The following is a 144,179-nucleotide window of genomic DNA, read 5'->3' as shown; positions in this document are numbered from 1 at the left end:
GGCAGCCCCACAGTTTCCTCTCCATCCTCAGCTGTATTTTCTACTGGAAGATTCTCTAACAGAACTGATTTACCTCCGTTCATTCTACACTTCGCAAGACAAGGACTCAAGCCAACTGAAAGGAAAGTTTATTCATTGCTTTTTTTTCACTAACTGATGGCCAGTGAACACCTGTGCTGGGTGCTGGGCACCTACAAATTATCAGGACCAGGTCATAGCTCACAGACTAGTGCAGGGAGAGAGCCAAGAAGGCAGGGCAATAAACAACTGGGCAGTGATGCCCAATGGTCTATACACAGGGAGTTACAGGAGCCCACGGAAGGTACCCCGTCCCACCTGGGGGAAACAAGGTAAAACGTGATATGAGCCATGAAGGATGAGAAGGAATCAGCCAGGAGAAGTGGGGTGGGGACAGAGTGACAGCAGGTGCAAAGGGGAGGAGGTGAGCATGGGGGAAGCCCACCCTGAGGACCCAAAACCTCAGCATCCCTGGGGCATGGAGTGTGTGGTAGGGAGTAGGGAAAAGCCAGGATGGTCAGAGTGAGGACTCGATCCCGAGGGCAATGGGAGACCATGGAAGGCAGGTGCAGAGACACATTTACTGTCTCCTGCTCACCCCTCCTTTCCCAGCCCCTGGCAGCTGGCGGGGGCCATGTGTCCACTTCCGGCCAATGTGCTGTGAGCAGAGGAAGTGAGATGCGTCCCTTCCAAGCTGAAGCACCTAAGACCCCGTGCACGGACCTGCAGCCCTCCTACCTGCCGCAGAGACGCTGGAGCCACGTGCAGCTAAAAGATGGAAGCACTGGGACATGGAAGGGGCCATTCCACAGGGAGCTGCCCTGGAGAGGCACGAACCCCACAGCGGAATTTGTGTGAGTGAAAAGTAAACAGTTCAGTCACTGAGACTCTGAAGCTTGTTTACAGCAGCTGGTGTAGCGAGCCCAGCCTGATTACATCGGTAGGCGGAGAACGAGACACACGGTGACTCATGGTGGGGGAGACGCTTTGGTTGAGCACTGCGGTATCAAATTAAAGTTGGATCCAAAATATTGAGGTTTCAGTTCATGCCCATTGGATTTCTACCCCAGTCTCCGTTCCACAGGCTGAAATCTCTGTCTTGTACAGAGATTTGTCTGGTAAGTGGTGGAGTCAAAAGAGGACTGGGGGCTGGGCCGTCTCCAAGGCAGCCTTGACTCAGCACCCCGTGGAGAAGCAGACAGGGGGCGGGGGACCATCCGGGGCTTGAGTTCTCACTATGCCACCACTGGTTGACCACCCACCCCCTGTCAGCCCCTTTCTCCTCTGCCTCCTGGCGCTCCGGTTTTTCCGAGGCTCGTCTGCAGCCCGGGGTGGGGTCTACCCCTATCCCGGCCAGTGAGTTGTATGAGCAGGTGGGTCTCTCCAAGGCTACTAGAAAGTGGATCTTCTCAGATCAAAAGACATCGGCTGACAGAGAGCGAACCTCTCGCCTGACCCTGCTTCCTCCCTAGAAGGAGGTAAAGACGTGTCTGGAGCGTTGGCAGCCATATTATGACTCTGAGATGACACATCTGAGGACAAAAGGTCAACTCAGAAAGGTGTCTAGGGAAAGGTCTGGGTCTCTGGTGACACTCTTATGGTAGGAGGCATCCTTTTATTTCTGCTCTCCAGACCTCTTGTTAAAAGAGCAAATATTCTCATCCTTTCAGCTCCTGTTATCAGGGGTTTTGCTACCCACAGCCTAACACACCCTAGCAAATATGCTTTTCTCTTTCACAAATGCAAACTATCAAGAGTGTAAATGGTTAACTCAGCCCAGGAAGATGGGTCCCACTGATGACTCAAGAAAAAAAGCCAGCTGTCTCTGTAGACTAACTGTCATATCCACCTCAGGTGTGTCCAGAATCCAAGAGACACAGGAGCTGGGGCTGGCATTTTTGCATCTCCTTAGTTTGGGACCTTGGCCTCTGTTCCTGCAGGTCGTGGGCATTCAAGGTCACAGCACCAGGCCTGTATCAGAGGCCGATCTGATGCTAACTGCTCTCGTGTTTCACATCTCCTTCCCAGCAGCCCCACAGCCATCTGTGAGGGGAGCTTTACAGGCAGACTTAATCATTTTCGATGCTTTACACATCCGTGGGAGACGGCCGAGCCCGTGCCCAGGCTGCCGTGGCCTCCTACAGACAGATCCCTGTTCCCCCAACCAGTCAGGTTTCCATCACTCTCCTGTCTGCCTCAGCAAACAGAACCCTGAGCCCAGCAGATGACATACCAGTGTTTACTTCGTTTTTAAAATTATTTTGTCTCATCGCACAGATACTAGTCTTAAATTCATAGAAAGTAAGAGTAGAAGTAGAAGGCATTTGAGAGGTCAGTGGGCCCAGGGAATTCATTATACAGATGGGAAGACTGAGGCCTGCAGAGGAGGTGGAGTTGGCCCATGCTCATGCTATGACTTAGAGACAAAGCCAGAACTAAAACCTAGGTCCCCGTGGATACTGAAAAATCTTTTAAACATAAACTGGACAAAAATACCTATATGTACATGCAAGTATTACAATAAAGTAGAAGGATGTTCCTTCTCGGTTTTGAAATGAGATCACAAAGAACTTGTGGTCAAGTGTACACAAGGCAGAAACCCTACTTAAAGTGCGTTGACTGTTTAAAATGCTTACGGCCTCAGTAATCGAGAAGTCCAGAGACATGCCCGACTTCACCCAGTAAGTTAAGAAATCTCTCCTCTGGACTCTCCACCTCCTAGCTCTGCCGTCCTCCACGCTGGCTGATGGACGGGGTCTCCCCATGAGGCGGCCAGACAGCCCTCAGCATCCCCAGGCTCACATCCAATCACCTTTACAACCCCAGAGGGACGAAAGTGCCCCCTGTCAAGACCCAGGGCCGACCCTCCTCTGAACAGCTAACCGCAGCCAGGGGACGCAGTGCTCAACCCACCCCCCTGACCACCTGAGAGGAGTGGGCGGGGTCCGCCCAGAGTACCTAAGCTTTATAAGAAGTGGGGAAGGGGGCTTCTCAAAACACCAGATGCCCATGTCAGGAAGGAATGTGCACTGCAGGCTCTTTGTTGCCCCTACAGACCCTAAAAAATGACTCCCACATATGAATGAATGAATGGTGTTTCATAAACACGGACTTCCTGAACCAGTCATGCTGAGTACTTATACCATAAAGCCACAAGGACTTTCCAGTCTCTCTTCATACTTCCCCCAAGTCGCACCCCAAGTTCTCTGCAAGATGTTGGAGAAACCAGTGCGTAGGAAAGGCAAGAAGGCACCTATTTCGACTGTTCCAGTGAATCAAGAAAGGCCCCCACCCAGTCAAAACCTTCTCGCCCGAGCACTCCCCACCATGACAGGATTCCTCACCTTAGCAGCACAAAGGACTATCGCAGACCGAAGAGCACAGGCTTCTGAATCTGATAGACCAGGGTTCAAACCCCAGCCCAGCCCCTTATTAGCTGAGGTCCTCCTACACATCCCTTCCCCTCTCGGAGCTCAGTGTTCTCATCGGTGGGGTGGGCATAACCACCAAGCCCGCCCCCGGGCGCAGTGGGAGGGTCAGGGGACAGGATGGGCAGTCTGTAGCTCAGCGCTTGTGACACTTCCTGGATGACACTATTGGCTACTCTGGGTCCCAGAGGGCCACTCTTAACCCCTTTGACATCCAACATACTTATCACATAAGCACTTGCTTTGCAGGGAACCGAGCCCTCTGGGGACTGGGATACAGCTACACTTTAACAACAAGGGAGTGGAGAAGGTGTCCAGAGCATGAGAAAAACAAACCCACGGGGCTACCACAGTCAACAGAAAACTTCTGCAAACATTTACTCGCTTAATCCCCCCAGTAATCCTGACAGATATCCTGTTATTGCTCCCCTTATACAGATGAGGAAAATGGAGGCTCAGAAAGACTGTCACCTGCCCAATTTACACAGCGAGTGAGTGACTCCAAGACCAGGGCTCTTTCCAGCGTCTTTCATATATGGGACCAGAATCCAAGCACCTGGTCCCACTCAGGGAGCCACACTTCACACCTGGAGAGGAACCTTCCGAAAGGCCCCAGAAGAGAGGTTCATGGAACAAGACAGAGATATTTATGTAGTCAGATGCTGAGCTGTCTCCTTACAGCCCTCTCCTTCCCCCATTAAGAGGGTCTGCCGCTTCCAGCTGTGACCTGGGACAAGTGACAAAGCCACTCTGAGCCTCCCCTCCCTCTGTGTAGTGACGTAGCATCAGTGCCTTCCTCATAGGCTGCTGTGAACCGCGGCAGGGATGGAGGTGACCCACCATCCTTCCCTCATCATTTCCGAGGGGAGCTCATCTCTGAGGCAGTGCAACTGTGATTCAAACCTCCCCTCCATCAGTGAGGTGGCATGTGGTCCAAGTCCACCCAATCAGAGTGCCCCATCCACCCTCCCACAGTGACTGGGGCACGGATGGGCACATGACCTGAAGACGACCCATCCAGTCCCTGCAGGACCTTTATGAAAAGACCTCTGTTTCTGCAGGAGTGGCTAAGCTTGGCCTGCTGGAGGCCACCACCTCCCATCTGCAGCTGGGAGTGGGGTCAGATCCAATGGAACCAAGTGGACGGGGAGTGACGGAGGGGAAGTTTTCCCAAAAGGAAATCGAGATGCTGTTTCCGGAAGAAGAGGGAATGTGGGCTAGGCTGTCCAAAACAACAGATGGTCAACACAGACATTATCACCAGGAGGTTCCGGGAACTGAGCGGCCCTGCTGCCAAGTATCAGACCATCGGGTTCCTGGAGATCTCACATTACCCAGAACACTTACCAATCAATTCCCAGTCCAGAAGGAGGGTCCAGGTCAGAAAGTGATTCCAGGACCCCCGAATGAGGCACGGAGGAGTTGAATTCGCTCCTCAGCTTAAAGGCGGGACTCAGATTATTTCAGTTTTATCTGCAACTCACCGCTCTCTTGCTGACATTATTCTGTCAGGATGCTTCTCTAGTGCCAGGCTCTGCTTTCGCCCAGCGGCCTCCCTGGGGCTTCGTTGTAAACAGAAGATTGGATGTAGATGAGCCAGGAGCAGCAGAACTGCAGCGGTGAGATAATGGATGCAGCTGTGCAGTGAAAGCGGGATGAAGTTTGAGTCTCTTTCTCTGCTGGTGCACCCCCATCACCTGCTCCCCTCCAGCAACACTTGTTGAAAATGATCTAATACTATCTAGGTGTCATCCATCAGCCCTACCACATGCCAAACCAACTCAGCACCTGGTCCTGCCCATTCTCCCACCTAAATCTTCTTCAAACTCCACTCTTTCTTGCCCATCCTTTGCCCTGTATCACCTCTCACTGTAGCATCTCTCTCACGGATCTCCATACCTCCACCCTTGCCATCCAGAAGCCACTGTTATCTCTTCAAGAAGCAAATATGGCCCTAGTATCAACTCCCCTCACTCATTAACATCCTTCTATAGGTCCCTATTGCCCTCAGAATAAAGTCCAGGCTCCTTGGCATGGCTTGGAGAAACCTGCATGCCCTGGCCACTATCTAACACTCCTTTCTACCTTTCTGTCACTGTCTCACAATGAACTTTAGGTTCCTCAGATGCACTAAGTTCTCTCACCTCCCTGGGGCCTTTGCATATGCTGTTCCCTGTGTCTGCAACACTATTCTCCCTTTCTTCACCTACTTAAATCCTAGCCATCCTTCAGTTCTCAGCAGAGAACCCATTAACTGTAGAAATGTTAGTTTCCCCTCCTGCAGGCTCCCATAGCACCCCGCTCTTTGCCAATCTCGAGTAAATTTTAATTCTTTATTTGCCATAAAAACATATATACACACACAGAATAAGCACTTTATGGGAAGGGACCTTGGCTAACTTGTTCACTGTTTCCTCAGCACAGTGCTTGGTACATAAAACACATCCAGTGAATGATCTGTTAAATGAAATGAATTTCCCAAATACATATCATCCCTAGTTGACACTTTTTAGTTTTTTATTGAGGCATAATGCACATATAGAGAAGTGTGCACGTCATCAGTGTACAGATTGGGGCGATTACAAAACAAAGCTGCTGCAAACTTTAGTGCACACGTTCCTCTGTGAATATGTGCTTTAATTTCACTTGGGCAAATGCCTAAAATTGAGATGGTTGGGATAAGTGCATATTCAGCTTTGCAAAGAGACTGCCAAACTGTTTCCAAAAGTAGCTTTACCATCTCACGTTCTCACTACCAAAGTCTGAGAGTTGCAGTTGCTCTACCTCTTTGCCAACACTCGGTATTGTCCATTTCTTTCACTTTAGCCATTAGCATAAGTGCTTAGTGGTATTTCATTGTGATTTTATTTGCATTTCCCTAATGCATAATGAGTTGGAACATCTTTTCATGTGCTTATTTCCATTGGTATATCTTCTTTGATAAGGTATATTTTCAAATCTTTTGAGTTTCAGAGCTCTTCATATATTGGGTACACAAGCCCTTTATCAGATAAGTAATTTACTAATAGTTTCTCCCATTCTACAATTTGTCTTTTCCTTCTCTTAATAGTATCTTTCAAAGAACAGAGTTCCTAATTTTGGTGAATTCCAATTTATCAGTGTGTTCTGCAGTGTGAAAACTTTCTCTGGGCAATAAGCCAAGACAATCATAGAACTCATATTGATTCCTTTCTCTCAGAGATAAATGTTTTCACTGTTATATATGATCATATGATAGATGTGGGGGTTTTTCCCTAATTTTTTAGTAATTTAAAGAAAGGTAGATCCAGCCCTTGTTACTTCATCTTGGTTTGAGTAAAAACCTCCACAAGTTTTGATACTTAATCTTCTCATTATCATTCAGTTGAAAATATTTTCTAATCTCCATTGTAATCTCTTCTTTGACATATCAGTTATTTAAAAGTAGGTTGCTTACTTTCCAAATAGATGGGAATTTTCTAGTTATCTTTGGATTAATTTCTAGCTTAATTCTACTATAGTCAGAAAGTATATTCTGTGTCATTTCAATCCTTTGAAATTTGTTGAGATTTGCCTTATGGCCTAACATGTGGTCTATTTTGTTAAATGTTCCATGAGCTCTTGACAATAATGTACACTCTGTAGTCCTTGGGTGCAATGTTCTATATATGGCAATTAGGCCAACTTATTAATAATGTTGATTGCCTATTCTAAATCCTTAGCTGTTTTTATCTGTTTTTTTCTATCAGTTACTGATAGAAGCGTATTAAAATCACTTAATGTGAATGGGATTTATCTATTTCTCCTTTTAGTTTTGTTGATTTGGGGGCTGTTATCAGATACAGATTTAGAATTGCCGTATCTTCTTTATGGAGTGTGCGTTTTGTCCTTATGGAATGTCCTTCTCTACCTCTAGTAATATTTTTACCTTAACGTATATTGTCAGATAACACAAATATCTGAATTTTCTGTGGTTCTATTTCTGTTGCCTGGATCTTCTCTTGGTTTTTGTTCTAATCTTGGTTTGTTTGTTTTTGTATTTCTGCTTAATTTTTTTATTGTATGCTAGACATTGTAGGTAGCAAATGTAGAGGATTTTAACCTCTGCATCATATTTTCTTAGACTGGATTCTCCAGAAACTAGAAGCTGAGACCTTGACCTGTATACAGATAGTTCATTTGGGGTGGTAATCCAAGAGCACAGGAGTGGGGTTCTGAGTAGAATATGAATGGGGAAAGAGAAAAAGCCAATTCCTGGGTACATCCTTGAGTTGGTCATTACCTTGGGCTACTGGTGATTGATCCTGCCAAGACCTCCTTAAAAATGTAAATATATCTCAAACTTTTCTTCCTGAAGAATGGAAGGGAGAAGCACTTATTCCCCAACTCACATCTCCCGTTGATCAACAGTTGCTCCGTGAGTGGACAACTCCCTTTTACTTCCAGGATCTATGTGCATGAATGAAAGGCAGGTTCCCACAGGCAGAGGCACCAGAGAACCCCTGGCCTGGGAAGTTAGAGATGCGCAGAGGCTGAGGTAGTGTTGTTGAGTGACATCTGTACAAAGCTAGCTCTGGCAGCTGTGGCTGGAATGAAATACAGGGCAATAGGATGTGAGGAAGAGCACATAAATATTCCACTCTCTTTCCAAAGATTCACCTTTGCTTCTGGCGGACAACTTGGTTAGGAAGAGGTCAACTTAATCAGGGATTCAGATGACTCATTGCTGGGCTTCAGTGTTTCTGAGACAGGATCTGTTTCTAGTTCATCTTTACTCCTAGGGAGCAGCTCTCCAGGGCTCCAGCTCAAATCCTAGGCTGTTTACCAGGGCCCTTCTTCCTTGGCAGGCTCTGAATGCCAGCGTTTGTTGCCCTAGCTCTATAAATCTGCCAAGGACACTGCTCAGCCCATCAGCCTCAGCCTCTGCTTCCAAATCGGCAAATGCCTCAAAGGGAAAACTGTTTGAAATATCAGACTCAAACCTGGGAGCTTCTCTTCTTTTCTGGGATCTTGGCCCCTCAAATCCTGGCTGCCTTAGCAGCTTTCTAAAGCCTTCAAAGGGGTTTTTTTTTGGTTTGGGTTTTCCATTCATCCTCAGCAGGAAGACTGGTCCAAGACAAGCTAGACAGCCATCGCCAGAAGCAGGACACCCTCAGTTGCCCATGAAAATGTTACGGAGGTGAACGTGGCACCTCGATGTGTTAAGAACAGAATCATCTCAAAAGTCAAGTTTGAGCTCTATATCCATTAAAGAATGGTTTCCTTCTTTGTCATCTCTGCTTTGCAGGATCCCCCCAGGGCTGGCACAATGCCTGGCATTTAGCACATACTCAATATGTGTTAACTGAATAAACAACCTGCAAACAGAGTTGCTTTCTGTGTCTGTAGAGGATGCCTGTGAGGTTGGGAAGAGCATCCCCCATCTCAAAGTCTGTCTCTTTGGGGCTGCTGAGAAGCTGAGGTGGGGTTTCACAGACTTTATCAGTCATAAGACCCTCTTGCGAAGACTATGAAATCAGCTCATTTCTGGATCCCTCTCTGCAGATTCTCAGCCCTACAGCCAGCGTCCATCGAGAAAATCTACCCACTGTGACAATGGCCCCAGCACTACTATTTGCCCAGGGCCTGAAATTCCCGATTCAAGGAGGACTCAGGCTAGGGACTCCCTTGTAGAGGATCTCCTGGCTAGAAAGAGCTGGGGCTGAAGGTACAGTATCTGCTGGGATGGTGTCCTCCAAAATATATGACCCCCAGTGACTTTGGATGGTGGGGGAACCACTTTAAAGAGCATTGAATCGGAGAGTGGGTGGCTCCTTTTCTAGCCTCCTTTAGGATAAAGGCTCGGGATGGTGCCAGGATGTCTTTAACAGTCCTCTAACAGCTGTCATTTTCCCCTTCAACAAAAAAGGGGCAGGTCTCATGTTAAGAGCCTTCTTAGGCAACAGTATCTATGTGGTATATAACATTATTTCCACTGTAGTTCTGTTTCCTGGTAAATCCTATTTTTAGAACATGATCTTGACTTTCTATTTACATACGTTTCCTTTTAAGTAAACTCATGTGACATTACGTAAACAAAAAATATTAAGTTAGTAGTAGCCTGAATCATATGTAAATATGGCAAAACTGATGAAGGTTGTGTGCAAGGAAGTGAAATTTGAGGAACAGTGCACTTACAGAGTTCTCCTTCATTGGTAAAGGACAGGTAATAATGAGAATAAAAGATGTGACATAGGGTATCCAGAGCACAAGAGACCCAAAGCAAAGGGCCGAGCCCTCCAGGGCTTATCACCTAACCAGGGAGGAGCCAGGTGAGTGGGACCAGACGGTCAAGCTGCTTGAAGTGCCTCCCCTGGGATGTGTTCCACCGGGTTACGATGACCCATTTACCAGTGATCCTATTTCCAATATAAACACTCTGAGGAACCGAGCATCCTCACTAGCACCCCTGCCCCCCGAGACTGAACAGGGACACGTGTGGGCATCAGAATGAGGAGGTGGGGGAGGAGAGAACTTTCCTGTGGGTGCCTGGGACTTGAGAGACATGGAAAGAGTTTTGGAGAAGGATTGAGGTCCCTTTTTCATAAGCATTCACAAAACATTGTCAGTGGGCCCTTGAACCTTCACAAAGGTGGACGCAATACTCACCAACAATGGGGCAAATCCTCCCACTTCCAGAAGCTTCTGAGTTCCTGAAATGAAGGCCATTGATTGGATCGGTACAAATTCGCTGCAAACAAATGTAACGTCCATTCCATTCCTGGGTATGTATCTGGAAAAAAATGAAAACACTAATTCAAAAAGATACATGCACCCCGATGTTCACAGCAGCACTATTTACCGTAGCCAAGACATGGAAGCAACCTAAGTGCCCACCAACAGACAACTGGATAAAGAAGACGTAGTATACATATACAATAGAATATTACTCAGCCATAAAAAATAGAATGAAATTCTGCCATTTGCAGCAATGTGGGTGGACCTAGAGAATAGTACACTGAGTGAAATAAGTCAGACAAATACTGTATGTCACTTACATGTGGAGACTAAAAAATAATTCAAAGGAATGTATATGCAAAACAGAAACAGACTCCAGACATAAAAAACAAACTTGTGGTTACCCAAGGGAAGGGGGAAGGACAAATTAGGGGTTTGGGATTAACAAACTACTATATAAAAAATAGATAAGCAACAAGGACTTACTATATAGCACAGGGAATTATACACATCATATTGTAATAACCAACAATGGAGAACAATCTGCAAATACTGAGTTACTATGCTGTACACCTGAAACTAATATAATATTATAAATCAACTATACTTCAATTAAAAAAAAAAATAAGGTCTGCAGACACTGTAGCCGTGAGGGGGCAGAGAAAGCCGATGGTCCTGCCCATCCCATTGACCTAAGATGAACAACATTTATTTCCCCCAAACCACCATGACAGTGACAGAATCACCCACACCCACATTTACTTCCGCATCATGCAGCTTTCACAAATGAGTGATTGGGAAAGATATTTATCATGGAAAACTTTTTGTGGATGTAGCCACCAAACTGATGGAACATTTTTCTACTTTAATTTCCGTCTTGTGCTTCCTGCAGAAACAAATGAGTTAAGGAGCCTCTCCTGGAAGGCAGAAAATATGCATGTTTCAGAACCAGGAAACATCCTTCTGTAAGGGATGTAAGGAAAAGAGAGGAGGAAAACGTGAAATGGCATCCCAAGGGCCCCGTGTGGTTGACAAACGTGTTTTGTTTGGAACAAGGAGTGTGGTTGGATTTTTTTTTAATGTTTAAAATAGGTAAAAATTCAGAGATTTAAAATAAAAGTCCAGCTGTCTGGCTTCTCTGGAAAAATCAGCTCTGACTGTACTGGTAGGAAAGATGGCAACTACCAGGCAGAGTGAGATAACCGAGGTACATGATCTCCACTCTGCCTCCACCACTCCCAGCCCCCTTCACTCATTAGTGTTCCCTCTGGAGTGATCAACTGCCCTCGGTTTGCCCCAGATGGTTCTGGTCTGAAAATGGAAAGTCCCATGTCCTAGGAACCCAGCTAGTTCTGAACAAGCCTAGACGGTCGTCCACCTTGCATATCTGCCTGGTCCCAAGAAACATAGCAGATAATACTCACAGAATTCGTGTTACATGCTAATAAGCATAGTTCTAAGCATCTTAACCAGATTAACTCACTTAATCCTCAACCCTATGAGGCAGGTACTAAAACCATCACCATTTTACAGACGAGAAACTGAGGCACATTCAGCTGAGGTCATACCCAGCCCGGAGGACTCTATGAGCTGGGACTTTGGTCTCATTCCTGGTATTGGGTCTCTAATCCAGGTGAGCCAAGGCCCCTCATTTTAGGCTGATGTGAGAGGAGGGCACATGACCTGCTTCTTACCCACTGATTCCCGTGGCTCTTTGTGGCAGATGTATTCCTTGCCTACCCAACAGCTAGTCCCTGCCCTTCTCGCTCATATCACAGAACCTCAATTTTGTGAAAGTTGAACATGTTTGGGGAAAGTAATGCCCGCCCTTCCCTAGCCTGAGAGGATGAAACTAGATGGTCCCCAGTATGGTAATTTCACTCCCTTTTCTTGGTTTGATTGGCTTATGGCAAGGTATGCAGCCCAGTTCTAAAGAATGAGGCTCAAAGAGAGATATGGTGAGGGTTTTTTTCCTTGGAAGGTTTTTTTCCCTGATGTAGTTGTTACATGAAGAAGGCCTCCTCCTACTTACTGCTTTAATGAGATTGTGTGAAAATGAAGTACTTGGAGCTGTGGCAGCTATTTTGTGACCAAGGGACAAGCCTAAGGATGGAAAGTCAACAGATTCAGGATGGTGGCACAGAACAGTCCAGCCACCAAACCACTCATGGAGTGACCCACCTCCAGATTATTTTACGTATTGACACTGTTTCTTGCAACCGTTACTTGCAACTGAACATACCCTAACTAATACACCATGGAACCCTCAAGAATACCTCTGCTTTTCCCATGAAGTCTAGAGCAGCTTGCTCCCTATTTTCCTTCTTTCTATGCCCCACCATGACCTTGTGGGGACTTCCAAGGTTTAGGGGGACATCCTAAGCATGAGGTACCCCAGACCAGTCTCACTATGCCAGCCACATTAAAGAAGAGAGAGAGAGACAGAGAGAGAGACTGGTTGATAAGCCAAAAGGTCACCATGTAGAAGAGAACCAATTCAAGAGAAGGGACATGTTTCCCCCCAATTCACTCAATAAGTAACACGCTGAGTTTCTACCAAAGGCCAAGAATTGTCCCATTTGTGGTCCCTTTCTGTCCCTTCAAAGCACCTCCCTCAATCACAGTGTCCTCAGCTCCTGGCTTTGACATTCACTGGTTCTGTGACTTTAATAAGATGCTTCACCTTTCTGTGCCTTGGTTTCCTCATCTTTAAAATGGGGATAATCATAATAATTCCAACCTCCTAAGGTCACTGGGATGATTTAATAAAATAATGATTGTAATGTTTTCAACAAAGCACCTGGCAATGTTCTATAAAATGTCTGCGATTATCTCTGTTATGGGGTGGGAAATGGAGTGAGAAGAACTTGGTGTTTCCATTTTGTAAGTAAGGAAACTAAAACTTTGAGATTTTCTCAAGTAAATAACTAAATTTTAATTTAAACCCAGATCTGTCCAAATCCATAACCTGATCTAGAGAGTAGAATATTATTTTGAAGTATATAATAAAGACAAGGAAAAACTGAGAATTTTTATCCATATTTGGGATCCTAACGATAAAGATAAGCAAACCTGCCTTCTGTATGGAAGGCTAAATGTTTTTTTACCGAGACCTTTGATTAAAGACAGTTATCTTTGGTGGTAGAATAGCTGATCTCAGCATATCAAGAAAGTCATCCCCAAATGACAAACAGAATTAAATATCTACTCAGCTACTGCCAGATGGTCTCTGAAGCCATAGAACCACAGGACTTGATTACAACGACGAGAATAGGGTCCTGGGCCCGGGCTGGAGGAGAACAAAATCCACTTTCAAATGCTTCTCCAATGACTTCAATTAACTGTGGGCTAAACCAGACAGTTAGTTGTATAAGCATAGATCTCTCTGTGGCTTTAATTAAATTTCCTCAAGTATAAATTCTGCTTGGAGACTTTTCAGAAGGAAAACACAGTACTCAGGAAATGCAATTGGATCTGATCTGTGTGTGCTGTGTAATTAGAGTTCAGGTGGGCCCTACCTTCCTGGAAGCATGTTTAAAAGCTCTTTTGTTTGACAGTAATTATTTATAATTATTATTAGCAACATTCTCATAATACCCACATTCCTACGCACCTGCCTGCTTCCCATCCATCGTATAAGGGTCAGCAAACTACAGCCTCCGGAGCCCAATGCAGGTGATGCTTGTTTTCGTAAACAGAACTTTGGAACACAGCCCCGCTTGTTGGTTTACACATTACCTGTGACTGCTTTCATGTGACAACAGCAGAGTTGAGACCTTTTGTGGCCAACAAAGCCGAAAATGCTTGGCCTTATACAGATACCATTTGCTGAGCCTCACGGAGACCGTAGGAGCAAGACCCACTGAAGGAGATTGTTGGACATGCTCGGGAGTTTGGACGTCACCCAGAAGGCGACAGGGAGCCACTGAGGCTTGGAGGAGGTGGCAGAATGGCCACTGCAGCAGATGCGATGGGTGCCCCACCCCCTTCCCTGGCCACTCACACTACCTGGATAAGGCTGCTTAGTGAAAACACCTGCGAGTCTACTCGAGCGCTGTTTCTGGCGTGGCCAGCGAGCAGGACCAACCCCAAGGGCCCAGGGGCAACGCCCCTGCCCCACTAGGCTGAAGCCCTCAGCCAGCGGCTGACAGAGATGGTGGATAGATGCCCCGGCCCCCTGTCCCACACGACTCCCAACTGGACTGAGCCCCGGGCGCCCCCGTGGTAACCGCCCTGACAACATACCCTCTCGTGTCCTCTTTCCCTTCCCCACGGCCTTGCGCTCAAACCCTTGTCACAAGGTCTGCTTTCGGGGGAAACCAAACAAGACAGCTGGATCCCCATTTAAGAAAGATCACTCGTGGGCTTCCCTGGTGGCGCAGTGGTTGAGAGTCCGCCTGCCGATGCAGGGGACGCGGGTTCGTGCCCCGGTCCGGGAGGATCCCACATGCCGCGGAGCGGCTGGGCCCGTGAGCCACGGCCGCTGAGCCTGCGCGTCCGGAGCCTGTGCTCTGCAACGGGAGAGGCCACAGCAGTGAGAGGCCCGCGTACCGCAAAAAAAAAAAAAAGATCACTCGGGCAGCACCTTGGGAAGTGGACGGGATGGAGCCCGGGAATCTGGTCACTGTAGAGACGACAGGCACCACCTCGGGCCCAGCGCCCAGGCTGCCCGGGCCTCCTCCTGGCTCATCTCAGCACCTCCCCAACGTGAAAACAAGCACCAAGGCCAGGCCAGACCAGTCTCTCTTGTGAGTAGTTCAGGAATCTGTCCGTTCCTGCCCACCTGTCACCATTCTCTCTCACCCAAACGATGACACCACCTCCTCCCAGGTGTCCTCGCCTCTGCCCTTGTTTACCACACAGCAGCCAGACGGGTCCTGCTCCTTTCCGGCTCAGACCCTCCCACGGCTCCCACTTTGCTCAGGATAAAGTACCACAACCTTCCCCTGACCTCAGGGACTACGTGACCTGTACCCCCATCACTGCTCCACTCTAGCCCCCCTCACTCATCCTTGCTGTTCGCCAAACACACCGGGCGGGCTGGCCCCTCGGGGTCTGTGCACCGTCTCCTCTCCCTGGATCCCTCTTCCTCCAGAGCCGCATCACGGGCCCCGCAACTCCTTCAGTTCTGCTCGAAGACCACTTTCTCACATAGACCATTCCCGAGCACCCTATCTTAACGGCATGGCCCCCTCCTAACACTCCCAACCCTCCTTCTCTGCTCAGCTTGTCCCCATCGCACTGGCCAGCATCCAACATCACTACAGCTCTGACCTGCTCGCTTTGCTGAGGGTTTATCCTCCCCGGCACTAGAATATGAGCTTCAGGAGGGCAAGAAATTGAGTCTGTTTTGTTCACCACTGTATCCACAGAGCCCAGCAGGGTCACTGTGTAGGAGGATCCTCAATAAATATTTATGCGAAAGAAAGAAAGGGGTGGGGTGGGGTGGAGGGAGGACTCTTCCTTCTATTCCTTAAGCAGCTGCATCCACTTCCCCCCACTCTTCCAGGCCCAGACCCGCCCACCATCTCCTAGACAGGCAGGAAGCAGAAAGGAGTCAGAGAGCAAGCAGCCCCTGCCCTGGGTCTCGGCTCTTAACAGCGTTTCAAGGTGTGACAAAGTGGAGCGAGCACGGGCTAGACTTGTGTTCAGATTCCAGCTTCTCCACTGACCTGCTGAGTGACCCCAGGCAAGTTGCTAAACGTCTCTGGGGCTGAAGAGGTGGGCAGGCCAACTTTTCAGGGCCCTGGGGGCCCTGTGAGGAGAACCAAGTAACACAGAGGCCAAGTTTAATGTGTCCTTGTTTGAAAGACAACAAGGAGAAAGTTCATCAAAAAAGATTGGGTCTACTCACCCAAAGGACATCTTAAAAAAAAAAACAACAACAACGGTGTCCCCTTACCTCTGAAGCCTTCTTCCAGAGCCGCCAGACCTGAGACCAGAAGTCTGTGGTTTCAGCTTAGCTTCCGGGTTTAAATAAGCTTAGTTCCACCTGCATCAATTTACTAGCAAATGAGGGTCGTTTTTATCATGCAAATGAGGGTCGAGCAAATTATCGTTTTCTTTGGGCAAGTCCACCAAAATGTCCAACAGGAAGTTGTACAAATTCAGGGGAGAGAGACCCATTTTGTTCGAATGACAGCAAACCACATTTGAACCAGAGCAAATTTAATTCCCTGCTCCAGCTCAATATTTGCAGTGAAGATTTTGAGAAACCAAATTGGATTTTCGGGGCTGGGGATGCTTTTTAACGCATGCCACTGCAGCTGGGCAGATTCAACTTGTTCCATCGAAGGTGCAATTCCCTGGCCACGCTGAAGAGCTCACAGTTTATATGAACCTAAGCAAGGAAATAGACCTTCAGCCCTAAACAGAGGGGGAGGATTTTAGCCAAGGTCTTGAAGCGCTTTCTTCCCAGGGACTCATGGCGTTGGGAGAAATAATGGCCCAGCTCTCAGGAATACAGACTTTTTGAGCTGGAAGAGATTTGGGGCATCACCTGGAGCATCTAGGATTCTCTAAAACGCGAGCCAGGAGCGTTTTTAAGAGAGCCCAGCAATCAGTTACACTGAATCCACCTGTTAAGAAAGGCATTCCTTTCAATCAATCCTTTTCATTGTATCTAAGAGAGTCTTAGTTCTTTAAGGATTCCTCTTGAACCCGTAGGGCTCCGTGGTAATAGTTTCCCACTAGAATTTAAAAACAAAACATTGTATCCCATTCTTTGTAGACCAAGAAGTCAGCAAACATTCTCTGTAAAGGGCCAGAGAGTAATCACTTAGACTTTGATGTCTCCCTCGCAACTAAACTCTGCTGTTCTAGAGCAAAGGCAGCCATAGATGGTAAATAAACGAATGAGCAGGGTAGGTCCCAATAAATCTTCCTTATACACACGGAAATTTGAAATAGTCTGCTTCTTTTGATTTTTTTTCCTCCAACCATTTCAAAATTTAAAAATGAAAAATATTCTTAGCTTGAGGACAGTAAAAACTCAGGCAGCAGGCCAGATTGGCTATAGCTTGCCAACCTCTGCTATAGAATCTGCTAGTGGTCAGAGCAGACGTACTTACTTTGGGGTCACCTGTGTGGTCCTGGAGTCAGACCCCTGCCTTGGAACACCAGCAACTCAGTGTCTGTGACTCTAGAGAGTTGCTTTGTTTCTCCAAGTCTCAGTTTTCCCCTCTTTAAAATGGGAATAATAATAGTACCTACATCATTAGGTTGATGTAAGAACTGAGTTAATCCACGTAAGGTGCTTGTAATGTTATATGGCATGCAGTGTCAGACATGAGCTCTGCTGTATATATTTTTATAGTTTCCTTCTATGTAGGGTGAGGGATACCTATTTTCCAGATATGGTAATGATACAGCTTCCCTCTTCCATAAATCGATTTAAAGTCAAGTTAAAGGAAAATATCATTGGAATGAATATAGTCTTATGCAAACATGGCAAAAATCATCAGTGGGGCACTTGAATGACTGAAGTTTGGCAAACACTCAGCTGGTCCCTTCATTATACAAAGTTAAGAAAGAGATCGTAATATCAGAGTCTTCAAATTAAAAGAGAATGGGAGGGCTTCCCTGGTGGCGCAGTGGTTGAGAGTCCGCCTGCCGATGCAGGGGACGCGGGTTCGTGCCCCGGTCCGGGAGGATCCCACATGCCGCGGAGCGGCTGGGCCCGTGAGCCATGGCCACTGAGCCTGCGCGTCCGAAGCCTGTGCTCCGCAGCGGGAGAGGCCTCAGCAGTGAGAGGCCCGCGTACCACAAAAAAAAAAGAGAGAGAGAGAATGGGGGTGCATTTCACTCTCTGTGAATTTTAATGATTACAGTCACATCTGTCTTACTACCCCTGCCACACTGTGAGTTCTTTGAGGGTAGGGACACATTATCCCTGAACCTCTAATCCTCACCGGTGGGCCCCAGCCCATAGACAGTGACCACCAATATTTGTGCTTTTTTTAAATCTAGGTAAGTTAGATTATTCCATATGAACCTTTAAGTTCCTTCCAGCCTCCCAAAAGGACAGGAGTCCAACTGGATGGCTGGATCTCATTACTTATTGATTCATCCATTTAGCAAACATATGGAAGCCCCAACCAAGAACAAGCCCTGTACAGAGAACCCCAAAATAAGTAATACATGACCACTGCTCTTGAGTGGTCCCAGTCTACAATGGTTGGTAGTGAACTTTTTGGATCATATATGCCTAAGTTAAAGAATCGCTGAACAGCCACATTTAATATATATTAATAATTAGTACATGTTAATTATTATATTAAATATGATTATAAAATATATACTATATTGTAAGGCATTAAATAATCATACACTTATGAAATATCATTGTTATAACTGGTAAATTATTAAGTATGTTTATTATTGTTTGTTGTATAATTAAACAGTTAATAATACGTTTAATTATCTATAAATTGCATATGTATGTCACTTTTCAATTACATTTTTCACATTATAACGCATGTAAAAAACTCTGACATCAAGGTTCTAAGGTTTTCTCCCCACACCTTCCATGAGCCCCGTTTTGGAGGGAGCCTGGGTCCAGTGGAGGACAAGGTCACACGTGCCAACGGTTATGATACAGGGATGAGCCCCCAGGGAAGGTGTGACTGTGTTTGCTGGTGGGGGAAGGTGGCCCAGGGGGGTTGGGGATGTTCTTGAGAGAGAGGTGAGGCTGCAGCTGAGCCCAAAGTGGAAGGACGAGGAGGCAGAAAGTCCAAAAGAACGAAGGAATGGTCCTTCAGAAGCAGGATGCCTGTGGGGTCTAGCTCTCTGACTCCTGGGGGGAGCAGAGAGCCAGGAAGTGTGAGATGCCCGCTCGTGGATATTCATCCTGGCACATCTTTTCTAGCACAGCCTGAACAACTCCCTCCCATCCGAAAGTCAGTCGGAGGGTTTTTCCTTGTTTCCCACCCCGTGGGCAAGGAAGCCTGCACATCACCGCAAAGCCTCCCATTATGTCTTTCTGGCAAGGAACCTGGCTTCATGACTGAGCACTCCCCTTTGGTGCCATGGAGATAAAGCCTGACCGTAGGAATGAGGATTTGAGATTTGGGGGGCCGCTATAGCAGCAGGTCTGTGGAATGTTGAAGTCTTAAAGGGGCCCTGCTGCCTACAGAAGCTGGGTACACAGAAAGCACTGGATAAGCTTCTGTGCAAGGAGGGAACACAGGCATGGATGAATGAACGAATATTTGCTCAGGTCCTAGTTCCACTGTTTTCAGAACAAAAATAATCATAGGAGCAGGAGCTAGATTTTACTATTTCTAGATCTTACAATAACTGCACAGCAGAGATTATGTTACCGACGTGAACACTGAGGCTCAGAGAAGAGATACCTCCCCAGCATCTCACACCGCCGGTAAGGGGTAGAGCTGGATGCAGCCGCAGGCAGCCTGACTCCTGGCCATCTTCTCATCCACTCTGCTGGTGGCTTCCATCTGGGAACCAGAACGGGCTCCAATGGCCTGGTCAACCCAATCATCTGGTCCTCAAATGTCATCTGCCACACCTCTGCCACCTGTTCACCCAGAACCTGCTCGAATACCTCCAGGGGTGGGGTTCCCACTTTCACCTTTGGAGAGCTGGTTTTTAGAAAACAAGTCTGCTCTTTTAGATACAGGACGAATTATGTGTGTGTGTATTTTGAGAGAAGATACAAGGAAGGAAGGGAGGAAGGGAGGAAGGGGAGAGATTATGATATTTTTCCATAGTGACAGTGTCTTTATATCTAATTAGGATTTATTGAGTAATTACTATGTGCCAGGCACTTTACAGATATCACCCCACTTCATACAGCACCACTATGAAGTAGGGATTGTCAGATGCCCTGCTTCAGATGAGAACACCAAGGTTCAGAGAGCTGACATCCCCTGCCCGAGCCCCACAGATAAAACATGTCTGAGCGGGAGTCACCCCAGGCCCAAGATGACCCTGGCTCTTGGCCACCATGCGTCCCTCCACCCTCACAGGCCTTACAGCCTGTGAGGCCTTTGCCTCTAAAGACTTTCCATTTGCATTATTCAAGTAATTGCTTTCCCTTAAAAAAAATTTTTTAAGCACAGGATTCACCCATAATCCCACCACACACAGATAATGATTATTAATATTTTTCATATATACACTATATATATACATTCATATATATATACACATATGTGCATCGATACATTAGCATCTATACATTTTTCATATATATAAGCTGTATGTAGACAGATGGTTCCGGTTTTTTGCAAAACTGAGATGATACTATGCATGTTATTTTGTAACCTGTATTTTCTACCCAACGGTATATCTGGAACATCTTTCCATAGCAACACATAAAGCTCTACGTCAATTTTATGACTGCCTGGAATTCTGTCACACGGATATACCAAAACGTTTCTAACTACTCACCTCTTGTTGGACATGAATGTCCTCCAAATATTAACCCCTCCAACACATCTTTGCACATACATCTTCGTGCAAATTTCTATTTCTTAGGTTACTGCCTATGAGGAAAGTGGCTGGGGGTCACAGGTGATGCCCCCGAAAGCCCCCTGGCACTCCTACTAGCAGTGTGGGAGAAGGCTGGCTTCCACGCCCCCAGCTCACATGGGATGTTATCTTTTTTTAATCTTGGCCAAGCTTTCTGGCCAGGGAAAAATAATAAAACTACATCTTGTTTTAATGTGCTTATCTTTTACTACTAGTGAGATTGAATTTCTTCCAACATCAGGCAGTTCCAATCTGTCTTAGGCATCCTTGCATTACTACGGTAACCCTAAGGGTACAAAATACCCCAAGTGGGGTTCTGACCAGCATAGATTTCAGAGGCATCTACCCAGTGGGTCTCTGCACGTGGGGTCAACTGGTCCCACCAGGGTGCTGCCCAGCTGCCGGGGCCTGAACGGATCCCAGGCCCCAGAGGTGGAACAGGACTGTCTGGTCGATAGCTCGGGCAGCCCAGCCACCCTGGGGTGGCATTTGACACCCGCCTGGTTTCAGTCAACTCTGCCTGGGCTAAACCGGATGCCTGGCACCTCACCCCTTCCCTCCGATGGCCCAGAGCAGCCAAGAAGCTCCCTCCCTCCCTGGGTTAGCTGCCAGGTGCTAACGTCTACCTGGAAGCCTGGGGGCAGGGGCTGGGGATGGGGTGGGGCGAGTAATGCCTGTGTGCAAACACACGTAGGATTTTGCTTCCCTTCCGGCTGGTTATTTCAAAGCCAGGAGTTAGATAAGATTCACCTTATCTATCAATTTGCTCACATGCTTAACCTGTTGCCATCTGACAAACTCACAAAATTCTTCTCATTCAAGTGCTCAGTGTTGACGGTGTGACAGACCAACCCCCTCCAGTGCCACACGAGGGAGCATGAGGCGTGGCGATATCAGCTCTTTCCACCTGCACAGCATCCCCTGTCCTCCTCCTTCTCAGGAAAGGGCACCTCTATCCTCCCTGCCCAGATCCCTCCACGCCCTACTTCCTGTGCCCCACCTCCAGCCTAGGGAATAGGCTGAGCTCCAACCTGGGTGCACTTCCCACTCTGTCAGGTGCCAGATAAGTTACTTAGCTTCTCAGAGCCTCAGTTTTCTCATCACTAAAATGGGGCAATAGTAATACCTCCCTCCCAGTGTTGTTATGAAGATTAAATGAGATCAGGTTGGTTAACATAATTTTATAAACTACGATAGGTAGAGCCAATTTCTTTTTTTTTTTAAACAAGGACTGATTGAACAGCTGGTTGCATTCTACTATACTCGCTCCTTGAATATAAGCTAGGAGTGGGAAAGCTCACAGAGAATTTAAATTATAGTCATTTGGTTTCACTGCCTGCCCCCCAGGCCTCAGATTTGGGCCCTGACACAGGGTTCATGATCACTAATATTTGTTGACTTGAATCAAGATGAGGTAGGTTTGAACTGTTGAGCTTCCATGGCTTGCAATGGCTCACTGCTCCAGGACTTGGTGGCTGCATGTTTTCTTTTATTCATCCATTCAGCAAGCATCGGTGAGCCCCATATGTCAAGTCCTGTGCTGAGGAAATCCCCAAAAGAGCAAGAAAGGTCCTTACTGTCAAGATGCTCATTACACCAAAGAGGAAACACACTCGTAACCTGGTACTACTGCTGTATGAACAGACAACGGCCAGACCATAGATAACTCTAGAACCCCGATCCACAAGTTTTGCAGCAATCAGCCCAGAATGGTCAGGACTTGGTCAATGACTGCCAGCTTCCTGAGTCAGCCCTTGGGTTCCTGTTTCACAGTCTCCACATGACACGTTTCAATAGAGGTGCCACCCAGCTGTAAATGGAGGGGCAAAACTCGGAGACAAAACCAGAAGGAGCAGTCTTACCACTACCAGCTATACAGCCTGCCCTGGGAGAAAGAGAGAGAAGAAGGAAAACGAAGGGGGAGAGGGAGAAACCTAAGCTGTAAATAAAAAACAAAACATTCCACACACAGGTTTTGAACAAGCCGTGCCTGCCCTAACAGTGAAATTAACTCCCTCCAGCCAAACTTTGGAGAATGTGATTCACCTGGAAGCTTGTTAAGCACTTGACCCCTGAGCCCCACCCCCAGTGTCTTAGTCTGCTCGGGCTGCCCTAACAAAAGACCACAGACTGGGGGACTTAAAAACTAGACCCTTATTGCTCACAGTTCTGGGGGCTGGAAGCCTAGGTCAGGAGCTGGCATGGTTAGGTTCTGGTGAGAGCTCTCTTCCTGCCTTGCAGACGGCCTCCTTCTCACTGTGTCCTCACATGGCAGACAGAGACCAAACAAATTCTTTCTGGTGTCTCTTTTTTTTTTATGTTAGCAAAGGTTTTTAATATATAACACTCAATACTGGCAAAGGAACAGAGAAAAATGTATTTTTAGATACCACCCTTTAGAAAATAGTCTGGCTTCTCTTCTTATAATGGCGCTAATCGCATCATGAAGGCCCCACCCTCAGGACCTCATCTAATGCCTAATCAACTCCCAAAGTCCCTGTCTCCAAACACCATCACCTTAGGGCTTCAGCATATGAATATTGGGGGAACACAGTTAAGTTCATTCTTCCCCTGGCCCCCCAAAATTCATGTCCTTCTCACATGCAGAATGCATTCATTCCATCCCAACAGATCCAAGAGTCTTAACCCATTCCTGTATCAACTCTAAACTCTAAAGTCCAAAGTCTCATCTAAATATCATCTAAATCAGATATGGTGTGACTCAGGGTACAATTCATCCTGAGTCACAATTCTTCTCCAGCTGTGAACCTGTGAAACTAGACAGGTTATGTGCTTCCAAGATACAGTGGTGGGACAGGCATAAGACAGACATTCTCATTCCAAAAATGAGAGGGAAGAAAGAAGGGGTAACAGGTCCCCAAAAAGTCTAAAACTTAGCAAGGCAAATTCCATGAGATCTTAGGGCTCACGAATAATCCTGAACCTGTGGTTCTGGGAATCTGCAGTTTTCATCTAAGTTCTCAAGGTCCTTGCATGTCAGAGTGTGGTTATGACCAGCTGCTTGGCTATAGTCTGACCCCACTTACAACCTGTTGAGTAAGAACCTGTATTTAGGGCTTCCTTTGTGGTGCAGTGGTTAAGAATCTGCCTGCCAAGACAGGGGACACTGGTTCAAGCCCTGGTCCAGGAAGATCCCACATGCTGCGGAGCAACTAAGCCCGTGCGCCACAACTACTGAGTCTGTGCTCTAGAGCCCGTGAGCCACAACTACTGAGCCCATGTGCCATGACTACTGAAGCCCACGCACCTAGGGCCTGTGCTCCACAACAATAGAAGCCATCTTAATGCCTGCGCACCACAGTAAAGAGTAGCCCCCGTTCGCCGCAATTAAAAAGAAAGCCCGCACGCAGCAACGAAGACCCAACACAGCCAAATATAAATAAATAAATTTATTTTTTAAAAGTCTGTATTTAAACAAGACCTACAGTGTTTCATATGCACATTAATGTTTGAGAAGCTCTGCTCACAGTCATTCACATCGAAAAAATCAAATACCTCTCGGAGCATAATAACAGCTAACAATGAACTAGGCAGGGTTCAAAGTGCTTACTGCATAGTAATGCATTTATGGGTCACAATAATCCTGTGAGGTAGGGACTATTCTTATCCCCACTTTACAGATGAGAAAAGTGAGGCACAGAATGGTGAAGTAACTTGCCAAAGTCTCAAAGCCCACACATGCTGAGGCTGTGATTCAAGCCCAAGTGGGCTGGTACCTGCTGCCCTTCCCCTCAGATGGTGATTCACCTGGGAATAGACAAGCCCTGAATCATCCCAGCCGCCCTCCTGGACCCAGATACCTCAAGCAAGGCATTCAACACCTCTGCAAAATGTAAGAGCTGCACTGCTCCAATATGTCCTATAGCTAAATAACACATGCAGATCACATCAATTTTCTGGGGAAAAAATGGCTGTGCAGATTTGGGTATAATTATTACATTTCTAAACTCAACTGATTTAGAAAAAAAAAATCAGTGCAAGCAAGAAACCGTGCTGGGGACTCACATGAGCCCCATGATTAAATCAATTCTCTCTCTCAAATCTGCTCTGAGAATTACACGCCAGAAGGTTCTGAGGCAAGAATGGAGGGCAAAACAGGTAAAGAGCCATTCGTACTGGCCTCCAGCCATAAGGACTTCTTTGGATACTTTTATGTGGTCTGCCCTCTGGACTGAAACTATTTTATAAAACCAAGCTATGTTCTTTGAACTTAAAATGCCAAAACATAAAAAAAAAACACATAAAACAGGGCTGAATTGCTTCAGTTTGCCCCACTGCTGCCTGAGAGCAGCTCTTCTCTTTGTATGTTTGCTGGTATTTAGAGATTCCTTTCTCCCACCATCGCTGCAGCTGAGTTACTGGGCAGTCTTGTTCCCAAGTGAGATCAGCCCTAGGATTTAGTCCCATTTCCCCAAAGACAAATAGCCATGGGGTTATCAAAAGTTGTCAATGCCCTTCGACCAAGGAGAGGCCAAAAGTAGATTAATACAAGCATCATATGAAGAGGTGGTCCCCCCCAAGATTTCCCTGGGCACAGTCCGGAGAATGGATGTAGCCATTAGCTGGTTACTCATAAATCGGAAGACACTATCAATGCAGGTAATCAATGCAGGCAAAGGCAGACTCAGCACTGGGAAATTAAGGTTTTCTTTTGTCCTAGCAAACGATCAGGAGTGATGTCCCAACAGAGATGGTTTATTAAGGATCTGAAGACTTCAGGGCCTTAGGAGATTGTTTTTTCCCCAGTTCCATTAAACAGGAAAGGTAAGGGCAATAAATGAAAATGTCACTCACACAACTAGGAACAGAGCAGACCGTGTCTGGAGGCCAAAGAAAGGATTCCCCTTTGATCGAAAAGGATTATGTGTTTGTACATTTCAGAAGCTAGCAGGCCCCACTTCCAAGAGGCAGAGACTGAGCACTGGGCCCACCCATCAAGGGTGAAACCCATTTCCATCTGCTGTTGACACAAGTACTCTGGCAAAAGCTGGGGCCAGCCAACCAGAAATGTAGCCGGGAGCCCCCCACCCTTTGGGACAAGGCTCTGAAAGTCTGACCAAGTGCTAACACAATTTTTAATAAAAGATAAAGAGCTCATTGCAATACCATTTATAGCAGCAACAAAACCTTGCATGATCAACAGGAGGAAACTGGCTAAATAAATGTGCATCTATCCAAACTGTGAAAATTAGATTTTCAAAGAATATCTAACAAACAGGGGAAACAATTATGATTCAATGTTAAGTAAGGGGAAAAAAAGCAGGACCCACAGCATAAAACTGATTTTTCTGCACCTATATAGGTACTTTTTTTTTTTTTTTTTTTTTTGCGGTATGCCGGCCTCTCACTGCTGCGGCCTCTCCCGTTGCGGAGCACAGGCTCCGGACGCGCAGGCTCAGCGGCCATGGCTCACGGGCCCAGCCGCTGCGCGGCATGTGGGATCTTCCCGGGCCGGGGCACGAACCCGTGTCCCCTGCATCGGCAGGCGGACTCTCAACCACTGAGCCACCAGGGAAGCCCTATAGGTACATTTTTAAGGAAAAAAAAATAAGCTAGAATAATCACCAGAAGTACTTACCTTTGAATGGTGGAAATGTGGGTAGGTTTTTTTCTTACATCTGTCTGCATTTTCTAATTTTCCATAATTAGCATGTATTACCCTTAGAATTAGCAAAAATAAAGGCTATGCTTTAAAAATATTGAATATATTTCTGATGTTGTTTCCTAATAACAGTTACTGTTTATTGAGAGCTTAATATGTGCTTTATATATGTTATTTTACTTTATTTTTGCGGTACACGGGCCTCTCACTGTTGTGGCCTCTCCCATCGCGGAGCACAGGCTGCGGATGCGCAGGCCCAGCTGCTCCGCGGCACATGGGATCCTCCCGGACAGGGGCACAAACCCGCATCCCCTGCATCGGCAGGTGGACTCTCAACCACTGCACCACCAGGGAAGCCCTTAGCAAAGCATTTTTAAAGGCCAGGTGAGGGAGGGGAGTTCCCAGGTATTTGATTAGCTCATGTACAGCTCTCTGATTGGCTGATGGTGAGGTAACAGGACAGTGTCACAGGGATTAACGTTATCAGTCCTTAGGCTCCAGGAGGTCTGGGCACTATGTGCTCGTGGTCATTAAGCAGTTAATTTCTTCCATTTGGTAGGGGTTTTAGCATCTGTAAAACAACCAAGGAAATGTGCATCAGATACTATTATCTGAGTACTTCAGAGAGGATCTAAAGCAGCAGATATGGGAGACCGGTCTGTCCTGGGGAGGCTCCACAGGGTCCTTCTCAGTTACAACTTAACTGGGCATCTTGTTTGTTTTTTGTAGGAAAATGACCTCCATTTGCAAACTGCTGTGGGAGAGGCTTGAAAGTAATGCGGTAATCCCGAGGTTTTAGGAAAAGGCAGGTTGGGCCCCAGAGCTCCTCCAACAAGGACCAGGAACAAAGTCAGTCCCCAGGCAGGCCCTGAGAAAATCACCATTTATCTTGGGTTCCCTTTTGTTACACCCCACTCTGAAAGAGATTGGGGCTTTGCTGACTGAGACAAGTTGGCTGCCTGCAGCAGACAACCCTATAAAAAGGAAGGACGCCTGGGATTCGTGGACCCCATCAAGCAATAGTGCTGAGCCCTTAGGAGCCACACCTTGGGGCATGCCCACACGGGGTGGTAAGTAGAGTCATTTGTCTGGTTTTGCTGTCAGTGGTCAGGGTGAGAAGTGACTCTCAGCCCCTATCCCCATGCCCCCTCCCTACTCCACCCCTATTCCCATGGGGCTCACTGTGACAACTCCATGGTCTTCAACCCCAAACTTAGACCAGTGGTTCTTACCCTGGTTGCCCATTAGGATCACGTGGGAAGTTTCAAAAAATACTGACACTCAGTTCACTCCCAGATATTCTGATTCATTGGGCCGAGATGGGCCCAAGTGTGGGCATTTTACACAGCACCCCAGGTGATTCCCATGGCTCGGTGAGGGTCAAACATCACTGAGCTGGACCAACCTTAATAAACCAGAGGCTGAAGACAGTGGGCTTCACAGGGGTGGATGTCTAATTGATCTGTCAAACTGAGACAACCAGGTAAACTTGCTGGATTGCTGAAAAGTTAACAAGATCAGCTCAGAGAGCACCCCGCACAGAAAGTGGTTGGCAAGTGTTACTTCTTTCCCTAGAATCAAACACAAGAGCTAACATTTATTACATACCTGTTATCCCATTTAGTCCTCAGAACAGCTGTATAAGGTAGATATCCCCATTGTCCCCATTTGTAAGATGCAGAGAAAGGTGACATCCTTCTCAAGATTACCAGCTGGCAATGGTGGAGCTCAGCTATTTTGACACCAGAGCCCCAGGCTTGCAATCCCTTCCTTATACCATCTTCCTGCTTAAAGGACCCTTACGGGGTGGGGTGGGGGCAGGGGCTAAAGCCACCTGCCTCCCACCTCCTGGCCCTTGCCGGGCTGTCCCCCTGCTTTGAATGCCAGTCTCTTCTCTGCCTACAAGTCAGAAGCCACCCAGGAAAAAACTTCAGTCCTTTCTAGGGTCTTACAGACCTCACAGGGAGTCCTCACCCATCCATTCATTTATTCTTCCTGTTCTTAAACAGATATCTAGTGAGCATCTCATGAGTGCCAGGTACTGAGCTAGACACTGGATAGAAACACGGGGGAGTCCTGGTGGAGCCTGAGGTCCTACGGGGGAGACCAAAAAAAACACCCACAAATATATAACTTCAGATTGCAGCAGCTGCTCCAAAGGGAGCCTTCGCCAGACCCTGAGAAGGCATCCGATGGTTTTAAGCCAAGTCCTGGTAATTTGTCTTTCCACCTGCCAGTGGAAGACGAATTGACTGGGGGCTGATGGTGGCGGCAAGGAGGCCAGGGAGAAGGCTAAGAAGGGAGGAGGCTGAAGGAGGAATCCAGATGAGACAGGAAGGGGCCTGGCCCAGGGGGGTGAGGATGGACATCTTCCAAAGAAATCTGCTGCCCACTGGATGAGTGGTCATTACAACTTGCTTTGCCCCTTGTGACGTTCTGCAGTATTTTATACTGTGGCTTGTTTCCTTATTGCATAAATCGCCTCCAGGGTAATATTCTAAATATTTAACAGGTGGGAGCCACCAGGGGACTGACCAGTCAGAACAGACAATGATGAGGTGTTAACCCTTTCACTGCTGGATAATGGGGAGGTCCCAGGGGAGCAGCCTGGGTGGAGGAAGAGGTTTGAAACGAAACAATTTTTTGTCAACATTTTAACAACCAGTATTAAAACCAAGTGGTTCGTACCAGCTAAGGCTTGCCTCCTCACCGGGTTTTCAGCTTCTAGAAACAAGACTAGACTTAATCAAGATGAATGAGCTAGAAATTAGTCATACAGGTATCCCTTCCCAGGGGAAATGCCCTGTGGAGGCCTGGCTTCCATGGGGCCAACGTGCAGATGGACATTTCAGTCTTGCATTTCTGAGATGAAACGCAGAGTCCATCAGAATCGACTCCTGGGTCTACAAGGGCTGTGAGTCCTCTGAGCCCAGGACTCAGGAGGAGCAGGTGGTATTTTTGGAGGAATTTGCTGTCAATTCCTCCTCCTTGCAGAGGCTGTCCGGCCTCCGGATGCCTGGCTCCCCTCAGACGGTCCCGGAGCCCAGCCGGGGAGGGCACAGCAGGGCACTTTATTGTGTTGAAGTTCTGAAATTTTGTGGTGAAAAAAAAAAGGTCATGGTAAAGAACAAAGAGGCAAAGAAATCTATTTGAGTGAGCACTGGGCTCGCTCTGGCCAGCCCGTCCCTTACAATCCAGGGACTCAGTGCTCCACCTGTGAAATGGGTAGACTTACTTTTGCCCCTTTGTTCTTCAGAAGATGGATGAGATCAGATAAATAGACACATTTACATGGGTTCCTCCCTCCTTCCCCCTTCCCCTCTCCTTCTTCCCTTTCTTGTAGAGGTATTTGTCAAGCACTTACTGATTTGGATACTGGGGGAGCACGGACACAAATCCGGGCCATTGGGAGTCTGTGTTTCCCTAGGGGATTATTTCACTTCGTCCTGATGACCAGCCTGGAGGTGGTGCTCTTACTGTCGTCCCGGAGGCTCAGAGAGGAGAATGACCAGCTGTGGCCATGCCGCTGGTGAGAGCCAGGTCTAGAATTAGAACCCCATCTCCCTGACTCCCCAATCCAAGTTCTTGGTCTGGCCAGAGACTATCACCATACACCTCCCCATGGGAAATCTGCTTCAAAAGGGAGATGCCCCATAATTTTAAATCGTGGTCAGTCTAAACTGCTTGGAAGGGAAGAAAGAGTGTAAGCATTGGACTGGGACCAACCTGAATTTGAGTCCCATCTCCCTACTAACCAGCTGTGTGATCTCAGGCAGAGTGTTTAACCTCTCTGAGACTTAATGCCTATAAAAAGAACAAGGATAGGGTAGGAGAGGGATGGACTGGGAGTTTGGGGTTAGTAGATGCAAACTATTACATATAGAATGGATAAACAACAAGGTCCTACTGTATAGCACAGGGAACTATACTCAATATCCTGGGATAAATCATAATGGAAAAGAATATAAAAAAGAATGTATATGTATATATAACTGAGTCACTTTGCTGTATAGCAGAAATTAACATAACATTGTAAATCAACTATACTTCAATTAAAAAAAGAAAGAAACAAAATGAACGAGGCTGGTCTGGCTTTGAAATAGGGAAATAAAGGCTTACAGCCTGGAGGTTTCAGAAAAACAGAGAAGGCTTTGGTCAGCCCTGAAGTCCAGGCTGGTTTGGCTGCCTAGTAGCTGTGGGGACTAGGGCCAAGTGTATACGCATTCTGTGCCTGTTTCCTTGTCTGTAACACACAGACAATCGCAGCCCTTGCCGCAAAGGGTAGGTGTGAGAATCAAATGTGATCGTCCACGTCAAGTACTGTCACCAAGCTGGTCTGGGTGTCACTTCTCAGGAGTAAGACGTGCTCTGGGAATCTGCAAAGGCCACCAAGCATTCGGCCAGCAGGGCCAACACATTGCCAGGGCCATCGGGATGCCAGGCGGGGACAGCACTGGTCCCTGACCTCACATGGTGGTAAATGTGCGGGCCCGGAGCCAGATGCCCAAGTTTGAACCCTGGCTGTGCAGCCTTCTTGGCCGAATTATTAGCCTTCCTGTGCCTAAGATATTAGTATCAGCCTCACAGGGCTGTGGTCAGAAGTAAATGGGTGAATACAGATAAATGCTCTGGAACGCTGCTGGGCGTATACAAACACTCCAGAGGTATTTCCTCATATTATTATTTGTTCTCACTTCATGTCTGGTGATCTCCAAAAGAAGTTGCTCTTTGCCGGGAAGTTGCTCTGTAGATGATGGTTCATCCTCACTCACCTGGAAATGCTGCCACCTTACCCGTTTCACCTCGTGCCTTGGAGCCACTGTGAGTTAGAAGTAATTCAAGTCGAACTGTAACTTTCCAGGTTCCACAGAGGGGACACCTTTCCTCCAAACAGAGTCCCTGGCTACACGTCGCTTGTTCTAAGAGGTTTCTTCCGAGGGCTACATTTCTTCCCGTAACTACTGCACTGTGGGCTTTCCAGGCCTGCCTGTTATGTATAAATACACTTAACTTTTATGGGGTGTGTAAGTGCTGTCGGCGTAGACCATCTCCTCCGTCCCCCAGGATCAGGGGAAGGTCTGGGACGTGGCAGGGAACGATATTTCTCTGAAGGCTTTAAATCCGCTCCATTGCATGTGTGGGGAGTAAGATAGGATGCAGGGGTCTACCTGACATTGGTTTAAACCAGCATCCCCCACCTCTCTTCATCTCTCCATCATCTGGACCACTGCAGGGGTCTTCTTGCTCCAATTCCTCCCAAGTTTACACTGTGTTGCCCGTGGCCACCCGGGTGAAATTTCACAGCATGACTCCAACTCATCACAGCCCCACAGCAAAGCCTCAGAGGCTCTTAGAATTGCTCTGAAAATAAACCTCCTGCCCTTGCCAGGCCTCCTGGCCCGACCCTGCCTTTAAATCTTAATGGACAAGCTGATCTCAGTATTAAATGGTTAGAAGTATTTTATTTGTTTCACAGATGAAGTAGCAGCTAACGCCATCAGCTCTGGAGTCATACCGCTCATTCATTCATCACTTCAGTCAGTCGACAAATACTTAGCCATGTGCCAGGCTTGTTTCAGGCCCTGGGGGACAGCGGTGAATGAGACACAGTTCCTGGCCAGGGCTGCTTTCCAGGGCGTGCAGACCGTGTAGCAGCGGAGGGGCCAGGGCCTACAAGGGCCCACCGTCCCCGCCTGTTGAGTGAAGTTTCTTGCCGAGCATTGAGCTGGGCCCAGCTCTAGGGCTTGGCCAGCCCAGGCAGGTCACTCTTGGCCCCATACCACGGATGGGATGCTGGGGGAAGTGGGGGCACCAGCTACATCTTCCCCTGCAAGAGTTGAGGGGCCCCCAGCTCACCAGCGCAGGGACTGGGGAATGAACAGCCCTACCCACCAGCTGTCAGGTTTCGGGGAAGCAGCTTGCCTGCGCTTTTTGAGAATCCCCCCACTAACTTCTGTGGACCCCTTCTGGGTCTAATTTGAGTCTCAGCCACATTGTTTCCCCCAGTTCCCTCATTCGAGAACCATGTTCACAATAGACGATTGTACTATTATTTATTTTATTTTTCATGAATTGGATTGTGATTTTTTTTCTTAAATGCTTTGGTTTTAAGAGGAAACGTTATATTGATACCATATAGTACTTGCCATAAATAGAAAGTAACCACTTTGTAATATCCACATTATTAAATTCTAGCTAGACGCTGATCCGGGCCTCCAGTCTGCTGTCTTCGTTTAAAAGGGAGATCTTGGGCTTCCCTGGTGGCGCAGTGCTTAAGAATCCACCTGCTAATGCAGGGGACACGGGTTCGAGCCCTGGTCCGGGAAGATCCCACATGTTGCGGAGCAACTAAGCCCGTGCACCACAACTACTGAAGCCCGCGCACCTAGAGCCCGTGCTCCGCAGCAAGAGAAGCCACCGCAATGAGACGCCTGCGCACTGCAAGGAAGAGTATCCCTGCTCACTGCAACTAGAGAAAGCCCACGTGCAGCAACGAAGACCCAGTGCAGCCCCCCCAAAAAAGGAGATCTTGGGAATTCCCTCTCGGTCCAGTGGTTAGAACTCTGTGCTTCCACTGCAGGGTGCATGGGTTCGATCCCTGGTCAGGGAACTAAGATCCCACATGCCCTGCAGCACGGCCTAAATAAATAAATAGAGATAAAAGGGAGATGGCATTGGAGGGGGAGGAATCCTTTCACGATGTATATGTAATATCAAATCGCCACAATATACACTTTAAATATCTTATAATTTTATATGTCAATCGTACCTCAATCAAGCTGAAAAAAATAAATAAAAGATAGATTCACAACTATTAGAAAAAGGCTAAAGAGACTAAGGACGCTAAGAGCAGAGACTTGCTCCTAAATAACCAGAAAGGCTGAAAAAGAGTAGAAAAGGGAACATTTCACTCTGTGGTGCAACCTTGTTTAGCATCATCTTAAAGTGACCTTCCTTATTAAAAAACAAAATCCAACCCTGTCCAACTTCAGGAAGGCAATAGTCTGCTATGTGGTTACTAGGGAACCCAGCAATACTCCAGGAGGACTAGAGACTCAGGCTGGGGCCATGGTGCTCAAAGCCTCCTGCAAAACTGACCCAGGGCAGATTCCAGGAGGCCCACACTGGCCCAGGCCGCCATCACAATCCTGGGCTAACACACGGGAACTCAGATGTGGGTAGGGGTCCCACCCCCATGAACTGACAACGGTGGCTTGCTACACCTAAGGTATTTGTACACACGATGTAGTTTGTGCTGGACCCCTGCTCTCCTTCTGGGGGTCTGAAAATCTGGTGCCAGGCAGAGGCTGCCTATGTGACCAGCTTCCAGTACAAACCCTGCACACTGAGTCTCTAAGGAGCTTCCCTGGTGGGCAACCCTCCATAGGCATCATCACAACTCGTAGCTGAGGAACGAATCGCATCCTGGGGGTCTTCGCCGGAAAAGACCCTTGGAAGCTTTTGCCTGGTTTCCTCTGTACTTTGCCCCACATGCCTTTTCCCTTAGCTGGTTTTGCTTTGCATCCTTTCACTAGAATGAATCATAGCCACAAGGATGACCATATGTTGAGTCCTCTGAGTCCTCCTAGGGAACCATCAGCCCAGGCAGTGGTCTCGGGGACCCTACACACCACCAGTGTCACAGCCTCTGAGAAACGCCAACTCAGGCTAACACGGCAGCCCTCAGACAGCAGGAAAGTCCAGACACGCTCGGGATTTGTAACTTCCCAATAATCTCCATGACTCTTCAAGGCAGGGGTGTGAGGTGCATAAGGCAGTCCAGCTGGTCCTGTTCACAGAGGGGGAAACTGAGACTCACAGAGGGGAACGACCTGCTGAGACCTCAGGGCCAGCAAACGTCGAGCCAAGCTGAGTCCAGGGCTCTTGTCCTGGGTGGCTCCCCACAAGGCTCTCTCCAACCTTAGACGCCTATGTTGGATTCGTTCTACCAGCTGAGCCCTCTGCACGAGAGAAGCATTCCAGGATGCCTGAGCCTTCTTGCAAATGGATATGTTACTTCAATTGTGTCTCCACCACATAGAGTGCGAACCTGGAAATTTTTCCAACACTGCCCCCAATAATTAAGCATGAGTCCCCCCCACCCCCGCCCTTTACATCAGCATCTCTCCAGGTGGGGATCTCAGAGTGCCTGCATCTGGATCAGAATCAGCTGGCAGGTTTAAAATGCAGATTCCCAGGCCTCAACTAGCCTCACTAAAGGAGCATTCCTATGAGAGGAGCGGAACCTGTCTTTAATAAGCTCCCCGAGGGGTGTGTTTGGTTAGCACAGAGCCTGCCACATCATAAGCCCTCCATAGATAAAAACAGGACCAGAGAAAGCACAGACCGCAAGGACTTCAATGCAAACCTCCATGTTTCAGCCGCACTGCTGGGTCCAAGCAGCATATTTTGAGCTAATTCTGAATATCGAGAAGCTGAAGTTGTCAGAAATATCTAACACAGCTGGAAACTGTTTTCTTTTGACTCTACTCAAAACAGGTCAAATTTTGCCCCTTTGTTGTTGAATTTAATGTCTGGAAACTGACACATCTTCCTCAATGGTTATAGTCGGCTGAATGGTGGCCCCCAAAAGATATGTCCATGTCCTCTCCTCTGGAACCTGTGAATACTACCTTATTTGGTAAAAGAGTGAATATTACCTTATATGGCAAAAGATGTGATTAATTTTAGGATTTCGAGAAGAGGAGCTTATCCTGGATTATCTGCTTGGGCTCTAAATCTAATGACAAAACCACTCTTATAAATCCACTTACAAGACTGGGGCCGAGCCAGGCTTGACAGATGGGAGGGGAGACGGTGATGTGAGGATGGAGACAGAGATTGGGGTGATACAGCTGCAGGTCAAGGAATGTTGGCAGCAACCCGGGCTGGAAAAGGCAAAGAACAGATCCTCCCCTGGAGCCTCCAGAGGGAGCATAGCCCTCCTGACACCTTGATTTCAGATTTCTTGGCTTCCAGAACTATGAAAGAACTCAATTCTGTTTTATGAAGCTACCTAGTTTGTAATAAATTCTTACAGCAGTCACAGAAAAGTAATACAGCCATGAAAATTATTCTGGATTTTAAAAAGGAAAGTTAAGTCATTGAATTTGCCCCACCCCAGGGCCTTTGCACATGCTGACTCTTCTGCTACCATGCTCTGTCCCAGCTCACCGATGCCCAGCTCCTTCTCACAATTCCTGTCCCTGCTCAAAAGCCTTCCCTGACCCCAGGCCCCAAGTAGAAGGAGCTGCCAGTCACTCTCTAGCTCCTTACCCCATTTTAGGGTTTCCTTTTTACTTACCACAATATAAAATGGTCTGTCAACTGGTTTACTTATCGACTGGAACCTAGTCTGCCTTGTTTATGGCTATAGTCCCCATGCCAGGTACCTAATGGTGGCTAAATAAATACGTGTTCGGTAAAAGAAATTAATGTTATTTTATACTAAAACAGAGAAATGCAAAGTCTATATGATAAAACTTAATCCTCCAAAGAATTCTTTAGCTAAAAAAATGTCTCCTCACTATATGCCAGCCCACCAGGCAACACTGTCCCTCCCTTCTGTCATAAGTTCACTTCTATGGGAAACCGAGGACTTGAAGGATTTGACTTCTGTCCCCGTCATGCTAGCTATAGCTCTGTGACCTTGGGCTTATCATCTCCCTCTCTGAGCCTCAGTGACCTCCTTAGTAAAGGGAGGAGTTTGATTTACTATTGGCATTGGGTCCTATTTATGGAGCCATTTCTAACTGCCCGACCCTGTGCTAAACCTTTTTTTTTTTCTGTAGTCGACTTACAATATAATATTAATTCCAGGTGTACACCATAGTAATTTGATATTTCTATAGATTACACTCCAAAGTTATTATAAAATATTGACTATTGGGCTTCCCTGGTGGCACAGTGGTTGAGAATCTGCCTGCTAATGCAGGGGACACGGGTTCAAGCCCTGGTCTGGGAGGATCCCATATGCCGCGGAGCAACTAGGCCCGTGAGCCACAACTACTGAGCCTGCGCGTCTGGAGCCTGTGCTCCGCAACAAGAGAGGCCGCGATAGTGAGGGGCCCGCACACCGCGATGAAGAGTGGCCCCCGCTTGCCACAACTAGAGAAAGCCCTCGCACAGAAACGAAGACCCAACACAGCAAAAATAAATAAATAAATAAATAAACTCCTACCCCCAACATCTTCAAAAAAAAAAATATATATATATATAGACTATTTTCCCTGCGCTGTACATTATATCCATGTAACTTATTTATTTTATACCTAGTAGTTTGTACCTCTTAATCCCCTTCACTATCTTGTCCTTACCCCTCCCCCTCTGGTGACCACTAGTTTGTTCTCTGTATCTATGAGTCTGTTTCTCTTTTGTTATATTTATTTTTTAGATTCCACATATATGTGAAAACATACAGTTTTTGTCTTTCTCTGACTGGCTTATTTCACTAGGCATAATACCCTCCAGGCCCATTCATGATCTGTGCTGAACTGTTCACTTGCATACTCCCATTTGGTCTTCCTGATAATCCTATGGGGGTCCTGTTATGGACCCCATTAATGGAAGAAGAAACTGAGGCACAGGAAGGCTTCATCACTCGCCCAGGGTTGCACAGGTAGTAAGGTAGAACCCAGACTCCTTCGTTATATACCAGGATGCTGCTCTGCTCAAGACACCCACAGCTCGCAAGCCTCTAACTCGCTTTGAACGGTTGGCTGAGAGACTCAAATGGCTAACAACGGCATGGGTACACAGTGGCACACCTGCCAGTCTTTAATCAGAGTAAATGCCTGGGGAAATTGTTTTCTTGTTTCCCCTGCTCTTTAAAATATGTCACAAAAGCCAGCGTGCTGAAAGTCCAAACTACTCTGCCCCTAAATCGAAGGGCAAGTGCAAGTCGTCTTGCCCACCACACTATGTAAACATACCTGGGGGAGAATGTTCTAGTCATCATGGTCCTTGCATTCTTTATTCTCTAACTCCTGCTTCTCTCTCCACAGCAGGCAGGTAGACTGAGCTACGGGTGGGGGAAATGTAAAGAGTACTTGAATTATTTACTATTAAAAAGCACTGAGCTGCCAACTTCCTCTCTGAATTATTTAGCACCGTCATGTACAGTTATGTATGTGCAATAATGGTATGTTAGGTTCACATTAACTCTGTAGAAAGTGGCTACATTCTAGGTAGTGTGACAAGCTCTCCTGCCCCTCTGGCATCTCTTCCATCCTGAAGTCAGGAACAGCTAATGGTGTTCGCTAGGGACCCAGAAGGTTCAGAATCAGGTCCGTCAGGAAACACAGAGGGGCTTTTGCTTCCCAGAAAAGGTGAGATGACTGGGTCCCCGTTGCAGGGAGAAAAGGCAGAGCAACACATGCAATGAGGTTTTAGTTGTTTATTCCTGAGAGCCCACTGGGGGCCTCACTACGTCTTTCCCTCAAAATATAAGACACCAACTCCTGCTTTTCCAGAAACTGCTATAATAGCTGGTAGATAAGATGCATGTGTAAGACAATTGGAGAAAAAGAGGGTTCATCCAAGCTCCACCACTTAAATCTGGTGATCTCTGTCTCTTTTATTTCTCAGAGTCTTAGATTCCACGTCGGTAGAATGGGAGCAGTGTACCTTCGTCACAGTGCTGTGGTGAAGACTGAATGCATTCATGCAGAATATCAGGTGTGTGTTCATCCATTTGCGCCTGACACATCATAGGCATCAAACCCCCCATGTCTGGGGGATACATGAAATGAATGAATGAAAGGAAAGGCAGCTGGTGTCTGAGCGGATGGAAGGATGGAGAAGAGCCCACGATGGACGTGCCTTGGAGAACATGGTTTTGGGGACACTGGAAACAACTTTCCTTCTTACAGGTCCTGCATCCATCTGCTGTACTAAGCCATCTGTAAGGCATGAGGGATGCAGAGATGCATTTAGTATTTATTGAGCACATACTAGGTATCAGGTAGTGTTCTAAACTGAGGGGAGATAGCCAATGAATAAAACCCAGACCGAAATACTTATACACTCTAGTATGAAGGAGATAGAATCACTGTGCTCAAGGAGCTTGGAAAGGGAGACAGATAAACGAGTCAGAGCACAGAGTGTCACAGGTGCTGAGAGAGGGCTCAGGGCAGGGAACAACAAAACAAAAATGAAGACATGCTTGGGGCTGTGTCCGGGCGGTGGGGGCATTCAAGAGAAGTATCACAATGGAGTTTGTGTCTGAGCTGAAGTTCAGGGCTGTACAAACAGCACCAGCTCTATCTAGAGATGCCGAAGGAGGAGATGCTAGGATGCGGCTAATGATAGTTTTCTCGACTGGGGTATGAAAGGAGAGTTTCAAAGATGGGTCTTTATGCTACCATAATACATGAATTTCTATGTTAACTTTAGGAGGTGATAAAAATTTTAATTAAACATCTGCCAGGTTGCAAAAGGGCAGCCATCATGAAAAAATAATCTAGGTCATTTCCTCTTGAACATGGCCAGTTTCCAAGATGGTCTTGGAAAATAAATGGTGAAAAGAAGCCTAATAAAATGCAAGACAGTGAATTTTATCCAGTGATAAATTTATCCAGAGATAATTTATCCAGAGATAATCTCTGATAATTTTATCCAGAGATCCAGTGAATCTCTCCAGGCTGGAGAGATTCAGCATTGAAAATTAGGAGACTTTTTTTTTTCTTTCCCCTCTCTCTGCATCCCCCTCTTGAAGGCATCTATGTTTTTGGCTGCCTGTGAAAAGAACTTGAAGTCAGCCCATCGATGGAATTCAGGTAAATTGCAGCTCTTCTTGTGGACTTGAGGGGGAGGGCTTGAGAGAAGCCTAAACACTAGGGGCAGCTGTGGGACCCTGAATTAGTCAGAACTCATTTGGTTGCAAATGATTGAAACTCAACTCACACTTGCAACCTTCAAGCATGGATGGATCCAGGTGTTCATGATAGAATCAGGAATTTGTCTCCGGCCATGTCTGGTCTCTGTCATCCTCTGTGTTGGCTGCATTCTCAGAAGGCATGCCCCATGTCCTTGCACAATGGCCTCTACGGTCCCAGGTGTATACACTATCGGCTGAACAAACACAGCAGAAAGATCATTCCTTCTCAAATAACTCCCTAAAAAGTCCTGGGATTGGCTCTGATCGGCCTGATGGGTCACATGCCAATCCGTAAATCAATCTGTGGCCAGGAAAACAAGCATTCTCACTGATCATGTGTCCACTCTTGGAACCAAGGGCCTGGAGTTAACCCTTTTTTAATTTTTTCATGGTCAACCTAAGTTATTTATTTAAGCCATCCCTTGCCATAAGCAAAGGGATAGAAGCTCAGTCTACTGGTCATAATTTGATGCAAGTAAAGAAGGTAAGCTTAAGGTCCCACATAGTTTTCTGGTCCATGTGCAGAGTGATGGTCCAAACCATTGGTGCCGTGGTCCAGGCTCTCCTTATCCATCTTCATTGCCAGTTGGAAGCAGACTCACATGAGAGCTATGGAATAGAGTATGGTGACTGTCTTCAGGGAAAGGGATTGGACCTGATGCAGAGATGGGGATGGACTATGAACTTGGTCTCTTATGCCCTCCATGCTGCAAACTCAGAAAGATGATCGGCAGGGTCACTCCCACCCTAGGAAGCACGATGAAGCATGCTAGGGCCTTCCACACGCGCGCTGAGCCCTCCTCGCCATGGGCGCCCCTTGACATAGGCCACCCTAGCTGTGGCCGGGACCGAGCTCACAACCCAAAACCCCAGGACGCAGCTGCTGCTGCCATTCTCAACCTGGACCACCCTGAATTTGACCCTTCTTGAACCACAGAGGTTGACAGTGAAGAACACATAGCTCCCCTGGAAACCACCGGTTTACAGTAAAAGCGAGGTTTGTTCACCGAAATGAGAGGAAGGGATTCTGGGCAGACAAGAACCACTGCCGCCCGGGGTAGGCTCCTGGAGAGTTCGTCTCAAGGAAGGGATCTAGATCGGCAGCTGAGCCTGGGATTCGAAAGGAAGGCGTTATTCTTGGACAGCGCGAGGTCTAGAACTCGACCGCACCTTAGTTAGGTGGCCTTGACCATGTGGGCTTCGCACGTAAAACAATGACCAGCTTAAACTGGTTTTGCCTCCTTAAATAGGTTCTTGATTTGCCAAAGCTTGAGTTATTTCACAGAGACAGCACAGCACATGTGCAAGACAGGAACCCACGTCTCCAGGCTGTCTCCATGTCACCATGACCCTGGAACTGAGAATCTTCAGTCTACGGCAATACGGCAAGAATAGAAATGTTGCCACCAAGAGCCCTTTACAAAGCAAGAAGCCCGTCGATAAGGAAAATCTGGCTTTCGGCAGCACGCGTCACTTATGTGGACTGATAAGAGGCTAGCCGATCAGCTTCCGGGGTTGAAATTCCCCTAAACCCTTACATCTTGTCCCAAACCCCGGATCGCGGAGACAGATTTGAGCCCTGCCTCCTGTCTCCTTGCCGTCACCTGGCAATAAACCTTGCTTTTTTCAAAAGCCGGCTTCTATGCGCATCTGGCAGTGAGCCCATGCTCAGTGCCAGGCTTTCCCTAAGAAGGCACAGGCTGTGGGAATAACTTGGAGAGACGTGCCCCCCACCAGAGCACAGTGCACCCGCAGCCCACTGTGGCCATCCCCCACTAGAGCATTTTGCAAAGGCAGGGCCCATCCCTGTCTTAGCTGCTGGGCTGACCGGTTACCATGAAGATAGGAAGTGCTGGTGGCCAGAGAGACCAAAGGGACTTGCTACCCAGCATGGGCAGGACCAGCAGGGCTTGGAGGCAAGCAGCAGCCCAGAGGACACGTCAGAAACCATGGCCACGGAAGCCACCCACGTTTGGGATGGCTGTGTGCACACGTGAAGCCCAGATACAATCAGAAACGTTTGACGAGCCCACAAATTCAGGCCAGAGTAACGATAGCTGTGATCCACCTCCTCCCAGGAGCCACGCTGAGCATCTTCTGGGCACCATTTCCTTGAATCCTGACCGCAGCCCCACAACATAAGGATCATGATACTTCTACAGATGAAGACACTGGGGTTCAAAGAGATTCATCTACTTGCCCAAAGTCAAACAACCAAAAGTGACAGAGCTGGCATTTGAACTTGGGTCTTCTTGACTGCACAGGTGGTGCCCCAACCCTTCTTTATCTTACCCTCTTCCCCCTTCATTATGTTACCCCCTTCCCAGTGGATGTTTTGCACACATCCACCGGGGATGGGGGCTGCACCGGACCATCCAGGTTGCAGAGAAAATGAAGAATCACCCACAGTCCAGAAGCCGAGGTTTCGGGGGGGGCCCACGTTCAGATCCTGGCTGCACCTGTTTGCAGCTGCTGGCCTTTGACAAGTCACTTCGGTCCCTCAGAACTGTTTTATCACCAGTCAAAAGGCCATAATAATCTCCTGGCCATCCCATATGAGGCCACGCGATAGTGCACATGGATGTGTTTGAAAACTATGAAGTGCTGCACAGATGTAAATAATCATAATAATATCCTGCGAAGAGGAGGCCAATTAACGTATTAAATACTTCTGAGGGAGGAGATGGCGTGTGTTGATACACCACACTGTCTCAGCCCGAACAATGCCATCTGCCTGCAAGTATTGTGATGTGGGAGGGAAGAAACAATCTTTATCCAATTATCTTCCTTATAAAGATGTACCGGAGTACAATTAATTCTCTAACTATTCCATAATATTCTCTTAATTAGGGGTAAAAATAGGTTTTTCTTCCCGATGCCTCTGCTATGATATACGAAATGCTGCTTCCCCATTTGTAACATGCTAATATGCTGGTAATTAAGAGCTTCAAGATTCTGTTTAATGACTGCATTTGGTTTGTTGAGGATAATTGCATCTTCTACCCACTCTTCTGGGGTTCCCAGGCAGCATCTAGGGGGAAAAATGGTACATGAGAGACAAGAGAAGCCCTTCCCCCTGGGGGTGGTCCAGACATGTCTCCTCTAGACTCTGAGCGGGTATACGCTCGGGAGCTTCCCACCCCCCACCCCTTCCGAAAAGGGACGCATTCTCGTGGCACGAGCATTTGCTCCAGTTCTGTGACTTTGGACTTGACACTTCACTCTCTCCTGACTCCCCAAGCCCAACCTACACGCTGGAGAAATCATCCAGCACAGAACTTCTCAGCCTCGGCACGACTGACATCATGGGCTGGACCATTCTCTGTGGTGGGGCCGTCCTGTGCATCATAAGACGTTTACCAGCATCCCTGGCTTCCACCCACTACAAGCCAGGAGCATCGCCCCCTCCAGTTGTAACAACCAAAAATCTCTCCCAATATTGCCAAATCATCCCGAGCTGAGAACCACTGATCAAGTGTAAAAAAGATTAAAAAACAATGTAAAATTGTATTCGGAGGGGATCAGTTAAATAAGTCATGGCACACCCATCCAGTGGAATTTATTCAGCAGGTAAAAAAAGAATAAGTCAGCCCTTATATGAACAGGCACAGGACGATCTTCTAGCGAAACTGCCAAGGTGCAGAACAGTATGTGTAGTGAGCTAATTTTCTGTTCACCTAATTTGCATATTTGCTTATTCGGGTATCGGATGTCATTAGGGGGCACAAGAAGACGTGATGGTTGTCACCTCCTGGGAGGGTAATGGGCGAGCTGGACATAGACGTGGAAGGGAGACACTCCATGTTTACATTTTTGTATGAATTTTGTGTCCTGGGCATGTATTACTTATTTAAAGAGTAAATATAATTTTTAAATAAACACCTATCTCACTCTCTGGCTTGGAACAGTCTCAGTAAATTCTATTTCCGCTCCCTCCTCCCCACTGTCAAAGTTATTCTCAGAGAGCCTCAGACAGGATATTTCTTTATCTGTCACATTCTGTCTCCTTGAACATTATCAACAATTCACATCTTGAGAGCAGTTCCAAGCCCTGCAGACTGACATGCCCTGTGCAATGAAGGCCATGTGACTCGGGGTTTCAGAGAGAGAAACTGGGCTCCAAGGCTTGGCGAGGTCAGGTCCCTGATTCTACAGTGGCTTCTCAGGTCCTCTGAGACACCCACAGTCCAGGCTGATGCAAAAGCTGAAACATGAGATCCAGATACACAAGTGATAAACTGGATTCTTTGCTTTGTAAAAAAGAATTTAAATGGGACGCCTTCAAACAGTGAGCCCTGGACGGAACAAAAACGTGGCTTTCCTGAAAAGGAGCTTGACTGACTTCACCCTGTCTAGAAAATTCTCTCAGATGATAGATATTTATGTCCTGCCTCATATAGGGGTCAGATTATGGGTATGGGGTGAAATGATCTACCCAGTATCTTCATTTGTCAACCAATACAGTGATTAAGTCAAACCAGTATTTTCCAGTGTATTTGACACAAGTCTGAAGAAAATTATGAAACGGTAAGAAAGAGGCAGGACCTTGTGATAAAATAAGTGGGGAAAAACTGGGTTAAAGGAAGTTAGATAAGTTTCTTTATTGTAGGACTTCTCAGAGCCTTTACCGAGAATGACAATAATTTTTCTTGAAAAATAGATTTGTGGCTCTTTTCCTTCCTACCTTTTTCTGCGGGTCCTGTACCTGGAAGGCACAAAGACACATCTGTGCTTCCTGCCCTGGGGTGGGGGGGAGGGGTTGCAGGGTGGGAAGAGAAGCAGCCTCAAAGCAAAGTCTCTTTCTGCCTTTAGTAAGTCAGGTAAAACAGCAGAGGAGTGCAGGATGTCCTCTAGTCACAGCCAAAGGGCGATGGGTTTCAGAGCTGTTATGGAATGAATGTTTGTGTCCCCCTCCCCCCTAATTCATATGTTGAAATCCTACCCCCCCAATGTGATGGCATTAGGGGGTGGGCCTTGGGATGATTAGGTCATGAGGGTGGAGCCCTCATGAACGGGATTAGTGCTCTTATAAAAGGGACCCAAAGAGCCCTCTTGCCCTTTCTGCACGTGAGGACACAGTGAGAAGACGGCCATCTGTGAGCCAGAAAGTGGGGTCTCACCAGACATTGAATTTGCTGCTGCCTTGATCTTGGACTCTGCAGGCTTCCGAACTGTGAGAAATAACTGTTATTTAAGCCACCCAGTTATGGCATTCTGTTACACCAGCCCAAACGGACTAAACACAGGATAAGGAGAGAGATGAAAGAATCTGCAAAGCTAGAGACAGAAGACATCCCGCAGCTTCAGAGCTCTGCAAAGTGGCAGTCCCTGCCCCGCTCCATGTGTCTGGCGGGACTCCAACGAAGTAGGGTGCCTCGCAGAGAATTCCATTCTCTGGAGGCAGCAGAGCTTCCAGACAAAAGGAGGGATTTCTCAGATGATACCTGGTAATTAGGAGCGCCCCCTCCATACACAATGCCTGTTGCTCTCTGAGATGCCCCCCAAGACATTTTACAGAACCAGGTGAGAAAAAGCCCAAGGATGACCAAGACCGGATTTCCCACCAGCCCAATGCTCAGAGAAGGCAGAAGGGGCTTAAAAATACATCGATAACAACAAAATGCAGTATTTGGTGCACACCGGAAGGCTGTGGGCTGGGATTCCTGCTTCCGACAAAGGCTAATGGCAGAATGAGTCTCCAAGATGGGTGAGCGATACCCAGCTTCCCAGCGCCTTCCCTTTCTGTCTATAGATCAGACGTCGTAATGAGTCCATGAGGATGACAAAGAACAAGATGAAGCTGCCCAGAGCTAGTGGGACACCCGGGGTGTGCCCAGCCCCGCAGAGCGCAGTGGAAGAGGCAAAAAGAGAAGGGGTGGCCCCACCCACTCTTAGAGAGCGAAATTAAGGGGCTTAGATGGTGCCCAGAAACTGGAGGTGATTTAGCATTTGTACCAAGAGCCTCAAAAAATTTTGTACCTTTTGGCCTAGTAATTCCCCTTCTGGGAATCTATGATAAGGATTTCATATAAAATGCTGGGGGATCTTTAGGTAAAAAATTAAATTATTGATAATTAGGGAAAAGAGGGAAGGAAATAAATTGAAGGCCAAGAATCGGAGAATGGACAAGTAAATTACAGTACATCCATCAGATGAACTATGAGGCAGCCATTAGTGAGGTTTGTGCAAAGGCTTCAGTGATGTGAGAATATTTCATGTGAGGGAGCAAAGCAGGATACAAACTTGCACATCCCGAATGTGTGAATAAAATGCATTAGAAAAATAACTGCAAGGAAAGACATTAAAATGGAGGAGGGGAGTGGGGAAGGATGACAAAGCCAGGAAAAATGGTTTTATAACAATCCAAGTTAGCATGTGAGGTGCAGGTGGGACTTTCCTGTGCTTTATGACTTCATTCCTTAAGAGCCCACCTGGACAGGTGAGACTGGAGGGTCAGAATGAGATGACGTCATGGCAAAGGTCCTCTCCCAAATTCTGAAATGGGACTTGGCTGGTTTTCTATGTCTGCCATAGTGTTGTTAGAACAACACAAATTTACTATCTCATGGTTTTCATAGGTAAGAAGTCCAGGTGAGCTGCACTGGGTCCCCTGCTTGGGGTCTCACAAGGCCAAAATCAAGGTGTGAGCAGGGCTGCATCCCTCACTGAAGGCTCTGGGTAAGAATCCACTTCCAAATTCGTTCAGGTTGTGGCTGAATTCAGCTCCTTGCGGTTGTAGGACTGAGGTCCCCATTCCTTGCTGGCTGTCACCCAGGGCTGGTCTTTGCTCCTAATAGCTGCCTGCATTCTTCCTTCTGTTTTTCATGTGGCCCCTCCAGCAACGACAGCTCAAGTCCCTCTCAGGCCTCAAATCTGACCTCACCTTCTGTGGCATCTCTCTGACTCCAGCTGGAGACATTGATTTGCTTGCAAGGGATTAGGTGATTAGACTGGGCCCACCCGGGTACTCTAAGCTAATCTCTCTTTTAAGGTCTGTAACCTTAACAACATAAGCTGTCCCTTTTGCCAGATAACGTAATACACCGACAGGCTCCAGGGATTAGGGCATGGTTTCCTTTGCAGGGCCGTTTTGCCTCACACAGACCCCAAGACTCTTTCCTCTTAATTTCGAAACTTCTTGACCTCACTTCTTGATCGCCTGACACCACACATCAGAATGGGCCTCCTATTCTGCATCCAACCCAGATGAGTCCCAGCTGACCCCATCTCCAAACGTTTGCCTAGGGCTGGAACGCACCCACCAACTTCAGCTGCCTGAATTGGGGGCGGTACAGAGGTGTTTGATAGTTTTCTCCCCAGGAAAACTGCATTCACAGAGAATTTCCATGGACTTTTATGCAGCCAACACCAAGCGGGCTGCAACTACCCAAAGAACACGTTAATCAAGCGGCTGTAGAAAATGTGGGAAAGATGGAGGAAGGACATTTCATCTGTCACCCTCATCTCTCTGCCAAACTTTCCCAGCTCAGAGGAGCGCTCTTCCAGGTGTGACCCTCAGAGGCACCTGGGGAGCCGTCACCGAGAAACGCTGATTCCTCTGGCCTCACCTCAGGGCTACTGGCTCAGACCCTCCAAGCATTATGGCCCCAGAATCTGGATTTTAAATGTGTCTGTCTTCCCCCAGGTGATTCTTATGCACTTCCTTAAAGTGGTGGTCTCCGACTTTAAAACTTGAAGGTGATAGGGCTTCCCTGGTGGCGCAGTGGTTGAGAGTCCGCCTGCCGATGCAGGGGACACGGGTTCGTGCCCCGGTCCGGGAAGATCCCACATGCCGTGGAGCGGCTGGGCCCGTGAGCCATGGCCGCTGAGCCTGCGCGTCCGGAGCCTGTGCTCCACAACGGGAGAGGCCACAACAGTGAGAGGCCCACGTACCGCAAAAAACAACAACAACAACAAAAACACCTGAAGGTGATAAATGAGAAAGGCTTATATGCCTTGGGTGAGGGGGATCACAGGGTACTGGACTCTCCCCTGAACTCTGAAATTAATGACACATCAAGAGGATGCCCTTGGGGAGCAATAGAGCCAAATGGAAGGATTCTGAGGGAAGAGAAAGGCCAGTGATACAAAGCAAGACAAATAGGGTACAGCTGAGTACAGACTGAGCTCAGGGCAAGTGGATGGGCCTGTCTGAGTGGCAGTGATGGCTCTGTGCAGCTGGCTTAGAGGATACGCCTCCATCAGAGCTCCAGTGGAAAATGGGCACAGCATCCCGCTTCAGTGCCCGGGTGCAGGGGCCAGGCTGACCTGGGTTCACCAAGGTCATCAGCTGTCTTATGCTGGGAAATAATATGAGGATAATAATAGTCCTTTCTTCATTCTCAGGGCTCTTGGGTAAATTAGGGTGGTTTTTCACATAAGCCTGTTTAACTTTTAAGTGCTTATATCCGCTAAGAATGCTTTTGGCTGCAAGTAACAGGAAACCCATGACCAAAAGCTCAGAGGTTGGTTCTTATTGGCTATGGTTCAAGCAGCTCAAGCAGGGCTTCTCAAACGCTAACGTACACACAGCTCACTGGGAGAGCCCGTCACAATGCAGATGCTGATTCAGTAGATCTGGGGTAGAGTCTAAGATTCTGCATTTCTAACAATCTGGCCCTCGGACCACACTTTGAATAACAAGACACTTGGCCTTTCTCTCACGGCTACAAAATGGCTGCTCCAGCTCCAACCATCACATTTGCAGGCAAGGCACAAAAAAAGGCATGACAGAGGCGTATGCTACCCATATCTACTTCTTGTATCTAAGAAAATGAAGCCTTCTCATGAGCCAGCAGAACAGACATCCACATAGGTTTCGTTGGTCTAAAATGGGCCTCACAGCCATCCACAGCTTCACAGGAAGATGGAAAAATGAGAAACAGAAAAGGTATAAGCCTTAAACCAAGCATGATTCACCCGGAGCTGGGCATGTTGCCACGCAGCATAAAATCCATTTTGTTTAGCAAGGAAGGAAAGGATGGATGTTGGGAAGCAAAGAGCATCCCAGCAGCACTCCACACTGTTTGTTATATGAATAAAGCACTTACACAAAGTGAATTCCCTCCAAATGTTAACAGTTTTCTCACCCGCATCTCATCCATGTGTATTGAGCAGACAAGTGGCAGGTTCCCTTCCACACTCCTGTCACCCAGACCCCAAACAACCCCACGCAGAGTAGGGGTGGGGGAGCTTTCTAGGGGCACAGCAGCCTTGGTTCCCCGGAGCCAGTCTCCTGAGCTGTGCAGAGTATCCAGGTCCCCGGGGAACTGACTCACAGGGCCCAAGGAAAGCATTTACACCCGTCAATGTGTAAGCCTCCTGGGACCAGGCAAGTACAGAGGTAAATCCCAGAGTAAATGGTCAGGCCGCCTTCCCTTCTTTGTAGCTCACAGCCAACCAAGGGGGCGGATTTCCGACTTCACCAGTTGCTTTCATCCTCTACCCCAGCCTGGGACTCATCAAAAGGCAATGTGAGGCCCTCACGACTCTGTTTCAAAGAAGAGGCTTCGGCCTTCTTTCGAGTTCTGCAGAGCAGAACAGGTAGACGCCCAGCAGATGCGCTTTGTGAATTTAGCTGAGAAAGCCCCTCTTGGAAAAGTCTGAGCTGCCTTCCTTTTCCAGGGTCAAAAAGGAGGACGCCCCGGAGAACCTGGAAGTTCTGAAAACTGAACTTCACCTGCCAGCTTCTTATGGAAAGATACAGGGTAGAGGTCACCTCCTGTCCCAAATCTTCTGACATTCCAGGGTCAGTGGACAGTGGCCTGGTTAATTCTGGCCTCCCTGCCGCTCGCCGTTTGGTTTTGTTTGTAACTGAGCCATATTGGGTCAAGGTCCTCATCACTAAGTCTATTTTGCAGAGAAAAGCAGAGGTTCCGGAAGGCGGGTTCTACAAGTTCAACCCGCAGTCATCTAACCATGTGTGTAACTCCGGGTTTAGACCTGGTTACCAAGCTATCACCAGTGCTGGGTTTTTTGTTTGTTTGTTTATTTGTTTTAAAAACTCCCTCAGAACGCAGCTGCAGGGCGTAAAGAAAATTCAGCAAGATTTCAGATCCCAAGCCCTGAGTTTAAATGCTGTTTTTTTCCACTTTGCAGTTCGGAGATGAAGCTGAGCCAGTTTCACTGCCTTCATCTGTTTGAATATTGGTGATGGGAAGAGATGTAATAACAATAACCAACATTTAAGAGAGTACTTGGGAGGCACTGTTCTCATTGCTGCACAAGCATTAACTCATTTTGCAACAACTATGACATGGGTATATATCATTAATCCGTTTTTCAGATGGGAAATGGGGGCACAGAGAGATTAAGTAACTTGCCCAAGGTCACACAGCTGATAAGAGGCAGAGTTAAGATTCCAACCCAGGCACTTTGGCCCTTCTGCCCAAGCTTATTTCCACACCGCACTAAAGCACTTGGAAACCTATACAATGATTCTGATTGTCAGGTATTATTATTCCCTTACACAGAAAGGTTAGGTGACTTGTCCAAAGACACAGAGACTGCCCACCTTCTGAGCCAAGCGAAACACAAGAAGGCAGCTCCTCTGTAAATTCCATCCTCCCTTCCCTTCTGCAGCCCAAGTCCTCGCAAAGGCCCCAACAACGGAGCCATCCATCGCCAGTCCTCAGAGATGCCCCCCCCTCACACTGAGCACAGTCCCCACGGCTGATGACCTCAAATCAAGCATCCATTCATCCCACTGGCAGAAAAACCATTTAAGCACGTCGCTGTTTTCATTTCTGCCAAGCCACAGGGGTGTTGCATAGAACCACTTTTTTCTTTTTCTTTCTTTTTTGCATTTAATAATACATAATTACCTTTCTTCAATCATCTCGGTGGAATATGTGCTTTTCAACCTAACACTGAGGCTTTTTAAAAAATGGGATGGAGGAATGGGTGAGATGTATTTTCAATGCCCAGAAAGAACCTTCTGTGGTCCCTGGAGGGGAGAGTGAGCAGAGATGGATATCATGTTTGTGCTCCTGATTTGCTGTTCCTTGTGAAAGACTGTAATGAATAAAAAATACGGGGCAGGGGTGGGGTGGGGAGCAGGCAGACAGACAGAGCCGGGTAACTGCGTGCTCTTCACGTGCTCTGAAGCCACTGACCTGAGAAGCAACCTTGGGTACCTTAATTAATCCATCCCAGTGGGTACAGGGCATTTGATGCCAAACCCAACTGCTCCAGCTGCTCTGGACCGACATGTTCATTGCCACTCAGGTCTTTGTTCTAAAATGATGAAAGTATACATAATCCACAGGAAGAGGGAGAAAACACACAAAACAAATATTCCCCAGTGGTCTTAGCGAGCAGATCTGATGGGGGCTGGCCCATGCAGCTGAATTTCAATTGAAGGAGGTTTTTTTTTCTCAAAAGGGCCCCACTGGGACACTTACAAAGATGAAGGAAGAGAAACCTGCCTACACAGCGTAAGTTATAAAACAATGAGATTAATGATACGTAAACCTATGTAGGAACTCTACTCTAGAAGCACTGTATAATGATGATTAGGGAGAAGTGAGAAAATACACAAACACCACTCTGCATAGGCCCGACTGCATGTTAACTATTTCTGCCATCACTATGCCAGCAACTAGCTAAGACGAACAGTTACTGTTACAGTGTAATCGAGTAATTAGAACATACCTAACGTTTATTGGAGGAATACACTGTTAGAAGCACTTTATGAGTCTTTATTTCCTGTTCCAACAACCTGAGAGGTAGGTACTGTTATTGGCTCTCTTTGGCCAATGAGGAGACCGAGGCACGGACAGACACATTACTTGCCCAGGTGGCTCCACTAGGTTCTAACCCAAGGACTCTGCCTGCAGAGCCCATGGTTTCAGTAACGATCAGGACAGCAGGAGTTTAGGACCGTGGCTGAAAGTACAGGCTTCGAAGTCAGAGCGACCTGGATGCGAATGCTGGATCTGTGACTCATTTTTCCCCTATAGAATCACGGTATTTTAAACTTTGAAAAACTACCGGAGACCATCTATTTAAACTCCCTGATTTCATAGGTATGGAAACTTGGGAACATAAGGGAAGGCCAGCCTGGGCTCACACATCTAGACCTCTGATGCCCCGCTGTGGGCTGAACTGGGTCATCACCATCACCTCTGGCTCACCTGTCTGCAGGATGACCCAGAGGACCGTCCCCACCCCCAAGGCAGCCCACTCCTCAGCACTGTGCTTCTGCAGCCTGACTGCCCCCCAGACCTGGGAGAGGGCCTGGGTGCAGGAGGCTGAGCACGGCCGAGGACTTCCTGAAATCCCAGCCGCTTGGGGTCCAAGAAATCTGCGAGTCTCCCAAAGAGCTTACCCGGAACAAATCCAAATTCTCGGAACGTTAGGTAACCCCCAAAGCCTCCATTTGATTCTTGGTTTGATCAATACCATGCGGCCAAGGAGAGAGCATAAAACAAAGTTACACACGGCTCAAAGGAGGTTACTCATAAATTCCTTAAAAGTTTGATCTTTTAATTAAAAAAAAAAGTAATCTCTCCCTCCTCAGTAGCCCATCATATGCAAAGTATGGTTTACTAGGAGGCTCTGTAATTAAGCCTGATCCTGTAGAGTGCCTACACCATGCTGCATATTCTTCTAAGGACCTAATAAATACACCTTAACCCTCACAGCACACCTACAGCAAGAGTAACTCCTTCCCACCTCCCCATTTACCGCTGTGGGAACTAAAGCACAGACAGGTTAAGTCACTTGCTGAGGTCAAACAGCCAGCAAGCTGCAGATGAGACTTGAACCCAGACAGTCTGGCTCCAGAGCTCAGGCCTATAACCACTACACCACACTACCTCTCAGAGCCACAAACAAATTCACATTTCAGGAAACAGCCGCTAGTGACATCACTTTGGCGATGCCTACATTTCAGCCATACCCTCCACACTCAGCGCCCGCTTCCTACCAAACTGATTCCTTCTTCCTCCTTGTTATATGTTTTCCTTATTTTTTAGTGGAAAAAAAAATTAATCCTGAATGAAGCCAAGTTTAGTTGCAAATAAAACTGAACTGTCCACAACTGAAAGCATGTAATTAGAGAATGTTAATCTCTGGGTGGTTTTCCACCCCCTCCCCCAACCCAAAAATACACTAACATTTGCAAAAGAGAATTCATCTTTACCTAAAACTATAATTAAGCGGCTGCTGGCGGTTACCTTGGTGACATTAAAAAAAAAATTCTCCACTACAGCTCCCCACACTGGATAATACAAACTCGGCAACCAAATAAGTCAACAGGTTGTCCAGGAAACTGTTTCCTTGACAACCAGGAGGATGGAGGGGGACGGAGAGCTGGGGAAATGTCAGAGCAGCAATGCTATATTAAAGAAGCAAAAGCCCCTCTGGCATGGCTGAGCAGTTTCCCCAACTTGTACCAAGCAGCACAGCAGGGAACAAAAAAGGTTCTTTGTTACATGAGGAAGGTAGCTGGGGGGAATGTCAAAACCCACATCTTACCCATTGGGTGAATTTCCACTTGAGGGCATGGAACACAGGAGGCTGGGCCCGCAGACCCTTCTAACTTAGAAAAAAAAGCCCCATTCATTCTCTCACTTACCAAACGTGCATTGAGCATCTGCTGAGTGTCAGCATGTCCACACCTCCTGGCTCTAGCCTTGGGTGGTTTTCCATGCTTTGGAACCTTGGCCAGGTGGGCCAAGAATTCAGGAGATGACAAATAACTTGCACGACCATTTTTTGGAATTTTAATGCCTGGGTTTCTCCTTGTGTATTCACTTTCCTGCCCCCATTCTAGCAAGACCAGTTCTGTGCTTCCTTGTCTGGGCTGGGGGGAGAAGGGAGGAGGGGGAGTTTGCAGGAGAGGGAAAGCTGGAAGGGTGTGCAAGACGATCTTGCCACTGGCTCTCTTTTAAAGGACAAATCGCTTGTGGACGGGATTCGGTCATATGACCTGGAAAATCAGGAGAGGACATGACTACCCCTGAAGAACGCAGGAGAGGAGTGGGAGAAATGACCTAGAAAGATTTCTTGAGACTGTGGTCCTTCAACAGAGCAGGGGTCTGGGACCTTAGCCATGTTGTAGGTGGGTGGGAGTGTGTCGTGCCCTTGGAAAGGAATGGTCACAGGGTCTTAGTCTGACCAAGAGCAGCTGGAAGGAAGCAGCAGACCTGGGATTGGCAGGGCTAAGACGTGTGGACAGATGAGCAGAGGCCTGGCCAGGGCTTCCAGGCTATATAAGGCCCCCAAAGCTTTCTCTATCCTAGGGATGGGGGTGGGAGTGGTGCAGGGAGCCCCCAATAACCAGTGAGGCGGGCTTGAAATAGATTTTTTTTTAATACAGAAATGCTCTATTTCTTGCTTCTTAAGTCCATGGACAGCAAGTGTCATTTTCAATGCTGCATTTTCCAAACTACTTGAAAGTTCCTGCAGCTGAATTCTGCAGAGAAAAGAAGAAAGGAATAAGGGGCAATCCAGAGGCACCTAGACCTGGAAATCCCAAATCAATTTTCCCTGCCACAAAAACCCTTTCACCTCTGGCTGGCCCTCCCAAGTGTTTTGCCGTGTTCCTTATCTAAACGTGCTTTTCATCAAATTATTCTCTGATCATGAATGAGAAGGCAATGCTGTACTACTAATCATCACAGGGAGGACACTCAGTTCAGGAGTCTCCTCTTTCCACAGCCCAGCTGACGCTGACAGAGGCAAATGGATCTGAGTGTACAGGCGTGTCATTAACACACGCAGCAGTGAAAAGAATGACTTGGATCTGCATTGCACTTTCACAACAGGGAATTTATTTGCTCTTTACAACTAATCCTGTGCTGCAGATACCCATTTTACAGATGAGAAAACCAAGGCACAGGAAGGGTAAAGATTTGCCCAGGGTGCCCACAGCCAATTCAGTGCCAAGAACCAAGGCCAGGGCTTCTGATCCCAACCCCCAATATCTTTCTCCCTCTGTGCTCACACGTCGCCTTTCCTCTGTGTTGGTTTCACTCCTATGTCCCTAATTTTCCTTCCCCTACTGTTTTCCTTCTAATTTTTTTTTTTTTTTTGCCCCCTTCAACATTCCAGTGGTTCTCAACTGCAGGTAACCCCTCTCCCCCAGGCCACATTTGATGATGTCTGAAGAATACTTGGCTGTCATTCTGGACGGAGGTGCTAATGGGTAGAGTAGAGGTCAGTAGATGCTGTCAACATCTTAACAATACCCAGGGCAGCCCCGCACAACAGAATTATCCAACCCCAAATGTCAACGGTGCTGAGGGTGAGAAACCTGTGATCACAGGAAGATAAAAGAATTGTACACGTAAAGCACAAGCAACAGCACCTGCCACACAGTCAGCTCTTATTATTTGGGTTAATGATATTGTTCACAACACTCTTGCAATGGGGAAGTCTGGGTTACTTATAATAAGGAAAGAAGAAAAAGCACTCTGAGTACTCAGGCACTTTGGTTCCAAAGTTTATTCATTTACTAAGTAGTCACTGACTTCCTTCCCTAGGAAAGGGCCTGCAGCGCACAAAGGAGAGAAATGTCTTGTTTTGTGAACAAGGTCAAGCACTGGTCTTTAGGTCTGAATGTGCAACGCAGGAAGTAATACTGAAGGGCGCTGGGATGAGGGTCCCAGAGGACCTCTCATGAGCCTTGAGACGGATCTACCACTGGGTCTTCAAATCAAAGACTCTCAAGCCTCAAAAACAACCAAAGATAAATTATTTTGCCCAACCACCTTTTTTTTTTTTTTCCCTGTACACCCACTTCCACCATGGAACAAAGAAAAGGTCTGGAAGGTGAGGGAGATGAACGCAGTTTGCATATCTAACAGCCCAAAGGAAGGTGAAACTAACAGAACCAGAGATTATCAAGTTAGAAGTGTAACACAGAGTTGGGGGGAACTGTTCAGCTTCCAAGTAACAGGAGCTAAAAATACCTGTGTCACGTGTCATTTACAAATTCAAAGGGCTGTTTAGACAATACTATGATCAGACTGCAACTGATACACATTTTCCCCCCAGTGGTTAAACACAGCCTGAGTTTTAAGTACCAAACAGCTGCCTCCAGGTTTGTCTGGAAAAACCACTCATTAATTTCTATTTTTGATTGACACACTAGGGGGTCCCAATCACTTCCTTCATCCTGGTGCCTAAAATCAGATGATAGTGGAAGACTGGAATGAGCAGCTGAAAGGAGGCAGAGGGAATAAGGGAAGAGAGCAAAAGCTTGAACAAAGGCAAGGAGGGACTAGCGCTCTCCACATGCCTGCCTTCTCCCCAAACCAAGAAAGTTCGGGGGGATTGGAGGGATGACAAGGCAATAAAATGAGAATGGCCTGTAGCCCTGGAAATAATTAAAAATTCCCTCTTCACATTGGGAGGGAGGGGAGACTAAAGAGCTCAGTATAATCAGGTGAAGCTTTCTGGGACCTGGGATGTGAGCAAAACGCTTCTGCTTGACTCCTTCCCCCATTCACCCCCCCCACACACACACATACCCATGGGCCCAGCTGGCTGAATGGAGGGTGGTTTCTGTGGAAGCCCAGAGTCATGTCCAGTGTCTCTTAAGTTTCTCTGGAGAGAAGAGGGGGCGTCTGGGTTTTCTTTTTAGGGGTATGGAAACGCTCTAAAATTGGATCATCGTGATGGTTGCACAACCCTGTGAATATGTTAAAAATCCAGTTGCATACTTTAAAAGGTGACTCTTATGCATGGAAATTAAATTAAGAATAGAGACAATCAGGAAATTATTCTAAATAAAAGGTTTTTCCTTTTAAAAAAGTAGGAGTGGGCTTCCCTGGTGGCGCAGTGGTTGAGAGTCCGCCTGCTGATGCAGGGGACACGGGTTCGTGTCCTGGTCTGGGAAGATCCCACATGCCGCGGAGCGGCTGGGCCCGTGAGCCATGGCCGCTGAGCCTGCACGTCCGGAGCCTGTGCTCTGCAACGGGAGAGGCCACAACAGTGAGAGGCCCGCGTACCGCAAAAATAAATAAATAAATAAAATAAAATAAAAAAGTAGGAGTGGGGTGTAGACCCAAGGAATCTAGATTGAAATCTCACCTCTCCTTACTCTTAGCTGTAAGACTTATTCAGCCTCCCTGAGTCTCAACTGTCCCATCTGTACAATGGGAATATTGAGAGTATCCTTCCTTCATAGGGCTGCTGTGGGGACTAAGTGGGATGCTGTTTGTAAAAAGCCTGACCCAAGGGGAGTGCTTCGAGCTCTGCGAGAGAAGATGAATGAATGATTGGTAGGAGGCTGGAGTCTTAAAATGGGCCTAGGCAGTAAAAGAGATGAGCCCACAACTTTCAGATGACAGGACTGGTAACCTTGCAGTGAGAGTGTGTCCACTCAGACCCTGGCACCATCAGTTGACCAAGATACACAGCACAGATAATAGTAACTGTCGTTTATTGAGCACTTACTATACGGCAAAGGCCTCATATGCATTATCTCATTTAATCTTTATTTCAACCCTACGAGGCAGGTACTATTATATCCCCATTTTACATATGAGGAAATAGACATAATTTAGTCATTTATGCAAAATCACAGAGAGAGTAAGAGGCAGATCTGGTTCCAGTCCAGGCTGTTACCTGAGATGGACCAGGTGAGCTGGAGCTAGCTCTTACCAGCTTGAGAAGGCAAGTTGTTAAATATCCAGGAATTCTGATGATTACCTATTCAAGAATTTTACAAACAGGTTATTAAATCATTGGTGGCAACCACAGTAGAAATCAGCCATGATATGAGTATTTACACCAAGGAAATCTGCAATTGTTACAAATCTGGACTTTCTCTCTCCCCCCTCCCCTCGCCCACCTCACCTCACCCCCATCCACAGCCAGTGTCCCAGCACATCTTTAACTACCAAACTAGGAGGGTACATTGGGCACTCCTTCCTACACAAAATAGTAAGAAATCTTTACGTTTTCATGGCACTTTAGGGTTTACGGTGCTTTTAAATCCATCAAAAAAAGAAAAAAAAAAAACTCACAGTTGTGAAAAAAGAACTATTTGCATTGATAATAATGAAAACAGGATCCATAGGTGATGAACCCAAGGGCCTCAGTGGACCACAGACCTCCTGAATTCTAACCAGGCCCTTCTATCTTGAAAGGTAGCAGCCCCAGGAGTAGATGGCAGGTAGGCTCTGTTCACAGCTACCAGGCATCTCATGGCATTGGGCAGGTGCTGCCCTCACGGACTTTGGGAAGGGGACCCTCTCCCTCACTCCACAGACTATGATTCCACAGGCCCCACAGCTCCCCAGAGGAGTGAGCCAAAGTTTTTCACGGTTTCCACGTGGAGACAAGGGGGAGGTGGCATTTAGGTGGGTGTGGATCTTGGAGGAGCAAGTGCAACTTGCAAGCTAAGTTTGACGAGCCTGTGCTTTGCATAAGAGAAAGACAGTAAATGTTTCATGAGTGAATGAATGGAATCGTCCCTCCTGTCCTTCGAGATTTATAGGCTCAAGCTGAAGCTCTAAGTCAGGGCTGTGCAATTGATTAATTTCACCAGTGGCCCCAATTAAAGGCCTCCCTGCATCTACACTCTTTGCCCCGACCTTGTTGTCCCACCCAGAATCTCAGAGGTGCCCGCTGCCTTCTCCCCTCCGAATCTGCCACCTCATCAAGAATTCTGATGAAATGCTTCACTGTGGCTTCCTCTTATCTAAAGAGTCAGGTACAAGATCATCCCCAGTAAGGAGAACAGAGAAATCTGCCTTCAGCTAAATGAACAAAGACATTACGGAACATCTCCACCCCCTCGGGGAATACAGTCCCCTTAGCTGAGAAAGATTCTTAAAGAAATTCTGAAGGAACAACGGGCTTCATTTCCATTCCTGCTTTGAAAGATGAGTTTTGTCTGAATCACTGCTGAGCTGTCCCCTCTCTCCCTCTCTCTCCATTTGCAGCCAGATTCTTTCACCAGGATTAAGACATCATCTCGCAGTTCTGATTTAGACGGTGTTTGGGCCTTACCCTTCAAATGGGAGTTCTTTTTCTGGTGTGACGTAAAGTCCCAAGATACACCAAAGCCAGCACTGCTAAGGTCTGGGAGAATCCAAAATTTGATTTTCAGACCCTTTCCCAATCAAGGCAAAATGAAGAAGCAATCTACAATCTCCCTACTCAAAGTGAGGTCCGTGGACCATCTGCCCAGGGATCACCGGGAGTCTGTTACAAATCCAGAATCCCAGGACCCACCCCAGACCTACTGTTTCAGAGCATGGATTTGAACAAGATGCCCAGGCGATGTGGCTGTGCATCCAGGTTCGTGATGCACTGGTCCCTGCTTTACAGCACTGGTCCCTGCTTCTCCGGGTGACTCTGTATCTCCCCTGATGTCAAGGCCTCTGGAGTGAGTTCCAAGCTGAACGTCAGCCTTCATTCTCAGTATTACAAAGGACAGCTTCACCTAGCAGAACACAAATGCTTCTCACCTCCAATGCATGCATGCATTTGCATACATGCCCACACACACACATACGCGAGCACACTTCCTACGACCAGGCTTGCCAAAGTCCCTCACTTGTGAGCCTTACTTGAAAGGTTTTCTCTTCTGAAGCACAAGCCTTTCTATCCCGAAGGGCCTTTCAGATGTCCCGCTGAGACCCAGGGATTCATTCATAAGAAATGCTTAGTCTTATCTTGAGATTAAAGGTTTCAAATGATTCCCATCTGATCCCAACAGGAGAGCTCCTTGCTAAAATACAAGGGTCTTGTTGGAAGTAATCTCCATGGAAATAATTAACCCAATTTATTAACAAGGGGAAAAAAATCCTAAGGATATTTTAAACTTTTAAATATCTCTGCAAACTAATGACAATGAAAACAAAGCATTTTGAAAATGAGAGAAACCCCAGAGCAGAAATTAAATTCAAACTAAAACGCTCTCTGAATTTTAACAATCCTATTTTAAGCGCTTAATAAACCCTGGAAATCCAGTTAATTTAAATTACTGGCCAACAGTAATTACACCAACACCCTCCCTGAAATAATTCCCACCTTCAGTCATCTCAGGGAACATTTCCCCCCCACCAAAAGACTACATGAGATTGTTTATGTGCTGCTTCTGCTGACATATGATTTTCTAGAAATCGCTGAACTTTGGGTTAAAAAGACAATTGAAAAACAGACCTAGGCTGTGTTTCCAAATGATTTTTGGACCCCTGTCCACAATAACCTTTTCAAGAAGGAATCGGTGAGGCTGAAGGTGACGGTAATTTTACAGCTACCAACACTGAAAAGAAAAGGCTGTGCAGTGACAAAGATAAGACACGGGTTTAGAATGTTTTAGGTAACATGCAAATGTATTCTGATTTTTTTCAACTCCCTCCAGAAGGAGAAAAAAAAAAAATCTTGAAAGATGTTCTCGAGGTGGAGCTGGTAGCAGGTCAATTAGAAAAATGAGATGATTGGGAAAGGGAAAATCTAACTGTCTCTCTCTCTCTCTTTCTTTCTGCCCAGGCTGGGAAGAAGTGGGCGTTTAAGGTCCAGCCCTCTAATTTCAGCATGTAGTGAAATGGGTCTACTCCAGCAATTTGGAATCACCCACTGGAGTGACTGACTGGGGCCTGGATCACACCCAACCCCCCTTTTATCTAGCTCTGCCTCCTGATTTTTCTCTACAGATTTCTTCCCTCTCTCTGAGTCCGTGGGGGCTGGGAGGTGCTGACCTCACCTCTGACCCCACAGGTAAGCACCTGACCCAGGCCTGGCCAATCAACTCATTTAATTCCCCAGGTCCCCAGTGATTGGTTCAGGGGTGGGCATGTCATCCAGTTAGAGTCATTGCCAGGACCTTTCCAGGAACTATTGGAAAAACAGTGCTCCCTTTCCACTGGAGACGCTTAGCTGGAAGCTGCAGAGGATATGGCTGGAGTTGCTGGGGCCTCATGAGAAGAGCCTGCCTGATAATGAAGTCAACACAGTGGAAGGTAGAGCTGAGTGAGGGAAAGCAACTAGGCATTAGTGAGCCCTGGATCCAGCCTTACCTGAAACCTCCAGACTTCTAAAATATGAAAACTAATAGAAACGCCCCCTTTGTTTTTCTTAACCAATTTTGAGTTAGATTTCTGTCACCTGCAACAAAACCACCTATCTGATTCTAGTAAAAACCCCTCAGGGTTTTCACAAGAAAGTCAAGAGAAACAGCAAATTGCTACAACAACCACAAAAAAGTCTCAAGAGATCATTTAGTCTTTCCCCTTGTATATAAGAATGCAAGTGCTCTAATTTTTTTAAATTTCATTTTATATTCTTAGCAAAGATCCCTAGGGACTAAGATTCAGCACCCTCCATCCAGAATCCATATAAGAACACACTATGAGATGAAAATGTGAGCTTGAAGATGCAACATACGTCTGTAGGTGGCTCGGGAAATATTCTCCAGGCTGACAAAAAAAAAAAAAAAATCCACCGACAAAACCAAAATCCTAATGTTAGATTTCATGCGCTACCAAGTAAACTTTTTCTCTTATAAAACAAATTGTTTCTATAGAAACGAATGTTTTTCTAGCAACCCACTCCCTATTAGGGTTGCTATGGGAACAGATTGAGAAAATTAGGAAACTGCAGAAAAAGGTAAATGACTGCCCAGTGTCTTTTTTTCCTGGAAACCCACAGAGGGCAAATGCCTTTTCATTTCTGAATGCCTTGGTACTTGGGGCAGGCTCCAGGAACACTTGAGAATATAATTCCAACTCTGTTGCATTCCCACTCCCCAGCAAGGGTTTCATCAAGTCACTGAAATTTAATTCTGAATATGACAAATTTTACTAAAAACCACCTTCTAAGGATTGTTTTCAAGGACCAAGGCTAGGCAGGAGCATGGAGTAAGAAGGTACAGGGCTTTGGGTGTAAAAATGTAACAATAAGTGCTGACAACCACACACGTGCTACAGATAGTCTTTTGGAGAGAAGCCCTTCATTTGGGGAAACTTAAGTGCACACATTCTGTGAACGCTCTGCTGTAAGCAGTAGGACCACGCCGCGTGCTGCCCGGGTCTCACGGTGCAAATGATGAGCACACAGGTGAATGTTTTCCTTTCTTTACTGGAGAGCTGGAAGAGAATACAAACACAGTCCCTTGTCTCTTACTCGGTTTCTGGGATCATCTACTGACAAGCAGGGTATGACATCTGTCTGGCGTAGGGAGAATTCTCTCTCAACTCTCAGCAACTACAAACCCAGTAGACGGGAGTGGAGAGAGCTTTGAAGCCAAGAGTTGTAATCAGCAAGTAAGAACCACATGGCCTTGGGTGAGTCATTTCATTGCTCTGAATCAGTTTATTTACCCCCGTCTGTAAAATGGGGTTAACAAGATCCCTATTTGTATAATAGGGATCCCAGCTGGTACAGAGTAGAGTTAGCAACACTACTTCACATGAACCTTCTGTGTCTTCTTCAGAAACCGGATAATGGAAATTAGTGAAACTGACAGGGCGTGAAAGGCAGCAGAGAGCACTGGGGGCAAACAGACAGCCCAAGCTCCTGTAAAGAAAGTTCACATATTTTTAACACCTTGTCGGCAGGCTCACCTTGGAGCCTGCCCACTGAAACTCCTACATCTGCACCCGCTGAGAATTGCGGGGATTGAGCCTTGCCCACGTGTGACATTAACAAAGATACACCTCTAATGGAACAGAGCCTCTCCCGTGGGAACTTGATTGTCGGGGGAGGTGGGGCCGGGGGGTGGGGGGAATCCGTGGCATGACTAAGAGAGTGTTCAGCGAAAGAAGGGAAAATTCCGTCCTGTCAAACTAAACTGCAGTTTCTCATGTCCCCCTCTGCCTCTACCCTGGTCCAAACCCTGGTCATCTTTCCCCTAGAGGAGGCATGCATGAGTCAGGGTTCTCCAGAGAAGCAGGGGAGATACATATATACGTAGATATATAATGAAAGAGATCTACTATGAGAGATTGGCTCACATGATTATAGAAGCTGAGCCCTGCCATCAGAAGAGCTGGTGGTGTAGTTCCAATTCGAACCTGAAGCCCGAGAAGTAGGGAGTAAGTCCTGGTCCAAGTCCAAAGTCCAAAGGGCCAAAATCCAGGAGCATCGATGTCCAAGGGCAGGAGAAGATGGATGTCCCCGATCAAGCAGAGACGGCAAATTTGACCTTCTTCTACCTTTTTGTTCTATTCGGGCCCTCAAAGGCTTGTATCATGCCTGCCTACGTTGATATTGGTGATCTTTCTGTCTACAATTCAAATGCTGATCTCATCCAGAGACACCCTCACGGACACACTCGGAAATAATGTTTTATCAGCTCTCTGGGCATCCCTTTGCCCAGTCAAGTTGACACATAAAATTAACCTTCATAAGGCAGTAGCCTCTTCATTCATCTCCCTGCTTCCACTCCCACTCTGTACAGTCAATCCTCAACACACGGCCAGAGGAATCCTTTTAAAACAAAAGTCAAATCATGCCACTCCTCTGCCCCAAACTCTCCAATGGCTTCTCAAAGCCTTCAGAAAACAAACCAAAGTTCCAACAGTGACCTACAGGACCTAAGTGATCTTCCCTGACCCTGGCACCCTCCACCTGGCTCCCACTCTCTCTACCAGCCACACTGGCTCATCTCTGTTCATCAGACACACAAGGCACACTCCTGCCCCAGGCCCTTTGCACTTACTGTTCCCTCTGCCTAGAACATTTTTCTATTAGATGTCCACATGGCTGGCTCCCCAGCTCCTTCGGATTTTTGCTCCACTGTTACCACTTTTTAGTGAAGCCTTCCTTCGGCCACTCCCTATAAAATGACCACACCCCACTCCCAGAAGCTAGTCCCCTCTCTTCTTTGGTTTTCTCCACACCACGTATCATCTGCTGACATATTTATTTGTCCCCCACTCCCTTTAGAAGATAAACTTGGGAATTCCCTGGCAGTCCAGTGGTTAGGACTCTGCGCTTTCACTGCCAAGGGCCCGGGTTCGATCCCTGGTCGGGGAACTAAGATCCCACAAGCCGCGCGGTGTGGCCAAAAAACAAAACAAAACAAACTCCACAAGAGTAAGGATTTCCTTCTCCTTTGTTTCTTGCAGGGTTCCCATGCCCAGAACAGCATTTAGCACAGAGGAGGCTCTCAGCAAGCCTTTGTTGGATGACAATGAATGAAACAAGAGAGCTGAAGAGTGTAGAAGAGAGTGTGAGAGCCTGGGTACCAGAGTCCAAGTCAGTCCGGTCCCCCCCGCGCTGTTCAATATTCATACATCAGGCCAGTCATTCCATAGGCATGAGCGCCCATCACACGCCAGGCACGACATGCTGGAGATGCCAGAAGCAGGATGCCGTGATGAGCAGGACAGGTAAGATCCATGCCTCCCAGACAGCCTACATTCTAGCAGAGCAGCTAAACAATAAAGAAGCAAACCTACAGGTGATGACATACGCCATAAAGAAAAAATAGCCCGAGGTAGTAAGGAGTAGAGGAGAGGGAAAGGAGGCCTGAGACTGAGAGCCGGTGGTCAGGGATGGCTTCTCTGGGGAGGGGTCACGTAAGCAGAGACCTATGGAGTGAGGGAACCCGCTGTATGGGATACGGAGCTCATGTACCTGATGGATTCCCTTCATCCTTTCCTTTCTGACCCTCTCACGTGATTGGAGCCCTACCTCTGCAGGGATGCCCTTCCTCTTTCAGACCTGGCTCAAGCACCACACCACAGGTGGGGTACCTGGCAGGAGGAATCTGTCTGCCCAGTTCTCTCCTGTCTCCCTCTTGGTCGAGGTGTTGCCCATAGAGAGAGCTACTGCCTCCTCACTTCTGAGTTGTGTACCGTGGCCCTATTCTTCCCTTCTTTGGTATAAGCTTTTTGTTTGGAAAAGCAATACATCCAACCAAAACTTGACATTTCCCAGCCTCCCCCCACTGCCTCGTAGCTAAGCTGTCGCCTTGTGATCACAAGTTCAGTGTTGTGCAAAAAATTCTTAGAATGTTCCTTAAAGGGAGCTGCCCCAGCTGAGAAGTAGGCCCCTTTTGTCTTTTGCCCCATCTCTGTTCATGATCCCTGGAATGCAGACATGATGGCTAAAGCTCCAGCAGCCATTTTGCACCACGAGGCAAACTTGAAGGAGGTACTACAGAAAAACAGAAGTCCAGGGCCTTGAAGACCAAGGAGTTGCCAAACCAGCCTCAGACTGCTGACTTCTGGGCTTCTTTTACACGAAAGAAAAATATACTTCCATTTTTTGAAGATACTGTCACTGGGTAATCTAATCCAAATGGATACACATCAGGGCTGCATTATGACTCATGGATCCTCAGCACCTGCCTTCATGGGCTCCTTCCTCCATAAAAATGTTTAAAATTATATTGTATGACTATGCAAGTAGAAAGGTAAGTATAATCTGGACTGGATTCATTATTATGTATCTATTATTACCATATTCATGTTTTTCTTATGATTTAAAAAAAGTAAAATGGAAACATTTTGTGGATCCCTAAAAGAATCATGGGTCCTGTGCCTTCTTCCCCTAATGGAGACATCCATCCATCCTGATACGCATGCCTTATCTTGCTTTACCCTTAACAGAACCTGATGCTGTAGGTACTATTAGTCTTCCTGCTTTTTAGAGCAGGAAGCTGAAGCCAGAGAGGTTAAGTAACTTGTCCAGATTTGAATCCAGGTCCATCCAACTCCAACCCCAAGAAAGAGGCTATTTTTAGCACCCAAAAGCAATTATTGCTGGAGCTATTATTATTATTCATGCAAACAGCTCTGACTACTTAAGAAAATAGACCTGATAGATGGTAACAAAGCACAATGGACACGCTGACCTTCTGGGAGCTTCTTTTTATTTTAATCCATAAGATAAACACAGCGAGGAGCCCCATCTCTGCAGGAAATGTTTTAAATCCCCATCTTTTCGGACTGGATTTACTCATCCAACTTCACAAAGAAAATAACTCCACTCAGCTTGACAGAGTCCACAGTGAAAAGGAAATTATTTTTCTGGAAATGACCCTAAAAATAGCATGGAATGGGCCTGCTTACAGAAACCAGAGGCAGTAAGACTGAATATGTTAGTTTTAAGGGCACAAATGTGTTTTGAAACACAGAGATTCTTCTGTGGTCTTGAGAAGAAAAAATTGATTTTCCAGAGAGCACGATAAAACATGTGGGAAAACAACTTTGGAGTAAAAACAGCGTGAACTTTGACAGGAAGGCAGAGCACTCAGTCCGTCTTATATGCCTACCCCACCACGGGAGCCAAGAAGAAGTTCCCCCCGCCACATCGCTCTGTTTATTTCTTTTCATGCCCTCTTAGCACAAATTAAAAGACAAGGAAATGTTGATGAAACCAGACCAAAGGATGGCTCAGCTTTGCAATCCACTGCCTCCCAGGGAGAGGTGTGCAAATGGCTGGTTTCTAGAAAAGAGCCACAAACTATCCTCTTTTAGGTAGCATTTTCTCTCCAAGGCAGATCTGAGTAGACAACTTATGCCTCAAACAACCGTATTTTGTTTAGTCATTCATCCGTCCAGCACTTATTAAATGCCTTCTGGATGCATTGCACCATATCAGACACCAAAGACCACTACAAGACCCCACCTTTGGAAAGTGAAGTCAGCGTTCAGTGAGGACTTGGAACATACACAGAGGAATCAAGTGTGTGACGATACTTTCCCAGTCTAGAGGTTAAGAATCGGAATGCTGGAGCCAGGCAGCCCCAGGTTCAAGCCCTGGGTCTACACTTACCTGCAGAAAAAATTGGGGCAAATTAACCTAAGCCTCAATTTCCTCATCTGTAAAATGGGGATAACAAAAGCACCTTTCTCTTAGGGAATTCCCTGGCGGTCCAGTGGTTAGGACCCTGAGCTTCCACTGCCAGGGGCCCAAGTTCAATCCCTCATCCGGGAGCTAAGCTCCCATATGCTGCACGGCAGGCCAAAAAACGAAAACAAAACCCAAAAAACCCAGAAAAACAAATGCACCTTTCTCTTCAAGTCAACCCCGAATTTTGCAATTCATGTAAAAATGCCTGGTGGGAGTGGGGTTATTCTGTGGGAAGTGGGCAGAAAGACTGACTGTTCCTTCTGAGTCAACCCCGAATCGGCACCATGTGTAATAAGGGGCAGCTGAGAGAGTTGGCCAGAAAGGCCAGAACCCAACCCAACACAACAGAAATGAACGCCTCTAGAAACTTCTCAGAAACCTGGGGCCAAGCACCAAACTGCCACTGGCGTAAAATAGGGTTTGAGACAAACTCTAACTACGAGGTAAGAGGTATGGACACCACAGACAAGAACTGAGTTATTTGAAACACACGTTGGGTTGACTCAGGGGCAGTGGGTGGCATGATCTGACGCACAGACTCAGATACCAGGTAGACCCTGGTTGCAATTGACCAAATACATGACCTTGGGCAAGTCCCCATGACTTTCAAGCCTCAGTTTCCCTGCCTGTAAAATGGGAGATAACAACACCTACGGTGCAGGTGAGAGTTACAAAAAGTGCCTGGCACACAGGAGATATGCCAGCAAAGGTAGCTACTGTTACGGAACTCAATTGAATCCAGCAGAAGACAGCTCCCCGGGAGCACAGAAAGGCTGGAGCCTGTTGAAACAACTTTGCTCTTTTCCTGTATTTCTGGCAGACATGTCCACAAGCAAAGACTTGACATTTAAGTTGATAGTGCAAGCAGAGTAGCTGTTCCCACATGTGCAGTGTCGCTGTCCTCCCTGAGAAGTTGGCTGTGGCCAAGGGGATTTAATAAACCTGGGGCCACGGATGCCTGGGGCTGGAGCCCAACGGGGTGTGTAATGGAAACACGGATATAATTAAGAGGCGGTTCATTTGCAATGTTATGCACTGGTTGGTTAATTCTTTCAAGATGCTAAACAGCCCTTCCCTGGGGCTTCGGTAATTGACTCTGTCAAGGCATCTCACACTGCTGTCTAGAGACTTCTGCTTGAACAACCTGCTAACTCACTTTAACACACGCACGCTCACTTTCTATGCTCCTTAACAGACAGGTCTGAGCAGAAGTGCCAGGGTGGAGATTCTGCTTGGGAGGAACGGGGAGGAAGAGAGGGCTGGGGAAGGACTTAGATGGGAAGAAGTGCTGTCTGCAGAGAGAGCAATAGAGGGAGAAAGAGGAAGTGAGACAGGCTCCCACGCTGAGGTCCTGAGGTTGGAGATAGATGGGCCCCAGGCTGAACAGCTGCAACCAGTCTCCTGCTGACACCTTGAGATAAGAGACCAGCAGGAGCAGAGCCCCGATTGGGTGGAAGACAAAGCGACCACATTTTTCTCATTCTTGTGGTCAAGGGGACTTTCCAGCAGACCCATGTGCAGAGAAGGTCCTCAGCCTAGGGAGGGGCCAAAGGAAGGCCGAATTGCCAACCCATAACGTGTCCTGCCAACCTCCCAGAATCCATCTTGACTGAGGAATGCCGTGCACTCACCAGGAAGGATCCTGAGTCAGGCCAAATATGGGCACAAGCAAGATGATTGGCCAGAGACAACCCGGAAGACTGCCCACATATAAACGATCTCAGCCACCCTCATTGGGCGTAACTCACTCCCTAAGTTCGCCCGTGTGTTCTTTGCTTCTAATAAACACTTCATCTGCTTCGTAAGCTCTGTCTCTTTGCTGAATTCTTTCTTCAACGAAGACGAGGACTGGGGGCCTGCTTCAAGCTGCCACACCCTTCTCACTCCCTCTCGCCCACCCTGAGATCAGTCAGGCCACCTGGGTTCAGACCTGCTTTCACTGCTTACCAGCTGTGTGACCTCGACAAAGCTCCTGGAGCCTCAGCTCTTTGTGAAATGGGGATAAATACCTTCACCTCAAATGAATTGTTGCAAGGATTCAAAGTAACATAATGCAGAGTGCCTGGAACTGTGAGGGTGTTTAATAAGCACTGGCTGTTTCACTCGCAGAGGGACCAGGCTGAGCGATGATAACACATCGGGACAAAATCAGAAGAGTTTGCAGCTGGTTCAGGAGAACCAGTACAGGCTCTGCCTGTTGCACTAGGAACCTGCGGTGTGACCTCAGGCAAGGTCCTTAACCTCTCCATGCCTCGGTTCTTCTTTGGAAAATTGGAGTTGTAATACGTCCCGGGGAGGGGTGCATGAGGACGAAATGGAACCTGGCACATAACAGACCCTCAAGAAACGGTGGGTCCAAGCCTTTGTCCACCTTCAAGTTTGGCTCTACTTGAAAGCCTGATCTCCAGGCACGAGTGGCCAGGCAGCTGCTTCCTATGGATTCCATAGGTACCGAAACTAGCAGTTGATTCCCCGAGGAGGCCCAACCTATTCTGAATGCTTAATCAGCCCCACTGATTGCCCTTCCTGGATCCACGCAGACTTCTCCTGACCTGGCTCAAGCTGTTTTGGAAGCCAGACAGGGGAGCGGAGCCTTCGTCAGCCCCCACATCTGCTGGGGGTAGGGGAGATTTCCCCAAATAAGTCCCCTTCCAGCCACTTAGATGGCAGCCGGGGGATTGGGGAAGCCCTTTCACTGATCCATGACGACCCTGGCTCCCCTTCCTCATGACGCCCCTCACGATGGAGAGAGGGCTGGTATAATGGTGGGTGCCCACCATCCAGCTTCCTGTCCCAGGAGTTGGGGGAAAGGACAGGAATTAGCTTCCAGATGTATCACAGTGAGCATTAGTACCCTTCCAGTCCAGCCTCCCCCAGTCCGCCACCCCCAGTCATCTTTCTACAACACAAATTTCACCATCTCATCCATGGGCTCACAAACATCCAGTAGCTTCCAGTGACCCAGGGTAAAGCCCACAACCAAACGCAGCTCACAAGGTCCTCTGGACTCTGATCTCTGCCAACCACTTTGGATTCATTGACCGCACCCCCTGCCCCGTCCCCTGACGTCCTTCCCCAGACTTGCTACACAAATCACTCTGCAAGCATACTGTGCAGTTCCACACCTTCGTGCATTCGCACCTGCTCTTCTCTCTCCCTGAAAGGCCCACCCTCGTTCTCCATCTGGAAAATGCTTCCTCATCCTTCGGTAGTAACTGACATCAACTCCCCGCCTGGCGCTCCCCGGCGCCTCCCCAGAGTCAGCCACCTTCCCTGCGTTTCTGTCATGCTTTGTGAATAGTCACTCTTTCCTTCTCTCGAGATGTACTGAGGCCCTGCCGTGTTCCAGGCACCGAGCAAGACCCTGAGGTCAGAGAACAAGACCAGCCCCTGGGCCACGAAGCCACGGTCCAGCTGCTGGAGTCAAGCAGAAAACACGGGAGTGCCAGAAAGTTGCCGAGGTACATGGTGATGACAGAAAAGTGCAGGGTGCTGAGCGGGCCTGGGAGGACGGTCTCAGCCTAGTCTGGGGAACAGCAACCCCCCACCCCACCCCAAGGATGTGCTATTTAAACTAGGAGGTAAAGAATGAATCAGCATTAGCCAGAGAAAGAGGAGGAGAAAGACAGAGAGCAGGTATAGACCCTGCAGCATATAGATGCCAGGGTGGACTCGACACTCCTAAGCCGCTGCCTACCTCTCCCCAGGCCTGCCCTGCCTCGCCAGGAAGTCTTTAGGCGCAGAGAGTCCAACGGTCACTGTGACATATCCGTTCCACCCCCCTCCGGCCAGGTTTTAATCCGCCGTCCTGACCTGCAGACAGTGGCCCGGCTTCCAGTCAGTATCTATCAGTCGGGCTCTGGGTAAGTCAGTCCATGGAGCCAGCAGAACGTGGTACCGTCTCCGCCCTCCTCCAGCGACGTGTCTGCCATTCTCACAGGCTATACGTTGCTCCTTGGCGTTTATCACACTCTAGGATACAATATATTTGTTTATTAATTACTACTTTTGTCTATCCTTCCCACGCCTAAACCTAGAAGGTAAGTTCAGGGCTTTTTATCACTTTCTTCTCTGCTGCATCTCAGCATTTGGAACAGGGTGTGGGGGGGGCATTGCAGGGGCTCAGTATGTATTTTGGAATGAAAGGTAAATACAGGCACATGCGCATTTTTCTGGGAAGCGGATTTTCATCAAGTTCTCAAAGGGACCTGTACCCCAAAAGAGATCATGAACCACCAACTTAGCAGACCGTCTAGATCCCTTCCGGTTCCAGCTTCTGGGATCCTAGTGCCAAGGACAGTGCCTCGCTGGAGAGTGAGGGATGCTCAGTCCAAGTCCTAGGAGACAACTGGTCCATTCAAAAGGGTGGACCAACATCACTTGACCAGTGGACCACTGCTGGGGGGCAGGGACAGTAGCCATCCTAAGGCTGGGTAATATATATCGATTGAATTGAGTCCTGATTTGAACGAATGGACAGAATGTCCATAAAAATCATCCATAACACTTGGATATGATCAGCCTTTCAGGCATCTTGACTAAAAATAGATTCACCAGCCCTACAATGTGCCCAGTATTGTGCTCGTGGTTAGGGGAGAGAGTTCCTGTTCACAACAGAGTGGAACAAATGTACTTGACATGGGGGAGGGGGGTTAAAGCTTCGTAATCCACGTCTCCATTCTGTGGATGAGTCTGTTTAACCAGCCCAGGCACAAAGCTTTAATGAAATAAACAATGTCACCAGTATTTTAAAAACGGACTTGGTGAAGTGATGCATGGCACGTTGTAGAGAGAGCTCATCACAGCCTGGGTGGCATCTGAACAAGACAGGGTTTGTCAGCTGAAAATTTCAAACCAATTAGATTTATGTCATGGAATCAGATAAACAGACCAAGGTTTGCAAAAATCGGATAAACTTGGAATCACTGCAAACAATGACACCCACATACTCGCCTTCTTGGCGCTGAGCTTGCTGACCTCTGAATTATTTAGCAAGGAAAGAGATGGTACAGTGTGTTATGTATCACTGGAGAACAGTCAACTGGAGGTTTCCCGAAGCCACTTGCAAGGTCCAACTCAGTTCCAAAGGAACAGCCGAAATGCCCCCTTCTCCACCCCTCCCTACCACTCCGCAGAAATGCCCTTCAAAACAAATACCTGCTCACAGCCCCATTGGTTCCTTCCGGGTAGCCTCACAGCACTTCCAAAAACAAATGAAGAGGCTCCCACATTGCAGTTCCCACCGTTTCAATTTACGCTTCCAGTTGAGATTCATTCAAAGGAGAAAATTAACATTAAATGTGAATCTGGGTAGCTGCTTTCTGACTCCTGATTCCTTACTACATTTTCCTCTGTCACTCTCACCTCCCCTGACCCCACTGTAGTGAGCTCACTCTGGGCTGTCAAAGACCCCAGTGGAGCCGCGTGTCATCAAACTTGTGACACCCCAACTCTAGCAATGGCGCCAGACTCCTTGTCTGTTGCCAGGTAACTTCTAGCAGAGAAAAAGTCTCTTGCAGGGAAGGAGGGAGAGGAGAAGACCCAAACAAGGTCAGCGTCTCTGAGGAGACAGCCATGTTAGCACACATGCTCGTTTAATAATCTCAATAACCCCACAAGGTGGACAAAAATCAATCCTCGCTTTACAGACAGGGAAACTGAGCCTCAGAGGAGTGAACTCCTTATCTGGGATGTAAACGTGAGGTTGCATTCTGTCTAACACCTGGACCCATTCTTTCTCATTCACCAGACGGCCTCTTATGACAGAGATCTGAGCACTTTGTCCTCTGCCAGCCTGCCTTCCTGGGATTGAGTGCAGATAAATATATTCTATTAGGAATTTAACAGCAGATATAATACTACTAGTGGCCAGATAAATGAGTACAGGTACCAACAGAAAATGACTATACCTGCATTTTGTATTTAATACGGCTATTTTATCAAAAAGTGTTTGGAATTAATAAAATTATTTTAAACCACCGAAACGAATCATCCACTATAATTTGAAGACATTAACTGTATAAACATTACAAAATGTTAAGCACTACAATGAGCACAGAAAATATAAGCAATACATATTATACTTTAATACAAATTATTAGCAGATACAATTTAATAAAATATAACAAAAATAACATAGTCAACATTGAAAAAAATTAAAAGGAATTTTTAGTAACTGGGAAAATTTAAAATAAAATATTATGATTCTTTAAATGCAATCATTAAAAAGTAAAAGTGTGAGGGGCTTCCCTGGTGGCGCAGTGGTTGAGAGTCCGCCTGCCGATGCAGGGGACACGGGTTCGTGCCCCGGTCCGGGAAGATCCCACATGCCGCGGAGCGGCTGGGCCCGTGAGCCATGGCCGCTGAGCCTGCGCGTCCGGAGCCTGTGCTCCGCAACGGGAGAGGCCACAACAGTGAGAGGCCCACGTACCGCAAAAATAAAAAAGTGTGTATCAATGATGTCACAGTTGAGTCCCGAGCATCTTCTTGTGAAAAATTTTCAAGGTGTTAAAAACATCTACTCAGAGGAATGGAGAGGAAACAGTTAGCTAATCCAAATATTTCCCTCTGACACTTTCATATTCAAATATCTTTGAGATCCTTTGGAATAACTGATTTCTTCACAGAGAGTATAATTTTTATTGATAGGAGCCTGGAATTTTGTTTTAAGGAAATTGTTTTACCAGCTCACCTTCAAGTTCTTTCATTTCTTCATATACAGTTACAGAATCATTTGATTCAGCTGTTGCTGCAGAGTGCCCTGTGTCAGTTCTGAAGCTATCACGTTCACATCCCACTTACATGGAGAATTTTTATTAGTAGTATCTTTGTAACACATGCTTTGCTTTGTCAAATACGTATATTTTTTTCCTTCTCTTGAGGATAAGGGAGATGAGAAAGATGTTTTCTAAACAAGTGATCTTTTGTTCAATTAGAACATTCAATGCAGCATAAAACTCTCTTAAAATCTCAAGATGTAAATGGTTCAGCTTTCAGATTTCTTAAAATACCAAAATAACGGTATTACATTTTTTAAAGGCAGTATTTTGGTATTTAAAAATAGCATAGTATACTGGAATACAAAAAAAAAATTTACTGCATTCATTAGCCCAGTTGCTAGGAAACCTGTGAGCAAGCCTAAAGCTAGGGTATAGGTAGGTAAAAGGGTACTTCTTTAAGCAAAATAAGAAAAACCAGAATTAATTTTAGCAATCATGGGTAATAAAGAATGCAAGATGATAAGATGATACTAAATTGTATTGACGAGTTTGTATTCCTTTAGAACATGCTCTTAATTACATCCTCCGCTGAGTAAGTATAAATACTAATCATTAGAAATAATTAGACATGCTTGTTATTCTTCTAAATATTATCTTTATTTTCAAATAGCGCATTGATATTTTCATTCTCCATGGTTAAATAAAGACTCTGTGGGTGGATTCATCCCCACAGTAAAGGCATCATGGATAGAGGAACAGACAACTTGAACTGCAAGTAGTTTGAAGTGTTAGCCATGTGCATCCTGACCTATAACATATGACAAGTAAAAGAGGAGCCAGTTCCTGACAAAGAGGGAAAAGATGAAAATGTCTTCAAAAAATTAATCAGAGTTCTGCTTCTTGCTGAGTCAGCTCCTATTGGACTTACTCTCCCACAAATAACAACAATTCAGGGGGCAGAGGACACAACTACATGAAGGCACTGGAAAGTCAGCCAACGCAGGCAGATTTCAGAGAGGAGGTGACATTGGAAGAAAGAAATGGCAGGAAGTAGGTTTCCTGACTTTTTATGTTTTTTAGCCTAAGGTCAGGCCACAGTCAGTGCTACGTGGGAAGGTAAAACTCTGATAGAAAAACCACAATCCTTCTGGCCTGAATAACTGGAAGGCAGAGTTCAAAGCAACTACAGCCACTGGAAAGTGAGGAATGTGGGGAATCCTAAAAGGGAGAGCTACAGAGAGGAAAGGCCCCAGAATTCTGTAAATAAACTTTGCCCAAATCTCTGTCTAATCCCTGAATAGCATGGGGAAGACTCCAAGAAGCCTAGGTATGGTTTAAAAAAATAAATAAATAAACTGAGGTATTAGCCACCAATCAAGAGACAGATTTTACAATTTTAGTTCAACCAAGTTAACTGCCTACAAAAAACCAAACACTCTTTGGAAAAGTAAAACAATCTTATGTCTCTGTGGTATAATACTCACAATGTCTAAGATATAAAACAAAATTACTCATCATGCAAAGAAATAGGAAAATGTAGCCCATTCACAAGTGCTACTATAACTGCTCAAAGATTTAAAGGAAAATATGATCATAATAAATAAAAAGATAGGAAACTTCATCAGGAAAAGAAAATGCAAAAAGAAACCAAACAGAAATTCTAGAACTGAAAAAATACAGTATATGAAATAAAAAACTCAATGGACAAGTATAATGGCAGAATGGAAATGACAGAGGAAAGAGTTGTTCACCTTGAATACAGGTCAACAGAAATTATCCAATCTGAAGAACATACGGGAAAAAAAAACATTTTTTTCAAAAATGAATAGAACATCTGAAACTTTCAGAGCGATATTAAGAGGTCTAAGAAGATCATTCAGGCAGCCTAGGAGCAAAAAACCTGGATCCAGGAGAATGGATCTCACAGCCGTGTGGGCACAGTGACTAGGATGTTAGTCATGGGTCTGTGGAAAGGAAATACCAGATTCAAGAAATATTGGGAAGAAGGAAACATCAAGTCTTCATAATTAGTTGAATAAAGACATGCAAAAGAAAGAGAAATCTCAGGCTTCCCTGGTGGCACAGTGGTTGAGGGTCAGCCTGCCGATGCAAGGGACACGGGTTCGTGCACCTGTCCGGGGGGATCCCACATGCCACGGAGCGGCTGGGCCCGTGAGCCGTGGCCGCTGAGCCTGCACTTCTGGAGCCTGTGCTCCGCAACGGGAGAGGCCACAACAGTGAGAGGCCCGCGTACCGCAAAAAAAAAATAGAGGGGGGAGGAAAGGACCTAAAGCCTTTTGGAAAAATAGGCAAAGGACATGAACAGTCCACAGAAAATAAATATAAATGAGACTTAAACATAAGGAAAGATGCTCAACTTTATTCAAAATAAGAGAAATGCAAATTAAAACTACACTGAGATATCTCTCCTCTAACAAATTGGTAAATTCAAAAGCTTAACATCAAATTCTGCTGGTGAGACTAGGGGGAAATAGGCACTTCATATACTGCTGGTAGGAGTACATAAAGGTACTATCACTAGGAAGGGCAATTTGACAATATCTAACAAACTAACATCTAACATGTGCATTTACTCTTTGACCCACCAAAGCCCCCTGTTGGGAATTTATCCTGCAGATATAACGCCATAAATATGAAAAAATATGCAAAAGACTATTCATTGCAGCATTATTAGTAATAGTAAAATATGAAAAATAATCTAAATTTAAATGCCCATCCATGGGAGAGTGATTGAACGAAAAAAAAGAATCAGCCTGTGAGCTGATATGGAGTTATCTCCAGGATACACTGTCAAGAGAAAAAAGCAAGGTGCAAAACAGTAGTGTGTATGTGTGTGTGTGTGATGGTTTTGGCAAAACAAAGCATGGGAAGAAAAATCCAGAAATTAATGAAAATTATTGGCTATAGTGTGTAGATGAGAATGGGGTCAAAGGTAGAGATGGGAGGGATATCACTTTGAGTATAACTTTTCATATAGCTTTGCTTTGGAACCATGTAAATTAAATTAAAAGGGGTAGAAAGAAGCAAACCCTAAAACTGAATACAAGCAGAAACAAATAACTCTAACTTACATCAAATAAATAATGTAATCCACAGAGAAAATAATTGATTCAAGTAACTTTTAGACACACATTCCAACTGGATAGCCTTAGCAGGTGGGACAAAAAGAACTGCAAAGAAATTCTGAACTTCATTTAGTACATTTGTGGTAACAGGACAATAATTCTGAAAGTATCTGTGTGTGTTGTTTAATAGATTAAATGAGTACCTATATTAAATTTTTTGGAAATTAGGGTTCCCACTGTGGGAGAATGAAGATATAAATATGAAATGAGGAGAGATGAGGAAAAATTGGTGGTATCACTATGAACTCATGATATAAATATATACATATCCTAGCTCTCCACTCAAAAGATCTAGACTTAATAACACTCCAGTATCAAAAAGGCACACCTAGGGCTTCCCTGGTGGCGCAGTGGTTGAGAGTCCGCCTGCCGATGCAGGGGACACGGGTTCGTGCCCCGGTCCGGGAAGACCCCACATGCCGCGGAGTGGCTGGGCCCGTGAGCCATGGCCGCTGAGCCTGCGCGTCCAGAGCCTGTGCTCCGCAACAGGAGAGGCCACAACAGTGAGAGGTCCGCGTAGCACAAAAGAAAAAGAAAAAAGCACACCTAGCACCCAGATCCTGGTTTCTAAATACCATGCCCCTTCTAAAAGGAGAAATGACTGATTCAATTTCTGGGGAAACATCTTATTGTGTCAGAGAGTAAGGAAGTGCTCAGAACTGACGGAGGCATGTCACAAGGTCAAAGAAGCCACCTTGAAGGGACTCCCACTGGCCAAATCTTGTGGGGAGTGGAGAGACTCTGTAATTCCACAACGATACTGAAAATAAGAAACTTAAAGGTGAGTGGGATAGACAGGTGGATGGAGCGCTTCTTTACACAAGAATACCAGATAATAAATGTACAAAGAACAGCAAAACTAGAAGATTGTAACTGCCAACATGATTATTGATTTAGGCAAGGATAATCAGTAGATGCTAAAACCATAGAGGAAAGGCTGTTTGGAACAGAATTGTCACATGGCCTCAACTGTTAATTATAAAAGGAAAGAAGTACCTTTACTAGTAGATACAACCTTGAACAGTGCTCAAATGTAGCATTACCAATAATGGATAGTAACTGATGTGCCTCCCAGTGGGAACCAGTGGGAAGTGAAAAACATTCCCTGTGTATGACATTTGCCAAAAAGGTTTATCCTAAATCAAATCATAAGGAAATAATCAGATAAATCCAAGTTATTGGACACTCTAGAAGACAGCTGGCTGATTCTTTTAAAATGCCAATGTCACGGGGGTGGAAAGAACAAAGGCTAGGGGAGGGGATGTGGCGAACATTCTACATTAAAGAACCCTAAGAGACCTGACAACTGAATGCAGTGTGTGATCCTTGACTGGGTCAAGGAAGAAAAACAAATTGCTTCAGAGAACAATAAGAAGGTAATTGGGAAAATATGAATATGGATTTTACATTAGATAAAATTATTATAGCAATTATTAAATGTCTCAGCATGATATTGCGGTTTTGTAGGAGAATGTCCTAGTTCTTAGGAGATGCAGGCTCCTAAGAGATGAAGGATCATAATGTCTGCAATCTAATTTCAAATAGTTTGGGAAAAAATGAAAAATGTGGCAAAAATGTCAAATGCCAACAACTGGTGAGTCTAAATGAAGGGCATAAGGCTGGTTATTGTACAATTCTTTTACTTTTTCTATAGACTTGAAAAGGTTTGAAATAAAAGTTGGGGAAAATGAAGAATTGGGCGTGAAAACCCAATTACGTGTGTGGATAAAGGGAGCCCTCTTTTAGCAATAGGTGTGAACGTTGTTAGAATAACAACAGGTAAGTTATTAACAGCTTTGTTGTGAAAAACTGGTTACTCAGAAACATCAATGGAAAATGCCCTCTTAATTTATTTGGGGGATTGGAGAAGCAGGAAAGAAAACAATTTAAAACCAAGTATTGCAGATGAATGAAACTCCAGCTGTCCCTACTCAGACAGAAAGTGAAAAATTAGACCTTACTGATGTTTGATTTCTGTGAAGCCACTCGGCAGACCTTTTCAAAGCGTGTGTCTGCGATTAAACTGCACTCACCCTGGTTCTTGAAACATTCGTGGCACACCCCAAACTTGCCCAGGCTGGCACAGTTGCCATCTATGTCTTTAAGATATGCTAAAAGGCCAAGGCACACAGTAAAGAGCATAGTTTTCTGCCATTTGTACATACAGATACATTTGTGTGTGCGCAAAATATTTCCAGAAGGAACTAAAAGAAACTGGCAACTTACTCTCTAGGGAGGAAAACCAAGTTGCTACCGTCTTGGGCTTACCTTTTATTCTTTTGTTTTATTTGAATTTTTCCACGTGAATGTATGAACTATTCAAAAAAAATTTTTGTTAATGGTGAAGAATGGATGGAAGGATGGATGGGTGGATGGATAATGGGTGGATTAGTGGGTAGGTGGGTGGGGAGTGAGTGAGTGGGTGGATCGATGGAAGATGGATGGGTGAACGGGTGGATGAATGGATGGATGGATAGATGGATGATGGGTGGATGAGTGGGTGGGTGGGTGGAGGATGAACGGATGGGTGGACAAAAAAATGAGTCTATGCACAACTCCCATTCCAGACATTTGCTCCACAATACTTCCCCTCGGGCTCCACACCCCAATTACAAGGATAGGCTGCTCCCAGGCTAATCTCTGATTTGAGGGTGGCTGGCTCTGTGCTCAATTTTAGGTCTTTAGTTTATGAGATACAGCTTCTCTCAGTTCTGCATCTCCCCTGATTCCAAGAGCTTTCCCCCACCCCCTACAGCCCGAGACACTTTCTTCTAGCCCACTGCGGTTATGTCCCTAGCCAAGGGGACTTCATCTGTCAAATCCTAACACCCATCCACTTTATCTGCAAGGACAGAACCAAATTGCAACAAATCTCGTGGACTGGAATTGCTCAACCTCTAGCACAGAGAATAATTCTAGTCACACCCCTGGGAAGCCTTCTGATGACTTGCCAAGGTCCCACTCTTCCCTGGGGACTGCAATCCTTTTCTCTGTCTCTGTGGTAATGTGCTTTTTCCCCAGGCTCGCATCTCTCTGGCCTCTGTGTGAGCAATGTTTCTGCCTGCTTTCATTTACAGCAAAGGACGAGAAGGACAGTGCAAAGGGCTGAGACACCTTTTCATCTCCACTACCTGATACTATCAGAGCACTGGAAATGAAGAAACATCGACTTCAGGTAGATGACACCCCTGGGAGGGCTGAGTCCATCAATATGCCAGCCACTGCCCCTGTAATCCCATAATCACACAGGAGTTTTCCTAGAAAGAGCAAGGACCACCAAGCCTCAATCTTTTAGGAATGAAGAAGTGCTGAGGGCCCTGATGGTGCCCACCCCGATCACCCTCTACCAGGCGCGCACCCACCCCTCCCTACTGTGGATGAGTAAGGATTGGCTTCTAACAGCTCCCTGTTACCTCCTAATCCAGCAAATTACCTTCTTGCACGAGGAAGTCCCCATCTCCACCCCGGGAGGCTGACACAGGGTCACAAGGTCTAGCCTCTTGCCCCAAAGTGGGACCAGTTCTGTGCAGTTCACATGCCAGAACCCCACTCACCCATCCCCAGTGGGAACGGGCTGCAGCTCAGCTGAAGCTGAGACCACCACCTTACTCAGTTCTTCCCCTGCTCCATCTTCCTTCCCTATCCTCCTGCCCTCACCCCATTTTTGCAGGGGCACCCCTCAATAAATCACAGGCGCTGCAATCCCCTCTCAGGCTCTATCTTCGGGGAGCTCCACTAAGAGGCAGCCTTCTCCTCCACCACCAGCATCCTTGCTCTCCGTCAAGTTCCCACCGCGTACGTGACACCCCACTAAAGGGAGGAGCACTATCTGATGTAACCCTCACAACAGTCCCATGAGGTGGGGCGATTATTAGCCCCATTTTATAGGTGATGTCACAAAGGCTGAAAGAGGTGAACCCACTTGCCAAAGGCATACAGACATAGGTGGTGGAACCAACACAACTGTTAGAGATGCCAGCTGTTCCTGTCACACTTCGGGAAACTGAGACAAGAGGATGATGGAACATGTGTCAGCCTCAGACCAGACATCCAGACCCCACTGCAGTGCTCCTTCCATCACATCAGACCTTTTAGCCTCTAGTCAGGATTATATCTTTAAGCACACACAGACACACAGACACACAGACACACACACACACACACCCCAAATTGGATCTTTCATTCCAAACAACCCAAGATAAATACAAACCAGCCTGTGGCGGTTTCCTTAACCCCAAACATGGATTCCATGAGCCGCGGCACCCATTTTAATAATCTGATTACCATCAATTACTATTGCCCCTCGTAGAGGACGGGCAGGACAACAAAGCTCCGATTTTTAGGGAGGTCCAAGAGCTGGTGTTCCTGGGAGGACATCATGCCTTTCTTTTAAAGATTTATTCTTTTTTTTTTTTTTTTTTTGGCCACGCTGCACAGCATGTGGGATCTTGGTTCTCTGACCAAGGATCGAACCCACACCCCCTGCAATGGAAGCATGGAGTCTTAACCAGTGGACCGCCAGGGAAGTCCCAGGACATCGAGCCTTTCAACTAAGCAGACTGACGTCCACGCGTGTGCTCTTAGGGGGTTACGGGCTTGCCCTATCCCACCTCCCAACTCCCCCCACCCCAACCCCACTAGCAACAATATCTTGCTAAGATTTGGGGATCACTCAGTATGTGCCAGGCACCAGGCCAAGTGCTTTACCTGCATTTTCCCTTTTGATCCTCATGCGCCCTGTGTGGTAGGTGCAACCATTTGACAGGTCAGAAAACTGAGGCTCGGAAAATTCAAGTAATTCGCCCAGGTTTAGGCAGCTGGAAAATGCCGGAAGCAGCGCTGGCACCCGAGGCAGTCTAAATGCAAAGCCCGCACTCTCACACCTGAATTCTGATGGCTGGGCCTTGCCTAGGTCTGCCTGGTCCCTCTACAGCTGACCCCACGGCATCTTCTAACGACATGGCCCCAGGAAGACAAAGAGAGGACGGATGGGACCGTTGGGTTCATGCAGAAACGTGGAACTGAACTAAAACTCTCAGCCTGCAAAGTATGTCCCTTTGCATCCCTGGCAGAAACATAGAGGAGATAAACAGAGCCGAGGCTGTTCGCAAACCTGTCAGCTATTTCCATATGAACACAAAGACACTGAAGAGAGCGAGGCTATTTTTTTTTTTTTTTCCTTTTTCTGAAAGGCCGCTGGTGGACACTTCTGCTCTTGCTGGCGATAAAGCATTCCTTTAATTATCAGTTTGGGGCCAAGTCCAGAAAGCTATTTTCCTGCACTATTGTCACAAGGAAATGAAAGGCGCCAGCCTCCCAAGTGGCTCTCGTCTGGGGCCGCGGGTGGTCGCAGATACGCTGCATGCCCGGGAGCGTGGGCTGAGCGTGGGGACGGAGGCCACCGCAGTGACCACCCGACTCAGAGGACACTACCCTCGGGTCTCTGGGACTGTCACAGGAAAGAGTGCCGGCGCCTTGAGTCTGCCTTGGACTCCTTGCCTTGCCTCTGAACACTCACGCATCTTCAGGAAACCGTGATGGGAAGAAGACCAAGGGGGTATTTCTTTCTCTACCTCTGACCCTCAGCTTAACTCCTGAGAACATTCCAAGGTCTTGCTGGCATGATCCAGATGTCCCTGGCCCCCCAGCTGGCCACTGCTGGCTAGAATCTGGACATTCAACTCAAGAAGACATGCTTTTCCTTACTCCACATTGCCCCCCTGCCAAAACCTTCCATAGCTTCCCATCGCCTTCATGAAAAGGACCTCACTCCTGCACCAAGCATTTAAGGCCACTGTGATCGAGACGCTAGAGACGCAGAGGGGATGATCAAGAGAGCTGAGCTGAGAATTAGTACACCAGGTTTGGGATCATAGCTGTGTGACCCTGGACAAGTGTCTTCATCTCTCTGAGCCTGTTTCTGTATTACATATTGCTGCATTTTAAAATTACCACAACAGTTAGAGCCTTAAAACAACACACATTTGCTACCTCACAGTTTCTAGGAATCAGGAATCCAGGCATGGTTTCACTGGGTCCTCTGCTCAGTCTCTCATGGGCTGCAGTCTAAGTGTCAGCCTGTGGTCTTATCTGAAAGACCAACTGGGGAAGGATTCACTTCCAAGCTCACCGCTCTGGTGTTTGAAGCATTCAGCTCCTCAGAGCTTTTGGACTAAGAGCCTCAGCTCCTTGCTGACAGCCGGCAGGAGCTGCCCTGGGTTCCTTGCCACCTGGGTCCCTCCTGCTTGCTTCATCAGAGGAACCACATGAGAAGAGGCAGAAGAGTAGCTTACATGATTAGGTTATAAAAGAAATCCATCTTTGTAACCTAATCTCAGACATGACATCTTATACCTTCTAACAAATATTCTATTTGTTAGAAGCCGGTCACTAGGTCCAGCCCACATTAACTGGGAGAGGAATACACAGAGGCATGAACGCCACAGGGTGGGGATCGCTTTGGGCCAGATCAGCAGAAGCTGCCCACCCCAGTTTCCTTCGCCCTGAAGTGCAAACTATAGAGTTGTTACTAGATGGAAGTATATAACGTACACAAAATGCTTAACACAATGTCTGATAGATTTTAAGTATTCAGTAAATGGTTCTCTGACTTTTTTTAGATCAGAGTTTCTTGACTTTTTTTTATTATCACTCCCAGTCCAAGAATCCTTTTGGACAGTGTTTTCCTAATTGACCCTCTCTTCCACATGAAATTTAATACCTCAGATATACTACCTAGAGTTGAGTTCTGGAGGACCATTTATCATTGTAATACCTAAGATTTTTCCCTCCCTGCAAGAACTAATATTTTCCCTGTTGGTGATACCGCCTCTATGACAAATACGCGCTCTATCTCTGTTTTCTCATGCCTCCCCATAACCACAGGTATGTGCATGCATGTGAATGCAACCACACGTGTGTGCAAGCACACATACAGCCTGATGCCAGTCACACAGGACACGGCTTTCCCCTGATGCTGTGCGCTTTCTTCTCTATCTGTACTTCCGTTCCCTTGTTCTCTCTGCCTAGAACACCCTTTGACCCTTATTCACCTGATTAACTCCTGGTCACCCTTAAAGGTTCAGCTAAAGTAAAGATGACAGGCAGCCTCTAAGATGCCTCTTGATGATTCCTGCCTCCTGGTGTTACACCCTTGTGTAATCCCCTCCCCTCGAGTGTAGGTCACACCCTCTGACTCCCTTCTAACAAACAGAGTATGGCAAAAGTGATGGAATGTTACTTTTGAAATTAGGTGACAAGAAAACTCCGGTCTCCATCGTGCTCACTGTCACCTTCTCTAGTTCACTTGCTCTGATGGAAGCCACCTGACACGTGGTGAGATGTCCCATGGACAGGCTCCTGTGACAAGGAACTGAGGGGGGGCTCAGTCCTGTAGCTCACAAGGACCTGGGTCCTGCCCTCAACCACGTGAGGGAGCTGGAAGCTGACCCTTCCCCAGCTGAGCCTTCAGATGAGACCCCACCTTGATGGCAGCCAGCACCCAAGTAAGCCTTGATTTCTGATCCACAGAAACTGTGAGCAGATGTTTGCTGTTTAAGCCACTAGGTTTTGTCACTTGTTACACAGCAACAGATAATGAAAACAATCAGCTCCTTTAGGAGGACTTCCCTACCACTTAGCCACAGACACACACAGGCAAGCACACACTCACTTAAACACACATATTCACATGCACATAATCACACGTGCACACCTACTCATGCTTTCTCACACTCACACACTCCCGTATATTCCCTCATTCCAGGAATGCCTCGGTCCTTACACACTTTCTCACATATACACACGCTCACGTACACTCACACACCTGAGAGTAGGAAGCATCCCTTCTCTGTAACGTCTTGTTCTTAGAATTTATCACACTTTCTTGTCACTGCATTTTGACCACCCAGTCTTGCCCACTGTGAGCTCTTTGAAGTCAGGGACTGAGTTTTTGTTTGCCTGTTTTTAGGGTCTAATATCTATAGGTATCAATACATTTTCAATAAATTAATTTTGTTCATCAGTCCCCTGTGGAAGTGAGGGTCAGTGACTCATTCTGCCTCTTGAGTTGGTTGTATCTCCTTTCCTCTTTTTCACGAACAGAAGGACTGTCTTCTTAAGAATCCTTTACCATCAGCCTGCTTCCACTGATGACAGGAAATTACTCACCCTCCTTCCTGGAAAACAGCCTGTAGACTGACTAACAGATGACAATGAGACAAAGACAAGCACCTGCTATCCACCTAGAACACTAGGGAAGGAAAAGACACAGCATCTTTGGGAAGGGCATCAACCTTGTTTTGCATTAGAAATGATGCCGGGTGGTTTCTGATGATGTGACAAAGTGAAGAGTTCAGACAGCAAGGTGGCAAAAGCAGGAGACATGAAATTCACCGTATGAATTTCAGGGCTCAGAAGCCCCACTGCTTGAGCATGAAACCGGCTCTGCCATTGGTCAGTGCATTAACTTGGGGCAAGTTACTTCACCTTCCTATGCCTGTTTCGTCCTCTTAAAATGTAAATAACCATATTGTTTTCCCCCAAAGAGCCTGTGTAAGGATTTTTAAAGGTTATATATTTACCACACCTGAAACTATTATTTAGTATTATTAAGTTCAGAAAAGAAAGAGATAAGAATTAGTGGGAGTAAGCAGGGAAGGCTTCCTGGAAGAGGCAGAACCAAGGTAGGAATAACTAAATGGATGGGATGAATTAAGCAGAAACTACTGAAGGTAGTAACTCTGGTAGAAGAAATTGCACAAACTGAATGGAAGGATGACCACTGGGTTGCTGGTATTCACGGAAAGGAGGGGACTTTTCAAGAGACGCAGATGGTGGAGCTGGAGTGTTACTATTGTGACACAGCCTTGGGACAGACAAAGTCGAAGGCTAGCTCACCAGGGCTGTGTTTCTGCCTTTCAGTAGGTGGGAACAGCAGGTGGCTCTGCCATGTTCTATGGGGCGTCACTGGCACAGCTAGAGCTACAGAAGACGAGTGAGATCGTAGGCGATCATGGACTTGGGAGAGTTAGTGTCTAATGGATACAGAGTGTCTGTTCCGGATAATGAAGACATTCTGGAGGTGGATGGTGGTGACGGTTGTGCAACAATGTGAGTACAATGCCACTGAGCTGTCCACTTAAAAATGGTTAAAATGGTGAACTTTATGCTATATATATGTTACCACCAGCACCACCACAAAAAAGAATGAAATCGACCTGCATGTAATTAACATGTAAATTTACCTCAAAGAGAGGATTAGAGAGGAATAAGTAGCGAGATACTACTGTGAATACAGATAAAGGGCCAGGGCACAATACCCTTATCTGACAGCAGTCATTACCTTGGGGGAAGAGACTGCAACTGATGGGGGGGTGGGGAGAGGAGCCAGTAAGCCAAGGGGACACTCTCCACAGCCCGGAAGTAAGAGCCCAGGCTTTCAAGCCACACTGTCTAGATTCAAATCCCACTGAGCAACCTTCACCTCTCTGTGCCTCTTGTTCCTTCATCTGTAAAAAAGGAAATAACAGACCTACCTCATAAATGGCTAGGATTATTAAATGAATTAAAACATAGAAAGCCCTTAAAATAGTGCCAGGCACATAATCCTTTAATGAATGCTAGCTATTATTATTATTATTATTATTATTAGCCTGAGTCCAAATAGTTGGAAGATTAAAGAAAATTGTTCCAGGAGATGGGGTTTGTTTGGAACAGGGGCAGATCACGTAGGTCCCCCAGTGCCAGGCTTGCAGAGGGAGTTTTTCCTCCAGGACATGAAGCCAAGGCAGGTGCTGAATTGCGATTCATCTCACAGATGAGCTGTCTCAGGACAGCAGCAGTCTCACAGTCTGTGGTCTTCCTCTCCAACCTAATTATTTACTCTCACTTCACTGTCACTCCCCTCGCCCTTCAAGACCCTCTAACGGTGCTTAATTGTGTTTACCTAGCCTTTCCCCAGCCTCTCATCTGCAAGGCCCTGGCTTCCCTGAATGCTGAAACAAACCTGACGAATCCAGATGGCCTAAGTGACTCTCAGAAGCACAGGACCCAGAAATAAGGGTCAAAATGGGGCTAAGTCAACAAATTACACTGGACACTGGAATGAAGACAGCTTTGTGCTCTCTGTTCTCGACCAGCAGGGTCCTCTGGGGTTTGACTTGATGCCTCGTGGCTCGGTCCTGACTCCAACGTGATGCCCCAGGTTCAAATCTCGCCTGGGCCCCATGCAAGCCCTGTCTGCCACCTTGCAGGTCACCGCATCCCTCCAGGCATAATAATAGTGTCTGCTTCACGGCTGTCAAGATGACGAAATGAGCACGCTCCCCTACGGACCTAGAACCAGGCCCGCCCAGAGTAAGCACCCCATAAACTACACCTACATTACTGCCAAATTCAGTCATTTGCGTGAAAAAACACCAGCAAACCAGTGGTGTCACATGACAGATAAGGTAGCTAGTGGGGTGAGCTATTTCCATTTCTAAATTATTCAATATATAGTTATTCACTTATTGACTGAAAAAAATGCACCACCTAAAAGTTGGGAATTGTTTTATCTGGCAGCCTCACTGAGGGCTACAGCCCGGTATCGCAGCCTTTCAGATAGCTCTGAGGGACTGTTCTAAAGAGGTAAAGGAGAAACAAGGATATATAGGAGTTTTTGCTGAAAAAACAAAACAAAACAAAAAACCCATGTAGTCAAAGATCAAAAAATGACTCTCATCATAAGAAACAGACATCTCAAGTTAATGATTATAGTGTTTGCCCATGTATGAGAAGATGCAAGAGTCTGGGCTCACTGAAATTATTCCGTGGATATGCACCTTCACTAGCTGGGGCCAGTATCCTATTTTTCTCCATCCTGAGTCCCCTCCGGGCGCAACGTCAGGGGCAGCTGCAGTGGCCGATTGCTTGATGCCCACAACAACCTTTGTTTACTGAAACGGCAGGCAACATTCTTTGTCCACACGCTCCATAACGTACACTGAAGGCAGGTAGCAGGCTGGGATATCAACAGTGTCAAACCAGAGACCCCGTGCTGATGGCCCATTGGATGAGGCTTCACATTAAACTCCAGATTTCAGCCTCCCACTCTGGGAAAAACAGAGGCTCCACAGCGCTGGGCTGTCTTCTCTCGTGGCAACAATTGGCCGAATCCCTTCTCCCCACGAGGGGCAGCTAGCCATACCCCTGCTGTATCTCAGTCAGACCCTTTCCCACTCACATTACTATCTATTCCCTGTCATCACCCCAATGTGCCACCCCTGTAATCAAGCCCAGATATACAGAAATGAATCACAAGCACTTCCTTACCCAGGAAGCTTAGAAACAGGCTGGAGAAACCCTCAGAGGTACACGAATAATAATGTACAGTATAGCCGGTGACAAGATTGACCAAAAGCAGTAAACAGACAAGGAATCCGGGAGTCTTCCTGTAGGAAGTGACTATTAACTCACTCTGGGGCTTCCCTGGTGGTACAGTGGTTAAGAATCAGCCTGCCAGGGCTTCCCTGGTGGCCCAGTGGTTAAGAATCCGCCTGCCAATGCAGGGGACACGGGTTCAATCCCTGGTCTGGGAAGATCCCACATGCTGCAGAGCAACTAAGCCCGTGTGCCACAACTACTGAGCCTATGCTCTAGAGCCCATGAGCCACAACTACTGAAGCCTGCGCACCTAGAGCCCATGCTCCGCAACAAGAGAAGCCACCGCAACGAGAAGCCCACGCACCGCATCGAAGAGTAGCCCCTGCTCGCCGCAACCAGAGAAAAGCCCACACACAGCAAGGAAGACCCAACGCAGCCAAAAATAAAATAAAATAATAAAATAAATAAATTTATTTAAAAATAAAAAGAATCCGCCTGCCAATGCAGGGGACACGGGTTTGAGCCCTGATCTGGGAAGATCCCATATGCCGTGAAGCAACTAAGCCCATACGTCACAACTACTGAGCCTGCGCTCTAGGGCCCGCGAGCCACAACTACTGAGCCTGCATGCCACAACTACTGAAGCCCTCGTGCCTAGAGCCCGTGCACCACACAAAGAGTAGCCCCCGCTCGCCGCAACTAGAGAAAAGCCCGCGTGCAGCAACCAAGACCCAACACAGCCAAAAATAAAAATAAATAAACAAATTTATTTAAAAATAACCTCACTCTGGAAGGATGGAGAAGATTGAGAGAGGGAGTGTCCGGGAGGAAGGAGTGACAAGGACAAAAAGGTCAGACACGAGAGGGTGGGGCTGTGTGCAGAGAACAGCGTACTTATTTGGTCTGCGGCCAGGTGCCGAAGATGAGTAGGTCAAGGTCAGGGAGGCAGGTCGGAATCACATTGCGGAGAACCTTGAATGCTACACTGAGTTCAGACTGTTTTCAAAGGGAGATAGAGAGCGACAGAGTCCGGGAGAAGAATCGGAACATATTGTGAGAAATGCATTTGGTTCAGGGCGGGAGGCAGCATCAGAAAAGGAACTGCAATAATTCAGCAACAAGTTCAAGGAGGCTGAACGTTTGGGGACCTACAGTATCCTACCGTATCCTACAGTATTTGGGAGACATACACCCCCAAATCCCAGGGCAGAGGGACGGTGAAAGTGGGGGGTAAACTTTCTGTCGACAATTTGAAAGGTGTCAGAATCTTATGCTGAATTTCACAGGAAGCTGCAGCATTAAGAGTTTTCCAGAACAAGAAAGAAAAAAGTTTCTAACTTCGAACATAAACAGGCTGGTTCAGTAACACTGATTTTTCAGAAAGTCCATAACCTGCAAAAATTAAGTAAATGTGAATGCTGAATGCAGAGTAAATTACTGTTGAAAGGGATTACTGGATTCCTACGTTCACAGTGAAATATCTTGGGGATTATGATAGAGAAATGTTTCATAAAGTTAATAAGGAGGGGGAAAATATTGCTAACCGGAAAGCCACACTATATTTCATAGTGATTTTCCTCTAAGAATGGTGATCTGCTGAGGAATAATTAGGTATAATAGTCGTATTATTTATGTCTAACTTCTATATCAAGACACACTGGCAGCATTTATGAATCTTAGGTGGTTTTTAAATGTTTTCACTAAGTATGATTATTCTCTTCAGGGTTTTCTAAGTGCAGTATAGGTATGACTGTAGTGCACAAGGTGATTTTAGGTAGCACACAAATCAATATTTTGTTTTAATTTAGTAACATTAGGGAATCTTTTATTGCATTTATATCTGGCTGTTTTTTACTTATGCCAAGTGATGCTGGTTTTCCATTTACCATAGTGATGATATAAAGCTTCTTTTTATTTATTTTTTTAACATCTGTATAATCGCTTTACAATGGTATGTTTCTGCTTTATAACAAAGTGAATCAGCTATACATATACATATATCCCCATATCTCCTCCCTCTTGTGTCTCCCTCCCACCCTCCCTATCCCACCCCTCTAGATGGTCACAAAGCACCGAACTGATCTCCCTGTGCTATGCGGCTGCTTCCCACTAGCTATCTGTTTGACATTTGGTAATGTATATATGTCCATGCCGCTCTCTCACTTCGTCCCAGCTTACCCTTCCCACTCCCCGTGTCAAGTCCATTCTCTACGTCTCCATCTTTATTCCTGTCCTGCCCCTGGGTTCTTCAGAATCGTTTTTTTTTTAGATTCCATATATATGTGTTAGCATACGGTATTTGTTTTTCTCTTTCTGACTTACTTCACTCTGTATGACAGACTCTAGGTCCATCCACCTCACTACAAATTACTCAATTTCGTTTCTTTTTATGGCTGAGTAATATTCTATTGTATACATGTGCCACATCTTCTTTATCCATTCATCTGTCAATGGACACTTAGGTTGCTTCCATGTCCTGGCTATTGTAAATAGAGCTGCAATGAACATTGTGGTACATGACTCTTTTTGAATTATGGTTTTCTCAGGGTATATACCCAGTAGTGGGATTGCTGGGTTGTATGGTAGTTCTATTTTTATCTCTTTAAGGAACCTCCATACTGTTCTCCATAGTGGCTGTATCAATTTACATTCCCACCAACAGTGCAAGGGGGTTCCCTTTTCTCCACACCCTCTCCAGAATTTATTGTTTGTAGATTTTTTGATGATGGCCATTCTGACTGGTGTGAGGTGATACCTCATTGTAGCTTTGATTTGCATTTCTCTAATAATTAGTGATGTTGGGCATCCTTTCGTGTGTTTGTTGGCAGTCTGTATATCTTCTTTGGAGAAATGTCTATTTAGATCTTCTGCCCATTTTTGGATTGGGTTGTTTTTTTGATATTGAGCTGCATGAGCTGCTTGTAAACTTTGGAGATTAATCATTTCCCAGTTGCTTCATTTGCAAATATTTTCTCCCATTCTGAGGGTTGTCTTTTTGTCTTGATTATGGTCTCCTTTGCTGTGCAAAAGCTTTTAAGCTTCATTAGGTCCCATCTGTTTAGTTTTGTTTTTATTTCCATTTCTCTAGGAGGTGGGTCTAAAAGGATCTTGCTGTGATTTATGTCATAGAGTGTTCTGCCTACGTTTTCCTCTAAGAGTTTTATAGTGTCTGGCCTTACATTTAGGTCTTTAATCCATTTTGAGTTTATTTTTGTGTATGGTGTTACGGAGTGTTCTAATTTCATTATTTTACATGTAGCTGTCCCGTTTTCCCAGCACCACTTATTGAAGAGACTGTCTTTTTTCCATTGTATATTCTTGCCTCCTTTATCAAAAATAAGGTGACCATATGTGTGTGGGTTTATCTCTGGGCTTTCTATCCTGTTCCATTGATCTATTTTTCTGTTTTTGTGCCAGTACCATACTGTCTTGATTACTGTAGCTTTGTAGTATAGTGTGAAGTCAGGGAGCCTGATTCCTCCAGCTCCGTTTTTCTTTCTCAAGATTGCTTTGGCTATTCGGGGTCTTCTGTGTTTCCATACAAATTGTGAATTTTTTTGTTCTAGTTCTGTGAAAAATGCCCTTGGTAGTTTGATAGGGATTGCATTGAATCTGTAGATTGCTTTGGGTAGTAGAGTCATTTTCACAATGTTGATTCTTCCAATCCAAGAACATGGTATATCTCTCCATCTGTTTGTATCATCTTTAATTTCTTTCATCAGTGTCTTATAGTTTTCTGCATACAGGTCTTTTGTCTCCTTAGGTAGGTTTATTCCTAGGTATTTTATTCTTTTCATTGCAATGGTAAATGGGAGTGTTTCCTGAATTTCTCTTTCAGATTTTTCATCACCAGTGTATAGGAATGTAAGAGATTCCAGTGCATTAATTTTGTATCCTGCTACTTTACCAAATTCACTGATTAGCTCTAGTAGTTTTCTGGTAGCATCTTTAGGATTCTCTATGTATAGTATCATGTCATTTGCAAACAGTGACAGCTTTACTTCTTTTTTTCCAATTTGGATTCCTTTTATTTCTTTTTCTTCTCTGATTGCTGTGGTTAAAACTTCCAAAACTATGTTGAATAACAGTGGTGAGAGTGGACAACCTTTTCTTGTTCCTGATCTTAGAGGAATGCCTTCCGTTTTTCACCATTGAGAATGATGTTTGCTGTGGGTTTGTTGTATATGGCCTTTATTATGTTGAGGTAAGTTCCCTCTATGCCTACTTCTGAAGGGTTTTTATCATAAATGGGTGTTGAATTTTGTCGAAAGCTTTTCCTGCATCTATTGAGATGATCAGATGGTTTTTCTCCTTCAATTTGTTAATATGGTATATCACATTGATTGATTTGCATATATTGAAGAATCCTTGCATTCCTGGGATAAACCCCACTTGATCATGGTGTATGATCCTTTTCATGCGCTGTTCGATTCTGTTAAAGCTTCTTTTTAAAATAAATCCATTTAGTCAAAAAGAATTGTTAAAAAAAAAACTTTGTCAGTAATAGCACAGGTATTCTACTATGGCACGGACATGGTAAATGGATATGACAAATATAAGGAATGCAGAAAACTAAAGTTTGCAAAATAGTGTTCTTAAATAAAAGGGAATTTTGATGGAATCTAATATACAACTTCTTGGGTATTGTTTCCCTCTAATTTTATTCCTTTTAAATATTTTCCTACTATTTCCAGTACATTAGCATGGCAGGCTCTCATACATATTTGCTGGATAATCAAATGAGGATCAATCAATAGAAGAAACTTCCCATAAGACCTGCAATATCATCCCTGATTAATTCAGTTAATAGTGACATAACAACGGCATTTACAATACACTGAATATTTATTATATTTTAGAAACTTAGTCATATGTTTTACATACATCATCTCATTAAATCTCTACACCAACTTCATGCAGTAAGTATTTATTCTTCCCTTCTCACACAAGAGTAAGACAGAGACAGGTTAAGTTGCTTGCCCAAGTATATCAAGTATGGTCTAAACTCTAAGGATATTTGTGCCTTAACAAGAGGCCTAGAGGTAGATGCTTCCAGGCTTTATTCATTGGTTCACCAAGGTCAGACATCTCTGTGAGTCTCCTGACTTACCTCATGGTCTCAAGATGGCTGCCACAGGGCTTCCCTGGTGGCGCAGTGGTTAAGAATCCGCCTGCCAATGCAGGGGACACAGGTTCAAGCCCTGGTCCGGGAAGATCCCACATGCAGTGGAGCAGCTGAGTCTGTGTGCCACAACTACTGAAGCTTGTGTGCCTAGAGCCTGTGCTCCGCAACAAGAGAAGCACCGCAACGAGAAGCCTGCGCACTGCAGCGAAGAGTAGCCCCCACTCACCGCAACTAGAGAAATCCGCGTGCAGCAATGAAGACCCAACACAGCCAAAAATATAAATAAATAAATTTATATATTAAAAAAAAAAGATGGCTGCCACAGCCCTATTTATCACATCCCCACACAGGTACTCCAGGCAGGGAAGCTATAGGGGCTGACACCAGACAGCTTCCTCTCCAGAACATTCTCAGGAAAGCAGCAGTCTCTTTCCCAAAAGCCCCCAGCACATCTCCCCTTACATCTCAGTGGCCAGACCTGTGTCACATGGCAACCTTGAGTTGCAAGAGAAGCAAGAATTATCTAGCACTGGGGTGTGTACACAACTGGCTTAGACCTGTCACAGTTCATGTCTGTGGCTGGTAAAAGACTAAGCTCTTTGAAGGGTGAGGTACCTTAGAAGATAACAAGAATGCAAAGGGAAGTTACATTCAGAACAACAGGAAGAGAAAGAAAAAGAGGTTCCCAGACTGTGAAGATGTCAGAAGTCAGAAAGCTGGGAAAATCGAGGCTTATGGGTCTTTAAGGCGGGTTTCTCAATGTCAGCACTTCGGGGGGCAGGATAATTCTTTGCTTTGTCGGGGGGCTGTGCTATGCACTGCAGAGCATTCAGCAGCGTGTGTGGCCTCACTCACCAGGTGCCAGTTGTGACAACCAAAAATGCTCCAGAAAAACACCCCCAGGGGGTGGGAGGAGGGGAGGGAGATTGCCCTGAGTTGAGGATGACTGTCCTAGGATAAGGTCAGATCCCAGCCACAGTGAAGATACCGATGGCTCAAACACAGGTCAAAAGCCAGGGCTTTCCCACTGCTCTGGATCTGCCAGGTCCTCGGCACACTCCTGCAGTTGGGAGGGGACATAGAGAACCCCATTAATGACCGAGATTGAATTTGCCACCAGCTGAAGTGAAAGAAAGTAGAGAAATGTGCTACTTCTTTTTCTGGCCTGCCCAATATTTACGGACTAAGATTTATAGCTGCCACAATGTCCCCTGCAAAGTCCATGTGAGATAAATGCCGAGGTCACCGGGCCAGCTGGGGCCCCACAACATCCCACTAGAATGACTCAACGTTCCCCAGCCAGGCTGTTTACATCCCTCTGACCACCTCTCACAGCCCTCCTGTCTGCAAGGCCGGTCACAGCGGTGCCTTGTTATTCCACCTGCCTGTGACCTTGGCCAAAGCAGCTGTTCCTCAGATGACACGGGCCAGTGTATGAGACCCAAGTTGTGAATCCAGGTGCGAGCAGCTTGGCCGGAGAAAGGCCTGTGTAAGGACACGTCTGCGCCGGGAACCTTACGCTACAGCACTGTATTTATAATGATGTAGTTAATTAATGTATGTGTGTATTGGGTGGGGGATGAGAAGGGTGCTCTTCCTGTTTGTCAACGATTTGATAGGTGTTAGAATCTTCACTGAATTTTGCAGGCAACTGCAGCATTTAGAGTTTTTCAGAACAAGAAAGAAAACACTGGTTATAACTTTGAACATAAAAAGGTTGGTTTCTGATTTTTCAGAAAGTCTGTAGCCTGCAGAAGTTAAATAAATGTGAATACTGAATGCAGAGTAAATTACTAATCACTGGTAAAAGTCATTATGTTATTATTATTATTATTATTGCTATAATAATTGACGTACTTATTATTATAATTTCTTATGTTGTAATGCTGGAGAGGAAACGTGAGGATCCTGCCCATGGAGCGTTTCCTGATCTCATCTGAGCACATCAGGGCTCCGGGCCAGCCTGAGTCACGTGTAAAGATTTCATGCACACATGGTGATGCTCTCTGTGGAACCAAGGGCAGCCAGGAATGTTTTCAGGGTTCGTATTGGGGGCCAGTCAACAGATCGTAGGGTTTCCTTTGGGTCTTTGGAGAAGTTAGGAGGCTGGCAATGCATTCAGAGGGATCCCCAGAGCAGGCAGGCTGCACCCCGCCGGCCCCGAGTCTGCTGGAAGGCACAGCCCTGCCAAGACCAGCGGGTGGGCTGCAAAGGGCATGTGACCAGTGGGTCCCCTGTTCAGAAGAGCCCTGTGCTTCGGTGAATGCTCTGCTGTTGCCATCTCAAAATGCTTAATATTTTAAAACTAAGGGCCCACATTTTCATTTTGCACTGGACCCTGCAAACTCCACAGCCTGTCCAAAAACCACCCACCACAAGGTGGCCAGGTCTGGTTCACTGGTCTTCAGGTGAGGCCGGGGTGTAAGCACCCTGGCTTGGGAGGCAAATTACCTGGGTTCACTTTCTGCCTCTGACAGTCGGTAGCTTTGAGACCGTGGGCCATGACCTGAGCTCTGCCGCTCAGTTTCCTCATTTGAGTAAGCAGGATGATAATGCGATGACCTCCTAGGGTCACCATGAGGAATACATGAGATGATACGTAAGAACACGAAGCGCCAGGCCTCACTTATACTAAGAATGCAAGAGCTGACCACGCTTATTGGTATAAACATCGCTGCCAGATATCACGTGCTCCACAAGTACAATTTCACACTTTTGTTTTTTTAAAAATGATGCTGAAGTTACCATTATCCTCATTTTCCATGAAGCATCTGAGACAGGGCAGCTTAAACAACTCACCCAAGTAATCAGAGCTAAGGGAGTGTCAGAGCCAGGATTCGAACCCAGGGCTACGAGGCTCAAAGCCAGTCACCTTTCCGCCACGGTACCCTGCCTTGCACCCTCCGTATCCATCTAAAGACTCCCACTCCTTGAACACAAAGAGCTGGATCGGGCTGGTGGGTATAGAACAGCTGCGGGGAGGGCGAAACAGAGGGCGCAGGAATTGCCAGTCAGTTCGCAGCCAGAGCTGAGTCCTGGCTGGGGCCGCAGCTGCTGCAGGTGCGACATGAGCATCCGTCCCAACCTTCAGCTACAGCTCAGCTTCCCACCTCTAACAACCCACAGCAGAACCTGGCGGATCGGCTTCTCAAGTGCTCATAGTCACAAGCCAGCTCTTGCTGTTCCCTTTACTGAAGGGACATTGAAGAGAAGCCAGCAGATTCTCCTTTCCAGCCTGATAAAAGCAATGTTTACCAAGTACCAGTGAGGTGCCTGGCGCGGTGTTAGGCGTCTGACAGAGTGGTAGTGGCTGGGAAACAAAGAAATGGGAGATGTTTAGCTCTGCTTCAAGGAGCTCATCTTCTTCCTAGAAATTCTGATATATTCACTCATTTACTCATTCGTTCAAATGTAATTGCAACAACCCATAAAAAAAGAAATGCAAATGTCTATTAACCATAAAAAAGATGTTCAATCTCGCTCATAATAAGAAAAATGCAAATTGAAACTACACTGGCACACCTGAAGCTAACACAACATTGTAAATCAACCGTACTCCAATATAAAATTAAAATTAAAAAACTACTCTGGAAAACCATCTTTCCTCTATCAGATTGGCTAAAATCCAAAGATTTATACACAAGGTTTGGGGGAAAGAAACCAGCCCTCCTGCACATTGTAGGTGGTGACGCCAAATGCTATACCCCCTGTCAAGGGCATTGACGATATCTGCAAAATTGCATATGCATTTACTCTTTGATCCGGCAATTCTACTTCTAGGAATCCATCCCAAAGGTACACTGGCAAAAATACAAAAGGATATATGTTCTGCAGCACTATTTGTTCCAGCAAAAGACTAGAAACAATCCAGTGTCATCAAAAGGAGACCAGTAAATAGAATACGGTACTTCCACACAATGGGATTGTCGACGCTATAAAAAGGAAGGAGGAATAGCTCTACATACTGCTATGGAGTGAACTCTAGATGATACGGTTAAGTGAAAGACGCAAGGGAAAGAACATGTAGAGAACCTAGGGATCTAAGCAGGGGATACAAAGACATATGTATTTGGTTATGTATTTATATAGTTGATTACATATATATGTAGATACACATATATATGTATGATTATATTTCTTAAAGATGGAAGGATATGCCATAAATATAGTTTAAAGATTATAAGGGAAGGATGGAATAGGGTGGAGGTGGCAGGAATAAATGCTAGACGCAGTTTTTGGAACTGTATGAGTTTCCTTCGGCTGCTATAGCAAAGTACCATGAGTGGCTTAAAACAACACAGACTTATTCTCTCACAGGTCTGGGGTGAGGGGCACTGGGCTAAAATCAAGGCGCTGGCAGGGCTGTGCTCTTTTGGGAGGCTCTGGGGGAGACCCGGTCCCAGACTTTGCCAGCTTCTGGAGGCTGCCTGCATCCCCGGGCTTGCAGCTCCTGTGTCTCCATCTCCAAAGCCAGCAGTGCAGCGTCTGCTCTGCTTTCTGACCTCCGCTTCCATTACCAGATTTTCTCTCTGACTCCCCCACTCCTGTGTCCCTCTATAAGGACCCTTATAATTCCATTGGGCCCACCTGGATTATCAAGGATAATCTTCCCATCTCAAGACCTTTGGGGACTTCCCTGGTGGTCCAGTGGGTAAGACTCCGTGCTCTCAATGCAGGGGGGCCAGGGTTCAATCCCTGGTCAGGGAACTAGATCCCACATGCGTGCCGCAATGAAGATCTCCCGCGCGGCAATAGAGATCCCACATGCCGCAACTAAGACCCCATGCAGCCAAAATAAATAAATATTAGAAAAAAAAAAAGAAGATCCTTAATACCATCTGCAAAATCCCGTTGCCATGTAAAGTAACATATTCACAGGTTCCAGTCCAGGGATTAGACTGTGGACATCTGCAGCCAGTGGCAGGGGAAGGGTGGAGATACCATACAAATATTTTACATATTTGCAAAGTTGAATTTTTCACAAGGCAATACTTGAAAAGTGAAAATAAATTAAAACAAAAGATACTATGTATCCAGCTGGTGGCATCACCTCACAGAGAGGAAGTATGCCAAGGGACTTTAAGTGACAGTATTTTGACTTACATTATTCTAAGGGCAAAAGGACTGCAAGTAAATCTTAAACTGTTTTTGGTAATCATATTGTTGACAGTAATGTTGACGTTTTGCTATTCTGAGACTGTTGTGTGTGTGCAATGGGATAAAGAAGGTGAGCAATTATGTTTTTGTTGAAAGAATGAGGGTTTTGGCATGAGGGAAAGAAGACGCAATGTAAAATCAATGAAGTTAAGTAAAAGCCCTGTAGTTCCTGAATTTGAAGTATGAAATCATGATTTATTGTATACATATATATATTTTTAAATAATATTTCCTAACTCTATCTTCTGAAAAGACTTAGGAACAATGACCAACCCAGTACCAATGAGCACCCTAGTGCCTAGATCGTGGTCTCTAGGTGTCATTTTGCAATAAAAGAACCAGAGCCCCCTGGAGAAATGACTGATTCTAGGTCTGGGGCAGGAAGATGAGTCTGGGACATCTTGTCATAACAGAAATTGAAGAAGCTTCCAAAGACTACTAGTGGTCACCTACCAGGAAAGGTCTCTGAGGAGAGGTGGCTTCTGAGCTGAAACATGAAAAACAGAAGACGCAGGCATGAAAAGATCTAGAAGGAACACCAAGGGCAAAAGCTGTAAGCCTGTGCAAGATGAAGAAAGAAGCCTGGAGTAGTATCCTAGACAACGCAGAGGTGAGAAGACAGGCTGGAGAGGGAGGCAGGAGCCCCACCAGACACACAGGAAGGAACTGGGATTTCTTTTTCCTCCTAAGTGCAATGAGAAGCCACTGATGAATTTTAAGCAGGTGATGCCATTAAGTTTTCAAAAGATCCCTCCAGCTGCACAGAGGAGGATGACTTGTAAGAGGGCAAGAATGGCAGCAGGGGGCTTCCCTGGTGGCGCAGTGGTTAAGAATCCGCCTGCCATTGCAGGGGACACGGGTTCGAGCCCTAGTCCGGGAAGATCCCACATGCCTCGGAGCAGCTAAGCCCGTGTGCCACAACTACTGAGCCTGCGCTCTAAAGCCCGCGAGCCACAACTACTGAGCCCGTGTGCCACAAGTACTGAAGCCCATGCGCCTAGATTCTGTGCTCCACAACAAGAGAAGCCACCGCAGTGAGAAGCCTGCGCACCACAATGAAGAGTAGCCCCCGCTCGCCTCAACGTGAGAAAGCCCGCGCGCAGCAACGAAGACCCAACGCAGCCATAAATTAATTAATTAATTAATTAATTAAAATTAAAAAAAGAATGGCAGCAGGGAGCCCAGTTGAAAGGCTGCTACATTCCTCCAGGCAGGACATGATGGTGGCCTGGATAAGAAGAGGGACCATGGAGGGATGAAAACGTGGATTCAGAATTCATTTTGAAGGGAGTAACAGTATCACTGGCTGATAGACTGGATATGGGATGGGGGGAGAGGAGAAATAAAGGAAGACTCCTAGGACTTTAGGCTGATAAATTAGGGTTAGAAAGAGGTGAGGAAGACGGGGCAAGAGTGATCTGGGTTGGAGGGGAATCAGTGGTACTTTGTGTAAGTGGAGCTGTTGAATAGATAGATACATGAGTCTGGAAATCAAAAGAGAATCAATGCTGTAGATATAAATTTAGGATTCATCCTAATATAGATGGTATTCTAAGACTTGGGACTGAATATGATCATGTAGCCTCTGTATGTAGAAAGGGGAGGGGAGAGAGACAAAAGCTAAGTGGTGATTTACTCCAATATTCAGAAGTCAGGAGGAAGAGGCTGGGGAAGAGCCGTCAGGGAGGTAGGTGGGAAGCCAGGAGTGCGTGAGGTGTAGCTCAAGAGTGTGGCTCAAGGACAAGGTCAACTGTATCAAATGCTGCCGAGAGTCTGTGATTCTCTCGAGCAGTTGGAGTGGCTCAAAAGACAACGGGCTGGGCTTCCCTGGTGGCGCAGTGGTTGAGAGTCCGCCTGCCGATGCAGGGGACACGGGTTCGTGCCCTGGTCCGGGAAGATCCCACATGCCGCGGAGCGGCTAGGCCCGTGAGCCATGGCCGCTGAGCCTGCGCATCCGGAGCCTGTGCTCCACAACGGGAGAGGCCACAACAGTGAGAAGCCCGCGTACTGCAAAAAAAAAAAAAAAAAAAAGACAATGGGCCGGCATAGCGCAGGGAGATCAGCTCGGTGCTTTGTGTCCACCTAAAGGGGTGGGATAGGGTAGGAGGGAGGGAGAGGCAAGAGGGAGGAGACATGGGGATATGTGTATACATAGGGCTGATTCGCTTTGTTATACAGCAGAAACTAACACACCACTGTAAAGCAATTATACTCCAATAAAGATGTTAAAAAAAAAAAAAAGACAATGGGCTGGGAAGGAACTGGAGACCCAGGTATATACAACTCAAGGGCGTCACTCTCAAGAGAAGTGGGAAACTGGGAGGGCTGTAGGCAGAGGTTTTCCTAGACACTGAAGGAGGGGTAGGGAGAGAATGCAGGAGGTGGAGAGGAGATCAATGCAGGAATAAAATCCGCAAGGAAAGGGGGTGGGTTCCAGTGTGCAAGTGAAGTTGGGTGAGGATGGAGAGGGAGAAAAGGTGGGGTGTACGGCTACCGACGCAGGCGCGCTGAGGGCAAGGAGAGAGTTCTCTTCTGCTTGCCTCTGCTCTCTCAGGAAAGTAAGAAGCCACATCACCAGCTGAGCGTAAAGGGCGAGAGAAACTGAGGATGGAGTAGAAAATGCAAAACAGTAACCCTCAGTAGAAAGAGGATGAACAGAGAGACTGAGGAAGTGGGGTGGGATCATCAGCATTTCTCAGGGTCCACTGAGGGCTTTTGTACACGAAGATTTAAAAAGAGACCCTTGGCACAGCTGTCTTTTTCTGTCCAGGTAGTGTCCAGCGTGGGCGCAGCTGGGGACAGCTGGATTTAATCAGGGTCAGGGTTTTGCTGGAAGGACTCAACAGAGGGAGAGGGACCGGAGAGCTGAAGCTGTGTGCACAGACCAGCTGCAACCGTGGAACTGGAATTTAAGAGGGGCCTGCTCTTCCCAGGGTTGTTACATCAGAAACTGGGCTTGATTCTCACTGGCTTATTTCAAAGACTCACAGAGCAGAGGGACTTGATTTCACTTCTCCTTGGCCATGACTGACTAATCAGTCTTGGCCTTTGCACTGAGTTGAATCTGCCCCCCAAAAAGGTATGTTCAAGAGCTAATTCCTCTTGCTTGAGAATGTGACCTTAGCCGGAAATAGGCTCATGGCAGATGTAACCAAGTTAAGATGAGGTCACACTAGATGAGAGTGGGTCCTAAATCTGGTGTTTTTGTAAGAGAAAAGAGAGAGAGTTTTGGACCCAGAGACACAAGAGGGAAGGAGACCACACGAGGACGGAGGCAGAGAGTGGAGGGATGCTGCCGCAAGCCAAGGAGCGCCAGAAGCCTCTGGGAGCCGGAAAATGAAGGAAAAATTCTCCCCTGGAGGCTCTGAGTATGGCACCGCGGATACGCTGATTTCAGACTTCTGGCCTCCAGAACTGTGAGAGAATACATTTGTTATTTTACGCCACCTGCTTTGTGGCACTTTGTTACTGCAGCCACAAGAAACTAATGCAGACTTCTAATAAGATTACTTACTCCTCAATAAATTTCACAAAGCTTAGGAATTCAAAGGATTTTTCCCCGCCTAGGAAAAAAAAATATATTTTTTCTAGTCCTATCTCTGGATATGTTACCTAATGCTTAATACGCTCTGGTTATAGTACTTAATTATTTAATGTGTTAAATTTCAAAACTGTTAAACATGAAGATAAATTAGGCACCATGAAGCATTCCATCACATCCCCTTTTTAAAGGTGAGATTTGAAATTGCCTTATGTGGTTGCATGAATATTGTCTCCTTCTCCCCAAACCCTCTCTAGAATATGGGCTTCAATGTGTGGGTAGGACCAGAACCAGGACACACCAGAAACAGGTCTGTCTGGTCCAATTTTATATTCCCGATGTCTGGCACATAGTACATGGTCTTCTACATATACTGAGAGAGGGAGAAACAATAACAACAATGACAATAATTTACCCTCCAAGAGTAATATCCAGGGAAAATATTTCCCATAACCCGCAAAACTTTTAGCCTACACCCTAAATCAATAGCTCTTAACCTAACCAGGCACAATTTTGCTCTCCAGGGATATTTGTTACTATTTTTTATTGGAGTCATTTCTCTTTGTCATGCCTTTCAGGGCAGGTGCTCCTTGCATCCAGCAGGGTAGAGACCAGGGATGCTGGAGACACCGGACAAAATACAGGACCGCCCCCGCAGCTAAGAATGCTCCTGCCCCAAGTGTCAATACAGGCGGACCTCAGAGAGATTTTGACCCTGTAAGGCCAACTGGCCCGAGGCAGGGGAACACAATCAGATTCACAGGTTGCCTCAGACCGAGTTCCAGGAACTGACCTGGGGACTTTGAACCCAGCCCAGCCTTCCCGCCTTTTGAAGGGTGGGACTAACGGTCCCCCAGGATAGCCGAAAAGACCACCAAATAAGGAATACCCTGCGCCCTCCCAGATTCACCACACCCCTTTCCCTTCTTCCCCTATAAAATCTTGCCCAACCCTCACCCGGGTGCGACTTCTCTGGCCCCTTTCTCTCGGACCAGTGACCCTCGCCCGGGAGCACTCCCTAATAAAGCTCACTTAAAGCTTTCCTCTGTTTCGCGGTGCCGTTTGTTAAGATCCAACCTTACAGACTCCTTGTTCTTTTTTTATTTTTAATTTTTATTTATTTATTGTTAACATCTTTATTGGAGTATAATTGCTTTACATTGTTGTGTTAGTTGCTGCTGTATAACAAAGTGAATCAGCTATATGCATACATATATCCCCATATCCCCTCCCTCTTGCATCTCCCTCCCTCCCACCCTCCCTATCCCACCCCTCTAGGTGGTCACAAAGCACCGAGCTGATCTCCCTGTGCCATGCGGCTGCTTCCCACTAGCTATCTATTCTACATTTGGTAGTGTAGATATGTCCATGCCACTCTCTCACTTCGTCCCAGCTTACCCTTCCCACTCCCCGTGTCCTCAAGTCCATCCTCTACATCTGTGTCTTTATTCCTGTCCTGCCCCTAGGTTCTTCAGAACCATTTTTTTTTTTTTAGATTCCATATATATGTGTTAGCATACGGTATTTGTTTTTCTCTTTCTGACTTACTTCACTTTGTATGACAGACTCTATTGACCCCTTGTTCTTCATGGCATCTAGAATGATAAATCCTTCCCAGAAGGTTTTCAATCGACTTTGTCCAGATCCATCAGAGGAATCACTTATCTGTGGCAGCTATAGCCTTATGAAGTATATTTCTTGAAGAATTAGACATCAAAGTCAAAATTACTCCTTGATCCATCAGCTGCAGAACGGATGTTGTGTTAGCAGGCATGAAAACAACATAAATCTCATTGTGCATCTCCAGCAGAGCTCTGGGGTGACCAGGTGCATTGTCAATGAGCAGCAATATTCTGAAAGGAATCTTTTTTCTTGAGCAGTGGGTCTCAACAGTGGGCTTAAAATACTCACTCAACCATGCTGTAAACAGATGTGCTGTCATCCAGGCTTCGTTGTTCCATTTCTAGAGCACAGACAGAGTAGATTTAGCATAATTCTTAAAAGCCCCGGGATTTTCAGAATGGTAAATGAGCACCGGCTTCAGCTTACAGTCACCAGCTGCATTAGTCCCTAACAAGAGAGTCAGCCTGTCCTCTGAAGATGTGAAACCAGGCACTGACTTCTCCTCTCTAGCTATGAAATTCCTAGATGGCATCTTCTTCCAGTAGAAGGCTGTTTTCTTTCTATTGAAAATCTGTTGTTTAGCGTAGCCACCTTCATGAATTATCTGAGCTGGACCTTCTGGATAATTTGCTGCAGCTTCTCCATCAGCACTTGCTGCTTCGCCTTGCACTTTTCTGTTATGGAAATGGCTTCTTTCCCTAAACCTCATGAACCAACCTCTGCTGGCTTCAAAATTTTCTTCTGCAGCTTCCTCATCTCTCTCAGCCTTCACAGAACGGAAGAGAGTTAGGGCCTTGGCTGTGGAGTAGATTTCGGTTTGAGGGAATATTGTGGCTCGTTTCTTCTTCCATCCAGACCACTACAACTTTCTCCGTATCAGCAGTAAGTCTGTTTCATCCTATTATCGTGTGTTCACTGAAGTCGCACTTTTAATTTCCTTCGAGAACTTTTCCTTTGAATTCACAATTTGGCCAACTGTTAGTCACAAGAGGTCTAGCTTTGGGCCTATCTCAGCTTGTGACAGGCCTTCCTCGCTAAGCTTCATCATATCTAGTTTTTGATTTAAAGTGAGAATCACGCAACTATTCCTTTCACTTGAACAGTTGGAAGTCATCGTAGGATTATTAATTGGCCTGATTTCAATGTTGTTGTGTCTCAGGGAATAGAGAGGCTGGACAGAGGGAGAGATGAGGGGGACGGCCAGTCGGTGGAGCAGTCAGAATGCACAACATTTATCGATTCAGTTCCTCATCTTATGTGGGCAGGGTTTGTGATGCCCCAAAACAATTAACAGTAGCAACATCAAAGATCACTGATCACAAATCACCATAACAAATACAATAGAAATGAAAAAGTTTGAAAGGTGGCTAGAATAACCAACATGCGACCCAGAGACATGAGGTGAAAAGGTGCTACTGGAAAAGTGGAGCCGATACACGTGCTCGGTACAGGGTGGCCTCAAACCTTCAATTTGCAAAAGACGCAATACCCGTGAAGTGCAATAAAGCAAGGCACAATAACACGAGGTACCCCGTAGTGCCTGGGCTGAGAAACCGTGCCTAGAAACACAAGGTATTCAAACTGGAAGGAACCTTACATATCACAGTACAACACCCTCATTTTACTAAGAGATAAACTGAGGGCCAGAAAAGGAAGTAACTTGCCCAAAGATGGAATGAGGGAGTAACAGAGCTGAGACGAATACTCAAATTTCCCTTGCCCAGGCTAGAGTTCGGGCCACTGAGCCATGAGACCCCATCGCTGGAAACCAGGATGGATTCAGTAAGCTGACAAAGGGAGAAAAAGAGGGCCTCTTTCCCCACCCTCAGCAACAAACACGATTATCATTATCAAAGCCGGAGACTGACAGCAGGCAGCGGTGGCTGACTGAGAACCGCCTCTAACCCTGGCGCTTGGTACAATGCCTGTACCCAGCACTGAATGCCAAATCACAGCAATTAGCTGTGTAGTGCCCACCAGCCAACTTCACGCTGGGCTAGTGGTCCAGATTGCTGAAGAGCCACGCCCTCTGCATCTCAATGCCTTGGCAACCACAGCAATGTTCTCTGCTCTCCTTGGAGCAGGAATCATAGGGCTCCGGCTGTGGGGTGTCTCCTAGCTGCTACAGCCTGGCATGTGAGTCCCGGAACAAAGAAAGAGGGAGGGCAGTTTTCCCTACACTCTTCCTGCTGCTTGGCACACCACACCCTGCCACCTTCCCTCACCCCCGGAGAGGTGCTCCCTTTGGCTGGAGGGAGGGAGGGAGGAGGGAAATAAACTGATCACTGCCTGAAGCACTTATTAAAAGCTGGAGTCAAGATCTTGTCTACAGGTCCCCAGCAAAAACTGGGTATCCTGCACACTGATGGGTAACAGAACTACTACCCACACCTGGGAGTTTAAGAATTTTGTGGATTTTTCCATCAGAAACCAACTGAAGTGAATCGGTTGTGCTAAAAACATCTGTCATTCCCAGGTCCTCACGGTGGCAGGTAACCCATTTTGCATCTAGACTTGGAATTCCCAAGTCAACGAAGGCAATGTGCTGGTGGCTGAAATGAAAGCAACAAATTTGTCCAAGACTCTGCCATTTGCAAAGCATTTCCACATCTTGAACCTCACTGAAACTTCACAACCATCCAGAAGGGGATGCAGAGCAGGGATTTTTAGCTGCATTTAACAGATGAGGCAGAGGGCACAGTGATTTGTCCAAAATCACATACCTGGTCAGTGGGAGAGCTGAAGTTCAAATTCAGGCCTTGTAATTCTCCACACTCATACTGGTGGAAATGTTGCTGGCCTGACCAAGGTCCAGTCCACTGGGTCAACCCTTGCCCACTGTGATGGCCCCCAAACTCTTTAATAAAAGCCTAGGGCTCCAAACAAGAGTTTGAAGGCCACTTGCCTCCAGATCACTTTCTCCACCCTTCTCTGCGCCCTTAGAGGCTGACAGGTACCCGCCTCCGTCTTCTGATTGGGCCTGGCCAAGACCAGAGGGAGTGAGGAGAGGACGAGTTCATCAGGCTGCCTGGTCCCTCAACTGCAGGTCATTGGTTCTCTCCAGACAGCTCTCCGTCTCCATTCTCCCTCGGATTCCGGTAATGCTTCCTCCCTCATCCCAGATGATCAAAATCTACAGTATGTCAAATCAAAAGCTAAGGAGGAAAAGGAAACAGGATAGAGAATGGAGAGGTCTAGGAGTAGGGATGGGGTGACTGTACTTTTGAATAGAGTGACCAGGAAAGACTTCACCATGAAGGTCACTGACCTTTGAGCAAAGACCTAAAAACAAGTAAATGATCAAGCTGTGCAGATAGCTTGGGGAAGAAGAATGTTCCAGACGCCTGGTGTGGTGGAGCCACAGCCAGGGCAGCTGGAGCAGATGAGCAAGGGGTGGCCCAGGGCACTAGTGGATGGACTGGATTTAGGGGAATGCAGGTGGGGCAGGAGCCAAAGAGAAGGGGGCGAGGGTGACAATGGTTCAGCACAGCAAGTTCCTGACTCGCAGAGAAGGAACACAAGGGACAGACGCTATGGACAAAGGATCTGCAGCTCAGCCCTATGCTCCGCAAGGAGTGACACTGAGTGAGCGGAGTGCACTCAGCCCCGGACATGGCTTTCCTAGAGCTGCCCCCACTGCTCTTGAACCCTCACCATTTTACTTTGCTGCCCTTCGTTTACCATTATCTATCATTCCATATGTATTTGTTTATTATGTACTGCCTCTCCCTCACACTAATATTTAAAATGCATGGAGACAGAGATCTTACCTGTCATGGCCAAAGCCATATCCCCAAGAGCCAGTAGAAGGCTTGGATCATAGCAGGTGCTCAATAAATGTTTGTTTCAAGATGAGTAAATGAGTGGACCGATGAATGCACAAACTACTACTACTGCTGACAGCGAATGTTTTTTTTCTTTTCCCCCGAAAGGTTTTTCATTTCAGTCCCTATGAAATTAAAAGCAAGAGCTACCGCTCTACCCCTAAGAAAGCATAGCTTTTAAGCATTCAGGGTCCATGAGTCAACAAAGCGTTTGGCATACGGTAGATGCTTAATAAATATTCAGTAACTTGACCAGGCATGTAAGCTGAAGTGATGAGAAAGCATTAACCTGGGAGCCCCATGCTACCCCAAACCCACCCTACAATTTCTAAATGCCACAACAGACTCTCTGGAAATATGTCTTTATGTTTTTATTGCCTTCTCTGCCCATCCTTCCCATCCAAGACTCTGCCCCAATAAGTCAGAAGGATCCGCACTGTGTGAAAGAGAATTAAAACTGTTTCAGAGGAAATAAAAGGAGAAATTGATAAGGTTCCTTTTTTTTTTTCTTACTTCAAAAGGAAGCTCTTGAAACTAAATGGGAGGCCCCAGGGGAATGAACATTAAGTGTGCTCCATAATAAGGGTCTGGAAAGAGAGCAGAGAAATTGCCGGAGCCCTCCATTCCAGGGGTGGCTGGAGGGGACTCGACTAGACTGGGAGACTGAGGGACCAGACTTGGGAGGACCAAGATTAGGATGTGAGTCAGTATCAAGAGAGCCATGAAAGCCAAGCCCACCCCTGCAGACCACCAGCCACCAGTTAAATAACCGCCGGGGCTGTTCAGAGTCACACAAGGGCCTTCCTCTGGCAGCTGCCCAGAAGCCCCCAGGGATCCCCCAGCAGGATGATGCCCACCTAAAACCAGGACTCTGTCGAGCACTAACAGGTGGGCCGACCCTCTTGTCAACAGCCCAAGATACTTCTAAGTTCCACCCCCATCCCACCCCCCTGATGTCCAGAGGGCTGCTAGTAGTACAAGGAGGCAAAAGCCCCAGCACCTGGACCCATCTGAGACTGGCCAGCCAGTGGCCAAGCGCAGGGCAGTTACATGAGACCTTTACTTTGGTGAGCCTCTGTTTCCTCTTCTGTAACACAGAGAGGGCAATACTTGACCATCACAGGCAAACACCTGGCAGAGCAAGAAAGGTGGGGCTTTGTCCCCCTTGAAGTGCTCTCAGCAGCATTTGTGAGGGAGAAGCTCAGGGGAGGTGATGGGGGGGAAGATGACAGCCAGCCTGGCACAAAGCAGAGGCGGCGCCCCAGGAGCTGGCCTCCAAACAGCTGTGACAATTAGCCAGGCCGTCTATTCCCGAAGTTCCCTTGTTGAGGAAGAGATGATGGGATCGAGGCAACACGCGTTCATTCACTCAGCCATCCAGTCATTCATTCTACAAATATTTATTAAGCCTTTTCTATGTATCACTGTACACTGTGCAAGCCCCTGGAAATAAAGCTGTGAACAAGAGGGCGTAGACAAGGACTTCAAGATTTTTAAAGATAAGTTTTGAACTATACTTACTGTTGTCAAAAGTGCCCCAAGGAAAAAAATACAGAGATCACTTTTGTCAAGAACTGTGAAGGTTCTGAGATTGGCCCTACTTGCAAGCTAGAGGATCAACATTTTCTCATATGAGTTCCCCAAGCCCCAGCTCCCACTGGGTAGTGCAAAGACATACAGTGAGTTGCATTACAGGAGAGGAACCCTGAGCTTAGGAAACCCAAATCTTTCGTCCATGTGTGTCTGTGTGTGTTTAAAACATGCAACATATGGACTTCCCTGGTGGCGCAGTGGTTAGGCATCCTCCTGCCAACGCAGGGGACACGGGGTCGAGCCCTGGTCCGCGAAGATCCCACATGCCGCGGAGCAACTAAGCCTGTGCGCCACAACTACTGAGCCTGCGCGCCACAACTACTGAAGCCCACGCGCCATAACTACTGAAGCCTGCGCGCCTAGAGCCCGTGCTCCGCAAGGAGAAGCCACCGCAATGAGAAGCCCGCGCACCGCAAAGAAGAGTAGCCCCCGCTCACCACAACTAGAGAAAAGCCTGCACGCAACAATGAAGACCCAACACAGCCAAAAATAAATTAAAAACGCGCAACATAAAATTTACCATCTTAACCATTTCCAAGTGTACATTTAGTGGTGTTAATATTCTCATTGTTATGCAACCGATATCCAGAACGTCTCCATCTCCCAAAACTCTATACCCTTTAAACATCTCCCCACTCACTCGCCACCCAACCCCCCTGGCAACAACCATTCTTCTTTCTGTCTCTATGGATTTGACCACTCCAGGTACCTCATATAAGTGGAATCACACAGTCTTTGGGTTTTTGTGTGTGACTGGCATATTTCACTTGGCATGATGCCCTCAAGCTTCATCTATGGCACAGCCCTTGTCAGAATTTCCTTTCTTTAAAAAGGAATTTAAAAGTTGGAATAAGATTTGGAAACCTAAATCTTTTCTAATGGACAGTAAACATGCTTGTCCTTTGCTCCGGAAAGAAACACTATCTCTATCTTCCAAAACTTTTCCCAACACAAACATCCTCTAAAATGTGGTCTAAAGGAAAACAGTTTGTGACTCTGCTTACAAGACATGCAGAAACACAAGACACCCAGGAGGATTATCTCCAAACAACCAGCAATCCAAAAAAGACTCACCCCTCAACCTACTCATCAGAGCTGGCTGTGGACGAGCTACTAAGCAGAGTGCCTCAAATAATAATGCACTGGGCCTTCACACAGTTCACGATCGGGTCACACCTCCGGACAGAAGACCCTAGCACAGGGAGGTAGTCTAGCATTGTAAATGAGGATGTGGGATTTTTCACCCAGCAAGTTCACTGCTAGGAATCTACTAAAAATGGGTGCACATGTCCACAGAAAGATGTGTACGAGAACATTCATAGCAGCTTTATCCACAGAAGTCCCTAACTGGGAACACCCGAATGTCCATCAACAGGGGAACAGAGCAACAAAACGTGGTGCATCCGTGCAACAGAACACTACTCAGGAATGAAAAAGAACGAACTAGTGATATTTGCAGCAACACGCCAAGTTCAAAGCTGAGCACTGAACTTTATGCTGAGCCAAAGAAGGCAGACACAAAAGAGTACACTCCGTATGGTCCCACTCACACGGAATTCCGGAAGACACAAAGCTAATCTACAGTGGAGGAAATGGGAACAGTGGTGGCCTCTGGGATGGCAGGTCTGGGGGAGGGGGGCCTGATAGGAAAGGGGAGGGAACGACGTGGGGTAATGGAAACTCTGTTCCTTGATAGGTGTGTGAGTTATGCAGGTACATGCATTTGTCAAGACTGATCAAACCACACACTTAGGATCTGCAGCATTTCACCCTATGTAAATTACACCATCATTATTTAAGTAGCTTTTAAAGAACATGGGCTTTGGAGTCAGGCAGACCAAGCCCTTGACTTTTCAACCACGTGAACCAGTGGCTTCTCCTTTGTGGGGAGGCCAGTTTGAGAAGAATCCTGGTGAACCCCGGCTTCTCCTTGTCTCTGCACCCCGCAGCACCTTGCACAGGGCGTGGCACAGACCTGGAGCTGAGCAAATAGTGTCAAATGAACCAATAAAAGTGAGTCTAGATATATGCCCTTGAAGCATTTTTAGGAGTGCACTTTGTTTCCACAAATAAAATCTTAACCTAAAGCAAATGAAAGTGATTCCGCTTTAAAGACGTTTAAATCTTCATCACTTCCGGAAAACGGTTTCCTTTGTTTAAGGATCAGTTGAAGTCCCTGAAATCCACCTGCATAGGTTTATTCCTTCGTTCTAAATATAGTTATGGAGCACCCCTGGTGTGCCAGGTGCTTGAGAGAGAGTGGAAAATAAAACAGACAACAGACATGGTCCCTGCCCCCAGGGAGCTTGCATTCTGGTGGGAGAGACAATAAAAATGTAAATGAAACTCTGATAGGAGATCAACTGGGATAGGATCAGAGCTCTTGAGGACAAGAAAATAGAGGCTGTGAAAGAATGTGATGTGGGAGAGGGGTTGCTCTAGAGGAAGACCTCAGAGGCAGTCTCTCTGAGGAAGAAACATCTGAGCTCAAACCGAAGGAATAGGAGGAGTGCCCCATGAAGGGCCGGCAGCAGAGCTTTCCAGACGGTTGGTGCATAGGGAAGGGACCTCCTGAGGTTTGGCCTGAGATTCTGAAGAGGCCGGCTCCTGTAATGTAACAGAGCTGGAGCCTGTCAGTCTTGCTCTGCCACTCAACTTGCTGTGCAATCTCCGCAAATCTCTTGCCCTCTCTGGGCTTTGTTTCATTATCAGAACACTGAGAGAAGGTCTGAAAACGGTCTCTTGGAGCCATTGCAACTATGACAATCCAGGAGTATCTGACTGGACACTTGCAAAGCCCATGCTGTGCTCTCCCAAGCTTTTGAGTCCAAAAGGATAAAAGACCGAGGGACAGAGTCCACCAAGGCAGTGTCCTCTGGGGCAAAGGGGATACGCACTGAGGCTCTAAGGCTCTGACAGCTTTGCTGCTGCAAAATGAAGACGTTCTCCTGTCTCCCATCCTTGTCTACAGGAACAAAACAAGGTGGCAAAAACCCAGACAGAGTACTCCGCTTAGCTGTTGGCCGCCCTCCGACTGGCTGCAACCTTGGAAATAAATGGTCCCATCAGCTCCGAGGAGGGTGAGCTCAGGATTTCAGATGAAAATGAAGTAAGAGGGAACGCAGCCCAGAAGCAATGCAAAGTAACGACAAGGGCACTAAAATCTTCCACTGCAGAAAGATGGATGCAGAGAGCGGTGCAACGGGGCACTGACCTCAGATGTGGGGACACTGGAGGAATGAGCTCACGCCCCAGGGCCGGCTGGCGGGGCCTGCGTTTCTGGGATCCAGGGACTGTCTGAGGGGACCTGGGCCGGGCTGACAGGGCCCCTGCCCCACCCCCACCCCATCCTCCTCTCGGTAAAGCCTTATCCTCCTGCATTTCTCCAGATCAAAGAGCCTCCAGGAACTGACCTGCAGGGCTGGCTAACTCCAACCCTGTGCCAGGGAAAGGAGCCTCAAAGCTGACAGCCTCCCAGCAGGAGGCCTGCAGGTTCCAATCCCAGGAAAGGAGGCAACATAGAGAAGACAGTGATTTTTAAAACCCATCATCTACCGGCGCCTCCAGTCCTGCTAAGCTCGAGGTTCCAGGGTCATCTGTGGACACTGTTTTCTGGCCGTGTCATCCTGAGCAAGTTACTTACCCGTTCCCTTGTCTCTAAAGTGGGGGAAACAATAGTACTGACCACGCAGGGTTATTATGAGAATTCAATGTAAAAATCTGAGTACAGTTTCTGGCACATAGTAAGTGCCCTCAATAAGTTAGTTTACTTTAATTTTTACATTGTTTTGTAGTCACGTTAAATATGTCTCTATATGTACAGGTAAAGCAACACAGTACCAGCCAAGTTTAACACCCATCTAAGCTCACTGATACTAAGAATCTACAGCCTGGATTCATAGCAAACAATCTCCTGACTCTCCCCTCCCCCATCAACCCAACACTCTTTAGCAATGACACCCAGCCTCCTTGGAGCCTTCCTAAGCCTCTGCCAGTGCACAGCGCTCTGATGAACTGTCCCTCCTCTTAGAGGAAAAGACATTTGAAAGCAAGGGTTAAAATCTCAAATGCCTACAGGGGCCAGGAAGGTAAAACAGATGAGTAAAGGGAGCCCAGTGTTAGACATCAAGGAGTAGTGAGGACTGTGGCAAACTAGAGAACCCAGGTCCCATCTGAAGGAAAAAGCTGCTACCAGCTCTAGCCAATTTTTGCCAGGGAGGAAGGCAGGTCCAGAGTTGGCGCATCTTTTAGTTTTCCAGGGAAGCCAGCAATCCAGATTTTTATGTGAGATCTCCTGATGTTCAAATACTGGCACGTAATTCATTATTTTTAAAATATGGAAGTCCTAGCAAGATTCATCTGTTTGTACCCACTGACTTGAGGGGCAGAGCCCTCCCAACTGTTACTGTCTGTTGGGCAATTGCCCTCTCCCTGCAAGAATCAGAATCCTGGCTGGGCTGAAGTCACAAGGAACTCGAGACAGATCTTAATAAAGCTCCAGGCAGAGCGCCTATTAATTGATAAAGGCTTTGGAAAAGAGTGAAGGAAAGAGCCCCCTGAGGGCTGGAGCTGTGGAGGAAAGCTAAAAGAAGGAGGTGGGCTTTGAAATGGGTTTTGGGGGCTGACGGACCAGGAAAAACTGAAGAACAAAGCACAATCCGGAGGAGGGATGGAGGCAGATGGGGAATGAGGAGGAACTGAAAGCTCTAACTCAGAGCTTTGCCTGTTCAAGTGTGGATGCAAAATGTCACACAGCATCTCTATCCAGAGGATTCTACTAGGAAGGTGACTGTACACTGCTCTGGGATGGTGGCACCTGGAGATAGCACCAAGGATGCAGGCTCCTCCCAGGAGAAAGGACAGTGCCCAGTTCCCTGGATGTGGCCTTAGCTGGAAGTCCTCTACCCCGTGCAGACCTCGCTCAACACACGATCTGCTTACGTGCATCCTCCTTCACTACAACTAAGCTCTTCTAAAGCCAGAAATGTGACTTCTATGTGCTGGGCGTATAGAAGGTCCGCAATGAATGAGTGTCACATGATCCACTGAATGAAACCAAAGAACAAGAAGCAAGACATCAAAGAATAGGGTGCATGCCCACACTTCCAGAACTGAACATTTCCCTCAGGGAAAATGAGCAAAGGCCTCAGCGCTCACTGCACGCAGCAGCCATGAAGACCTGGTGTTTGTACAGAGAAATACCCCGCGTGGGGTGTCGGGAAAAGGACAGTGTCATCCCATAAAGACCAGAGTCAGCGAGGCTTACAACATCCCAAAGCCCCCAGGAGATAGATGCACAACCTATCAAAGCTCCAGTAGGTGTCTCGGATCATTCTAGAATTAATGTATTATAAAAATTTAAAATAAGCTAACTTATTATTTTAAGCCCTTCCCTGGATAGATGGTGCAGCTGAGAGGCTCAGGGCACCTAGGGGACTTGCGTCCAGTCACACAGCGAGTCTAGGGGCACAGGCTGGACCAGAGCTCAGCTCTCCTGACTCCCATTCCAGGACACTCTAGACTAGGAGCAGAGCTGGGACTAGGGTGAGGCAGGTGAGGCACACTCGCCCGAGAAGCAAAATGTAAGGAGGCTAAAAAGTTCTGTAATCGAGGTAAGTAGCATTTTGATGCAATATTTATTTTTTTGGATGCAATATTTTTTAAAAAACAAAACCAGTGCAAAACAAATCCATGATAAGCAACACAGCAACTTTTAAAACAAAGACTTAAAGTTGTACCCTCATGTGCCTCAACCTCCTCCACTGCACCCTGATCCCAGCCTAGACTAGGAGCCCCGAAGTGACAACTGACTAAGACGCGGAGGAAATGGTTGTGTGGAAACCTATAGGAAGATCATGACAGGATCTTAGCTCCCCGACAAGGGACTGAACCTGGGCCCTCAGCAGTGAGAGCGCGGAGTCCTAACCATTGGACTGCCAGGGAACTCCCTCAACCTCTGCACTTTAGAATCACTCCGGAAACTTCAAAAATTCCCTTCCAGGGAATTCCCAGGACGTGGCTTGCTTGGGGTGTCTGAGGCACAGAAAAGCGGCAGAGTGCTGGGAGAAGTGGCAGGTGAATGCCACCCCGACCTCCATCCCCACCCCAACTTGCAGGGCAGCATTTTTCCTGCAACAAGCTGTGTGCCGGGGACACCCAGCTCGACCCCCTGCCAGGAGAGCTCAGGGAGAAAATTCCACCCGCCACCCCCCTTCCTAGACACCCGCCTCCTAACTCTAACCAATTGTCTCGTAAATCTTAGCCTTTTCACCTCCAGAGGCAGGATGGATTAAAAAGTTTGGACAGCTCTGGGTAACCCTTTCTGCCATGGAGAAACAACCCAGAACTTTATGACTTACTGACAGTGGGTTATGAATGGGAAGGAAAGCATATCCTTAAACCGCAGACTGTAACTCCCTTTTAAGGTATTTCCTTGGGGCCAGAGACGCCACATCTTCCTCCTGCCCCCGGTTCTAATAGCACCTTGTTTTTTAGTGATAAGCTTGGGCTTTTAGGTCAGCCAGGCCTGGATTCAGATCCAGTTTTGCCATTTACTGGGTGGCCCTAGACAATTTATTGAGACGAGACAATAGCAACTCATGCTTCCAGGGGTCTGGGGGTAACTTAAAGGACATGATGAGGGCCGAGGGGCAAACCATGGGCAAAGGGGGCAGGGCACAACCCAACACCAGCACACTGCTCTCATGGGGGATGTCAGCCAGACCTCGCAGTGTTTCAAAAGAAAAACAAATTATGTGAACTCTCCTGATTTTTACAGGCTGGCCAACTAATTCAAAATTAAAAAAAAAAAAAAAAAAGTCAACCCAGAAGGGCCAAATAAAGCAGCTCTGCGAGCCAGAGCCCACCGACTGGCCCAGTTTGTGCCTCTGACATCCACAAATCACCCAGCAACCTCCCTGGCACCTAGCAGGTGCTCAGCAAACACAGGTCATTTCCATCTTTTCAGGAAACTCTCCAGGCACCATCAACATCCATTTCCACACAACAGCTTGGGAAGGAATGCTTCTCAGGAGGAAAATGAAGATACAAAAAGAAGAGCTGAAAATCTGGAAGGCTCCAAAGGGAGGGAGGAACTGCCAAGGGAATTCCTTAAAAGGATTTAAAAGAATTTTATTGGCCATAGTTTAGCACAAGTCAGGGATAAGATCAGGCAGTAATTTAACTCCTGGGCCCAGCAAGCGAGTCTGTGCCTGTGGGGTGGATGGGGGGTGGGAGGGAGGAATGGTTCTTACCATGGTCTCCACCAGTGTCTCGGGTCCTCTGTCCACAGGTCACCCCAACATCTGCCTCCGACTCACAGCGTTCTGATGGGGACAGCGCCTCCACGGAGGGGCGCATAAGGCCCAGCTGATCCTACACAACAGAAAGCAAGGCTTGAGTCTCCCCACCCTCCCACCCCAGTGGATCTGGTAGCTCACATGAACTTTGAAGTCAGACCCAGCTGGGTTGAGTTTCAAGTCTTCAACATCAGAGGTTCTCAAAGCGTGAGACCAGCAGCGACCCCATCAGCAGCGGCAGCAGCAGGGAACTTGTTTGAAAGGCCCCACCCCAAACCCACTGAAACAAAACCGCTTGTTAAAACCACCTGGGTTTTAACAAGCCCTCCAGTGGATTCTGATGCACGCTAAGATTGAGAACTCCCGCTCTCCGTCTCTATCCTGTGGTCTTCAGCAAGGCCTATGTCTCACTGAGAGGATCAACTCTCTCCTATGGGACTGTCCTAAGCATCCCTCCAACAACTATTTCAGAAGCCTGGTCTGTCTGTGCCAGACAGTGTGGAAGATGCCAGGAGGAGAGCACACAATCCTGGCCCTGGTGGAGCTTGATGGCTAGTGGGGAGACAGATAATACGCAAGGAAAAAAGATATAAACGCCGATTTTCAGAAGGGAGAGGAAGGCAGGGGCCTGATCCACCACATAGAGCTGTGTTTCTCAAAGTGCACTCCAGGGACCACCTGAGCACCAAAGCCCACACAGCCAGGCAGACCTCCTTTCCTACACGCCCCCCAATACTCCTCTCTAGTGTCCCTGCTGCTCCTCAAACACACCTCTCTCTCCTGGGCTTCGCACTGTCTTTGCGGTTCCACCTACCCGGAAAGCTCTCTTCCCAGATCTTCCAAAGATGGGCTGCTTCTCCTTGCTCAGGGCTCAGTGTAAATGTCGCCTCCCCCTAGGTCTCGCTAAAGCGGTCTCTCCCCTCACTCTGTAGCCCCACCGCCTGCTCGGGCTTCCTCCCTGCCCTTCTCACAGCCTCCCATCTTGCGCCTCAGCGGCTTTGCTGGTTCAGCCTGTCTCCCAACAGAAAGTGAGTTCTTGGGAGCAGCTCCTTGTGGCGGTGGCCTCTGCGGCACGGGTGAGCCGTGACACCCTAACCCTACTCCTCTTCACGCAGTCCCAGAAAGAGCAGCGCTCTCAGCTCCGGAGCCTGCTCCCCACGCCTGAGGAGGAGGCCACAGGCCGGGCTCAGGGCAGGGTTTCTTCACGGCCTTGCTGGGTGCTCTGATGGTGAGAAAGGGCGGTAGAGACTGGAAGGAAAAGAGGAAAACGGGGTGCGAGGCCAGCGACCCTAAAAGGCCGGCTCTGCGGTGGCGCCCTCTCTCGGGCAGAGCCCTCCAAACCAACCCCCAGCAAAGGCGCGACTCCTACCAGTTCCGAGGTGAGGCGTCGCTCTCAGCCGGCTCGGGACCCCAGGACCCGGTCCGAGTGCCCCGCGTCGGCTGGGGGTGCTGGCAGCTGGGCCACGCGGACTCCGGGCTGGTGGCGCACAGGGACTTGGAGGGAAAGGCACCTGGCGCGGCACGTGCTGTCCCTAAGAAGTTGACGCCGCAAGGCGCGTGCAGTCCCTGGCCCGCAGTGGCACGAGGGGCCCAAGGGCAACGGCGCACTCGGACCTCCAGGGAGAAGCACAAGACCGGGCGCGTGGTGCGTGCGGCCCCGCGGCAGCGGAGCGTGGAGCCTTTACGTGGCACGTTGGCGCCTGGGGCAGTGACGCGAGGGGTCCAGGGCCAGCGGGGACTCGAACCTCGGGGGGAAGCACCTGACCCCAGGAGGCTGGCGCGCTGCGGGGCGAGTGCATCCCGAGGGCAGCGGAGCACGGGGACCACGAGGGCAGGCGGGCGGAGAGGCGCGGGCGGGAGGGCGGGGAAAGGGGAGAGGGCGGCGGCTGGGCGCTCGGCGCGTGCTGTCCGGGCCGGGACTCGGGAAGGCGCCCAGCGGAGCGCTGCACATCCGAGGGCCCGGGCCCAGCCCTGGGCCGCCCGGACGCCTGCGGTCGGCGCCGCGTGGCCTCCGCGCTCCCCGCCGCCGCCCGCGCTCCCCGCCCCGAGCACCGCCCCTCCCTCCGGCCCGCCTCCCGCCCCGCTCCCTCCCTCCCTCGGCGGCTGCCTCGCGGCGCTCCCGGCGCACTCGGAGCCCGGCGGGGACCGGGAGGCAGAGGCTGGTGGCCCTGGGTCCGAGTGCCGGAGCCGAGCGGGGCCTGGGGGCCGAAGTTTGCCGGTGGCTCCGGGAGGTGGCGCGGGTGGCTTCCAGCCCCTGGTCGTGTCCTCGCCGGGACCCGCCGGCGAGCCGCGGCCCGGCCAACTCCGCGGTGGGGACGCTGTGCCGCGAACTTGAGGTGGGAACTTGGCGCGCTGCAGCCTCTCCGAGCACCGCCGGACTGGCGGACTCGGGCTCCGGTAGGGGGAGATGCACGTGGCCGTGGCCCCGGCGCCCCAGAGGGGACCCCGAAAACCACTGAGGGGGGCGGCCGGGACGACAGAGGATCCGGGAGCAGCTGCGGGCGGTGGGGTGGAGCTCGCTCGCCACGGTCATGGTGCGGGTCCAGCTTCTTTTCTTCCCTGGGGTCCCCGGGGTGCGAAGTGACAGGGCAGGGGGGGGGTACATCCCGGCTGTGGCAGGTTTCTCGGCGTCTCGCGGGAGGATCCAGGGAAGAGGGAGTGTTGGGGGGAGGTGGTAGGGGGGCGTCTGTCACTCGCTCATTCACTCCATCCTTAGGCACCGCTCCGAAGGGAGCACCCTGTCAGTGGGCTTTATTGAGTCACTCATTAACGCCACAAGCTTTTATTGAGCGCCCACTGTGTGCTGGGCTCTGGGGACTCCTCAGTCTCCGGGGCTCCCTACCAAGAAGGGGCTCAGCCTGGATGGATTGGAGTCTTCGGATGAGGAAGGAAAAGAGAGAAGTTCATTCATTCATTCATGGATTGGACAAAGATTGGTTGAGCACCTACTACGCACAGCTCACCATGCCAAGTGCCCAACGTTCCTTATTTCATTCATTTAACAGTTATTGAGGCACTGTGCTGAGGAGAGAACCGTGAAGGAGAGGGATGGGATGGGGGCAGGAGAGGATGGAAGCCAGCTTGCAGCTTGGAGAACATCCCCCCTCCCCATGTGTGTAGGCAGAATGTCACTGGACAGGTTGCAGAACAGCCTTTCCTTGGTTCGCCTACTGCATTCATTCTCAAGGAGGAGCAGGGGGAGGCTGGAATAGGTTGTTGGATAAGAAGAAAAGGTCTTTAAAAAGCTCTTTAGGGGAGGGTGGTAGTGGGGAGGGGGGCTGAGAAACACTGATCTAACCATACCGATGAAGGGAGGCTCCCACCAATGGGGTGTATTAGTTAAGTTGTCCATTCCGCAGGCATTTTCTTAAGCACTTGCTCTTCTTAAGTACATACAGGGTGCCAGGCACCAAAGTCACCAAGGAGAATGAGACGGACACAGAGACCCCGTTTGCTGACCCCTCAAGACAAATGCAGGGGAGGTGGGAGAAGGGAGCAGGAACTGCTCTGATTCATTGTGTGTGTGTTAAGGGGGAAGGGGCTGCTTCTGACTCTATGAATCTAAGCAGAGGTTTATTCACTAGGGTGTGTTTGATACCCACACACATGACTGCAGTCAGAGTCACTTCAGGGACCCCCCACCCCCACCCCGGAGCACGTTTCCAAGGCAGATTTGGCACTGCTGGAGCCAGGGGAGGGGCAGGTACCCAGGACGTGCTGGCTTTCTTGAGTGGAGTTCTCAGAACCTGTCAGACCTGAGCTTGACCCTGTGTCCTCTGTCTTGGAGCTCTGCAGAGGCACCTGTCGAGCAGGGAGGGAGGGTGTGTCTGAAAGACAGGTGAGGATGGCCCCTGGGGATTGCCCTCACCAGTCATTCCCTAAGCCAGCCCATTCCAGTGGAAAGATGTCTGTCATGGGACCCACTCCAAACCCACAGGGGACTGTGAGTATGCTAGAAACAAGACAGCCCTGATTCCTGTCCCAAGCCTTGAGAACCCAGGCTGGGGGAGTCCTGGAGTCTGATTGGGGCAGATCTGGGGGCTAAGCTCCTGTCCCACTGCCATTCTGAATTCTCTGCACCAGCCACACAGCCGGGCTGTGGCAAGAGATGAGGGAGATGCCCCAGGGAACAGAAGAGCAGAGAGATGTGTCCTGGATGTAGGACTGAGAGACTCAAACCGAGACTAAGGAATTAACCCCCTGGACCCCTAAAAGGTGTCTTGACTGGGCTGTCTTTTCTCCACATCCCCCTTCCGAATATGTGAGGAAGAGTCAACGTTTCCGGTTGCCAAAGATACAGGGTCTGGGAATCCACTCTTGGTTGGCTCATTAAACCCAGAGATGGAGCCCCTGGGTGGAAGATGGCGGCTGGAGAAGCCACTCTAAAGAGAATTAATATAAAGGGGGAGGCAAGAAAGTCTAGCTGCAAGCACTCAATCCCTGGTGGCCATTTTTGTTCCATGGCAGCCAGTATTTGACTGACAAAGTCAGAACCTGGAGTGAATGTGCTCCAGCTAGGATCCGAATGGTGCCTCAGCCCTTCCCCTGCCCTGTGGTCACAGCCTCACACCTGCGTCTCCCCGGGCGGGCGGGCACGCCATGCTCTCCCTCGTTCCTTCCTCCATTCCCCGCCGCAGCTGACCACGGACACGCGGCCTCAACACTTGCTAAGGAATAAGAAACGAGGGATTGTTTAAGCCAGTGTCCCCTTCCTGCTGCCCCAAGGTCCTCACGGCTCTCCAAGCCTGTGCCTCTGCTTACGCCTGTGTTCCCAAATTGGGGGGCTGCAAGGAGGCAAAGAGAAATGGACCTTCCGGCTCCCACCCCAAAGCCCCTCCTGGTAGAAGGCAAACTGTTATTTTGCCAGAAGCAGAGCAGGGAGGCTCCAGAGGCTGCCTCTGTCTGGGGGGAGGGGTGTCTCCGGCATGTTCTCTCTTTGGGGGTGGCGGGGTGGAGGAAAGAGCCCAGCTCCCAGCAAATATCCCCCCCACCCCAGTGACTTGGGCCCCAGCTCGCAGGAAGCAGGGCTGAGGTCCAGCATGGTTGGATTGTAACGAGGGAGGACGGGAGGAAGCCGAGGAAGATGGATCGCCCCACGCGGGCACAGCATCGCACAGAGGTCCAGCATGCCAGGACCTGGGCCAGCCTAATGGCTGGATCTGTTTTGATTAACGTTTTAATTGAGGATTAATGCGGCGTGACCCACCTCTGAGTCAGCCCAGCCAGGAGCCCTAACGTGACCGATGAAGCCGCACAGGCAGGGGAAGGGCTGCATGGAGAGATCAGTGGGGTGCCCTCGACACCCGATCAGGGTCAGGGGATCACACAAGTTGGCAGGTGTGGAGCGGGGTGGGCAGAAAGAAGCCAAAGACCAAGGAGCTCAGGAAACACTTTTTTTTTTTTTTAAGAGAGTTGCATTGCACTTGGTTCATTTCTTACTGCCACCTATTACCACCAATTTAGTGGCCGGAAGCAACAAATTTCTTATCTTACAGTTTGGGGGCATCAGAAGTCCAAGTAGGTCTCATTGGGCTAACATCAAGGGGCAGCAGAGCTGTGTTCCTTCTGGGGGGAGAATCCGTTTCTGCCTTTCCCAGCTGCTGGAGGCTGCCTGCCTCGGCTCCTGGCTCGCATCATTCCAACCTCTGCTTCTGTCATCACATCCCTTCCTCTGACTCTGATCCTCCTGCCTCCCTCTTATAAGGACCCTTGTGTGACATTGGGCCCACCAGTCGATCCAGGGTCATCTCCCATCTCAAGGCCCTCGGTTTAATCACAGCAGCGTAATCTCTTTTGCCATGTTAGGTAACATAGTCACAGGTTCCATCCAGGGCTTGGGACGTGGGCACTTTTGGGAGGCCACTGTTCTGCCAAGCACAGAAACGTGCCTCATCAGTTTACATTGCTGACGGGGAAACTGAGGCCCAGCCAAGCGAGTGGCTTGACCTCAGCGCCAGGTGAGATGGAGAGCCGGCCCTGAGGGCCAGCCCTCTGGAAGGCGTTGTCTGCTTCACATTCCAACTCTGAGAGAGGAAATGCAAGGGGAGGAGCGGGCAGGGGAGGTGCCAGGCATGCTGTGCAGAAGCCATTCTAGCCAGCACAGAGCCCTTCTCATGTGCCAGGCATGGCTCCGAGCACTTAGGAGGAGAGTGCGATGATTACCCCCACTTTACAGCTGAGGACACTCAGGCACGAGAGGTGAAGTTATTTGCAGAAGGCTGCACAGGTGGTAAATGGTGAGCCAGGCGGCGTGGTCCAGAGGCCACACCCTCACCCCTGGCTGGTGCCTGTCTACACCATAGGAGAGTTCTGCCCAGAGACCAAAATGGCAACTGGGAACTTGACGCAAGCAGGAGTTTTGTTGATTTCTTACTCTGCTCTTGAGCAAATACGCAGTAGGAATAAAGATGGTTCCCCAGCTATGGGCAGTTGCCTGCTTCTCCCCATCCGCAAAGACTTTTCAAAAGCTTGTGCATAGAAAATAGAGACGAGAGACCCCGTCCCTGGCTTGCTTCTGGTGCTGGACACCCTCTCCGCTCCACCAGGAATGAGCAATGCAGGGGCCCAGTAAAATGCAGAGTCAGGGAGGTTTGTTCAGAATCCCACAGACCTAGCTGGAGTCTGGTTTCATCACCAGAGTCATGAGTTTTCACTTCTCAAAGCCTCAATTTCCTCATCTGTAAAATGGGGGTGTTGATAGTAACACCTGCCTCTTAGGGAAGGACGTGGGCTCGCACAGTTAAGGCTCTTCACAGCGCCTGGCGCCTGGTGTGTGATTATGGGAGGCTGTGACGTGTGTTGCTACAGCACTGTGAGTGGTTGGTGCTCTCTCTGCATTCCCCCCTCCTGCTCAGAAGAGGGACAGGCCTAGGACTGGAAGAGTGGAGTCGAGAGAGGACAGCAGTTGGTCAAAACCCTGGAGAGACCCAAGAGGTGTCTTAGCAGTTGGCATCAGCACATAACAGTTTGTGGAATCCTTCCTGTCCTTGATGGGATGTGGCCCTGGGGATGAGAGATCAAGCGACAGTGATCATACCTGCAGCAAACCTCCATTCACCACATCCTCGTAACAGCCCAGTAAGGTCGGCACACTTATCCCCACTTTATAGGGGGAAACAGGCCCAGAACAGGGCCGGCGCCTCAGTAGGTGCAGACGGCTGTATCAGGCCGAATGGGTATGAACAAAAGCAGTAGTAACAGCGAGGCAAGCCTGACTTAGACCTTCCTCCCATCCTGCTACCCCCCAGGCCCTGCACCCCACCCTCAGTCAGATGCTGACCACAGAGCAGCCTCATGGTGGCGGGGGGGGGGGGGCTGCCCCTCAGAACTCCTCCTGGCTTCAATGCTCATTCCTCTTTGGAAATGTACTCAGCCCTCCATCATAGCTCGTGAACATCATCTTTCTCCCAGGAAGAAGGAAAAGAAATTGCACGGGGAGTGTCATCGGATCTGTGGGCTCACAAAGGGGCATTTGATCAAGGCAGCCCCAGTGCAGAAGGTTTTTCTCTCTAAACAGAGGGTCTCCACTTCTCCAGTGAAGCTCCCCTAGCGTGGGATCCACAGAGGCTTCCAGAACTCCAAGGAGGTTGAGCAGTTGGGCAGGGGGCTTTCTGCCAAAGCCCAGAGCAGCTAGAGGGTCTGCAGACCTTCCTGGCCCCCTCCCTTTTCTCTCTCTCAAACGTCAGCAGGCTCTCAGGGAGCCTTCGAAAATGCCAATTCCTGGGCCTCCCCCTTGGGGATTCTGATGGAGAGGCTCTGGGGAGGGGCCTGGGAATCTAACTCCACTGAGTCCGGGGAGATTCCGAACGCAGTGGCTTGATTTTTTTCATCTTCTTCTTCTTCTTTTTTCTAAAACCTGGATTAAAACCCAGGGTTGTACTAACCACACTCTACTTCATACCACTCTTCATCACTGGCCTGTGCCAGGCCACCTTAGTCACTGTTCCCTTCATCCCAATCCCCACACTTATTCCCCTCGCCCTGCCCTCCCAGGCACCCTCCCTGTGGTTGATAGAGGTCCTTACATGTGCTCAAGTCTTCGTAACATATGTGATGTTGTGTGTGTGTTCATTTACATAAATAGCATAGTGCTATAAACTTCTGTTTCTTTTTCCACTCGGCACCATGTTTTTAAGACCTAAATGTGTTGCTAAACCTACATCTAGTCCGTTGCTTCTAATTCCTGTGCAACCTCCAGGCCTCCGCCATCTGCATCGCTTGTTCATTTCCCCCCTGGGAGGGACACTGGGAGACCTCCTAGCACCAAAGCAACACAAGCTGCACGTTCTTGTGCCTTGTTCCTCGCTTAGATACGAGTCCCCAGAAGCAGATGCTGAGTCAACTATTTGAGTGGAAATAATATATTACAGACAATGTCTATCACAACCCCTGTGGACCCAGGTCTGGGCAATATACCAAAGAGTGGGTTTCCTGCATCATAAGGTACATTCCCCTCAGTACCCCTGATGGCTTTCCCAGAGGCTATACCAGACTGCACTCCCTCCAGCAAGGGGCTCTGGGGGTCAGACAATGCTGGGTTCCAGTCCTGCTTGATCAGGTCAAGAAAGGAGTCACAGTTGGCTGGTGGAGGGGGGAGGACGACAAACCTCCCTCATAGCTAATAATAATACAGCAGGCCCACTGAGGGTCCACAGGGTGTCAGGCATTGGGCCAAGCACATCGCCTGTGAACTCTGCTTTAGTCCTCAGCGTAACTCAGGGAGGTTGGAGCAACTCATATTCCCATTTTACAGGGAAGGAAACTGCATCTCAGAGGCAGGACATGACTTTTCCAAAGTCACAGAGTGACTGGGCTTGAACCCAGATGTTCAGACTTCAGAGCTAGTGGGCTCTTCTGCTTCCCCGTCTTGGGGTAGTCAGCAAGTTGCCCCCCAAGCTGGAGTCTAACCAGCTTTTTCTCAACAGCCCCTGTATTTGTCTCCTATTGCTGCTGTAACAGATCACCACAAACTGAGTGGTTTAAAACAACAGGAACGTCACAGCATTGTAAATCAACTATACTCCAAAAAAAAATTAATTAATAATTTTAAAAACCACGAACTTACTACCTCACACTTCTGGAGAAGAGAGGTCTCAAATGGGCATTACAGGACTAAAATAAAGGTGTGGGCAGGCTGTGCTCCTTTCTGGAGGGTCTAGGGGAGAGTCCATTCTTTGCCTGTGTTGGCTTCCAGAGGCTGCCTGCTTTCCTTGGCCCGTGGCCCCTTCCATCTTCAAAGCCAGCATTGGCCAGTCGGGTCTTTCTCACAGTGTTGCATCACTCTGATGCACCCTCCTACCTCCCTCTGCCATCTTTAAGGACTCTTGTGGTTGCATGGAGGCCCCAGAGACTCCAGGAAAATCTTCCCACCTCAAAGGAAACCGATTAGCAACCTTATTTCCATCTGTAAGCTTGATTCCTGCTTGCCACATAATCTAACATATTCGGGGGTTCTAGGGGTTTGGATAAGGACACGGACATCTTTTGGGCGGGGCAGGGTGGGGATTGGGGGGATTATTCTGTCTACCAGAGCCCCCCTAGTGGTGTCTACCCACACTGACCACTCGGGCCTGGGGTGGAGTGCAGCTTCAGCAGGGAAGTGGGTGCCGGGCGGCGGGCACTGAGCACAGGGAATACCGGCTTCTGCGCCTTGCCGTATCTCTGCTAGCCTGGCCCTCCTGCCCACCCCAGCCCAGCCAGGTCAAAGCTACCAGCTAATACCATCCCCTCCCCGACCACACATGATCATCAGGTCAGCTTTGGTGGTCTGACACCACCCATCCATCCATGTGCGAGGCCCCCATCCCTGCTCTCTCTCCCTGATTTGCCCACACCCTCTCCTGTCCATCATCCCACAGCCAGGAAAGGCTGCCTCTAACTCAGGCCTCATCACAGCACCACCTATCGGTCACCTGGGTGAATGGCACCACTGGAATCATCCTGCAGCCTAGTCTTTCCCCCTCACCACACTCCAGTCCTGCAGCAGGTCCTGTCAGCTCTTCCACCAAAGTCCACCCCAAATCCATCCAATTCTCCAGACCCCTCCACTGATCCAAACCTCGATGGTCTCTTTCCAGAATGACTACAGGGGCTTTCAGCCTGCTGTCCCCAACCCAGCCTGAATCTTCTCCTGAGGCTGCCTCGCCCACGAGGAATAAACCCCAGCTCCATCTGATGCCTGCCGATGCCCCCACACACATCTTCTACCTTCCCCTCACTCACTCTGCCCAGCCACTCGGGCTTCACTTTGGTCTTTGACCATCCAAGCCCATCCCCAGGTCGGGGAGCAGGCTCTTCCCATTCCCACCACCTGAGACACCCTCCCCCGGGTCCTCCCAGGGCTGGCTCTGCCCCCAGGGTCCCCTCCTCCGAGAAGCCCTCCTGGGTTAGCCCTCCAGCTAACATTGACCCCCAGTCATTTCCCATCTGTCACCTTGTTCTGTTTTCATCACAACACCCACTACAGCCTGTGTACTTATTTAGAGACTGTCTCCCCCACTAGAACGTCACCTCCGTGAGGACAGGGCTGGGTCCGTCTTGTCCTCTGCTGTGCCTCCAGACCTAGCCCAGTCCGACACATGATAAGTGTTGACTGAATGCATGACGGCTCCCTCAGGACGACTCCTCCTCATGCCCACCATCGGAGCCCCTTTTTCAGATGGCTTCCTCTTCCCAAGTACACATATAGACCCTAAGAGGCAAAATCATTGAATTTCACCATGCTCGAGAACTGACAGACCTAACACTGTAGGGTAATTTTAAAAGATCAGCCTTTTTGTGAGGGTATCAGGCTGGGTGAAAAGAAGCATTACATTCCAGAAGCAGGACTTTGGAGCCTGTTTGATCTATGATCCTCACCCGAGACTCTAGCGTGCAGAACTGTCACCCCACACCCATCAGACTGGGTAACCCCAAGACCAAAGGCTCGGGAGAAGTGCTCCCCCCTCCTCGCTTAGCAAATTCCAGCATCTGGGCCTCCCCAGGGCCCTCTGGCCCTCTGCATACAAGCAGCCTGAATGAAGCATGCTTTTTCTCTCCTCTCCATTCTAACAAGTCTCTGAGACAGGACAACTTTCCACATAGGAGGCTGAGGCTTTAACTCACAATTGACGTGGGTCATGAGAGAAAAAAAAAATGAGGAATCGTTCATTGGGGGTGCTTTCTGCTGGAGGGAAATCGAGGGTTGAAAGAAGAAATTCTGCAAGAAGAGAAGTGATTACAGATGTGGGGTTTCACAAGAGCTCTCCAGGGCTTGCAGGATGAGAGGAATATTCCTTTACCTTCATCACTATTCTTGCCAAACAGAATGTCGTTTTCCCTCTTGTCTTTGGTGGCAAAGAGAAAGCAGCAGAGCTGAAAAGCGGTCCCACTTAAAAGCGATCTTTCCCCTTCAAGGGATTCTAGCAGGCTTTGCCTGAGGAGATGAGTTCCAATTTTAGGTGAAGTTAAAAACACTCAACTCTTTAAAATCAAATCATTTTTTTCAAACACGGGTGTACCCTAGTTTTCCAAAACCTGATCTGTGAAACTGTAGCTTGCCCCAAAGATAAATGAGTGGAGTGAGGATTTGCTTTTGTGCAAGAATTTGTTAGGAAGGCGCCCCTTTCAGATGTGGAAACCGCCGTGGCTCCTGTTAAGCACTGCTTCTCATCCGTGCAGGGCTGCGTGTATGTGTGTGGACCCGCGTGTGTTTCCCCTGAACATGTCCATAGCACAGATGTACACTCAGGTATCGGAAATAGTTTCCATTTGTAATTGATAGGCTTTGCTGGTACCACTTGCATCCGTGGGGAATTGAGCTGGGGAGAGGAATGGTGATTTTTAAAAGCAAAGTATTAGACCCTTACTACTTTTCCCTGGATCAGCTGAATTCTGGAGAGCTCTGTTGCTGTCATGTAGGGGTCTCAAACTCAAATGCCTACAGGGGCCAGGAAGGAAACATACATGAGAGAAGTAAAGTGGGTGTTAGGAAGACAACAGGGAGGGGTAGGGACTGTGGTGTATTGTAGCGTTCATGCCCTGCCTAAAGGGGGCAGTCATTTCTCAGCTGGAATTTGGGCCAAACATTACCAGATAGTCTGATTTTTCAAAAGAAACCAAGATATACAAATTTTTACAGGAAATGTCTCCATTTTCAAAATCTTCTCCAAGCCAGGCAAAATATTTGTGAACCAAATGCAGCCCATGAGCTATGAATGAATAAGCGATCTCATTCTAGTGGCACAAACCCTTAGCTTTGAGGGTTGGGAAGGAAGAAGTCTATAGAAGCTGAGATTTTGACCTCAGTTTCTCAGAAGTGCCCTCATCGTGTTGGCCTCACCAACAGGAAACGTAATCATTTGTTAAGCATTTCTTGGAGCTTTTATGCTGCTGGGCACAGGGATTCAGAGACGAGTAAAGCACACTCTTCCCCCAGGGGGCAAGCAGTCTACTAAAGGAGCCAGGCTTGCACACAGGTCATTCGAAAACAGGTGACAAGTGCAGTGAAGATAAATGGGGGGGAGGGGCTGACATTCTATTTAGCTGGAAGAGCCAAGGAGGGCTTTCTGGAGGAGTGAGCATGCCTGTCCAATTCATTCCTGTATCCTCAAGAGGATGTTTACTGATATATGAGCAAACATGGCACCGTTGTGATAACTGTGCATTTTCTGGACATTGACCCTGATTTATGGCAAGTGATATCAGTTTTCCATGTGTGGAAGGAATACAAGGTGTCCGTTTGAGTTAAATACTAATAATAGTAGACAGTGGGAGTTCTCTGGTGGCCTACTGGTTAGGATTCCAGGCTTTCACTGCCATGGCCCGGGTTCAATCCCTGGTTAGGGAGCTGAGATCCTGCAAGCCACATTGTATGGCCAAAAAATAAATAAAATAAAATAATTTAAAAAATAATAGTAGACAGCAAGTATTGAGTACCTACCATGTTCCAGGCACTGTAGTAAGTGGTCTTAGACAGTACATAATTCATTGAATCCTCTCAGTAATACTGTGAAGTAGATCATATGGTCATACCCATTTTACAGATGAGGAATTGAAACACATTGAGGTCGAGTAACTTGCCCAGGCCACGTGACTCCAAAATCTATGCTTGTAGCCACAACAGCAGACAGACATTTATAACTCACAGTTCTGGAGGCTGGGAGTCTGAGATCAGGGTGCCAGCATGGTCGGGTTCTGATGGGGGCTCTCTCCCTGACTTGCAGGTGGCTACCTTCTCACTGTGCCCTCACATGGGACCTCTAGTGTCTCTTCCTCTACTTATAAGGGCACTAATCCCACCACGGGGGCTCCACCCTCATGACTTCATCTAAACCTAATCACCCCCCAAAGGCCCCACCTCCTAATACCAACCCATTGGAGGTTAGGGCTTCCCCCTGTGAATTTGGGGGAACACAATTCAGTCCATATCAGCAGGAGTCACTGTGGGTCTTTCCTCCCCTCTCCCCCCAGGCCCGAGAGGGATGTGAAGGCCCAAAATGACCCTCTTACCGGGAGACAATTCTGATTACGACTACAGCGCGCTGAGCTGCGCCTCCGACGCCTCCTTCCACCCGGCCTTCTTCCCCCAAAGCCAATCACTCAAGGGCGTCTTTTACCGCCGAGCCCAGCGGCTGCGGCCACAAGACGAGCCCCGCCAGGGCGGCCAGCCAGAGGACCGCAGGCGCCAGATCATCATCAACGTGGGCGGCATCAAGTACTCGCTGCCCTGGACCACGCTGGAGGAGTTCCCGCTAACGCGGCTGGGCCAGCTCAAGGCCTGCACCAACTTCGACGACATCCTCAACGTGTGCGATGACTACGACGTCACCTGCAACGAGTTCTTCTTCGACCGCAACCCGGGGGCCTTCGGCACCATCCTGACCTTCCTGAGGGCCGGCAAGCTGCGGCTGCTGCGGGAGATGTGCGCCCTGTCCTTCCAGGAGGAGCTGCTCTACTGGGGCATCGCCGAGGACCACCTGGACGGCTGCTGTAAGCGCCGCTACCTGCAGAAGATCGAGGAGTTCGCCGAGATGGTGGAGCGGGAGGATGAGGACGACCCGCTGGACAGCGAGGACCACGACAGCGAGGGCCCCACGGAGGGCGAGGGCCGCCTGGGCCGCTGCATGCGGAGACTGCGCGACATGGTAGAGAGGCCGCACTCAGGGCTGCCCGGCAAGGTGTTCGCCTGCCTGTCGGTGCTCTTTGTCACCGTCACCGCCGTCAACCTCTCCATCAGCACCTTACCCAGCCTGAGGGAGGAGGAGGAGAAGGTAAGAGCCCAGGACCACTCTCCTCCCAGAAGTGCACAGCCTTCTCACCTGCACTGTCACCTCCTCCAGGAGATCTTCCCTGAGTGCACTGGCTGAGCAACACCCCAGTCCATCGTTGTGCTTACATCTGTTTATAAGTGTGTTTACATGTGTGTTGCCCGTCTCCACGTTCAAACACAAGCTCCATGCCTGTGCAGGTCTGCGCTGTGCCCTGCCCCCCCCCCCAACATTGTCCAGCAGGGAGGAGGCACTCAGCCACTCCCTGTTGGATGGATGGCTGGCTGATGTGATCTATGATGTACCTGGCCCCAAGCTAAGCACATGACATATACCATCAAAATTTATTTCACCAACTTGCATCCTTTCTCAGCCTTCCTAATTCCCTTGCATGAAAATATCCCAGAAAGCTTTTTTGGGTCCTGAATATGAGTTTTATTGATAGATGTGTGTGTGTGCACATGACCTCAAATAGTGAGCATCTCTTTCTGTTAAATGAGAGAATTCCCATAAAGTGTTCACTCCAGGGCCTGATGGGGTGTGTGTCCAATTCTCAGGGATACCACTCACTTAGCCAGCAGTTACTAGGAGCCAAGGGCTGGGCTGCCACTCTGCCTGCATCTTATCTCCTCAGCGAATCTTCCAGCATCCTGGTATGGGAGGTGTTCTCACACCCACTTGACAGCTGAGAACACTGAGGCAAAGCAGCTTGCCCAGACCCAGGTCTGACTGAGTCCCTAGTCTGGTTCTTAAACGTGGAAGTATGGGTGCCACATGGCAGCGTGAGACCTCATCTAGCCCCACAGTTCAGCCTCCTTATGTATGAGACCCTCAGCCTTTGAGTTGGGACCCTTTCCCCATACATAGGGGTTCTGGAAGCAGGTCTCAAGACAGACCAAAAGGTTCAGATGGTGCAAATTGTGTAGGCATTGGAGAAATAGGTAGTATGGCGGTAGGAACTCAACATAAATATCATGCCAGCCAGCATTTATTGAGCACTGGCTGTGTACCCTGCATGTGCTAGGGGCTTTACATGAACTCTCTGATCAAACATTAGAACCACTCACCACGTGAGGGTTTTCCCAAACACATATATTATGGAAAAAGTAGCGATAGTGTTGCCTTTATAACTCGCAGGGAGTTTCTGACACTTCTTTTTTAATACACTGAATTTTAAAAACCAGTGTTAAGAAAACAGCACTCAACCAGTAAAATGAACTTTTGAGAAGCATAAGGGGTAGTGATGAAGGGGGCAGGGCTACAGCCAGACGGCCTGAATTTGAATCCCACTTCGTCCACTCTGGCTGTGTAACTGTAGGCAAGTTACTTAACCTCTCTGTGCCTCAGTTTCCCTACATGTCCAAGAGGCTGTGAACAGGCTCACCTCACAGCACTTGAGGGTTCAGCGAATGGGTCTACGGGAAGTGACTGGAACGTTGCCTGGCGATGTGCGTGCAGGAAGTGCTCACCATGAGGATTATACGTGCCTACCAAAAAAAGAGAAAATGCCCGTCAGTTGAGACCTGTCTGGAAGCACCTGTATTTAGTGTAGATTTCTTCTTGGCTCCAACATACACAATACTGATTTTATCAGGAAAATACTAACAAAGCCACAGTTTTATTCAACTTCTGATACTTGCTTTAAAAAAAAATACCCGGCCTTTTTCATGACTCAGTAAAAATGCTGTTCTTCTGCTTCATTTGGGGGACCAGTGGGGTTCACTGTTTCACCTGAGTACACGTTTGAGTGCCTACTGTATTCAGGCTCCACAGGGCAGACAGGATGACCAGAGTGGGTCTCCAGATTCAGGAAGCTCAAGTCTAGGTGACAGCCCCGTGACCATAAGTATGACACACAAGCCAAGGGGGCTCTTGTGAGAGGACCACCAACTGTGCTGGGGATACTTGGAGGGGAAGCACTCCAGGAAGGCTTCCCAGAGGAGGGGGCTTCCTGTCCCAGAGGTCTGAGATCTCAAAGCCTCACCCAGTACTAGTTCATCTCTCCAGCCTCTCACATATTCCTAGAGGAAAAGCTAGCAGAGCAGGTCTGGTAGAACCCAGCTGTGCCCGGGAACCGACAAGATGCCCCAGGTAGAACCATTTGTGCCTTCCCTCTCTGCCAAAGGCCCCTTTGAGGTTGAGGTCCAAACCCACTGGGGACGATCCACCGTCCAGTTGTATTGCAGACCAGAGCAACAGCTGGCAGCAGCCCACATGACAGATACAGCGCACAGATGTGTTTGAGTGAACCATGGAGTGCTTTCTTTGTATTGAATTGTCACAACATTTAAAACCCAGGAGATTTCATGTAAAACTCCAAATTTCCAGCTTCTCTTGAAAAATTCGGTGAGGCAGCCTCAAGACCGAATTCTCCTGGGACAGCCATCAGGGGGCGACGAGCTAGATGGCTGCGCACCCCAGCAGGCCTCCGTCCCACCTGGGCCACCTCCGCGGCTTTCCCTTTGCCTGCCTGGCCTTCATCTGACACCCCGTCTAAACACCAGGCCAGGGCTCTTCCGTCCATCCTGGTAACAGATATGAATGGATCACTGGGCGCGTGCTGGGCCTTTCCAGGCACTGGGGTCCTGAGAGTGAACAATACACAAACTGTCCTGCCCTGTGGGGCTGCAGTCTCCTGGGGCAGTGGGGCAGGCAGGCAGGGCTGAGACAGACGATAAACATGGTAAATAAGTAACTTATTGAGCATATTAAAAGATGATGAGCATTACGATCAAATAGAGCAAGGGGAATCGGGGTACCGGAAAAAGGGGGAGGGCTTTTAAACAGGGCAGGTCCCAAAAGCCCTCCCTGGGAAGGTGATATGGAAGTAAAGAGCTGGAGGAAGGGAGGGCAGAGTGATACGGGTGTCTGGGGGAAGAGGAATCCTGCAGGGAAAGTCAAGAAAAGTCAACGCTGAGCTGGGGGTGAGCCTGGGGTGTTGGAGGAGCAGTGAGGAGGCCCGTGGGGCTGGAGCAGGTGAGCGAGGCAGGCAGGGGGCAAGGAAGTGGGAGAGGTGGTGGCTTGGCCACCTGTGCCCCTGGGGGACTTGAGCCATCTCTCTGAGCCATGGAGGATGCTCAGCAAGGAGGGACAGGATCCAATTCACGTTCTGAGTCCCTCTGGCTGTGTGTGCGAAGTGGACTGCAGGGACCAGGAAGCCCAGGGAGGAGATACCTGCGACTGTGCAAGTCAGAGAGGGCGGTGGCTGGACCCAGGTGGGGCAGTGGACAGAGTGAGAAGTGCTTTGACTCTGGAATCATTTTAAACGAAGCACCAGTGGGATTTCATGAGGATTACAGGGGAGGCGTCAGGATGAGGCCAAGTCTGTCCTGAGCACCCAGAAAAATGGGATTGCTGATCGCTAAGAAGGGAATCCACAGTGGGCAGGTGTGCAGGCAATCAGGAGCCCAAAGAGACTAGATCGTAAATGTTCTCGACACAATAAACGGAACGATAATTATTCATATTGCAATATATACATGTATCAACTCATTGTACACCTTAAATTTGTACACCATGTTATATGTCAATTACATCTCAATAAAAATAAATTTTAAGAAGAAAGAAATCAGGAGCCCGTTTCAGGACACGATGAGTTTGAGACACCTACCAGACATCCCAGGAGGCAGCCCGTCTGGGGTGTGCAGTTCAGGGGCGAGGTCTGGGCTAGAGAGAGATTAGGAATGGTCAGTGTTGAGATGGTACTTCAAGCCCTAGGTCTGCACGGGATCAACCAGGGAGTGAGCATAGCCAGAGAAAGAGAGGACTCGGGGCCGCAGGACACGGACAGGCACATGCCCAGACCACCCTTCACCCGCGTAGCCCAGCCAGGACAGAGCCTCATGCTCCTTGCTGGTGGGACCGCTGACCTCTCCCCTCTCTCCCAGGGCCAGTGCTCCCAGATGTGCCGCAACATCTTCATCGTGGAGTCTGTGTGTGTGGGCTGGTTCTCCCTCGAGTTCCTCCTGCGTCTCATCCAGGCGCCCAGCAAGTTTGCCTTCCTGCGGAGCCCGCTGACGCTGATTGACATGGTGGCCATCCTGCCCTACTACATCACCCTGCTGGTGGACGGCGCCGCCGCGGACCGCCGCAAGCCCGGCACAGGCAACAGCTACCTGGACAAGGTGGGGCTGGTGCTGCGCGTCCTGCGGGCGCTGCGTATCCTGTACGTCATGCGCCTGGCCCGCCACTCGCTGGGGCTGCAGACGCTGGGGCTCACAGCCCGCCGCTGCACCCGCGAGTTCGGCCTCCTGCTGCTCTTCCTCTGCGTGGCCATCGCCCTCTTTGCCCCCCTCCTCTACGTCATCGAGAACGAGATGGCCGATAGCCCCGAGTTCACCAGCATCCCTGCCTGCTACTGGTGGGCCGTCATCACCATGACAACTGTGGGCTATGGCGACATGGTACCCAGGAGCACGCCTGGCCAGGTGGTGGCGCTCAGCAGCATCCTCAGCGGCATCCTCCTCATGGCCTTCCCCGTGACCTCCATCTTCCACACCTTCTCCCGCTCCTACCTGGAGCTCAAGCAGGAGCAAGAAAGGGTGATGTTCCGGAGGACCCAGTTCCTCATCAAAACCAAGTCGCAGCTGAGCAGCATGTCCCACGACAGTGACATCTTGTTTGGAAGTGCCTCCTCAGACACCAGAGACAACAACTGAGCCCAGAGGACACACCCCGCCACCGCCACCGCGAGGACACCCCCAGCCCTACCCGCCCTCTGAGGCTTGAAGCTATCGCCATCACTGCAGAAGCCTTCGAAGGCACGTGCTGCTTCTGAGCGCAGCCCTGGCCTAGGAGTGACCGAGCCACGCCCCAGGGAGGATGTCCCAGCGTCCATCCGCAGGGGGTCCCTGGTCCTCAGAGTCCAGAAGTGAAGCCCAGCACACAGCCCTGTCGGTCCCCCCGCCCGCCCCAGCCCCCATGCCTGTTTCCCTAATAAGGAAATGGCTTGTTCTTTCCACCATGTAAATAACATGCCCAGCAAAGACTTGCTTTCTGGGGCTGCCTAGAGAAAAAATACCAACAGCAGCAGCTACACGTCTGTCCTCAGTGTGGATCACGTGCGATTAAAGAAGACCGGTGAAAAAGAGAGAAAAAGCCTTCCACGGAGCTCTCTTAAGAGAGGAAACGGCGCTTCCCAGCAAGGCCAGCCAGTGTGGGAGCCAGAAGTGAAAGGGCCTGTTTCCTTGGGTCCTTCATGCCTAGTGGGGTCCCCGTGGGGTTGGAGGAAAACAGGGCAGGTACCTTTGGGAAACTGCTGGTAAAGACTGCAGTCCCTCGCTCTTCTTTCTCTTTGATTCCTCCCACCTCCAGGCCTCTCTTTCCCTCCTTTTTCCTTCTCTCCCATCTGCTGTTCTCCTCGTTTGCACCTTAAGGCCTGTTTCTCAAACTTTTCCCCCAAGGCACCCCTAACAGCCTTGTAGACACCAAGTCAGCATTGCTGACTACAAAGGTGAAATCACTTGATTTTCTCTTTAAAAAAAATAGTGTGGATTTTTTTATTCTATGCCACATTTATTTTAATTTTTGAAAAAAAATGCTTCAGACTGTTTATCTGAATCTAAATGTAAACCTAGATGACATTAGGTTGATGCTTTGGGAAGGTGGACCACAGTTTCCTGGGCCATCTGAGAGCATAGTCTGAAGCCCCCAAAGGCCTCCCTGGGCCCCTCAAAGACCTACAGAGCACCCACCCGACCAGGAACACCTCCTGATCTCATGCAGTGTGGATGGTGCCAGGTAGAGAGGGAGCCCCAGGGCAGCCCACCAGATTTACTCTGCTTGCAGAGTTCAGAGCCCCTCGGTGCCAGTCTGGAGAGGGGGCTTGGCGCCCAGGTGGCGGTCACACGCCTGCCTTCCGCCTCACAGATACCGCAGCATCGCTGGCTTCTCCGCCCCAAACACCTGCTGCCTTGGCCCCGGCTCCTCCCCTCGGCCAGCTGCGGAAAGCAAGCTCTAAAATAAATCTGGTCCCATCACTGTCCTGCCTAAACCCACAGCGGCAGCCATCACGCTGAGAATAAAGCGCAAATGCCCGGCATTGCCTGGGCCTGCTGCCCTCTCCAGCCCCATTTCCCACGTGTCTCTCTTTCGCTCACTCCATCCGACTACGCTGGCCTCCACACTGCTCTTTAGAAGCACCCAGCCCATTTCCTGCCCCGGGCCTTCACACATTCAGATCCCTCCGTCCTGCCGAGCACGGCAGAGCTGCCTCCTCCCATCACCTTCCTGACCACTTGCCTAGAGAATCCTCTCCAGCACGCGTGCTGCCCGCGCTCTCTCACCCAGCTTATCTTCTCCATCCACTTATCGGCTTCTGGAATTGCCTTGTTTATTTCTCTGCTCCTCACTTAGGGTCTGTCTCCCGCTCAAGGAGGTCAGTGCTATCGTGGCAGGGATTCAGCGATAGAGCTCACGGCTGACTCCCAACAGCTAGCACAGGGCCCGGCAGCCAGCAGGTACTCAACAGACATTTGTGGAATGAATGAAAGACTGAGGGGAAGCAAGAAAAAGGGCCAGAAAAGCAGAAAGGCTTTTGCTTTTAACACTGGATAGCGGGACGTCCGAGCACCTCTCCCTCTCCCTCTCCCTCCCTCTCTCTCTCTCTCCCCCTACCCAGTGGGGAGGCAGGGGCAGGGCTACCTCTGCACAGTGTACACGCAGTGATGCCGACTGGAAATATGCAAGTCACGAGGGCCTCGTTAAAGCCTCCCCCTGACACCTGCTTCCAGTGACTCACGCCTGAAAAGTAAGTGTTCCGACTAATTAGCTCTACCCTCTGGAGCCCGGTGGGTGTCACAGAGATCAGGCACTGCCGTCACCTGTAATAATACCTTAGATTTATGGAATGAGCTTTGCCCCCCTCCGAAGTGGCTAAGAGAGAACGGAAGACAATTGAAAACGCAGAACAGAGAGAAACGTGACACACAAAGAGCCTTTAAAACTCCAGGGAGGGGAAAGCAAATACCATCTGAGGTGGGGGGAGCCCAGAGCGGGCCACGCTGGGAGGGGAGTCACGCGCCCACCACACCGAGGGCAGAGGAGGAGCTGGGTCACTGAAGGTCCAGGTTTCTGGCATCTTCTTGCCCAGATTCTCATCTGTGCTGGTGGCTGAGGTGGAGGCCCAGACGCAGGCGCCTCTCAAGACCTCCCTTGAGGGACAAAGGGGCTCAAGATACTGACCTTCACACCCAGAGTGTTGCTTAAGGATCCTTTGCCCTAATTAAGAATCCGGAGGCCTCAGGACACCTAACTAGCCACTTCTAGGACCATCATCGACTTGACTATAGTGGCTTTTCCACTCTTTTTTAGCAATATGAAATCTGATGAAGAAGCCCAGCTAAAAATTGGACTGAATAAGGGCTGTTCTGTTGGAAGTTGGGGGCACAATTCTTCTCCCGGTCCTAAGGGGACCTCCCTTTTGACCCCGGTTCAGACAGCTAACTCCATGCAGTGAAAATTACGGTGAGTGAAAATCACTGCCCTAGGGGAAACGGCAAAGCAGACCTTTCCCAAATTTGTCTTATTTTTTAGGTCACATGGACATCCCCCATCTACAGTTGAGCTCAGGGCTTCCCTAAGACTCACAGTGGGGACTGGGAAAGGCTGATTTCACAGTACAGATTCTCAGCCCACCTCTGAGGAGGGCTGGGACCTCTCACCTCGGGCACAGAATTTAAGGGGGAGTCAAAAAAAATAAAACACCTTAGTAATCAAGATAAATCATATTTCAATGCAATATTTTTTAAAACTCAAGACTAATGCTAAAAACCCATGATGAACAAAATAAAGACAGGCTCTGCCTTTGCAACTGCATAACTCTGACCCACATACCTCTCTTTAGTTCCGGTCCTGAATGGACACCCCTGCCGTATCCTATAGGACAGTCCCAGCCAGCCAAGCCAGTCCCCCAGGAAGCACACGTGGGAGCCTTTAGCACCTGGCACCGCAGCTGCTGGGCATGGGCACCCTTCCCACTGGAGGGGATCAGAATGGCCACCAACCCCACCTCCTACCCCAGTGAACATTTGAGAACCAGGCCCCTGCCTTCATGGGGCCCGCACAGTGATGGGGAGAGAGAGAGACAGTGAAATGCAAATTGAAGAAAATAATTTCTGATGTTGGTGAGCACAGGGTGACCTGGCAGACAGCGACGGGGGCCAGAGGAGAGGTGGAGAGCAGCCCCTGAAGAGAGTCAAGGAAGGACTTTCTGAGTAGGTGACATTGAAATGGGGACCAGGAGGAGGCGAAGGGGCAGCCATCCAAGCAGAGGGCACAGCCAGTGCAAAGCCCAGAGGTGGGGAAGCCCTGGACATCCCACCAGCTGTCGAGGGAGCCTGTGGGCACATGGCCCCACTGCGAGAATCCTTCCTCCTAGGGAGAAAACTCAGATCTGCAAAGTTGACCCTCTTTGAACAAACATTTCCAGAGACCTTACTCTGAGCCAGGCCCTCTCAGAGCAGCTGGGGACAAAACAATAAAACAACAGAACTGGACTCAGTCCCTGCCCCAGAGGTGCTTATTATTTAATGGAGAGAAAGACACGTGAATAGAAGATTTCTGCGCACATGGGATGATGGGGGTGCAGGCGCAGGGAGCTGTACGAGCATGCAGAACGACATCAACTGGGAATTCCCTGGTGTTCCAGTGGTTAGGACTCGGTGCTTTCACTGCCAGGACCTGAGCTGGATCCCTGGTTGGGGAACTAAGATCCTGCAAGCTTCACAGCACAGCCAAAAAAGAAAAAGAAAAAAAGACATCAGCTAAAGGAAGCGTGATCTTCACTCAGATTTACATTTGCTAAAACGGCCTCACATACATTTTCCTCCAGAAAAAAAAAAAAAAAAAATAGTATTCCTCCTAACACCGGTTCTCCTATCTCTCCATCCAGTCCTGTTAACTTATATCAGGAATCTGGCCACTTAACCTCCTCCAGTGGTCCAGCCCCCATCCTCTCCCACGTGGATTGTTGCTGAAGCCTCCTCCTTGGTTTCCCTGCTCTCCTGCTTCCCCTCCCATCTGTTCTCTGCACAGCACCAGACAGACCCTGTTGAAACGCAACTCTGATCATACTCATCCTCTGCACAGAGTGTCTCCCCCAACCTGGTGACATTCCATCCCACTCAGTCAAAGCCAGTGCCTCTCGCGGCCCCAGCTCCCTGACCTGGTGTCCTTGTCTCCCTCTCATCTCTCCCTTCAGCTACACCAAACTCTTTATTCAATGAACAGACCAAATACAGTCCCTCCTCAGGGCCTTTGCACTTGCTGTTTCCTCTGCCTGGAAGACTCTTCCCTAAGGGATATCCACGTGCTCCCTCTCTTTATTAGGGTCTCTGCTCAAATGTCACTTAAACAGAGAGCCCTTATCTGACCTCATCCCCACAGCCTGTATAAAAGACCACACTCCTAGCATGCCCCCAGTGTATTAACCATGGCTTTTCTTTTCTGTATTCTGATGCTTTGACATCCGGGACCTTGCAGACCCTGCAAGGACTGCTCCTTCCAGGGACAGCCAGTTCCTAGAGATGGTAAACCACTCACCCGCAAGCGTGCTTTTCAAATACAAACCAACCAATCCGGATTCCATACCCTTAGCCACCTCCTTCCACCTCCCTTTTGGGGCTCTCACACACCAGGCCACTGTCCACATGCCCTCATCACCCCAGGGCCAGATCAGACAACCAAGCACAGCCCTACGCCCCAGGGCTCGCTGAAATTTTTCAAACTAGCCAATCCTAAGCCTGCTTACCCTGCCTCACCCACTCCTTCCCTCAAAAACCTCAGTAAAGTTCTTGCCCACAATTACCCCCTCCCTCTGCCTCTGACCAGCCCTGTGCTTCCCCATGTGTCCCCCCACGATGTGGCATGCCCCCTTCTCTTGGGAACTATGAGTATAACAAACTGTCTTTTCAATGGCAATTGTCTCCTGATCTGTTGGCCTCGCCGTACCTGAATAATAATAAAATCTATATTTAAAACACGCAGCCCCTTAGCCTGCTTCATCCTTCTCTGAGAGCCTTATTATCACCCAATACCTTATATATGTGTTGCGCATGGGCTTTCTTTCTCCACTAGATGGTCAGCTCCATGAGGGCAGGGACCTGCACAGCAGTATCCCCAGTCTACGACAGCACCTGGCACGTAGTAGGTGCTCAATAAATATTTGCTGAATAAATGAATCTGTGGATCCCTTACTTCTATACAGAGTCCTACAAATTACATACACATATCAACCATATTTGTTCATACATATGGTGGCATGACTCTCAGTACAATCTATTCCTGTAAAAGGGCACCACAATTAAGCGGTCAAATAACCCACCCCCACCCCCACGTCACCCGATGATTTCTGCTTGGAAACCATCTCCACCATGTGAATTTATTTATTTTATATTTTTGGCCACTCTGCATGGCATGCAGGACCTTAGTGCCCCCAACCAGGGATCAAACCCATGCCCCCTGCATTGGGAGCGCAGAGTCTTAACCACTGGACCGCCAGGGAAGTCCCTCCACCATGTGAATTTAGTCCTCCATCAACATCCATGTATTTTAAATTAAATGTATAAAAAGAGGGCTTCCCTGGTGGCGCAGTGGTTGAGAGTCCGCCTGCCGATGCAGGGGACGCGGGTTCGTGCCCCGGTCCGGGAAGATCCCACATGCCGCGGAGCGGCTGGGCCCGTGAGCCATGGCCGCTGAACCTGCGCGTCTGGAGCCTGTGCTCCACAACGGGAGAGGCCACAATGGTGAGAGGCCCGCGTACAAAAAAAAAAAAAAAAAATCATTAAGCAAATGTATAAAAAGATAACGTGGGAGTTTGTTTGAAAACATAAAACAGAGCCTGAAATATATATATATATATATATATATATATATATATATATATAGTGTGTGTGTGTGGTACGCGGGCCTCTCACTATTGTGGCCTCTCCCGTTGCGGAGCACAGGCTCCGGACGCGCAGGCTCAGCGGCCATGGCTCACGGGCCCAGCCACTCTGCGGCATGTGGGATCTTCCCGGACCGGGGCACGAACCCGCGTCCCCTGCATCGGCAGGCGGACTTTCAACCACTTGCACCATCAGGGAAGCCCCCGAAATATTTTATTCATTTTCTTTTCTGAGAGAACGTGCCATTTACCCAAATGACCTGGAAATGTTCAAATAAATAAATTTGTTTTAATAAATTTAAAGCCACCAACTAGCCTTGCCTTTAAAAATAGGGGGCAAAAAGAACCCAATAGGACTACGTCCCTAATAGTTGTCCAGCCCCCAGATGCTGTGTTGTCACAGCACAGATAAATTAATAGCATACACAAGGTAATAGAGGTATGCTTTTGCCTGACTTTTTATAACACTTCAAGGGACTTTCGCACTTTTCTCATTTGCCTGCACAGCGGCTGCTAATTACAAATGCACGTCCACACTTCATTCCATACCTCTTGGTAGCTCTTGGCATTCCACCGTGTTTATTATTATATATACATGGGACACAAAAAAGAAGTCCTTAGAATCATTCTCTAAATGACAAGTCCATTTAATAAGGACAAGCCCAAGGAGGTGGGTATGTGACCACATTTAACAGAATAGCTGCTAAATAGATAAAAGCTGTTTTTCCATAAAGAAGATTAGATGGAAAATGCCTCATTTTAGAAGCTCAGAGGCTTTTGAAACAGGCATAAAAATTACTCAACAGTGAGAGTCAACCAAGGTTCCTAGGGACAGTTCTGGGGAAGGGAAGGGAACTGGCAAAAGTGAAGCAATGTTGCCCACAGCTATTGAGTCTTACCCATCCCAGGCTGCTGGGCTGTGCTTTGCTTTTGAAGGAGAATAAATTGGAAGGCCCAGCTGAAAGCACATCCCCAAACGCTAAGATCTATGGTTTCTGGCAGAGACTTGGGGGGGGGGGCCCTCCAGCCTCCTCCACGTGCCCAAGGCAAGAGCCCAAGTTTGCCCAGAACTTCAGCAAACGATCTGGGAGAGTTATGAGGGTAGCCTCATCTCTGTTAAGGAGGCCTAACCTATTTGCCTGCAGGGACCAGGGAAAGAGGTAGAGGGAAAATAAGTAACAACCACTCGTGTCTACAGAGTTGCGATCGGTGCTTGGACCTCACCACAGCCCCAGAGTTGGGGCAGTGTTGGGGGCAGACATTGCTAGTTGCCCATGTGAAAGCCGTTCCCCATCTTCCGCACCAGCAGGTCCCCTGTTTGCCCAGTCCCAGGGTTTACACCAACCATGGTAATCCCATCACCCTTTGCAATGAGTCGTCAGAGGTGGGCACGTGACCCAATTTTGGCAAACAAGACCCCAGAGGAAGTCTGTCTGAGGTTACTGTGGAGATTTTCCCTCTGATATGAGAAAGCCCTTTTCTCCTCTTTCCTCCTTTCTGCCCTGGATGCTGTTGAGTGAAGACATGGGTAGAAGAAGCTGTAGTTGTCCAGCCCCCAGATGCTGTGTTGTCATAACTCAGGGCAGCCCCCTCTCCAGGGAATCACAGCACCCAGGGATGCCTTCGAGGTGACAGCCCTACCCCACCAAGCCAGCTCACAGCCACGACTGGCTGACACAGGTGCAAGTCCTCAGCCCCTGGCCTCAAGGTGGAACTTGTTCTGTGATGCTGTTCAGGCTTCAGAGCTCCCTGTGGGATCAGGCAGAAACTAAACTCTAGGCAAAACCACATCTTTGCTCACCTTTTCCCCTGCCCAATCCTGCTTCCCTTCTCCATTGCAGCTTTCTCCTGAGAGCACGTCTGAATAAAACACATGCGCCTCATTCCCCATCTCAGCCCCCTGCTTCTAGGGAGGCCAACCTAAGACAACAGGTGCTGAAGCGGGGCAGCCATACTCATGACCAGGGGATGGCAAGTTGGAGGAAGGAAACCCAACCTGCAGGGTGGATCTGAAAGATGCAAAGGGCCTGCTTGGGTCCATAAAGACATCGTAAAGCCGCTGAACTCACCCAGGGACACCTACCTCCAAATGCTAAATGCCTTTCTCATTTAAGTTACTGCTACTTAGAATGACCAATCATCCCAGTTTGCCTAGAACTCAGGGTGTTCCCAGGATGCTGCATTTAGCATTTAGCATTCAGTGCTAAACTCAGAAAAGTCCCAGGAAAACCAGGATGAGTTGGTCACCCTACTGCTAGTCAGTCAGGCATTCTCGCAGGCAGAGGCATATCCGACTGATATGACTATAGTCCCCATTTTACAGTTGGAGAAACTAAGACACAAGAGGCAAAATGAGGTGTATGTGGCCGCATGGCCAGTTAATAGAGCTGGAATCGGCAATCAGAACTTTTGACCTCTAATCCAGAACTCTTTCAGAAATATCTGTTTCACTGAAGAGGTGCTATTAGACCCCAGCAGAAAACTAACTACCAAGTTTAGTGGGCACCTGTAGTTTGCCTCCCCAGCATCCATCCCCCCAGCATCTGGCAGTGGCCACTGGGACAGAAGCCCTAGTGGCTCATCTACCACCCATTCTCCCCTTCCTCCTTACTAACAAGCCCCAGTTCTATCCAGGTGCACTGCCACTGAGATAAAGGCTATATTTTCCAGCCTCCCTTGCAGCTAGATGGGGCCAAATGAAAATGTTCTGGCTAGTAAGATGTAAGTGAAGTCTTGTAGGGGCTTTGAAAAGGCTCCTGAAGAGGGGAAAAATGGTCCTTCTTCTGTTCTCCCTGTTCCTGGAACATAGATGTGATTGCTGGGTCTCTAACAGCTGTCTTGGACAGTGAAGTGACTCTGAAGATATAAGCCAAGTACCAAGGATGACAGAACAGGAACGTGAATACCTGGGTCCTTGAGGGCATCTTAGGGCTGCCACATCCTGGACTCCATCCTCCAAATGGATGTTGGGATTTATACAGGCCCTATTGGCAAAGAACCTCTCTCTTCCTCACGGGATATAAATCTGAATGGTGTACATATGGGAGCCAAAGAACGGAGCCAATACAGAGGAAACAGAACCAAAGGATGGAGAGAGAGAAGCTAGGTTCTAATGTCAACAATGAATCCCTGGAACCAGCAGTGCCTGAAGCCATCCCTTCCCCTGGACTTTTCATTCATGTGATCCAATAAATTGGGTTTCTGTCATTTTAACTGACTGATACATACCTGAATCTGAATCAGAAGTCCAGGAAGGGTCCTGTGAAGTTTAGCATCTGTCAAGACACCTTTAACAATACGAGCATCTTCAAGCTGAACTTAGCACTCTAGCCAGCCAGTAACACTGGTCTTCAGAGGAGTCAATCCATATGGTTTTCTTAATTTATGTGAGTAGGACACCCTGAAGGAGCAGGAAATGCTGCAAGTCCCAGGACAAACAGAAAGAACTTGGGCTCTGGAGCCAGAGAATCTCGAAGTTCAACTCCCTGACAAGCCACTGCCTTGTAGTATGTCCCTGGGCAAGTTAATGAATGTCTAGTTCATCCTCTGTAAAAAAAAAAGAAAGAAAAAAAAAAAAAGGAGCAACACCCACCATACTGGGATGACATGAGGATTAAATGAAATAGAGAATACAAAGCACCAAGAACAGAACCTGGCCCATAGTCGGTGCTCCACAAACAGTAGCTATTGCTATTATTGTTCATTATTCTCCCCAAACTCAGCCAGCAACAATGAAAAGGGACTGATAAATTCATAGCATAC

At 48.0% G+C, this 144,179-nt stretch overlaps 1 protein-coding gene and 1 long non-coding RNA gene across 2 annotated transcripts; one reads left to right on the top strand and one right to left on the bottom strand.

The window, feature by feature from the left end:
• Positions 1-37,568: 37,568 nt before the first annotated feature.
• LOC117308274 (uncharacterized) lies at positions 37,569-117,312 on the bottom strand. The gene is made up of 5 exons (XR_004522258.2): positions 116,659-117,312; positions 115,245-115,365; positions 69,713-69,871; positions 39,160-39,327; positions 37,569-38,156 (listed from the first exon to the last, which is right to left on the bottom strand). It is a non-coding gene; the product is annotated as an uncharacterized lncRNA (long non-coding RNA).
• Positions 117,313-117,433: 121 nt separating this feature from the next.
• On the top strand, positions 117,434-139,661 carry KCNG1 (potassium voltage-gated channel modifier subfamily G member 1). Its single transcript, XM_033840370.2, has 3 exons — positions 117,434-117,625; positions 128,739-129,538; positions 133,423-139,661. Exons 2-3 carry the CDS (start codon positions 128,765-128,767, stop codon positions 134,191-134,193), a joined length of 1,545 nt encoding a protein of 514 aa, XP_033696261.1. The 5' UTR covers positions 117,434-117,625; positions 128,739-128,764; the 3' UTR covers positions 134,194-139,661.
• The last annotated feature ends 4,518 nt before the right edge of the window (positions 139,662-144,179 follow it).

Source organism: Tursiops truncatus, chromosome 15 (genome assembly GCF_011762595.2).
Source record: "Tursiops truncatus isolate mTurTru1 chromosome 15, mTurTru1.mat.Y, whole genome shotgun sequence".
In the NCBI taxonomy this organism is placed as follows: domain Eukaryota; kingdom Metazoa; phylum Chordata; class Mammalia; order Artiodactyla; family Delphinidae; genus Tursiops; species Tursiops truncatus.
This window is presented reverse-complemented; position numbering and strand designations above follow the sequence as displayed.

Coding starts and splice junctions, on each gene's coding strand:
- KCNG1 (XM_033840370.2), top strand. CDS start 128,765: ATGACCCTCTTACCGGGAGACAATTCTGATTACGACTACAGCGCGCTG. Junction 129,539..133,422: donor TGAGGGAGGAGGAGGAGAAG/GTAAGAGCCCAG, acceptor CCTCTCTCCCAG/GGCCAGTGCTCCCAGATGTG.